This window comes from Hemibagrus wyckioides, linkage group LG13 (assembly GCF_019097595.1).
Source record: "Hemibagrus wyckioides isolate EC202008001 linkage group LG13, SWU_Hwy_1.0, whole genome shotgun sequence".
NCBI lineage: Eukaryota > Metazoa > Chordata > Actinopteri > Siluriformes > Bagridae > Hemibagrus > Hemibagrus wyckioides.
In genome coordinates, this window is record NC_080722.1 from 18,000,178 (window position 1) to 18,115,246 (window position 115,069).

The 115,069-nt window shown below is 38.1% G+C and overlaps 4 protein-coding genes and 3 non-coding genes across 12 annotated transcripts; 4 read left to right on the forward strand and 3 right to left on the reverse strand.

Moving 5' to 3' along the window:
• Nucleotides 1-2,030: 2,030 nt before the first annotated feature.
• Nucleotides 2,031-13,536, reverse strand: map2k4b (mitogen-activated protein kinase kinase 4b). Of its 2 annotated transcripts, XM_058405785.1 has the most exons (13): nt 13,157-13,535; nt 9,229-9,264; nt 8,684-8,716; nt 7,921-8,023; nt 7,635-7,809; nt 7,394-7,513; nt 5,990-6,109; nt 5,847-5,898; nt 5,111-5,238; nt 4,407-4,484; nt 4,163-4,311; nt 4,027-4,072; nt 2,031-3,852 (listed from the first exon to the last, which is right to left on the reverse strand). In XM_058405785.1, the coding sequence occupies exons 1-13, from the start codon at nt 13,278-13,280 to the stop codon at nt 3,739-3,741; spliced, it is 1,278 nt and encodes a 425-aa protein (XP_058261768.1). In that variant the 5' UTR covers nt 13,281-13,535; the 3' UTR covers nt 2,031-3,738. The 2 variants fall into 2 exon arrangements, with proteins under 2 accessions (XP_058261768.1, XP_058261769.1); XM_058405786.1 differs by lacking the exon at nt 8,684-8,716 and having other exon boundaries at nt 13,157-13,536.
• A 4,830-nt stretch (nt 13,537-18,366) lies between these two features.
• On the reverse strand, nt 18,367-23,319 carry adprm (ADP-ribose/CDP-alcohol diphosphatase, manganese-dependent). The gene is made up of 3 exons (XM_058407137.1): nt 22,490-23,319; nt 21,426-21,548; nt 18,367-20,175 (listed from the first exon to the last, which is right to left on the reverse strand). Exons 1-3 carry the CDS (start codon nt 23,049-23,051, stop codon nt 19,886-19,888), a joined length of 975 nt encoding a protein of 324 aa, XP_058263120.1. The 5' UTR covers nt 23,052-23,319; the 3' UTR covers nt 18,367-19,885.
• Nucleotides 23,320-26,334: 3,015 nt separating this feature from the next.
• LOC131363280 (growth arrest-specific protein 7-like) lies at nt 26,335-64,963 on the forward strand. The gene is made up of 14 exons (XM_058405642.1): nt 26,335-26,716; nt 35,597-35,717; nt 39,929-40,006; nt 43,517-43,602; nt 45,371-45,421; nt 51,597-51,689; nt 53,178-53,293; nt 54,212-54,286; nt 56,990-57,068; nt 58,714-58,842; nt 59,410-59,533; nt 61,477-61,556; nt 61,644-61,742; nt 62,900-64,963. The coding sequence occupies exons 1-14, from the start codon at nt 26,537-26,539 to the stop codon at nt 63,011-63,013; spliced, it is 1,425 nt and encodes a 474-aa protein (XP_058261625.1). The 5' UTR covers nt 26,335-26,536; the 3' UTR covers nt 63,014-64,963.
• LOC131363279 (myosin-16) lies at nt 63,931-110,900 on the reverse strand. Of its 5 annotated transcripts, none has more exons than XM_058405636.1 (23): nt 110,712-110,869; nt 97,928-98,300; nt 96,525-96,752; nt 93,501-93,587; nt 93,077-93,222; nt 92,315-92,405; nt 86,846-86,902; nt 83,099-83,185; nt 82,761-83,006; nt 81,028-81,145; nt 80,688-80,815; nt 79,984-80,180; nt 78,499-78,631; nt 76,617-76,833; nt 75,954-76,090; nt 71,202-71,305; nt 70,780-70,972; nt 69,433-69,636; nt 69,135-69,260; nt 68,005-68,175; nt 67,606-67,806; nt 66,140-66,286; nt 63,931-66,038 (listed from the first exon to the last, which is right to left on the reverse strand). In XM_058405636.1, the coding sequence occupies exons 2-23, from the start codon at nt 98,087-98,089 to the stop codon at nt 65,886-65,888; spliced, it is 3,333 nt and encodes a 1,110-aa protein (XP_058261619.1). In that variant the 5' UTR covers nt 98,090-98,300; nt 110,712-110,869; the 3' UTR covers nt 63,931-65,885. The 5 variants fall into 5 exon arrangements, with proteins under 5 accessions (XP_058261619.1, XP_058261621.1, XP_058261623.1 ...); XM_058405638.1 differs by having other exon boundaries at nt 97,991-98,300; nt 110,712-110,868; XM_058405640.1 differs by lacking the exon at nt 97,928-98,300 and having other exon boundaries at nt 110,712-110,900.
• On the forward strand, nt 71,514-71,595 carry trnal-aag (transfer RNA leucine (anticodon AAG)). Its single transcript has one exon. It is a non-coding gene; the product is annotated as a tRNA-Leu (tRNA).
• Nucleotides 72,574-72,655, forward strand: trnal-aag (transfer RNA leucine (anticodon AAG)). The gene has a single exon. It is a non-coding gene; the product is annotated as a tRNA-Leu (tRNA).
• On the forward strand, nt 73,161-73,242 carry trnal-uag (transfer RNA leucine (anticodon UAG)). The gene has a single exon. It is a non-coding gene; the product is annotated as a tRNA-Leu (tRNA).
• Nucleotides 110,901-115,069: the final 4,169 nt, after the last annotated feature.

Consider the following 115,069-nt stretch of genomic DNA (forward strand, 5'->3'; position numbering starts at 1 on the left):
ACTGAACAGCTTTACAATGTAAACCGTCTCAGTATGTCTCCACCACTGTACTATTAAAACTTCAATAAACACCAACAAATGAAAAATTTCCAAAAGAATGAGCATTTCCTGTGTAATCTTCTTTCCTCTCTCTTTTTTTTTTTCTTAATCACGTTGCTGTTTCAGTGAAGAAACATTTGAACAAATCTAGATTGTCATCTCAATTTATTCATATAGCTTTTAACAGTGTCACAAAGCAGATTTATGGTAATATATAAATAATGGATATAAAGCTTAAATTTATAAATCTATTCTTAATGAGCAAGCCACAGGCAAAGACGCGAAGGAAAAACTCGACATGACATGATGAAGAAACCTTGAGAGGAAACAGACGCAGAAGGGAACTCATCCTCGTCTGGGTGACACTGGATTATAAAATTACAAATCATCACACAGTCTATATCTGTATTCTACATTCACTGTCCACTTTCATGTAGTTATCTAATCAGCCCATCGTGTGACAGCAGCACAATCATGCAGATACTGGTCAAGTGCTTCAAAAAATGTTCACATCCAAACATCAGAATATGAAAGGGGGAAAAAAAAAGTGTAATCTCTATGACTTTGATAATGCCTTGATGTTGGTAACAGATGGACTGGTTTGGAAGGAAAAGAAGGAAAAGTGCTATCTTGGTGACTTCAACTGTGACATAATTTGAGTTACAATACCCTTCCAGACAGCTCGAACCAATCTGGCCATTTTCCTTTGACCTCTTTCACCAACAAGGTGTTTCTACCCAGAGAAGTGAGGGATTCTGGTGTAAACTCCAGGGTGTGTTGTGCATGAAATTCCCAGATTTGCAGTTTCGGAAATACTCAAACTAGCACCAAGATCAGTTTTTCTCCATTCTGATGTTTGATGTAAACAACATCTGAAGCTCTTGATCTGTACCTGTATTCCTTTACCCACTATATTGCTGCCACATGACTGGCTGATTAGATAACTGTGCATTCCTAATAAAATGGACGGTGAGACTAGCGTCAACTTAAAGTCTATTCAAACTGAAGTTATTAGGTATAGCAACTACTAGTCCTAAGACTAGGAAAAGGAAGAGCATCCACAGCCATCCTCATGGTTTCTGCATGATACCATCCAGAGTAACCTCATGGTGATCTTTAGGTTGTCCATGTAGGGTCATCCTTAGCATCTGGTCAGGATTATTAGGACACTGATAAAGTTTATATATTTATACCCCAGCACTTCTGAACTCGACTCGATTCTGATTGGTCGGAAAGGAGTTGATTATTTTTCTATAACGGCAGCAAGACAAATCACAGGTTTATATTACAGAGCTCCTTCTAATAAGTTGTTATTTCTATAACAACAGCAAACACAACAGTCTTTCTTTCTCTGGAACATGACAACCTGCATTGTTTGCAGCTGATGAGAGAATGAGTGTTTATAGCTGCTCTATGTCAGAAGACGTGCTGACGAGTTTCATGGAGGTTTCACAGCATTAACTGTAACTTTAAATGGATAAAAAAAATTATGTCGAATTCATGAATAGAAATATTATAATAGTTGATAAATGACTGTGGTGTAAGACAGAAATAAAACACGTCCTGGTCTTGGCGTTGTTACAGGAAAACAAATAAGGCCGCAACATTGATTATTTTCCTTTACGTGCATGTAACGTTGTGTTTTATTCTTTTGACAGACTTCAGCTTTCTTCATTCGTTCATCATCAGTAACTGTTTTATGCAGGACAGGGTCAAGGTGGGGCCTACCCCAGGAATAATGAGCATGGAGACACTTATACTCTCCCTGGAGGCACTGTCTCTGTCTCTCTCTCTCTCATGTACGCACAGAATGCACACTCCTTCCCTCACACACAGATAATTTATCAATAAAATACCATCATAAATACATCATAGAGGGAAAAAAATGATATCGAGAGCTCCATAACCTGAGCTCAACCCCACACCCTTACCCTGCAGCGCCAACATGTGTTTTTATTCTCCCACACAAACAGCCGGCACACCAGCAGAGGCTAATTCATAGGATTTATTCTAGCATTCAGTCCATTTGTTTCCAGACCTTACAGAAAAAAATAGCTCGATAAGGTCACAATCACATCCTAGCCTTATCACAACTGACCTGCAGGCAGATACTTAGCTCTCATCAGTACTACAAGAACACTAAGATTTCATCAATATCCTTTAAATATGTGAAGTGAAGAAGACAAATAGCTCAGACCGTCAGAGGTTAATATCTCCAAAAGCAGACATAAGGCAATATCCCTGCATATCCTCTAATTACAATTCTTTTTTTTTCTTTCTTTTTTTTTTTTTTTTTTTTTTACAGATTGCTGTTCACAATGTATACACTTAAAATCTTTTCACAGTGTGAACAATTCTTGAAGATATTTCCCACTCTTTATACCGATACAATATAACGTTACATAAAATCCATAATTTCCCTTCTAATATTAAATATTCTACTGCGGTGCTGTTTTGTACAAGATTGTTTTCAAAACTGGGATTTTTTTCTTTATTACAGTTTGCCCATAAAAGGGATGTATAGTTAAGCATTCTTAGGTCAGTGATGCATCTTAAAGTCTGTCAGATGATCTGTATTTTACACGCGCGCACAAAAAAAAAAAATCCTTTCCACCAAGTCTTTCAATGCCATCTAGTGTCATATTTCAGTTGTCCTATTATGTCAGTTAGTAAAAGTCTGCTTTGGCAAAGTGTTGTACAATTCTTTTAAAGTGAGTAACCTAAACAGTGATATTTGAACATCTTTCTGAATGCATGCGTGAGCCAAGATGTCAGGGCCAATTTCAGGAAAAGTGGCAAAATATAAAGTAGCATTAGAGAGTTTGGGACATGTACTGCAACCGTAACTGATATTTACAGTAAAATCGGAGTGTTTGCAAGTGTGTACACTATTCCAGCAATTTTTTTCCAAATCATTCAATACAATTTGGTGAGTTAAAGTTGCATATTTATACAAAACTACTTTAAGGACGACTTTGTTAATCTTTCAACCTACCAACTGATCTGTCAAATGGTACCAGACAGCCTCCGAGTGTCATCTGTGTCTTTTTCCTTCACGTGAAATGTCGGAAAGACCCCGGTGTGTGGAGTGCGACGTCTAGAAGAAATGATCCAACCATTTTTAACCGATTCTTTTGACGAACGACGATACTCCCGCGCACTCTTTCGGAAGGTTGAGACCACAATTGGACTGTGCTTTACACCTACAGATATTGCTCTAAATGACGCATCCTATCAGAAGAAATGTTACACGGTATACGACATGGTAGGCGTGTCTCTTTCTAGTCGAAGATCAACGTGACTTCTTGTTTCGGTTCGGTTTCTAGTTCTTTCAACATCACTTCCAAGTAGACGTTTAACGTTCCCGCGAACATGAAGTGTGTCTTGAATGAGGGGAGTTCAAGTCTTGTTCTAATTTTCTCTAATGCGCTCAGCTAAACATTTACATGTGGCTTTAAAATAAATATCACACCTCGAATAAAATTATTCTTGTTCTTATTTTTCTTATTGTTCTAGCTTGATTTTTTTTTTTTTTTACAGACCAATACACTAATGGTTTCGAAGATGAAAAGCCGATCCTTATTGCACACAATGTTTGGGAGTGTCGATCCTTAAAAGCAGTGTGGAACCGTGAAACGGGACAATGCGGTGCGCCAAACGGCTGCCGTGTTACGTTTTGCGTTCGGGTAATGTACACGCTCAGTCGACGTACATGGGAGAGCTGGGGGAGGCGGGGATTTCATCCAGTATTTTACACACGTAAGTGGCAACATCCACCACTCGCTCCTCGTACATCAGTATGAATGCGTGCTTCTGCAGGAAAGAAATCAGAGAAATTAAATTAGAAAAATATTAAAGATGTGACTAATTAGAGTGCATATAAATACAATGACACCAGGTATAGTCAAACAGATACAGTTATATCCAATATTTCAGAAAAATAGCACTGACAAACATTCAAAAATAGTAGACAAAAGACATATTTACCAGAAGCTCCCGGTACTTTGGCCTTTTCGACTCGTCCTTTGTAAGGCTAAGGAAACAAAATGATTTCTTGAGCAAAATGAGAACTTTTTGTTGTACGGTAGTACATTTCCGTTCATTGGAAAGCTATGAAACTCACCAGAGATTGACAAAGTTGATGAATTTAGGAGAAAACTGTCTCTCCTCCGAGTTGCTCAGTTGAGGTGGGTCTCCCTTCACCACCTGTGTCAGCTGATCGAACACGCTGTTCCACTTGGGGTATGGGAAGCGCCCGGTGGCCAGCTCATACTGAAGGAAGAGACGGATAACCATGAGGCGGTTAATATGACCATATTATACTTACTTCAGTCCGTGGGTAAACATGATCATCACAGCACAATTACCAGCGTAATTCCCAAACTCCAAACATCCGAGCGCACGTCGTAGCCTTGCCTAGAAGCACTAGGGTCTATCCTTTCAGGCTGTAGGAGAAAAAGAACAAGAATTGAAACAAAAGGTCTGAATATTGTCCTTAATATGAGAGAGAGATTTTATCCACAGCAATTGAATTTCTGAGCACTGTTATAGACAAGCTCGAAAAAATGTCCCAAGGTAGTACCACCAAAAACACAAGTAATGCATAATAATAAATAAAATGTAAGAGATCATACTAAAATAATACAACAGCGGTACTGAATCCTCAAATCTGATTGGTTAGAATGATTTTCTCTAACAGCAGCTCTGATTGTAGCTCTGGCTAGATGTGATCAATGAAAAATTGTATTGTTTCTACAAAAACAGCTCTTTAATCGGGAATAGTAGGAAAGACGTTTTAGCAGATAGAGAAAGTGATTAAGTATTTATTATTATGACTAGATGCAAATAATAATTTGCTTTGCTAACAATGTACAACCGAAGGAAGCTCAACAAACTGTACCATATGTTGTTTTTCTCTTTATATAAAACATTCAAGTTGTATTCAAGACCAAAAAAAAATATATATATATATGTAGTGAATGTTGATGCCATTTTTCATTCATCTATAAAAACATCATTCTACACATGAACTTGATACAATTAAGAAGTGAGTGATAATGATGTGACTCACAGCCATGTAAGGTCTGCATCCAGCATCTCTAGTCTTGGCTATAGAGTCAACCAGCTGTCCACTGATCCCAAAATCACACAGCTTGATGTTGCCATTTCTATCCAGGAGAATGTTGGAGGGTTTGATGTCTACAAATTGTAAACATAAAACATGTTTAAAGACTTAATAACAAGAAAACGATAAGAAAACGTCAGTCTGCTCATGAATCTGTACTTTTATTCAAATGTTTGTTAATACACTTCTCACTGTGTCGTGCAAATCAGTGTAATTAGGCATGTTTATGTGATTGCGAGTTGGTTAACTAATAGGACAGCTCCATCTAGTGGCAGCTGGCACACAGACAAAGCTCTGTCTGCATGCTGAATGTCTCCCAGCCATGCCGAGATTAGAGGTAGATTTGCATTCCACTATAATTTGGTAATTATTTGCGCTTACTACGAAGACTGTTCGCATTATTTACTCATTTTTTACATTGTTTCAAAAGTCATTTTTCAATCAGGCAGACATTCAAAAGTCCAGACTTGCGTCTTTCCACCCCGTTTCCTTTCCTTGCACATTAACCCCACGATGATTTGTTGCACAGATGTCTTATAACATTTACTGCTATTCTTCAAATTTAAAACCCAATGCCAGGAATTTATAATAAGGCCATGACTTAATGCTAAAAGTTGGTTTAAATGACTAAAGTGTATTAAAAAATAATGTTGCACTGAAATGTTGCACATTTATCACTTACCTCTGTGGATTATTTTCAAGTTTTCTTTCAAGTGATTCAGTGCTTTCACAGTCTGCAATAAAATCGAAGGGAAATAAAAATTAAGGATCCTAAAACGCTGGCGGCAACACGGTTCTTAAAAAGGCATGAGATAAGACGCTCACCGCTAATGTAATTTTGCCTAATATTTCCTCTGGAATGACATCATCTAATGAGCAATATACATATTTGTAGAATTTGTCGAACGAGGTAGACATAAGTTCCATACATATCCAGCAGTCACCCTGTAAAAGAGACGAGAAAAAGGGAAACACATTATAGAAAAAGGAAATCTTTGTTATACATATTAGGGCTTATGAGACTTGAAAAAATTCCCCCTGTGAGAAACATGCTTTTCTCTGAGAAACTAACTGCGTGGTATGTGTATCTACAATACGATCTGTTAACCAGGTTTCCAGCCAATTTTAAAGGGTTGCTGAAAAGGTCTTCCCAGAAAACGTTTTCAAGAGATGCTGTGAATCGTCTTTGGTGAGTTTCATCAACACTGCTCCAAATAATTAATAAAGACACAAATAAATCAATACATGGTATTTATAATGTGTAAACAAACCTAAATCCCTTAACACTCCCTGTATTCTCCAGTTTTCTACAGTTTAGAGACATGCTCATGCTCTCTATCTGCTTTTGGAAACTAAGATAAGATAAAATAAAATAAGATAAAGATAGAACTTTATTCATCTCGAAGGAAATTCTTTTACCAAAGACCGCTTCAGATTACACAGGAGAAATAAATATAAATGAAACATGCTATATATACACAAAATGTCCAAAAAAAACAAAAAAAGGTGCTACAGAATTAAGACCATATTGCACATGGTATGATATTAACGAAATTTTTACATTTTTAAAAAACTTATATTAAAGCTCGCAAGAGAAACTGACTTATAGGTTATACCAAGTCATGCTATCAACTCCTCAGGCTGGTATCTCTATGACAAAGCTCTCGTACTGGAAACTCTTAAATGAACATCACAAGCAAGTAGATCCGTTTTTGCCCCATTTCATGTTTTCTTGTCACAACCGACGATGGCTAATGGATTTATTTATTTACAGAAAACTGCATTCATAAAGAGAAAGAACTGTGATTTAATCCAGCTGCAAATATATTTGCCAATTTAATACCGTATGACGGTAAAGACACAGCACATGCTGAAGCGATTCAATAAATAAAATAGATTTAAACAATTCTGAACACAAGAAATGAGGGTTTTAAACACTAACAAAAAAAAATGCTCCTGTACATTATAAGCCACTTAATACAGATGAGTGAAAAAGCTGCTGAAATGCTTTCAGTAAAAGCAGATGTGGTTTATATTTGATCACACAAGGTTAATTTTTATCATCAGCACTTTACAAAAAAAAAAAACGTACACCTGTGTTGCCTTCTGGTTATTATTCTCACAGTGAAACACGCGATATTTTCTGATTTCTAATTCGGTTCGTGTGAAACTTCACCACACGACGACGCAGAGACTCGCTTAATCTCAGGTTTAAAAAGTGAAGCTCACCTCTCGGAACAGAGCCCCATAAAACTGGACGATATAGGGACAGTCGCTACTCCTCATAACCACATCTAAATCCATCAGCAGCTGCTTCTGTTCTTTTTCATCAACGGTGGAACGGATCCTCTGCAAACAAACACATAACAGTCATGTAACACACAAACCTTATGCCTTCCTTTTCAGAGTTTTGATTCTCTGTAAATTGTCCCTATGATGAATTTAGTGTAGGTGGTGTATTGGTTCCTACCTTAACAGCCATGATCTGACCACTGGGCTTATGAACCATCTTGTTGACCGAGCCATAGGCGCCTCGCCCAATCTCGCCTAGGTCTTTCAGGTCTTCGGCAGTGAAGTCCCAGTGCTGCTCGGGAGAAATCTTCAGCTTCCCACATGACTCGATACTGTGATTGCGCAGTCTCTCTCTGTGTCAGCACAAGTATACACACATCACAAAAAGATAAATAAATAAAAAAATTAAATGCAACTGAAATCGTCAAACTCTCAGACTGGAAAATGGTTTCTTCATCACTTACATGTGTGGGTTATGGAAGGAAGGGTTGGCTGATGCGATGGGGAGTCTTGCATTCGGTTTAATCGGGGGATTAGCAAAGTTTAGCTTCAGTGCTTTGCGTTTACCTGGGAACGAGAACCATTTATACTTTGTATTAATAAACAATCTGTATTCTCTGGATAGAAAGAAAGAAGTTTTGATTCTACACTCCTAAATCCAATCCTTGACAAGCTCCAAGACCTCTATGTCAGGAACATGTTTGATAAAAAAAAAAAAAAGCCACAAAGCAGATGACACAATTAAACATGACCGTATTCTTTGCAGCTCAAACGCTACACACAAAGTCAGACCTTAAATGTGGTTTTCCAGCGTAGCTTCCGAACATAAAATGTTAAATCACTTGATATGAATTTCTCTGTTAACTGGAATGGAAAAATCCTGATTTTTTTTTTTTTTAATCTGCTTTCTGTATCGGACGCCAGATTCATCTTGCCTCGCGCCTACACCTATTATTATTATTTGTACACAATCTCCACAGTGTTTTTTCTCCCACAATATAAAGTTAGTTAGCTAGTTGCTTTAATAATATGATTATCTTTTTATCACCAATCAGACGGCTGAATCCGGACGACATCATTGCATATTTATTGAAATATTAAGTGTGAAGACTCCTTGTTTGGCATTATAAATGACGTACACTGTTTATAAAAAGGTGTAATAACAGAATAATAAGAAAAGAAGATAATCACATGGTCAAACAGAGACAAGAGAGAAAAAACACTTACTTTGCGGAGCACCAGACAGATTTATCTGAAACCCTGCAGCAAAAATTGAGAGTGTGAAGAAATAAAATTAGAAAAATAAATAAATAAATAAAAATCTGCAGGCAAGATTTATTTCGCAAACCACTGTAGAGAAATGTGAACAGCTTCTTATTCCTCTTAAATGTCCTCGCTATTTAGAAATGTCCGAAATTGTTTATCTCAGTTTAGGAAAATATTAGACACTTTTGTTTGATATAGATTTAGATATACTTAGTAAACTTTTTAAAATCCCTGCTCTTATTGTGAACGCTTGTGAAGCCACTGATGACCCAATGACCAGTCAAAATTCCTAAAAAGCTGTCTAAAACTGGCTTTAAGCTTCACACCAGATGTAGTAAATGTGTACAATCAACATGGATGCAAACCCATGCACGCAGTACATGTTCTTTTACGGCCAAATGCCTATAGACTTTTTCATGACCATTATTTTTCCAAAATTAAAATCACCTTTCATGTAGTGTTGGTGTGACCCATACAGATTAAAAAGAAAAAAGAAATGGGAATACCTGTTTCATTCTGACACCTCCAGCAAGTGTTAGAGTCTGTGAAGCAAAGAAAATAGGATAATACATAATTTGCAAAGTTATAAAGTGTAATTTCTTATTTAAAAAAAAACAAACAAAAAAACCCACAGTCATTTATCCTCATGTGGTTATAATATCCTTTTGACATAAGAAAAAATTACTAAAAACAACAAAATGATGCATCATCTTACAGAATTATCAATGATCTTATCACTTTATCAGAAATCAAAAGGTCATCACAGTGGATGGTGCAAATGAAAGCATTATGTTGCAAGCGTGTGTTAATCACACATGAAATTCAGAGAAAATAAAACAAAGCTCTTCATCAAAAACACTTTCAATCATGGAAGATAGAAATCATCAGATCAGATGGCCGGTTAACTTCTGCTGCAAGCCAATGTTATCATAACATCCGTCATTTTGAAAACACGGTGCACAACTATACAGAGGTGTAGCTTGGATACCGCTGTGATAAGTTTCTGTATATTGCAGATGATGTAGATATATACACCATTTTGCCAAAAGTTTTGGGACACCCCTGCAAATCATTGAATTTAGGTGCTCCGATGGCCACAAGCACCTAGGTATGCAGACAGCTTCTACAAACATTTGTGAAAGAACGCCAATTTTCTGCAGGGTCAAAAGCTACAAGACTCCAACCTTCGTGTGGCCTTCAGATTAGCCCAAGAACAGGGCGTAGAGAGCTTCATGGAATGGGCTTTCATGGCTGAGCAGCTGCATCCGAGCCTCACGTCACCAAGTGCAATGCAAAGCGTCAGATGCAGTGGTGTAAAGCACGCCGGCCACTGGACTCAGTGGACTTAAGAGTAGTGAAGACATGTTCTCTGTAGTGACGAATCACACTTCTCTGTCTGGCAATCCAATGGATGAGTCTGGGTTTGGCGGTTGCCAGGAGAACGGTACTTGCCTGACAGCATTGTGCCAAGTGTAACGTTTGGTGGAGGGGGGATTATGGTGTGGGTTTGTTTTTCAGGAGCTGGGCTTGGCCCCTTAGTTTCAGTGAAAGGAACTCTTAATGCTTCAGCATACCAAGACATTTTGGACAATTTCATGCTCCTGACTTTGTGGGAACCGTTTGAGGATGGCCCCTTCCTGACTGCTCACCAGTGTACAAAGCAAGGTCCATAAAGACATGGATGAGCGAGTGTAGTGTGGAGGAACTTGACAGGCCTGCACAGAGTCCTGACCTGAACCCTATAGAATACCTTTGGGATGAATTAAAGTGGGGACTGCGAGCCAGACCTTCTCATTCAACATCAGTGCCTGACCTCATGAATGAGCTTCTAAAGGAATGGTCAAAAAATTCCCATAAACACACTCCTAAAGCCTTCCCAGAAGAGTTGAAGCTGTTATAGCTGCAAAGGGTGGACCAACTCCATATTAAACCCTACAGATTAAGAAAAGGATGTCATTAAATATTCATGTGCATGTAAATGCAGACATCCCAAAACCCTTGGCAATATACTGTATGTATGTTGTATAGTAACAAATCTATATAATATACCAGAACTGATAATTTGCTGACAACTATGTAAATAACTGTTAAAAGACATAAAAATCATAAACCAATACAGAATAATAAACACCAGTAACCACTGTATTATTATTGGCATTAAAATCCACTATAGCACTGATTGCAAAGTTACTTACCAAAGTATTGTTTTAATGAAATCACAAAGTTAAAGAATATATTTTATAATAGTTTAAGTATTTGTGGCAAAATGTATAGGTTTAATACATGAATCATAACCTAATCAGCTCCTAATCACATTAGCAAAAAATCTCAAGTTCACCTTTGCTCTCATTAATGTGCATAACAATTAAGTCAACTGCTGGTTTATTTTTTTAAAGTAAGGAACAAAACATGATGGAACACGTAGGAAAAGATTCCATGATGGCAGGGTGGAGTGATGTTGTTCAACATGTATTTGTGATGAATTTATTATAAAAGCATGACCCAACGTGTTTTATTCCTCTTGAATATTGAACGATTTTTTTTTTTTGTTAGTTATCAAATGAATAAAACATCATCTTTAACATTTAGAGATAAATGCAATATTGTGGAACAACCAAGACACTTTTTTTTAACTGTTTCTTGAAGTTAATACATGTTTTTTCCTATCAAACGCAGCCAACAAACTAGAAAGCAAAACAGCTGATGGTGTTGAAGATTTTCCCATGTACTGCCAACCGACACCACTTCTGTAATCTCTGATAAACGTCTGTTTAGAGAAGCTTTAACGTATCAATGATTTTTTTTATTTTATTTATGTGCCGTGTTTGCCATACAAGTCTTCGTGAGTGAGTTGTTACTTAGAAACAACAACATACTAGAACAAGGCCATAAACATAAACCTGTGGTTTGAATTACAGCCAGCACTATTGTCAGAACTGCTGTTCTAGAAAATTAATCATCACCGTCACTTATTGCCAGAGATCACCTGTTAAGTGGGGTTTTTTTGAGACTTCAGTGAATCTTGAGAGTGGAATGCTGCACACTGGGACAGTCGATGCTATCATTTCATAACATAAGCTTCCTGGTGGCGACCTAGCTTGATGGTAGCTTAAAAAATTTGCCAATCTCGGAAAACACCTCAAACAGCAAATTAACCCTGCTAAAACACAAGCTAAGCTGGTCAAACTGGTACACCATCTTTTCCAACTTATCTTCCAGCATCTGTATTACTTGACTAAACTGTACAACAAATGTTTGAGTTAACTTAATGGGCCTACACTTGGGTTATTTTCTTAAAAAAACCTGTCTACGATGCAGCGGCCAGCAGATATGTTAAGCTTGACCTATGTTGTGGTAGCTTGTTCAGACCAGCTCCATTTTTTTAACAGGGGGGCAATATATATATATATATATATATAGCGCATATATATATATATATATATGTGCTTAATGTTCGGTGAAACTAATCCTTTTACACATCCAATCCTTAAACACACACAAACTTGTAAATGTAAATGATATGAGACAAAAACAGAAGGAACCTGTGATGACAAAATAAGCCATAGAAACCCATGGACATTAATAAAAGATATATATATATATATATATATATATATATATATATATATATATATATATATATATAGAGAGAGAGAGAGAGAGAGAGAGAGAGAGAGAGAGAGAGATAGGGAGAGAGAGATACAGACAGATAGATAGATAGATAGATAGATAGATAGATAGATAGATAGATAGATAGATAGATATTTATACAGTAATTCAAGAAACAGACAGTAAACAGCAAAGATTGCTCTTTTCTAGAATATTCCCCAACATTCACTCAGATTTCTGATACACTTTCTGTCCAATTGCTGTCAGGAAGTATAACCTGTATCTATTACTCAATGCCGTCAAAACAATGTTCGCCCATTTGTAACAGATTTACTGCTGTATTTCTGTATATACTTAACAAGTTCTATAAATAAATAAACACTGCGTGGCGCTGGATATTTTCACGGCGTTGTCGCGGATTAATGCAGCAGAGCAACAGCGATACGAATGTGACCGGAGCACGGGGCAGTGTTTACGCAGTTAGCCAGCTAGCTTCATCACCGAAAAGCCCCCCCCCAAAAAAATCACTGACTGAACACTTGCTTATCCGTAACAACTACGGCAGATTTGCTGTTTTGTTTCTTCTCATATCGGCCACGAACATGTACCACTGAGACATTTATGTGGTAAATAAACTAGAGCGTTAAACACTACGACTTCAGGCCTAATCATTTAGCCAACTAGCTAAACGAGATACGGTAAGCTAACGTTAGCGCTGTGTGTGCTATGGGACGCAGTGACAGTAGCTAACCGTGATTATGCCAGCAACAGACAAACTGTTATATTATGCTAAGCTAGGCACGTTATTAAACACCATGTCCTTACCCTGTACACTGCTCATGGTGGTTAGGTGTTGAGTCTGCATTTGGTGATGCTGCAGCGGGGATCCTGCCGCGCTCATGCTATTGCATGAAGTTGGGGAGTTAGTGCTAGGACTGGGAGTCGCCATTGCTCAGAGTGTGTGTGTGTGTATGTCTATGTGTGTGTGTGTGTGTGTGTGTGTGTGTGTGTGTGTGTGTGTTTCAACAGAACCGCAAAAAAAAAAAAATCAGAGGAGTGGACGGCAGCGATATTCCAAACAGGTGTACTGGGACAGATCCCGCATAAATCAGCACATGGTTCGCATCAGAGGGACAGAAGGTTAAACCAGGTCCATCTGAGCTGTTCGGTGTTGTTAATGATAAGACGAGTGGAGTGGGCAGAGAGAGCGACACAACACGACATTTCCGAGACGGAGAAATGCCATTTCATAATAAAGGTCTGAACTGCCCTTGTGTTTCATACTGCACCAGCGTGTGTGTGTGTGTGTGTGTGTGTGTGAGTGTTTATGGTGGCCTAGAAAAACCCTCCCAGTAACCACTTTATCCTCCCCAGGACCACTACACTTAGGTTGGGAATGTACACTTTGGCTAAAAGTTTGTGGACACTTGACCATCACATATATATATATATATATATATATATATATATATATACACTATATTGCCAAAAGTATTCGCTCACCTGCCTTGACTCGCATATGAACTTAAGTGACATCCCATTCCTAATCCATAGGGTTCAATATGACGTCGGTCCACCCTTTGCAGCTATAACAGCTTCAACTCTTCTGGGAAGGCTGTCCACAAGGTTTAGGAGTGTGTTTATGGGAATTTTTGACCATTCTTCCAGAAGCGCATTTGTGAGGTCACACACTGATGTTGGACGAGAAGGCCTGGCTCTCAGTCTCCGCTCTAATTCATCCCAAAGGTGTTCTATCGGGTTGAGGTCAGGACTCTGTGCAGGCCAGTCAAGTTCATCCACACCAGACTCTGTCATCCATGTCTTTATGGACCTTGCTTTGGTCACTGGTGCACAGTCATGTTGGAAGAGGAAGGGGCCAGCTCCAAACTGTTCCCACAAAGTTGGGAGCATGGAATTGTCCAAAATGTCTTGGTATGCTGAAGCATTCAGAGTTCCTTTCACTGGAACTAAGGGACCAAGCCCAGCTCCTGAAAAACAACCCCATACCATAATCCCCCCTCCACCAAACTTTACACTTGGCACAATGCAGTCAGACAAGTACCGTTCTCCTGGCAACCGCCAAACCCAGATTCGTCCATCAGATTGCCAGATGGAGAAGCGCGATTCGTCACTCCAGAGAACGCGTCTCCACTGCTCTAGAGTCCAGTGGCGGCGTGCTTTACACCACTGCATCTGACGCTTTGCATTGCACTTGGTGATGTATGGCTTGGATGCAGCTGCTCGGCCATGGAAACCCATTCCATGAAGCTCTCTGCGCACTGTTCTTGAGCTAATCTGAAGGCCACATGAAGTTTGGAGGTCTGTAGCGATTGACTCTGCAGAAAGTTGGCGACCTCTTCGCACTATGCGCCTCAGCATCCGCTGACCCCGCTCCGTCAGTTTACGTGGCCTACCACTTCGTGGCTGAGTTGCTGTCGTTCCCAAACACTTCCACGTTCTTATAATACAGCTGACAGTTGACTGTGGAATATTTAGGAGCGAGGAAATTTCACGACTGGATTTGTTGCACAGGTGGCATCCTATCACAGTTCCACGCTGGAATTCACTGAGCTCCTGAGAGCGACCCATTCTTTCACAAATGTTTGTAAAAACAGTCTGCATGCCTAGGTGCTTGATTTTATACACCTGTGGCCATGGAAGTGATTGGAACACCTGATTCTGTTTATTTGGATGGGTGAGCGAATACTTTTGGCAATATAGTGTATATATATATATATATATATATATATATATATATATATATATATATATATATATATATATATATATATACACATATATACATATATATATATATATATATATATATATATATATATATATATAGTTTTTTTTTAAACACTGCATTCCAGATTCAGTTCCCTTACCTCTTAATAAGCTCCATTCTTCTGGGAAGGCTTTCCAATAGATTTTGGTACATGGCTGTGGGGATTTGTGTTCATTTAGCCACAAGATGTTTTGTTGCAATCAGGGATATGTGCAGGATACTCAAGTACATCCATGCCAAACTTCATGTCGATATAAACCTCGCTTTGTGCACAGGAGTGCTGTCATGCTGGAACAGATTTGGGCCTCTTAGTTCCAGTGTTAAGTAGCCTACCATTACATTACAGCACAGTGACATTCTTTTTTTTTTCCACATTTCCCATCTTTGGAGGATTAGGGTCAGAGTTCAGGGTCAGCCATGATGCAGTGCCCCTGGAGCAGGGGGGTTGGGGACCTTGCTCAAGTGCCCAATGGTGGCAGCTTGGTGGTGCTAGGGCTTGAACCCCAATCTTCCAGTCAACAACCCAGAGCCTTAACCACTTGAAATTTTAAGACTCAGACCTGTACAATTGTGTGCTTCCAACTTTGTGGCAACAGACCCAAGGCTCACATATGGGTATGATGGTCAAGTGTCCACTTGTGGCTATATCTCCAGCTTTTGGAAGGTAGAAGGAAACTGGAGACCACTGAAGAGAGAAGGCACGCATGGAAACTAGGAAAACATGCATAAAATCTAACTTAAGCACAGGATCAAACCACGTATCCCGAAGCTGTGAGGCGGCTATGCTATTTCCAACACTTGACATTTTATAGAATTTCAGAAAACTACAGGCTTTCCTGCACCTAACCATATTTCTCTTCTGTATATTTCTCAATGGCAAGTCAAATTATAGCATTTTAGACAGATTATCAGAACTAACTAGCTTGTTTCAGAGCAGTTTGCTGTTGTTTAGGAAGTCTAAAACACTTGAGTAAAACACTGACATATGCGGTTATAGGAAAACAACCCACTTTGCCTGGGTGTCCATTAGGCCAATTTATCATTTTCCTATAACATTACAATCTATTGTGTTTTATTCCATACAGAAAGCCTTGTTAAAAAAGTCCAAAAAGTAAAAAGGGAAATATTGGCATTTATAGATTCGTTTGTAGACACCTGTCTACACCTATGTTTATAACCCAATCTACTTATTCAAAAGCATAAGAAAACAAGATTTCACAATGGGGGCCTTTTGTCACCTATGTCCATTTGGTTGCTGTCCACTACATCGATGTGGAAAAAACAAATTATTTCAATCAGCTCTGTTTTGTTGACCAAATTTCTATGCATGTTTTAAAATCTTTTAAAACTCCCACTGTCAGCTGTTTGCTAAACCGGCTCTGTACCTCATGATCCTCTCAGGCAGTGGTAATAGTTGGTCTACTACACAGTCATATGACTTCTTGTCAGTTATTTTCAGTATGTGGACACAATTCCTGAGAACTGTTTCACTTTTACACAGAATGTCTTTACAGCTTGTCTGTCATCATGTCTTTCCAAAACACTTGGTATACAAAAAGTGGGAGTGTATAAGTTAAAGTTTATTCTTTACTTAAGCACACAATAGAAATGAGAATAAAAATGCAATGGGGGGGGCATTTTGATATAAACCATTGACTCATGCTCATGTACATGAATACTGTGGACTGAAATATTTGTTTAAATAAATTTAGATATGTTGTGTGACAGGGTGGAGGGGTGGGGAGAGAACGGTGGCTTAGTGGCTAGCCTCGCACCTCTACTCAAGTTTCCTACCCCGGTCCAAAGACATACGTTGTTAGCTGATTGGCATCTCTAAAATTGTCTGTAGCATGTGTGTGCATGGGTGTGAGCCCTGCAATGGATTGGCACCCACCCACAGTGTCACCCACCTTGTGCTCTAAGGATAGGATATCCCCTGGGATAGGCTTTCTGGTTCGCAGTGTGTAGGAAATGCTGTACAAAAAATGGATGATGTGCACCAGACAAACATGTAAAAAATGCTTGTAAAACTTTATAGATGTGAGCAGAGCTTATTAGAATGGCAAGCCAGTCTTTGGATATTTGTTCAGGCTCTACTAAATCCAATGGTGTTTATTTTAAGCATTTCATTCTCATTATTACGAACATGTTTTCTGTTTCGAAAAGGCAATTGCAAAAAGGTAATGCCTTCTGGGTAAGTTTTGCTCTTGATATCGACAGTTATGTTTTCTCATTTAATAAAACGATTAATGACTTGGAAGAGCAATGACTATGCAATGATTACAACTCTACAAGATACATGATGGTGCAATAGATTTCGGCTGGCTATAACCAGCATAGTTTAAAGTGATCTTAGAGATTAGCAGTAAACCTGCATCAGCTGATGAAAGTGGTTATAATTGGGCTCTAATATTTCCAAGAGATCAGCAGGATATTTTAGAGCTGGGGCTTTGGCAAAAGGTACACTTTATAGGCAAGAGCAGGAAGCCAGGGTAAACAAAATAATAGCAGAGTACAGTAATGTGATCTGACGTTCAGGAACTCTTGACTGCCACATCCTGGTAATTCACTAGACTAGCTTTTAATACATATAATGAACTTGTTTTATCAGCTCCATGTACAAATAATGCTTTTTTATTTAATAGCAGGTTTTTGGATCAACCTTTTTGCAGAATTTATAAACAGAAAATTATATAATCTTTGCATTTTAAAGTAACAGCTCATTCACAGGGATTTTTATACGTTCCTCTGAATCTGAGCCTAATGATGTGACTTTCTGTAAAGAGACGTTTATTTAATATTAACGGGAGGAGACTCGGGTGTTTATTTTAACGTCAGTATGAGTAAGTCGGGAAGTTTTACTTGGTTTATTCACTTCATGAAGGAGATAAAAACAAAGTCTGGTAAGGAAACAAATGTTTAGAGATGCTGTATTGTAAGTTATCACAGGAATTTTGCATGGAGGTTCAACATTAAATATTACTATAAACTGAAGAAGTATCCTATTGTATAAAGCTGTAAACTTTCATATAATAACACACCTTTCATATAATAACACTGTTTTATTCTTAAAGCTGCTTGAGCTGCATGACGTAGTGACTTTACGCACTTTCTCGCTCACTTAATTATTATTAATATTAAAGGTTTCTATACAAAATAAGATTTGTCATCAGACAGTACAAAAAATAAAAACTCATACAGACCATTTTCATTTTATTAAAATATTATATTTTAATGAAATATTCTATTATATTTGTTTTCTTTAATGCACATCATTCATTATTCACACTTATAAAAATATAAATAGTAAAATAAAATTCTCCAACATATAATATTCTGTAAGTGTATGGGTCAGTTTTTTTTCTTTGTCATTAAAACATGATTTGATAAATGACTGGGTTTATGTATTTGGGGTCCCAGAGACCCCAGTGTTACAAGTGTTAAATAATAAAAAAAAAAAAAGTGTAGTAAAGCTTTACCGTTTTTCTTCCAAACAGCTTAGATCACTCCATACCACTATATCAGAGACTTCAAGTTTCACTTTTCTAACAAACTGCACTTGCAATTTTCAAAAAGGTAAAATATCATGTAAATTACCATAATTTACTATTCAGGCAAACAGGGTATGTCACTGGGCTGTATGTGAATATAGAGAGAGTGAAGAAAACTTCACAGATTTTGGAAATGAAATTTGTGAAATTAATAAATTTAAATAAAAAGTAGCCCAAATACTATAACAACAGGCAAACTAACCCTGGTTAAATTTCCAATGAATACTAAGCCCCTAACTGACTGACTGACACACACACACACACACACACACACAAAATGCTTTACACCTGAAAGACATTAAGACAAACTATGTATACATTTACAGTACATCAAGATTCACATCCTAACTGACTGCTTGTTTCTAGCCCAGAAAGGATGGATGGAGGTAACACTCAAATAAAGCTTTACTTTGCACAAAGAGTTTGTGTATGTTTGTGTTTGTTTTAGAAATGCTGCTACCTTCAGTGTATTAGGAGGTTCAGCCTCAGTTTGGATCTCTGACAGTGGCTGTGATCTAATATAATGCTTTCCCCTCTCTGTTTAAGGCTTCACAAAGGCCTGACCAGATATCCTATACACCACTGTTGTAATTCATTTTTAATTTCATACCATGTCACATAGATACCTGTACATATGCTTCTGCCAGAATTATCGGCCCAATTTACTCTGTCATCTCTATAACAACACTTTCTATTAGAGATGTGATGTATAACTCAAAAGCTGACTTTGGTTTGTAACACAGCTGGCAGGATATCTGCTGGGGCTTGGAAGCAGTGGATTTTTCCACACTGAGTCTGCCTCGTCTCTCAGGCAGAGATACAGACCATGACAATTATCATTTTTAAGATGAGAAGGAATCTGATCTACATAACTGAGCAACATGGGTTTGATATACTTCAGAAATAAATAAAAGATCACTCTCAGAAGGAGGATCTGTCATAATCAGGATTCTTCATTGTCAGATTGTTCACTTTCCTGATCACTTTCACTACTACAAAAGGCACATTTCCAGAACCTCAGCAAAAGAAATGGGTTTTTATGCTTGTCATTTTCACAGCAGAGAGCTGTGGGCATTTTGTGTGCGTGTTTGTAATAGAGAGTCAGCTTTACCCTTCACACCACATGTTTTTTTAGACCCTAAACAGAATATATGAGTTAAATAAATATTGTATAGAGAAACATATTAATGCTATTTTAAATCTATTCACCCTTCCTCATCGATACAATAGCTCTCTGTTCTTGATCCTCCCTTTACCTTTGAGGATCATCTTGTCCTCATATACGTACACAGTGCCGAAAGCATCACCGCCTGGCGGTGTCTCAATAAGGCCCTCCAGTGTGAGGTGATGAATACCGGATGAATCTACGCAATAACCTCCATCGTGGTCGTGTCCAGCCATGAAACACACCACGCTCTTGTGAGATTGCAGAAGAGGAAAGACATCATCATAGTTCCATGCGAGACATATGGAGGAAGTGGAGAAAGGATGAACAGGAACATGACCTGCAAGAAGAAGAAGTCAGTTTGGGTAGGTTAAATAAAGGAGCGTGTGCTTGTCCATGAAATAAAGTTTGTTCTTTTCCTCATCAGTCTTTCATGAACAGCGAAGTACATAATCAGCTGGGCTGCAAATATGAAAACCCTCTAGCTAAACATCTGCCTTTGATTGTTAAATAGCCAGCAACAAGGCTGTCCATGTAACATGAGTAAATCTGTAGTTGATCTCTGAGCTAGGTTCACATCTATCGTGGCTGTGGAAAATAGCACATCATATTTCTGTGACATAGATTCAGTCAAATGTGGTCACAGGAATAATTATACTTGCCATCAATACAAACCAACGAAACCTCATTCTTTTACACCATGCCAGCTTCTATAGCTTTGTTTTGATTCAGTTTTCCTAAAAAGAAATAAGAAAGAAAAGTGTCTCGATGTTTAGAAGCAGTGTGAATAGCCAATCAGAGTGCAGCCTTCATGATTCTGAATCTGGTGGCCATTTAAGTGTACAATAACTATCACTAGATTCATGGATCTAGATCATTGGATGGAACATCTACATGAAAACAGTGATTGTATTCACTGTAAAAGCACCTTGACAAAACATTGCTCAGAGGTGAAGACTTTTAAAAAATTCTATTTACATTGTTTTTGTGTGAACAGGAAGAAGGCATGTTTTTGGGCACTCAACTGTTGTTTCTGCATGTGTTATTAATATGAAAGAACTTTCTTTGTCATGGTTAGCTAGCCAGAGCATTGCTTTGTAGTCTGCAATCTGTAATTTGTTTACATGTTTGCAATTTCATTTCTTTGTTTTATTATTTAATCCTCAATGCAGAGGTGCCAGAATGGATAAACGCAGTACTGCTCCTGAACCCACTGCTCCAGTGCTACAACAAATACTGCAAACACAGTCTTGGATAAAAACAAGTGAGTTATATCTCATAGTCAGTCATGAATCATTGTGATTTGTCTTTATTTTAAGGGCTTACTACTAACTGCAACTCTGACCAGGATAAAACAGTTCATTCGGATTAATGGACTTATGAATGAGCTCTTCAAAAATATGTGTGAACGGCTCCTAAGGTTGAAACAACCAACTACAGAAATAGGTTGGTCTGCATATAACAATTAATAGAAATTCAGAAAGTTAAACAGAATTTGGAGGCTAAACGTGGAGATGTAAACCAATCCTTTAAAGAAAACCTTTGGGCGTTTCCTTCAAATTTAGTAGAACATGAAAAGCCTACACTTACTCACAACCGTGACCTTTTCTCCTTTCTCATCAGCACCGGTCAACACTCTATCCAGCCAGTCGACCTGATCTTGACTGAATCCTCCGTTGAACTTCACAAACCTCTCATCCATCGGATATATGCCTGCAAAACCAATGTGTTTGTTTTGTCACAAAGCTTTTTCAGACACCATCAGATATCAGCTGGGAGAGACACCATCACGAAAGATTAAACTGGTTCATGCCTTTAAAAATAATAAAATATCATATAATATGCTTTATCATCTTTGCACTTACAACATTGGAGTTAATTATCAATGAACTTGTAAAGTAACAAGACAGTTGTGTGTAGGATCTGCTGGATCACATTTTAGTTTGATGATCTTGTTTAGAAGCTCCATTAATAATAACTTTCGCTAACTGGGAGGTGTTACTGCCAATGTATTTGCTTCCTTGTCTGGGTGTCCGTTAAATTAACACTGAATGTAACGGTTGCAGTCCTGTAAAAGCATGACCTGGCAAAATGGCTTTTAGTTTCTCCTTTTGGAAAAACCCAAGGTTTTAAAATGAGGATCAGCAGACAGTTGGTAGGTAAAAAAACAGGAAATAGCCTGTGCTGTTCAAACCACGTCAGAAAACCAACCTAGGAGTGCAACAGAAGCGTGATGTGTCATTATCTGTCATTATCACATGCCTGCTATAAATGGCTGAGAACAGGACCTTGGATAAATTAGAGGGACCCTGGAACATATGTCAGGCAATAGGCTCCTAAGTGGCACAAAAGAAAAACATTCTCCTACACTTTCAAGGAAAGAATACGTACTAAACTGTACTATTCCTTGTTGTTGGGGTGGTACTGTCAAAGATGCATATTAATGGTATAAAGTTACACATCTATTAATGGTACACAAGTTTAAAAAATGACCCTAGTAAATTGACGACGGCTTCATGTGTCTTAGAGGAAGCAGGTGCTGACCTTCACCCTTCAGTATTTTGTAGGTAAGAATAGATAAATAATGATGCAGTTCTGAGAGAGAGAGAGAGAGAGAGAGAGAGAGAGAGGTTTCAAGCATCACCCTCAGGTACCTGGAGGCTGATTAAGTTCTTCGTTAGGATTGTGCGACTTTATGATGTCCAACGACTGACTGTACTTCTCAGACGATTCCTCCTGGCCAATGATACTCAGATCGTAAGCATCCAGGACCACAAATCTGAACTTGGGAGCTGGGCTGAAATGGTAAGCGTAGATGTAATCCATCCTGTCATCTTTCTCCTCATCACCTTTGACCTCACTGTTAAGCACAGAGGAGAACAGGTCACTCCTGGAGAAGTTGTAGAACTCGTGGTTGCCCCACACATGATGGACCTGAGCCGAGCAGCTCCTGAATTCATCGATCACCGTTTTCAGAGCTTCCTCTGATGCACCGTGCTTGCTGTTGAAGCCGTCAATGATGTCTCCGAGCTGCAGGATGAAGCTGGGCTTCACATTTTCTTCATTCCAGTGCCTGATGGCATTTCTCAACAGGTGCAGGCTGTTCCTGTAATAACGCTTCCTGGTTCTGTGATAATTATAACCGTCCTTTAAATCGGCGTACTGAATATCGGCGATTATACCGAAGGTGAACACCGGAGTCGCGTTGCTCTCCATCCCCAGAGCTCTTCTCTGAGCTTGTGCGTTCAGATAACAAAGTGCTGAAAAGAAATGTGGAAATAACCATGTGGAAAATAACGCGCCGGCTAAACAGCTGTCTCATGAACAAACCTGTACTGCTGCTCTAGACATGTCTCTATATACATGACAACTACACTGTAATAATTAACGCGATTAAGACATCTACTCAGATAAGACGAAGGATTCTTCAGTATCTGACACATGTAATGACAGCTTCATGTCCTTCTTCTTCTTCTTCTTAGTGTTACCTGGGCAATCAGCACAACACTACCACCTACTGGATCTGGAGTAAGGGTGTGACTCGGGTCGTGAATCACTGGAACCTGTACACGACTTGGACCCTGGACCCTGGTTCAATGGACACTGGGACACTGATGACTCAAATTCCTGTCTGCGACATTATAATTTCCTAATCAGTCACTCTATCAACCCGAACATGTCACATTTAATGTTCATACATCATATAAATTTGTTCACTTAATCACACATTTCTGTCATGGCATTTCAAGCAGGATCGTAGGCTAGCTAGTGGATTTTTTTTATTTATTTATGGAACATTTAAGTCATTAGACTCAAACAAAGCATATATAGGAGCATATGTAGAAAATAGCTGACGTAAATAATCATTTGAGAGGTTTTTTAGATTTGTATGCGAAGTTGGCTGATTGTTTTTAGAGAACAAAGTGAGCGCCGATGGTCCCTGGTTTCTGCAGTGCACTCTGGGATTTCTAGGGAGTGAATGTTACAGTGGAAGGATTTTGCAATTAAGGCAGCCCTTAAAATGTCCCGATTAGTATCCTGACTACTGAACTTGGTAGTTGATTCAGATGAAGCAGAAATCTTACATGCAAAAACCCAGATCAACACCATCCATCCATTCATCCATATTCTGTACCACTTATCCCACAGAGGGACACAGGGAGCCTGGAGTCTATCCCAGGGATTTCCAGACACAAGACATTTAGAAATGCCAATCACTGGGAGAGGAAATCAGAGTACCTGAAGGAAACCTTCAAAGCACAAGGAGAGGAGAACACGCAAACACCATGCAAAAAAAGGCAGAGGCAAAAATCAAACCCTCTAACCCAGAGGAATAAGGCAAACAAAAAAAGTACTAGTTTATTAACTATACTGTAGTTTTCTAAAAATGTTTCCTCTGTTACAGCATATATAGTACATGCACATGTATGTATGTATGCTTTTAAGTTAAAGGTAGCTCATCGGCCCAAACTAGTTACCAGGCTATAGGAACATTAAATCTAAAGTGGGCAAATGGACAAAACAGATGTCTATGTTGCTAGTCTAAAGCTCTACTATGAAATAAAATATAGCCATAAGTTTATGAATGATCAAGCATTAAAAAATTAACAAATGTCAGTCATGCTTATCGACATATTTATATAACTGGACTGCTGCAAATTTTAGTTGAATACCCTTGGTTTAAGTAATTCCATAGTAGATGTTGACCCGTCTAAAATTCCCTGTGACTCAAATAGGTTTTTGATGGCATGAGGATATGAAAAATGGACAGAGAAGTGTAAACGGAAAAAGGAACAACACCAACAGGGGGTTGCGATGTAACTGAAAAGATGTCAGTTATAGTGATACTTAGATGAATCACACAAACATACTGAACGATACAATTAAATACAATATGGAATCCACTCATGAAACTCAATGTGACTTACACAGTACATGGATAGTAAGTGTGAGAATCAGGAACTGAATGATGCTATTGATCTTTCGAACCTCCTGCACTTCCACTTTTCTTTTCCTTTTCACTTTGCACTTTTCATCTGCTTATTTTTTCATTGATCTCCCATTTCAGAATGATAACATTGCTTAATAAACAAATGGTCACCACCAGGCCATCTAGACCATCTTCCTTCTGTAGAAATTAACCAGAAAAAGCCAGCATCTTGTGTAAGTTAATACGTTATTTTTATCCCAACCAATTTCCCCAAATTGCTCAACCACAACTGTGCCGTTAGATATTTGTCTCTTTTGACTTTGTATGCAGTTTTACCACAAAGTTTTAAGTCCATTTTCACATTGTTTAAACTTTTGTTTTCTTCCCACATTTATTTTTAATCCATAACCCCTTTTTAAACATTGCTTCTATGAAGAACATAGTGTTACACAAGTTTACATTTATTTTTGCATTTAAATTCAAAATTATTCATGAGTGAGGCAAAGACTAATGGGTAACACAGTCAGGCATACAGCCGTGTAGAATGAGAATTACAACTCACAACCTTTTGCTCACTAAATCTTAACCTTTAAGCTACGGTAAGAGTGTTCAATGTCATTTAGTTAAACTATGGGTTCACAACCTCAGTCGAGCCAAGAATGATCCCCTTTCCTGCACATTTCAGCTCGAATACATCAACTTTAACTCAGGAAAGGCTGTTAATTAGCTCATTAGTGACATGGAAATGGGTGTTGAAGCATAATATAAATCTTCTGAGATGCCTGAAATTGCCTAGGTGCCATGTCATGGTCCACATAACTACTACAACAAGTATTATTATGGTAATGAAGTATTATTGTGGTTGTTATTATTATTAATATGGTTATTATTATACAGGATAATTGGCAGCCTAGTGGTGTGTGTGTGTCGGGATAGACTCCAGGTTCCCTGTGACCATGTGTAAGACAAGATACAGAAAATGGATAGTTGTATTATTCTTATTCTTAGTATGATTGTTGTTAATGTTGCTGTTCTTGGTAGTAGTAGTAGTAGTAGTAGTAGTAGTAATTTTCTTTAAAAGAAACGAATAAAACAGACAATAATATGTCAGAATAACCTGATTCCTGATAACAAAATGTAAGAAATGATAATGATTGACTTTTTCTTTGTTTTATCTTGTTTTGTTTGTTTGTTTGTTTTAATAATCTGGTCTGTGCAAAGCTCTCACACCTACAGCAACCTCAAAACTGTTTGTTTGCGTTTGCGAGCATTTGCGCAGCAGACGTGTGAAACGTGTGAAAGTTGCCTTCACTTTTTACTGCCTACTGCTTTATACTGTCAAGTGGCAGTGGCAGTGTTGAATGTTTCATGCCTGTGTAAACGCACTACATCCGATATGAAATAATGTCCAGCAACCTGCTGTATGTCTGCTAAATAGTGTCAAAGGTTGCCATATAGGTGGCGTACTACGATGTTATACTGATACAGTAGTGTGTGTGGTTTGGAACGTAGCCAGTGGCTTCCCCACCCTACGTAGTGCACTATATGTCCAATAGGGATCGAGTCTTTGGTTTATCGCGCGCGTGCAGACGGTGGAAAGCACATCTGCTCGGAAACCCGCAGCATTCAAGTGCAGTATCACTGGAGAGGAACAGCTGTAAACTGGAAGGTGCTATAAACCTACAAGATAAAGGAAGGAACCGAGAAGGAGTACTCGGCTAGAAAGACGAAAAAGTGGTTGTTGCGAGAGCGCAGGGGAAGTTAGTTGGCGATGTCGGGATCGTTGTGTCGGAGTTTGTACGCGTTCAGCGGCGAGCAGCACGAGCGCGGTTTGCAATTCCAGCCCGGGGAGCTGATCCGCATCACGCGCGTGCTGCCCGAAGGATGGTGGGAAGGGGAGAAGGATGGAGTAACGGGATGGTTCCCTTCCAGTTACGTCCAGGTCGTGGAGGTAGGACTGTCCGCATCTGACATTTGTTTATTCGCAATAAACATTCATCACTGTCTGCTCTTTTAACACCTCACTGAGAATTTCAGTAGTAATTCCTGAAAGAACCCCAAATCTTAAAAAATCTCTAAAGTTCCTGTATTTTGATTGTGACTCAGTGTGCGTTGGATAAATGCATGTAGAAGTGTGAAATAGAGAAGTGTTTCTTTCTCAAAAGTTAGATCAGGGGACATCCAAGGTATCTATCAACAGCCCTTGATTGCTGTTGTAGATAGGACATTATTTAGTTACATTTACATTATTTACTGTCCGGGGTCACCCAAATGAGGATGAGGTTCCCTTCTGAGCCTGGTTCCTCTCGAGGTTTTGCTCATATCATCACAGGGAGTTTTTGCTTTTGTCGCCACAGGCTTGATCATTAGGGATAAAATAGGGATAAAATAGTTTAATAATTTAATTTAATCATTTTTTCCTCCTTTCTCTGTTTCTCTACTTTTGTAAAGCTGCTTTGAGACAATGTCCATTGTAAAAGGTGCTATACAAATAAATTAAATTGAATATCTATCTATCTATCTATCTATCTATCTATCTATCTATCTGACTATCTATTGTGGGAATCATCACCCACCTTATTTATTGTGGGAATCATAACCCACTATTTTACCGTTTACTATTTAACTTGGTGGTAATCAACACCCAAAAAAATTATTCAATATTGAGTATTTATTTGAGTTTTATTAACCGGTTTGACTGGTTACTTGAATTGAATGGGTATAATCTATCCCACAGTGACTCCAAAACAAGTACACGTGATGTCAACTTGGACCAATGTGATGTTCTGTCACTAGAAGGAATAAAAAGACCTATGGTTCCAATAATGAAACAAATAGCAGTGTACACGTTTAAATAACAAGCCGATTACTTGAATAGTTGGATTGTGTTCATTGTACTTATTTCTTTAAGGGCAATCAGGTTTTCTGACTACAAATAAGTTAATAACTGCTGAAACAAAGGCACAGTTTACAACATTTGAACTGATTTGTTAGCAGTGTACACTGAAAAAAGGAACATGTGGTGGGTCAGATTTAATATATTATTTATAGTTTACATATTACATACATTTATAGTCACCCATCAGAACGTGATTTTATTGCGTATACTAAATTTCTAAGTATTATATTGAATTATATAGCACAAGCATGATCAATTCATGTAGTGTTAATGCTAAGCAATTAATTTACGTCATCTCATGAGGATGTTGCAGAACTCCAGTTATAAGGGTTCGGGGCTCCTTTCAGGTGAGAGTGTGTGAGAGCGTTTATTCAGGGCTTTGAACATAGAAGTCAGATCATGTTGGATGTCCACATCTGAATTAAGTAAATTCAGGGTTTTTGTTTTTTTTTTAAATGTAGACTATGCCTAGATTATAACAACGACAACTTTAGTAGTAGTAGTAGTTACACCTTGGCTGATACTTCTTTTCTTTTTTAAGAGCGTGAGTCAAAAATTGCAAAGGTGGTGTTTCTGATTAAACAGTGATATGGAACATTGTTATGCTGGAATGTTTGTGCCTCTTAGTTTCAGTGTAGCTGAAAGACTACAGAATATCAACAACATAATCCTATACGATATTCCTGTGATGGTCAGGTGACCCCAAAGTGTATCCATATTGAATCATATTAAAGGTCCTGTTTTCATCTTCACCTTTTTTTTTTTAAATAATCCATGTCATCACTCCAGATCAAGGCAGGCAAAAAGCTTTTTTTGTTTTGTTTAACTATTTCGTTCAGCATTAACTTGTTCACTTCTGAAAAAGGACAGAGATTAACCATCTGTGGCTTCTGGCTTCAACTCATCCATCCAGCAAGATTCTCTAGACCAGACAAAATCAGAGTTCAAATGTTTGGAATGATTTAAAACATTGTCCAATCTGATAACCACATTCCACAGCTTTTTCTTTCTGCGAGTACAGCTTCCTTATCTAGATAATGTGGCACAAAATGTATTAGGCTTCTACAAACCTTGAGTTTGTTTGAGTTTTCCTTATGAATGTTTGGTCAGTTACATATACAGTAAGAGATTGTAGCCAGGCAAATCGTGTCTTTATGAAAGATTCACACACTTGGCTTTAATATTCAGACACTGTTGAAGGCCTTGATTAACTGGATCAGTTGTGTGACCTTCAAGAGGATGTACGAAGCTAAAACCAGAAGACACTTCACATACTGAGAATTCACAGTGCTGTGGAATTCAGTTGCAAGCATCGGTTCTGTTGGTTCAGTTCTTAATAGTTGATAGTTTTCTATAAAATGATCAGTTATGGCTGAAAAGCAACAATTCCATAAGCAATCCATCCATCTATCAATCTAGATCGATGAAGACTGAGGACATCCATCTCTTTTCTGTAGTGCATTACCTTGGGTGTGGTGTCAACCCATCACAGGGCACAATCGCACACACTCACACTCAGTCACACACTATGGATAATGTAGAGATACCAGTCAGCCTGCATGTCTTTGGACAGGTGAGAAAACCAGAATATGTGGAGGAATCCCCCCCCCCCAATTATAACAGACTTGTCTTTTCTATAGCTGCACATTTTTCACATAGTTCACCTTCTTATGGAATTCATGTAGAACTCTTCAACAAATTGTTCTCTATCTAGTTTAGAACTTTTTACAGAGCAAACAAACCATACCTAGAACCCAAAAAAAAACCATGGGGAAAATAGTCAACGCCAAGGAGATGAAGAGGAGGAGGAGTTACTTTTACCACCATAAAGTTAAAGTAACAGCCTCTGAGGTAATTTGCCAAACATTATATCATTTATTGTCATAAGCTCCAATCTTTTCTAAGAGTGAAACAATGCAGCTTGTTGGATTCTTCAAAGCACAAAATGCAAAGTAGCCTGTCCTGAGAACTCATTCTAACAAAGCACTGACACCGGAGACTCCTTCCATCAAAATCTCCTTACAGAAAACATCAATCATGTTTTGTTAATAAGAATATTCAGATTTGAAAATGTAGCAGCGCTGTAGTATAATGTATGTTAACCACTGTCATGTAGAGATACAAGGAAGACCTCATGTGCATCTCTGATTTGAAATGGCACTGCAGTGACTGTGGCAGATTATCAAGTGGGCACAGCTGAGCTCACTGCAGCTTTAATTAATCTGACAGGAACCTAGGAAATGTTCTGAAGGCCATGAAAAGGAAAATGACAAACTTGATGCAGACATGATGCCAAGTGACTAATTATCTCTATTAGTGAACAAAGCCCAGCAGATTGCACAGCAACTATGGCTGCAAAAGCATCAACAAGTTCCATTTAGAAGGGCAAACCCTAATTCAGCCCATCTGAATGGGTGAATGAAAAGAACCTCATGGTATATTATCTAAAGAAATCAGTATTTGCTGCATTACATTTAACTATACTGTAAGCTGCAGTAGGAGTATGATGAGGTATTTGGATGAAAAGTATTCAAGAATGTTAAAGGAATACCCGTGGGGTGCCTGGGAATCTTACATGTTTGGCTTCCATGAAGGATAACTTAAAACATCTGGTAGTAAGTCCCATAGCATCACATCTGGCCAAAACCAAAACATTGTCCACCATAGCTAGGCTGTGACTGAAGCATCTTTTTTTTCTAAGTTGCATTTGTTTGTGCTGTGGGCTTGGAAACTCACACCTCTCACTCTCTCCATTCCCCCACACATGACTCATGGACCCTGTACTAATCAATTCTCCCTTATGACAAATCTGCTCCATGGGCCCCCTTGCTCAAAACCATACAGGTAGTTTTTAGTGCAGACACATAAGAAGAATCTGGTAACTGACTCCTCACTACCATGAGTCTAGGCTTGACAAGGTCCTGTTAACCACAGCACCTTGTGGAAATTCTGTTTTTAGCACACTGCTTGTGCAGTATCAGAGCATGAAGCCACTTTTGTTTCTTTCTTAAAACCAGGCTTGGTATGACAGCTCTTTGTTTTCAAAGGGGAAGTTGGTAAAGTTGGCACAGGTAGGAAATCCATAGCTATGTACATCGTGGAAATATCCAGAGTGAAGGCCACAGTCTGTCAGAAAGGACCCACCTAACAGAAGAAAGTGATGAAACATGGAAATGAATAATAGGAAACAGGCACTTCCCTGGTCAAAACTTGCTGACCTGAATCTCCTGCCTGCAAGTATCAAATAAAATATTGTCAGCTAGTTATCTGCTCTTGGGGCCGAGCTTTCAATAAAATCGGATTTGAGTTCCGGGCTGACTGGAATAACTATTTAGCGTAAGTGATAGTACAGCAGGAGCAATGTTCACACAGACAATTTTTATGATGCAGAAACTACTTCTTTATTTATGTGTGCTCTTCCTTTATTTCCTCACTTTTCCTCTGACCGTCAAGGATGATCAACTGTGGCGTTGCATAAGAAGCAGAAGTCCTGGATGGAGTACTCCCTGACTGAAATAATTCATGTACATAATTCTTATACAAGAATGAACCTAGCTGCAGAGCTATAGTTGAGAACCTAGATTATATTTGCACCATCTTTAGGTTCGACTATAACTGCTGCTTAATGATGAGCAAATGATCAACATGATAGTCAGTCAAAATGTCCATCTTAATGTTGACGGAAGGCTTGTAAATAAATTAAAGAAAGTGGACACCCTTTTGTGGTTGGGTCAGTGCCGGGGTATCCTGACCATAGACATTACTGACTCTACTGACATTCATAAAAGTGTCTATTTATAATATATAATAAGTCTATATATAATTTATCATGTTTGATATTATTATTATTATTATTATTATTATTATTATTATTATTATTATTATTTGAGGGTATTACTCAGCTTAGATATCCTCAGTGATATATTTACTTAATGTTTGAAGTATAATCGAATCAGTTGTGTGTTCATTTTGTTATTTAATTGGAAGTTTTTCAGTATTTCAAGATTTAAAAATATGCAAGATAATTTTGTCTTTTGTGATGTTTAATGGTTGATAAATCTATATAGATTTCTGGAAAAAGGTATGTCCATCTAAGTTTTATAACTATAAATATAGGAAATCTGATGGCTATAAAATCAAAACAGCTTTGATGGGATGAAGACAGAAGCTCAGGGTTAAGTTCTGTTTTTCTTACACAACAGTTAGTTCCAGTCCACTAATTTGATTGGACAAGTGACCTTCCAAGATTGCTAATATTTAATGCGAATATTTAGCAATATCACACAAGCAAGAGTTCAGTTATGCTGAATATCGGCACGGCTGTGATTCTGCCATAAGCCATGATTGAGTAGAAACAAGAAATGAATATTGAGTAAGTGACATGTTCCGTTCCCGAAAAAGCCGCATATCTTTATATTTTATAGGCTTTATTATAGAGTAGGCTAGCTTACCAACTTGCTCGCAGTGATTTATCCATTCCTGTTAAAGGTGCTTCTGATTATCAGGGATATAAATTATCATCCCGTCCTCCTATTCATCTTTTCATCTCAAAAGCTTTCATATTCTATGGAAAAAATTATTTTCCTGCGAAGAAATAAGGTATTTTTTGCCATGTCTACTGATATCACAAGATTTTTAACTAGGACGTGGATTTGTTTTGTGTGGTGAACATAGACGAGTGCAGTAATGCAAACATCCCTAGGTGGTTATAGGAAATAGAGGCAATCTCAATAAATGAATGCAACACAATAAATCAAATTAGTGGGTCGGCACTAACTGTTGTATAAACATATATAAGTATTATTTTGTATCGTTCTGCTTGCCCGTGTTTGCTGAATTGAATTTTAATTCTATCAATAGTTCGTTTTTGTCAGCTAGTCTGTGTGTTGCATGAATAACATGCAATGCTATATGCGGTTCTGGCTTTTTTGCAAAAAAATCTCTACTTGATCATTTCTTCTTTATAGAACCGTTGTATAAAAGTAATATCAGTCTGTGGCTTGAGTCACAGCCATGCTGATATTCAGTACTCTTGCTTGTGTGATTTTAATTATTTTTTAAAAATAATAAAAATTTTAATAATTTTTATAAAATTTTAATATATTTTTTTTTTTAAATTACACAGCAGCTCCTCATGCTGTTTGATCCACACGTGATCTTTTTTTGCAGATGTTACATGGTCATGGAACATCATGTGCTGTGTACGTGGGTCATGTTTACAGATTGTATGGCTCAGGAAAGACTGACTCACTCAGGCATGAGGAACCAGCATGCTGCATAAGGAATCTTTCTGTAAATCTCCGTTAAAACTTTTAGTTGGGTTTAATGCAACACTGGATTAGAGGGAGAGAGCAGTGACTAATAGCCATGTACAGCAAAACGGCTGAGAAGGCAAAAAAAAAAAGTTTGATTTGTGTTTAACAAATATTTATAACATTTATAAATTAATATTTTTATATAGAAAGAAAGCAATCTAATGGAAGATGAGATGATGATGATGTCCATGGCTTATTTATAGTTCTGCTTTTAGTGATTTCGAAGATTTTGTCATGGCAACAATAAACACTTAGAGATACTGACTATGTCTCCATGGAGATGATGTAAATAATAACTGTAGCCTTGTCTCTAAAAATGGAAAGATCAAAGTTAAAGATTATTTTGTGCCTCATTTATGAGGTCAAGTATTTGAAGCATTCTTTCCTTGACAGGTTATTGCTGACATTCCCAGCAGGATAGCAGTGGAATGCAAAGAAAGCTTTGAAATATATTTTTTTCCAGCCTTGGGTGTGGGAACCATGTGTCCTGTTCAGTAGATAAATACTATTTATCAGGACTGGCATGTCCATTCTGTACGCTCACAGGAAACAGGTTCAGAAGGGACAAGATATTATGTGACAAAGTTATTTGTGTCTATTTCTCTGTGATTGGTGTCTAAATGACTAACCCCATTTACACATGTCAGGATTTTAATGTTTAATGACTGTTTTCATAACAGTGTGTGGTCTAGGGCATGAGCGCAGAGGCAAATCTGAAATCTATGGCACGGGCAATCACAAAGCAGTAGAGCTGTAAGTTAGCCATCTGGAGTTCTGCATTATTTAATGATGTTAAATGGACTTTCAGACCTTGTGTGTGGTTATTAGTGTAGATTATGAGTGTGATTTTGTGTCTTCATTTATTATTTTTTACAGTTATTAGTGAGGCAGAATCAGTGTTAGAGTTTATCACAAGATTTGGCAAATTTTAGGTCCTTGCTGCTGCTGGTTATACATGTTTGTTTAACTAACTAAAGGTGGATAAAGCCTAAGTTGAATGAAAAATGAATTTATAGGCTCAGTGACTGATCACCACTGTTCACCACAATTAATCCCTGTCCATCACTGTTTACAACAAGCCATCACTGTCTTTCACTGCTCACAGCTAATCCCTGTCCATCACTGCTCACGGCCCATCCCTGTCCATTACTGCTCACAACTAATCCCTGTCCATCACTACTCACAACCAATCCCTGTCTATCACTGCTCACAACTAATCCCTGTCCATCACTACTCACAACCAATCCCTGTCTATCACTGCTCACAACTAATCCCTGTCCATCACTGCTCACAACTAATCCCTGTCCATTACTGCTCACAACTAATCCCTGTCCATTACTGCTCACAACTAATCCCTGTCCATCACTGTTCACAACTAATCCCTGTCCATCACTGTTCACAACTAATCCCTGTTCACTGATCACTGTTGTTTGTCCCATTCATACCATTTTAAACATTTTAAACTCTTGACTATTTATTTACTAATAAAAGTGAAATTTTCTATGTATACATGTAGTACATGTTTTTATTATTTTTATATTTTAGGTATATTTATTAAGTACCTGAATAGTCAGTTTGTAGGTTCCAATAAGTAATAATGTTGTAGTTTATATTTTGCTCTAAAACTCTACTTTATTCTTCAAAAAATCTTCCATCTTTATGTATCACCTTTTGACATTTTCTTGCTGATTCAGTAAATATGAACATGAGTCTATGATGTAATCTGGTGATTTCCAGCACGATTTTGCATTAGCTACTTTTTAACGTTTTCATGCAACATATTTTCATATACGTTTCCTAACCCATTATTCATAACCGTATGAAATTAAATTCTGAAATGGGGAACTTCCCATTTTACAAAGAGACTATTAAAGACTTTCCAAGCCAGTAACTATTATTAATGATTTATTAGAAGGAAATGAAGGCTTAGATCACAGCTTACAATTTAGAGTCATTCGTTTTGCTACTGGGACTTTCTTCTTTACCGCTGAACTCTCAGATTTGTGTGCAGTTGTTTATGTGGAATGGGAAACTAGCTTGGTTTGAAAACATAAAGGATTTACCAATTTAGTTTTAAGGACCACTGGAGACTTTACTTTAGTAATAAAGTAAAATAATATTTCAAGATAAGATCTATATGCTAAATTTTCCCTGCATAACCCAGGCTGTTTGTAGGCCTACATTACTCCCTGTGCATGCTCTATATGTAATTTAGTGTGGTGTTTTTCATTGGCGAGCATTCTCTACATTTTCAGCATTCCTGACTGAGGAAAATTACGGATGAGAAAACCTCTATGAGCTAAGCTTTAGAAAAACATTGGTAAATGCCACAGCTGAAATGCACTGAGGTTTCACAGAGGCCAAATCCAGACAGCAGATAACTGTCTCAGTTCCAGACTGTGCCACACTTCATGAATTATTGTCTGTGATCAGGTTTCTTAAGTGACATTCTAGTGGCATTGTTATAGTTTTATACAGCAGGTTAAAGAGTCCATTTAAAAAAAAAAGATTACGTCAAACAAGTTTATTCAATGGATATACATTAATAGTTTTATTTAACTAAATGTTTTCCGCCTAACATGACTCTATAATATGCCTCTCTGCCTTGTTCATCCAGAAATCTGCTTCCTTGAGCGTGTTGCCTGGCGAGGAACCTTGCGAAAGCCCATTGCCCAAAGACTGGACGTGCTACATGTCACCACAAGGACGGAAATACTACGTCAACACTGTAAGCAATGGTGAGCACATCTGAATGCATTTACCCACAATACAATCACAAATCCTGCAATTCAGACTGTTTTATTCTTTCAACATGTTTTTGAGAGATGGAGGAATATAATCAGAACATACACAGAAACTCTATACAAATAGTTACCCAAGCTCCTGAGCTCGAACTTGGTGCCATAAGATGGAAACGCTGCGAATTTTTAAAACCAATTTCGTTTTAGTTTAAGGTCAAGCCGCATAGATAATTAACAACAGGCCTGCCTCTCAATGCCAAAGCATTTCTGAGCAGCTTGAGTGTGTGAGGCTGGTACAAGCGGGTGTCATTAGATCAGAGGCTTGTTCAAGATATCTCCTATTGTCTCCACGTGTTCTTTGAAACAATCAGCATTGTGTCTTTTCCTCAGTGGACTGTCCTACGTCCTCATTCCCACCCACAAGACATCCATCAGTGCATTTTCAAGATGACTAAATGAGGATCTGGGCTGAGAGCAGAATTAGTCAGGCTATAATTCTCGCTGTCCCTATTCACAATTTTACTGTACGTTTATTTCCAACGCAGTCTGTTCCCTTTCACAGCAAATTCTGCCTATTTCAAAATGACTAGAAAACTGTACACGTAGCTGCAGCTGAGTAATAGTAGTAATAGTATGAATGACGCATTAGCGTTTTCAGTTTTTGAAAATTGCTTCATTCATAAATGTAACTAGATGTGAAAGGTAGCACATATTACTAGCTATCCTTTAGCACAAAAGGATAAACAGTACTTCAGTAAATACAATAAGCTGTGATCCTTATGTACTTTCCCCTCAACTGCTAACACAGTTTAGCGGCTGGGTACAATTGAGGGTCAAAACACTGTCATACATTATAGTAGCCTTTTGGTTCTTTGACCTGACATCAATCTGAGTGGCCCTGACAAGCTAAAACAGCCTGTACACCACCTTCAATTTCATGGCAATTGAGGCAGCTGGTTCCTATAAAGCTAATTCCACATTGTTCACTAAAGTTGTTAATGTGTAAACAAGACTTCATATGAATGCGGACCAGTCACTCACATAAATCCCCTCGCTGACTAATGTACTGGAACGCACCTATTATAAATCGCCTACATTTCTAATCTGTTTAGTCTGTGCTCTGTCACCGCTTGAAGACGTGACTGTTATGAGGATTTCGGTTGAGGAAACGCATTCGGTGAACAGTGAAGAAAAGCATTACGCACCGAAACGAGCTTGAGTTTGAAGGATTTTAATATAGTTTCTGACTCTCTCATGTCATGTTGCCACACATTATGTTGTGTTGTGATGTTTGGTTGCCATGGTGACATGACAAATATGGTGAGTGTGTGTGTGTTTATATGTTTGGAGGGGGGGGGGAGTTGTGTTGTGGTTTCCTTCCTGTTCTGTGTAGCAGCTTTTGGGTTCAGTGGCTCTCTGCCCTGCTGGTTATATCCATCATGCCATTACAAACTGGATGGGATACATGACAAATGGTGCACAATGAGAAGAACTCCATTGGTTCAAAAAAGTTAAGGATGAGGGTTTGAAATTGAGGTGGATGAGGAGAGCATGGATATTATATAGTACTGACCCATTATAGTTATAAACTGTTCAGATCTAGAATTGCTATTCTGTTTACAATTTTTTTGTCAGCTATTACATGCTTACTGTACTCTGAATCATCCATGGTCTTTTTCCTTAAAAATATTTTTAAAACGGAGTATAATTCCTAGTACTTTCTTTGACAGATGTATTTATTTTGCCAATACTTTAGTAAAAAGAGTAACTTGAAGTATTCACAATTCACGGGTAATCTTTTTTACCCTTTTATTTAAATAAGATTAGCTAGCTGATTTTCGATGAAGCGTAATAACAAGCTACTTTTACAAGGCTGTAAAGTATGTTTCATTGTTGTCAATGTGATGGGATCCCTCGTTGTTTCAGGAATGCTTGTTTGTCAAGGACAATATAAGTTGTATAAAAGAATAGAAGAATAGAATTTAATAATATGTTACTGTATTTTCATTGAGCTAGAAAGTTAGAAAGTATTTGCTGCAGCCTTGTTTGCTGCTATTTCTTGCTAGCAATGAAGTCATTCTGCTAAACTTGATCATGTTACATGTATTGTAGGAAGATGCTTTAATTCATTTCCTTGATATTTTCACAAAACATGGTCTGCAGTCTTTGGTTTGGAAGCATTTATTAACAAGATCATTGTCAAATCATGTTGTCTGGTCAGATACACAATACAAGTGTTAGTATCAATGCATCCCTACTCTTTTTTACTTTTCTTTCTATGCTTTAGGGAGCTTGTCCTTGTCTTTATGGCTCTAAACAGAGGGGTCGTTGATTAGAAGAGGTTTTAAAGTCAGTTTTTGAGAAAGGCTTGTGATCTTAACAATAAAACTTGACTTGACTGATTACATAACCTGAAATTTAATGTTTCTTCTAGTGCATAAATACACATGAATAATAAGCCGGCTGTTATTTGAATCCCGTAGACATTAACAAATGCCTCAATAGATTACACACATTTTTTGGAAATGTCAGATGCTGAAATTGCTTATGATCAATGAAAAATGAAGGCTATGCCTTTGGGTAAATTGTCGGGCAGAAACAGCAGGCACCACAGCCGATGCCGTTACAGATGGCGATAAATAAGAGATGGACTTCATAACTAGACGCAACTAGGGCAATATTTACCGCATAAGCTTTATCTTCATTATAGACCAGAAGCATATGATATCCTCCCTGTGGTTGTCGACAATCAGTATACGAAAGATATGGGAGGACATCGATGTGGAATCTCGGCCCTGCTGTCTTGTTACAGGACGCTTGTTTGAACGAGCTCATTTGATTTATGTTTAGCGCAGATGCTTGTTGCTTGGTAACCAGTTCAGAGTCAGAGATTATTAAATGATCCGCATGCATTATTTTAGTCTTTCATTACATTTGCAAAGACACTGACTGATCCTGCATAGACTTTTGTCTTTTCTATGCTTCAGTTTTATGGTGATGAATACCCACAGTAGCTAAAGTGGCCCATTGATATTCGAGTCAGACGGAGGAAAGTGACAGGAGGAACGATTTAGGATCGGTTGCGCATTAGCAAAGAGAATAAACCTAATCAGAACGGCATCGTTGACATGCTAATTAGAGTTACGTAACATTATTGACGTTTATGAGAAGGAAACATGTCTCCTCTACATTAGCAGTCTGCAGGCAATTACATTATCATCACCAGTTTAGCTGATGCCTTTCATATTATCGATCGCCTCATTACGAACCAACTCAAAGAAGCCGGGAGGAAAAGTCGTATGATTGAATGCCCTCTGATGACATAGTAAATCATTTCTGAAAGATCTTGAGCTCACACTGCCAAATCTGTTCTCCATGCATGCTATTTGTGCTGAACTGATAGCCTGGGCTTTGCTTTTTCTGTTGGCGAGCACTGAATAAAACGCATGTCAAAGCCCCGCATAAAGCTGTGTAGATAACATTATCAGTCCTGTTTCACTTCGGCTTTTAATTTAATCTGTTCACTCTGCAGTATCAGTTTGTGTACTGGAGATAACTGAGCAACCATGATGTTAACTAGCAAACCATGAGCAGGTTTATTTTTCTAGCCGATCCTTAATACATGACAAGTTAGTTCAAACTACTCCTCAACTATTTTTCCCAGAGGCCCAAAAATGAAATTTTCACTTGTTTTGGGGTGTCCGTTCACACCTTAATGGCTCATATAAAAAAATAGACGCTCAGGGCTTTAAGAATTTGTTGTTTTTTATAAGTGTTTCTGTTCTTATCTAGCCTAATAGGGGTGATATTCCTATTGAAAAGTTCCACAACAACCCAGAGCGGATGTTTGTTTTCACATATCTTTAAAGTAAATGATGATATAAAACCAATTTCTGCTCTGTGAGTTGCCCTAAGTGCTTGTTCATAAACAAATATGAAGGCTTTATCTTCAACCACTAAAACTCTATGTAAGCTTATCCAACAGAGGGAAAGACATCTCACACTGAAAGCCAACAGAGTCCTGACTCATTTTATATTACACTTACGCAGATAATTCATTTGTTTATACTGATTGAAAATGTCTGATGAGTCAATTTACATTCTACCCGTGTAATGGAATGCCAGTGTACTGGTAAAAGAAAAAGGGTTAAAGGGGTTTAGTGTATCTAGATTACTTGCTACGGTACATTTCTCCTTTTTTGTTGCAGAGACTACATGGGAAAGGCCTTCCAGTGTCCCTGGGACGCCCAGAACATCATTACGACACAAGAACTCCTTACCGACGGGTGAGTCTGCTTTCGTTACAGAATGCCACTTTTCATGTTTAAGGTGTTGGTTTACTTTTTTTTTTATTTTAGCATTTTGGTCAGCTTTAAATTCATGATTATCGACTCTGACACTGAATGCTCTGCACCCCTGGTAATACATTTCCTGTGGTAAAATGTTAGCTATGTTTTGAACCCTAGCAGCATCTTCAGTAATCGGTGATTCCCTCACAGTCATGAACAGGATGCTGACATCACGGATTGCCTTGTAATCGGCTGAAAACCAGCTTCAAAAATAAAACAGCAAGAAGAAAATTACACATTACGCAGAATGAATAAAGTGTGCCTTTAAAATAATAGGACCACTCAAATAAATTCTAAGTGACAACAGTTTTATGTCCGATTATTTTCCCTTGTGCATAAACACAATAGATAGATAAACTAGTTGTAATAAAAAGAGTAATGTATATAAGATCTGTAAAATTCATCACCATTAAAGATTGTTTTTGACTGGAAAAATTAAGTTATTGGATATAATTAAGTACCTAATTGTCTAGACTAGTTGGAAATCTGCTAGGAAGATGATAAATTCCTACTCCAAATCAACACACAGTGGACTGTATACAAGAAAAGGACCTAATACTCAAAATATGGTGTCTACAACCTGGATGCCTCTACCAGGGGGTTATGTCTCTATCAGAATTATATGTTTCAGTTAGATGATGACCTCAAACATGCATCCAAATCAACATAGTAAACACAAAATCAATGTTTTGTAATGGTTCAGGATTTCAGCTATATTGAAAACATGTGTTGTGAATCAACAGTCTATGGAGAAGTGGCCCAAATTTCTTCCAAGTCTCTGCAAATGTTTTGGCTCAAGGCTCAGGGATGTTATTCACTCCAGAGGAAGCTTCTCCAAAAGAATGATTTAAAAAAAAAAGAAAAGAAAATTGTGCTACACAATTGTACCAGAAAGCTTTTTTTTTTTTAAATATTGTGTTGAAATTGTGCTGCAGTATATTATGCTTGCATCAGTGCATGTTTTATTCATTGCATATACGCAGTTTTCATGAAAATGTATGATTTCTATGATAGTAGTGGTGCAATATGTGGTGTAAATGTAGCGCATTGAATTAACCTCTCTTCTTTTCCCTCTCATTCTTATTATTCAACTGCCTCCCACACAGACTCACCCACACTATGATTCCCTAAAGATGACCAAGGTTTGATTAACACTCGATTTTAAACTTCTGCACTGCTGCAGCCATCTGTGGTCAACTAAACAATGCCATAAATAGAGCCAGCACAGTGATGCTATCTGTGTCACTATGGGGTGTGTGATTAAGCCGAAGAGATAAACGTGATCGTTAAAGATTCCCCTGCCATTTTAACAGCCGTCATAGGAGACTTGTTTTGCAGGAAGCCCTTGTCATTTTAGCCTCGTGTAGCCTTGCAGTGTACTTGCTCAAATTCACATCACTCTACTTTATTAGGAACACTACCATAGGAATACTACCATTATATACCCCCCACACCACATCCCCCCCACCCCCACCCCACCAGCACCCCCAGAATGGCTTTAATTCTTAACAGCAATTCTTCTGGAAACATTCCTCAGAGATTCTGGTCCATGTTAACATGATTGCATCACATAATTGTTGAATATTTATCAACGATGCTTTTCTGCTTAGAACCTCCTGTTCTACAACATTCCAAGGGTGCTCTGGATGCAGACCTGGTGACTGGGGAGGCCAGGGAAGGGCATGAACTCATAGTCAGGTTTATCTAACCAGTTTCAGATGACTTGTGATTTTTGGCATGGCACATTATCATTCTGGAAATAGCCATTAAAATATAGCTAAATTGTGGCCATAAATGGATATACAGGAGTCTGCGGCATTCAAATTAAGCTTGATTGGTAGTAAGGGGCCCAGCGTACGTCAAGGAAACTTTCCCCAAACCATTACACCACGAAGATAGAATGGGTCCATGGATTCATGCTGTTGACAAATTCTAACCCTACTGTAAAAAATTCAGATTCATCAAACTAGGTGATGTTTATGCAGACTTTGACTGTCCGGTTTCGGTGAGCCCGTAGCCCAGTGTAGCCTGTTCTTGGCTGACGTGTTAAATCTGATGTGTTTTCTGCTGTTGTAGTCCATTCACCTCAAGACATATAACATGTTCTGAGATGCTTTTCTGATTACCATAATTGTAAAGAGTGGGTATTTGAGTTAAAGTAGCCTTTCAATCAACTCTAATCAGTTTTGCCATTCTCCTCTGACCTCTCCTATAATCAGGGCATTTCCACCTGTAGGTCAGCCACTCACTCTTTTTGTGTCTCACACCATTTCTGTATACACTTTGGAGTCTATTGTATTGTGTGTGAAAATCCCTGGAGATCAGCAATTTCTGAAATACTCAATTTTGCCCATCTGACACCAAAACCCATACCACAGTCCAGGTCACAGAAATCACTTTTTATTTTTTCTTCATTCTGATCATTTATTTAATCTGAGCATTAACTGATTACTTTGGCCTGTATCTGCATGATGATGATGATGATGATGACAGTGATGATTGGATAATGAATAACATGAATGTGCAGATCTATGGGTGTGCCTAATAAAGTGGCAGGTGAATGTATATTTAGTACCGAAATACAAGAAAGAGGAACCTTCCTCTTCCTTTACATAGTGGAGAGATAATAGAATTTATGAGCAATTAAAAAAAAAACTGCTGTGTAGCAACTAATGCAATTGAGAAACAGCCCTGAGAGATCAGTGTCACTCGATATAAATGGAGGAAGGAAACAGTAAATGTGCTCAGGATGAGGAGCTCTCCACATAAGGATGTGTCTTATTAGTGGCTTCAGCACTCGTGAGTTTGTATTGTTGTCTGTATTGACTCATACGGTATGAAGCATGAAGAGCACCACACACTTGCAAGGGAGCGCTTGTCAGGCCCTTTTTTTTTTAATTCATGTGTTGAAATTTGATCAAAAGACTGAAGTCCCTCTCATGTCTGGTTGACCATTCATTGCTGAATTGCCACTGTGTATACCGCGTCTTCTGCGGTGTTTTTGAAGATTAAACGAGGCCCCTGTGAGGGTGACATTTGCGCCTACCCGCCTTCTGTTCTAATAGAATAGAGCGGCGTGTTTTCAAGCACAATCACAACATGCACTTTTCTTTCAGCCCTAAAAATACAGGCAAGGAAGTTGAAATTGAACTGAGCACAGGACGGTGCCATAAAACTGTTGAGTGAATACAAATACCACCGAAAAATAAATAGTACTTCTCAAAACACTTTTGTCTGTTTCGGAGTTGTCATGCTGTCAGTAATGAATGTACACACACACTCACAAAACATACATTATGTGCGTTTCCTTAGCAACTCCATCTAGAAATCTCAATCACCCAAGATATGACCTGTTCCTGAAGTCAAGAGCAACCTGAAGATAGGAATAACTCATTTCTTGTTTCTGAGCTCGTCAAGCTCACTTTCTTCCACTGTGTCTCTTTCCAGTGAATGGATTTCATGGCAGCAGTGGCCCATTGCATCAGACAGAGCAGTCACATGTACCAAAACAGAAGGCCAACACAGATCAACAGGTAGGACTGATCTGCTAGATATCTCCTTCTTTATTTAACTTCATAACCACCATCCGTCTCTGTTTAAGCTTACGAAACTTACGAAAGTTGTCTTTCATCAGTCCTCAGAAACATTACGAAATTGTTTCCGCACACATACCAAAAAAATGACTACCTGTGAGGCAGACATTAAGAGCACTAAAGAAATGAGAACCTAAACCTCTGGTTTATATGCAGATTATTACAGAAGAGGATGACTTGCCTAGCCTTTCCTCCCACTCAATCTTTGTTTAGCCTTAGCATAACATCCATGAGAAACCTAGTAATAATGTAGTGTTTCTTGCGTTATAATTCCACACAGTACAGTGTAAAAAAAAAATGAGTATTAAGAAATAGATGTGCTTTTGTATCACAGGCTATTGCAGTCCATGTGAATGGTTTTGTGTTGAATCCATGTGCAAGATTCTCTATAAGTGTCTCCAAACTAGACAGGAAGAGACTCAGTGTTGTTATTCTTCCCAAGGAAGGCTTTACCAAAAAAATGTGACGTGGTCTGGGAAAACCCATCGTATGCCTCTGTGGCTGACTTTTGGCCAAAAGAAGAGAAAATTTGATTTATTTTCTGTCTGTAATACAATTTTAATAGCCCATGAACATATTAGACCTAAATGATGTGGAGATTTTTTTATTACTATTTAAATTTTAAGCTTCTTTAGAGCTAGGCTTCCTACATGCTGTGTAAGGAGCCAGTTTAACTGCAGTGGCTCAAGTGGTTAAGGCTCTGGGTCTTTGACCGGAAGATCAGGGGTTCAAGCCATGTTGGGCCCTTGAGCAAGGCCCTTAACCCTCTCTGCTCCAGGGGTGTTGTATCATGGCTGACCTTGTGCTCTGACCCCAACCTACAAGGCTGAGATATGTGAAGAAAGAATTTCACTGTGGTGTAATGTTCATGTGACAAATAAAGGTTATTTCTATAAGCAGTCAGTCAGCCTAAAGATGAGGGTGATTTTCTCATAGAGTGAAGTTACTGGTTGTCTATGTGCCATAGTGAATATGCCTAAATGATTCAGTTTGTAATCACATGTCCTGTTATGATCCTACACTATATTAATGTCATTTTGTCCTTTTTCACTTTTTTGGGAGAACCTGATATTAAAATGCTATCACTTTATTGTTGGTAGATGCAAAAGGCACCAATATTTCAATATTTCTAAATCTCACCTTAAATCAAACTAATGCATTAATAGTGGACAAGATGACCAAAATCTGGTTTGCACCAAAATAATCCAGCTGAAAGGATGTGACTTGTAAAGATAGAAAATACAGAATTATTAAAATGTTCAATAGCAACTGAGCCAACCCCCAAAAAATTAGAGCATTAGTTTTACTGAAAGTCTTTTAGATATCATATTACAAACCTCATAGAATGAATTACAATGTGTTTGCTTTGATTCCTGGATGTAATGCTTGAGCCTGACTACATTTGTAGGTGAATATGAGCTTTGGGTTTGATCTGTATGTTTGAGTAGAGCTGCCTTTCCATCTGATGATCACAAAGTAATCCACCATGCGAAAGGGTTTTCCCAGGCTACCTAGCATATCCTTAGAAGAGGCGTTAGTAGATTTGTTTTGTATAAACTTTGGACAACTTGCGAATTTTAATGTTTAAACGAAAATGACAGCTTTGTGACAGTTTATTATAGAAAGCCCTCATCACAGCTGCTCCTTTAAATCACAATTCGAATTCCACTTATGGAGTGAAGTTGATGCATAATGTTTCCTCCCTCAGAGCCCCATGTCCACATCTCCCAGGAAGACAGAGCGCAAGACCTCAGTCACGGTGAGTACTGCAAACAAAAGCTGCAGCAGCAGCAGCTGGATATCTACAGCACACTCCTATAACACCCTGTACAGTACAGAGATAAGCAGCAGCTGCCAAACCAGGACAGAAATCACGCTGAGCAAGTCCATCTGTTGGTTTAGTTGCAGTTTCACTTTTTTCAACATCATAACATTGGCTTGTTAATTTCTGCATGTCGCTTTTTATGATCCTATGATGGTTTCTGGCATACCGTTTTAGTGCAGAAATGAATATTTGTTCTTGTTCTCTAGATCTGTGATATGGTTGGGTTGAAAAGTAAAAGTTTGAATAGACTGTGTATGAAGGGACTGGAGAGCATGGAAGCAGCTCTGGGAGGAATAATCAGTGCTGGCTTTCAACCCAAAGTGGAGGTGAGCCACAGGGTGTCAGGGGTGACAGAGGCAGTATATCGTTGTTTTTCATAGGTGCAGGTACAGCATTGTTTAGTTGAAGCATTTATAAGGAATGAGCTCACTGGGTGTTCTTTCACTGCTGATTTTGCAGTTCGGGTTAAAGGAGCTGGTTTATTAAATGGCATATCGTGGAGTTTATAGGCTTTTCATAGTATCTGTGCTCTTCATTCATTCATTCATTCATTCATTCATTCATTCACTCATTCATTTATTTTCAAGCTGAGTAGGTCTGTCTTTCCCTAGCCACAGATTCAATTCCAATTCAATTTTATTTGTACTGCATTTTTAAAAGCACACATTCCAGCACCTCCTGGGGGATCCTCCTACATTCCCAAGCTAGCTCTGAGATATAATCTCTCCAGCTGTTATTGGGTCTTACCCCGGGGTCTCTATTCAGTAAGACACACCTGATACAGCTCTACCAGGGGCCATCAAGAGACATCAATGTAAGGTCCCCAAACCAACTCACACGGCTCCTTCAGTTCAGATGAGCAGAGCTTCTTATATGAGGTTCACCTTATCGCAGAGACAAAACCCATCAAGCAAGTGGACGAACCTCATTTCCACCACCGTACTTACGGCCTTATTCTTTCAATCACTATTTGCAATGTTTAAGTATAGGTGATATAAGATTTGTTATTAGTGTAGATTGATTAGCTTACACATAATTATGGTCATGTTATTCATTCAGCATAGTTTTGTTAGCTTGTCTAGTTTATGGTAGTGTAGTTATTTAATTTCTCATATGGTTGTTGAATGTACTATATCAGGTTATATATGAATGTCAATAAAACCCACTTGAGTTGAGTTTATATTTATATTACATTTATATTATAGCTTTTCACAAAACTTTGACTATTAACTAATTGTCTTAAATGAGGTCTTATTAATTAAAATAGGTCCTATAAATTACGACAAATTATTCTAGTGCATAGAGTTACAAAAGGAAATGAAGTTTTACAAATTTCCATAGATTACAGCATTCGATTTTAGTGTATTGATGAAATTCCTGATATTAACAATGCTTTTATGGATGGATTTGGATTGACAAAACTGATTTTCTAAACATGTTCCCATATAGGCAAATCAGAATCAACTCAAATAATTGCAATCCTCTCAAATCTATTGATTAAGCAATAATTGTGACAGGCTTTAACAGAGAGGTTATACCATAAACGTTAGCTAATATTATCCCTAACATACACTAGCAATAAATGAATATACAAGTAAAAGAAAAGTGAAAGGTTTCAAGTCAACTGCTAGTTTAACACCGTGTTTCTCTAAACAGCCAGGGTTTTTTTTGAAGTGCAGTAATAAAACAGGAACTGGTGAGGAGTTTCCATAAAGCTTCTCAAATGTCACACGTCAGAGAGCTCAAAAAGCATTGGACGTATCTTAGAAAAGCAAAAAAGGAAACCACAGGGAAATGAGAAATCAGTTTCTTTTGAAAGAGCCAACATGATTCTGCTCTTGAAACCATGGACTGATGACCATCAAGCAAATTTTCAGCTGATACTGAAATTTTATTTAAAAGCATAGGTTAAAGTGCAAAACTCACCATTTCTTCATAGAATCGCTACACTTTAGTGTTTGCTTTGCAACTAATTTGCTTTCATAGTCAGTCTGAGTCAGTGCCACAGAAATGTGTGACTCCGTGTCAGGACTTTAACACAGAGACCTTTTTTTTAGACCTTTTTTCTTCTTTTAGCTTTACACTTTACAACGAAATGTATTACACAGTCTCAAAAATAGCCTTTTCTGTGGGTGTGATTAATTCTGTCTTAAAAAAAAGGAGCAAGATTCAATATTTTCATTTCTCACATACGCAGTTGTGTACAGTATACAACCTGAAGTGAAATGAAAACTCAGCATGCTCCCCTTCTAGACTATGCATACAAATGAACTAAATTAAGAAACTAGGCTTAAAAAAAGAATGAATAGAAATAGTAAGAAATAAAGTAAAGGTAATATAATTTGATGTGCAGTTATGATACATGTCATAATGGCGTGTATTAAACTGAGGCTAACATTAGAAGAATGTTACATGCCATTAGAAGAAGCCGAAACAGAGAACTATCAATAAAGACAATTCAAAAAGTTTTCTCACGTTGTGTGTCTGACAGCTTTGAAACATGCTTCATGCTATGAAATGTGACACATTTCAGTGGCTTGACTTCTGGTACGATGTTGCAGTTCTGTTTTTTTTTTTTTTTTTTTTTTTTTTTTTTTTTTTTTTTTTTTTTGCTAGTGCCAGTGAAAAAGTGATCAGTTTCACTTGAGGATACCTGCAGACACAATGTCTTCAAACATTTCTTTCTTTATGTACTGACTGGCAGACGTAAGAGAGATGCGAAGGATCTGGGCTGATCCTCTTGTTCAAGGTTGAGCAGAGTGAGGACTTTGATAAGTAGCTTGTCATGTTGTTTTGGAGAGCTCTGAGAGCCCATGGTTGCTAGCTTATCCACCCTCTTCTCAGCAAAGATGCATGGGAGTTAATGTGAAGACAGATAAAGCTGCCATTGTGAAGCCGCAGATTCCCGGGTCTAAGTCATCAGGGTGCCTAGTGTGGAATGCTGGGAGGATTAGACAGACATTACCGAACGTCTCTGTGCTCCTGGGATTGTTCATGTTGTCTTTTGAGACTGTATATTACTTTTTATGACTTAAACAAAGAGCACATTTAAAGAGCCACTCAGGCATCGTAGTAATTCCACAAGGCTCAGTGAATTTTCCTCAAAAGATTTTGAAAGAGTTAAGAAGTATTTTATGAGTAGTTTGAGACATGCTGCTAGTGTTATGATGTCACACATAAACCGAGGATTTACTGACAAATGAATTTTCCCAGACATTAGATCGTTGCGCAATTCTTATATATTAATAATTGTCATAGTGGAAATGAATAGTCATGGTTGAATTTCACTCAAGATATTCAAACACGTCAAGAATCTACTCAAGGTTTACCCGAGAAAGCAAAACTATAACATAGTGCACATGTAATATAATATTCCAAAGAATGGAACCTCTTCTTCTTCACCTCAGGTATTCAAAGAAATGCAGCAAAAAATAATAATTATTATGATAAGTGAGATAAAAATACAAGCAAGTGAACTCTTAGTCTTTAGATTTCCCAAGAGCCCAAATAATTTGCATGTGCAAGGGGATAAATTGTGCATGCAAAAAGTGGGCGTGTTTCAGAAGATTAACAAAGAGTAATCGTATGAATTGCATCACATACAAAGGACAGAAAGGAAATAATATGCAAATAAGGTTTTTTGTGTATTATTTGTTCTTGAGAGCTTCTAGAAAGGTAAAAAGAAAAAAAAAAGTACAACTTGACATAATTACCGGTGTGACACCATTTAAAGCCTAGGAGATGTGCAAAAAATATGAAAACCTTTCAGAGTATCTGTTTATGTGTGGCTGGCTTCAGATGTGAGAATGTAGAGCGAACATTTATCCATTCATTCATTCATTCATTCATTCATTCATTAATCAGCTTTATTCTGGTCAGGGTTGTGGTTAATGCTGGGTGATAGAGACAGGAATACACTGGTAATAGGATGCCGGTCATCATGGCATGTTTTTGGAGTTGGGAGGAAACCAGAGGAGCTGGAGGACATCAACATGAACATGTGGAGAACATGTGAAACTCTACATTAATTAAAGGCTGGAGCTGTGAGGCTGTAACACTAGACACCGTGTAGCGGATATCTAATACGAAACCAACCACTGAAATTCATCATTTTGAGAAAATTTCTGATCCAACCAAACTTTTATGATTAAAACCTACTGAGTGGTATAATTGTAGTATCATCTAGCTGAAACTGACTTCCACGTACATAATACCTGCTCCTCAGGCTTATGGATTTGCAAAAGAAAAACCATCTGCACCTCTCAGGCTTATTAAATCACACTATACTAAATTAACATATGTGGACTGACACCACCTTGTATTTTGTTGTTTAGGAACATGGAGTAGCATCCCAAATCTACCTAAACGTCAAAATACAGAGTGGTGTCAATGCACATATGTTAATTTATTCATTTACAGTGTGATTCAGTAAGCCTGAGAAGTGCAGGTGGTATTTGTTTTATTCACATGTTATTTTCGACTGAAAGGTCAAAATGTTTTTTTATAGGTGTTATCAACCTTTTTGTAGCTCGGGACCTTAAACCAAAGAGGTATATCGTAATCTCTGAGAAGAATTTGCAGAGTGTAAATATGTAAGCAGTCTAGACGTCGCCAGGTGCCTTGCAGATGTTTTCACTCAGTTTAGCGCTTTTCTGAGACAGGGAGCTGTGAGCTGCCGTTAGACAGGCAGCGCGGAACACATCTGTTATTAGTCAGTGTTGCTGTCACAACTCTGCGTCTGTATTCAACCTGAGAACAGAACTCATTGTCATTGGATGCGGAATAAACAAAACAAATTTAGCCTCAGAAGCGGTCCACGGGTAGTGCGAACCCGCTATGAGGAAGGAGTTGATTAATGACACTCATTCACTCTGTGCCGCTGATTTATGTAGAACTTATGAAGATCATTAGATAACATTCACATGGAGAAGGAACTGGACCTAGAGCTCTGCACAGAGCAGTAAATGTTGTTAATCGCACAGCTAAGCAGCAGCTGCGATGATTACTAGCTGCATTTACACACTGTATGTTTTCACATTTTGTTTTTGAAAGGAACGACAGATTTAAAGGAGGAGCGCTTTTTTGTGTATCTCTTGTGGTATAGTGCAGGGTGGCCATGTGACTGTAGCGTGGGTGCGGCTCAGTATACAATGCCCACGTATAGTCACATGGTGACCGTGAGTGTGAGTGTAAGTCTCACAGGATGAAAAGCATGTTAAACCATTCTTAAACGACTAAAATCACTCATTAGGTGCTGAAAATAGTGCCGCATGTGGTGTTAACATGGCCATGTGGGTCAGCATGTATGTGATTTCTCGCTTTCTCACGTTCTTCTCATTCTAGTCTCGCAGCAGCTTTCTAAAGGGCACACAATTCACTAGAGTTACTCCTGCTTGCTTTTACATGACAAAAAACACACAGAAAAAAAGAGGGACTGGAAATGTGGTTGTTCGATGGCATGTAGCTGTTCAGGTATGTAGGTCCAGAATACGAGCTCATCCCGACACATGGAACAACATGTTTTCAACTACAGCTGGAAAACCTGATGGGACATGCTGTTATCGGAAACGCTCCACAATGTTGTGTGTGATGTTGGATTGTTTTCCTGTAACACCACATCCTCACATGTTTATTCATTTTATAGTACAGTGATATGATTATTAACTTTAATGTATTAATTAATAACACATTGAGCTTTTTTTAAACCGTTTATAGTCACTTGTTAGAGTTAAAGTTGTGAGACTCCTTATCACTTACATATTTGTTAAGCAGTTATAAACAGTAGTTCCCCTCTTTTTTTCTCTATCTGTCACAGTTGTAATAACACAAAGAAACAAAGTTTGTCGTGCTAATTGTGGCCTCCATAAATGTTCAATAAAAGTGCTTATTATACTATTTTTATTAATTGTCTTAGAGTATCAACACAATGAGCTGTTACTATAGAAACACTAATGTATAACACCGAGCACATTCATTTAATCATTTTAATTACCAGCCAGAGTTGCCGTTATAGAAGTGAATCCAGAGCTTCTATCGGATTTCGTTATTTCACAGCACTGCATTTACTTAACGTTCTAACATGATGCGTGTCTTTGATTCTTTTTCTCAGCAAATCAACTGCGTGACGTTCCCACTCCCGTTACACGCCACCGAACAGCAACTCCTTAAACCAAACGAGTGGAGCTACTGCGATTATTTTTGGGTAAGCAATCAGCAGAGGAGAGAGAAAGTATCATCACCGTGTTTTAATTAGCAAGTAAACATGATAATACAGTCCAAAGCTATGATAGAAAATGCTATAATGTGTTAAGATTTTTTTTACTGTGGCCCTAAAAGAACTGTCAACCTTGGCAATACCACAAGGAAAGGATCATGTGAAAGACACATGTGAAACAAACACTTTTACTGATTCTAGTTCTTCTAATTTCTAACCTCAGAAATTCTCCTCACATTATATGCATAAACTACTGGAAATGTTAATAGAAAGAGTGTACAGAATGATCGAGAAAAGAATAACACACAGGTGATCATGCAGTTAATACAATGATTGAGAAGACATGAAGTAGATTATTTTTGTATAACTGCACTTTAATATCAGACAGAAATTCCTGTTATCACTTGTGTTGTATAAATTAAAGAGTAGGTTCCTCACCAGCATCTGCTTTTCTCTTTCTCTTTCTCTTTCTCTTTCTCTTTCTATCTCTCTCTCTCTCTCTTTACCAAACCTCCTCTGTCCCGTCTTTCCTGTGCTTGGAAACTTAACAAAGGACCACGATGGTTTCAAAGCACTTACAACTGATGAGACTCTTTCCATAAATAAATGTTTCCTAAAAAAATGTCAACACATCAACAGTTGTACAAGAAATCCATCCTATCCCTATGGAGCCTATCCCAGCACACAATGAGCGAAAGGCAGGGGTACACCCTGGACAGATCGCCAGTCCATCACAGGGCCACATATAGACAGACAACCGCACACATTTACTCCTATGGGCAATTTAGAATTACCAGTCAACCTAATGTACATGTTTTTGGACTGTGGGAGGAAACCGGAGTAAACCCACGCAAGCACAGGGAGAACATACAAACTCCACACAGAAAGGCCCCTGCCTGTTCAAACCCGGGATTTGAACTCAGGACCTTCTTGCTGTGAGGCAACAGTGCTAAGTTTTAAATCTATTCTTTGTGACATTCATAGTACAAGTCCCTGTGTAGGAGTGGTTACTATAGAAACAAAAACATAACATAATGAGCACATTAATATTAACCTATCCTTAATATTAGAGCTGAAACTCCTGTCTTATTCATGTTGTTATACAAAAATAATGTGCAATCAGTTTCTGACCAATCGGATTTGAGACGTCAGCTGCGCTGTGGTATAAATATCAATATTCCACAGCACTCTTTTGTAAGCTTGTGTCACTGCACCTTATCTTTGCCAGGGTTTCACTGTGTTCTTCAGGCTCCTTTGAGATGCCAATCTTTTAAATGGTAAGAATACAGGAGATAACAGCGTGTTAATATTTAGGTCACTGCGCACAGAGTCTCAGCAGATTCCTAGTCAAGAATCTGTGAAGAAATTTCCAAGCAGGACAAAACACTGTTTCCGTCACAGCGCTCCTGCTGATTTTATTTGACAGTATGGTTCTCGGCATGTTTACCAGCGCTCATGTTTTGTCTCCTGTTGCAGGCAGACAGAAAGGACCCACATGGGAATGCCACCATCACAGGCTTTGAGGTCTTAATGCAGAAGCAGATGAAGGGAAAACAGATGCAGAAGGAGATGGCTGACTTTATGAGAGAGAGGTAGATCAAATCTCACAGCACCGCCTCAGTCTGTGTATCCTGCATCACCACTATTTCATAAACAGACTGATTTCTAGGAACGCCTGAATGCCTGGTAATGAGTTATAATCAAATTCCATGTTGTTTTGTCACACAACTGTGTGATACTTTAAAGACATTTTAGCTGGCTTGTACAACTCAGCAGGATTCTCTGTAAAACCCAGGTTGTGTAACACTTTTATAGTTCTGCTCTTTTGTTGGCATGAAAACCACAACGGTAACAAGCGCCACATCGAGTTTCCTCTATTTTATTAATGACAGACGTTTAAGTTCTGTAAATCCTTTACAGAAAACAAGCTTTTGCTTTTGAAAAATGGGAAACCTTCTTGCTGAGTGGACAGAGTTACACAATTCAGTTTAATAACAACTCATGCTAGGTGCCTTTTGTATTCTTTTCTGATTGTTGCAACAGCAGTGTGTATTCAATCTGAGCTTCCTGTCAGCGCATTCTTTGATGTCCTCACTAGTGTGTTTTGTTTAGCTTCTTTGCCATGTAGCTTTCAATAACATATTGATTTGCTGATGAAAAAAATGTTCTACCCAGTAGAGTCAGCAATGCCCCAAAGTCCATTTCCATAAACTTTTCCTGTTGCCCTGTGTACTGCGCAAACCAGCGGTTGACAGAAATGATCTGGGAAAGATCTGCTCTTAGTAGGAATGTGATGTAAGGGGTCAACCACAGTACCACTTTCCCATTTTTCTCAAAGGGGGAATGGGGGGGGGTTAGCTAGAGGACAAGAAGAGCAGGAAATGACCTCGTCATGAGAATTTTTAGACCCAGATGTGCTTCAACCACCGTAGCTAAAATCAGTATTATGACTGTTTGCTACATGCTAAAAAAACCCAAACAAAATACATGCCTTTCTTTTGTTCCTTAAGGATCAAGATTGAAGACGAATACGCCAAGAATCTCTTGAAACTCGCTCAGATCCCACTAGCGGCTCAGGAGGAAGGGTAAGTGTTTATCTGTAGCAGCTGTAGTAGATAAAGTGGTAAGGGGTTTCCCTCATGATGGTGACCTTCATTGGCTGTGACGTAATACCTTCACTCAGTGTGGGACACTTTCAAAGGGACCAGTGCATCTTCATAGCACCGTCACTTCGGCCAGTCATATAGAAACACCATAACCAACTCTTAGAAATGCAGAGCGTGGTATTTTCCTGCACATATCCTGAATACTCAGAAATCCTGATTGTATGATTATAGTTTTCGCTTTGCCACACGTTACAAATGACATTGTATGATTTAAAGTGCTGACATTCCAGGAATAAATATGAGCTGTATGTACACTGTTCGAGTGTAGGACTGTGGCATCTATTGTTGTGCTAGAAAGAAAGCCTATAAAATTCATGGACCTGCAGAGGTGCTAACTTCTGCAGTTTAGTCGTAAACAAACTAAATTAAATTCACACAGTGGAAAACCAGGTGACTAAAACAGAAAGGTGGAAAGGAAGGAAAAGCCTCTGTTTAGTTAGACAAGAGAAACCAAGAAGGGAAAAAGTGATCCCTTTTTGAAGTCTGGTTGGTTAAAAAAAGGTAGTCTGTTAGTGAAGTATTAGTTTCACTCTAATTCTGCCTCACAGCTCACATCTTCACACCTGGGAAAAAAACATTAGCTGCGTTTCTGTGGGAAAATGTTGTTTTTTTTTCTCTCCAGTGCCAATTTTCTGCCAATTTTGATAGCAATGGTGGTACCTCTGTGGATGTACTCTGTGGAGTGCTTCTTGTATGCTGAAGTAATACATCTTTACCAGAACTGAACCAGTATCTAAAGCGTATGATGTAGGATTAAGATAATGTTCATTGACTTCCCACATTTCATGTTACCATAAGATACTTCCTGTGTTCAGTAAGTTATTTTCCATCAGAGGTCATTTTCTAAGAATAGCCAAGAGGCATTCTTAGCTTAGCTTTTATTTACTAGATCAGATTTTCAATGGATCAGAAGTTTACGTACATTTATATACCCAGTATTTATGTACAGTACACTGCCAGACAGAAGTGTCTTATCGGATATTTTCAATCAGTATAAGCTAATGAATAATTTTATTGCAGCAACTTTGTTATAAGAACATTCAGAACATTGTTGGGTTTCTGTACATAGAATATCATGACTCCCTTGAACATTCATTTTAAAAGGAAATTCCTTATTTTGGCTTCTAGTAATCTGAGATAAAGAGACAGTTAACTTGCATGTAAGGTTTTGACCAATTACATTGGTCCAATATACAATTACATTTAAGTTTCCGGCATTTGGCAGACACATTTATCCAGAGCAACTTACAATTTCTCAAAAATCTCATTTTATACAATTGAGGGTTAAGGGCCTTGCTCAAGATTTGAGCTCCCAACCTTCTGACCATTAGTCAACACCTTAATCTAAGGTACCATATCCCCCCAATTAGATGTCCTAATTGACTTGTGAAAAGAAACATACAGAGTTGAAAAAAAAACTGAGAATAAATATCATTAGCTTAGGTGTATGTAAACTTTTGTCTCTTTTGTATCTTATCTCATTGTATCCCTCTGTGTCCATTAAAATCAGTGTGCCACTGCAGTACTGACAAGCATAAAACATTCCTCCAGCTTTTCTGTCATTACCACAAAGCTTTCACTCTGCCCAACTGCAGATTTCTCCGAGTCTCCATGCCAGTTCTGATAAAGAGGGCTAATTGTTTCATACAGAGCGCAGATCATGCAGCAGAGGTCCACCCACCCTCTCCCTCAGACAGGCACCACAATACTCGCATTATTCTGCCTCTCAGGCTGGATTTTGTTGTGACTTGTGATGGCCATTGTTTCGCCGGCTGGCTCCTGCAGCCACATTCGCAAACACGTTTTTCCTGAATTTACCATTTGTGCAGTTTCCATTGTAGATTGCATTGTTGCTGAAGTGCAAGCCGTGACCTTTTGATACTTTGCTGACCAATCATGAGTAGCCTTTGAAATTGAGGACATGAACAATTACATCCACATACTTACGTAAGAAGTGTACATTCCAGAATTTAGTAAAAAATATTTCTGTCAATTGTGCCTGCATCTTATCAGACTGGAAGTACAAGTACGCAGCTGATAGGTAACCTGTCACTTTTGTTCTTGGCTGTTCTTTTTCTTTTGTGTCAGGATGAATAGGAAAGGATTGTATTAGTAAAGTAAAGTCCACAAGTCTCTCATTTAAAGCCTTTTGAATCTGCACACTGGTCACAATTTTTTCACTCAGGACTGCCTATTGGTTCAGGCTAACCGGTTATAGAGAAAAATAGTCTAATAAATACCTAAAATGGGGCAATCAGCACTTCCCCATGCACTTTCACCTTATTGCTTGTCTGCTTGACCCTTGAAAAATGCATCCTGGAAATTTTTAAACTTGAAATTACTCATTTTATGGCATATATATTAAATATAACTTGCTGTTCTTCCGTTTTTGGCCTGGCCATTATCAACATACTGTTTTGCATACACATCTAAGACAGAGTGTGTTGTTACTAAAAAGGCAGCTGTGTCACAACTGCAATTATTTTCTTTTGTCTTAGCTTCAGTCTTTAGCCATTTCTGCAGTACCATTAAACACATTATGGATCGAAAGTTCTGAATAGTCCCAGATCCCTCATATCCTAAATGATCTCACACTCACACAAATTACTCATATTTCTCTAGTACACTGGGAGAGGCCTGGTCCCAGCTTAAGAAAAGCTTGGCAGACGAAGCCGAAGTGCATCTCAAGTTCTCCTCTAAGGTAATACAAAAGATATGAAACTGAATTTTGTCTAGTGATTTACCAAAGTATATCCAAGCTGACATTTCTGCTTTTAAAATCCTTCATTCTCAAATCAAATATCAGAAACAACCCAGGCCAAAATTCTGTTCACATCAATAGGATTAAGTTTATACTATATATAAATCTATTCTATATATAAATCTATGTTCATCTCTGTGAATTACATGTTTATATAAACTGTATATAAAGCCACTGGGCTTTTGATGCTCTCATTATGACACACTGTTTGAAAGTTTATATTAAATAAGGAAGGGATCTGGTGTACAGCTGTTTGGAGGAGAGTCATGTTTTTTACACTTTGTGATAAGGGAGTTTATGTGTTCATCAGTTGTTTACTGAAGTCTACCCTAGTGGTCTGTGTTGGACTATGTTAATAGTTTCACTCGCATGCCATTCCCAGAGGAATTCTGACTAGTCCTACCTGCTCCCGAACAGACGCTTGATTATCTGCTCCTGCACAAAGTTTAACCAATCCCACCCACTCCTACAGACGGTTTAACCAATCCCACCCACTCCTACAGACGGTTTAACCAATCCCACCCACTCCTACAGACGGTTTAACCAATCCCACCCACTCCTACAGACGGTTTAACCAATCCCACCCACTCCTACAGACGGTTTAACCAATCCCACCCACTCCTACAGACGGTTTAACCAATCCCACCATCTACCACAGAAAATTTACCAAATCCCTCCCACCCCCACAGAATGTTTAACTAATCCAATCCCACCCACTCCTGCCAAAGCTGTAACTAAACTTACTCACTCCTACAGAATGTTTAACCAATCCCTCCCACTCCTACAGAATGTTTAACCAATCCCACCCACTTACAAAGAAAGTTGTAACCAATCCCACCCACTTACACAGAAGAGTAACCAGTATTACCAATCTCACATAAAAGTTTAATCAATCCCACCCCTCCTGTAGAAATTCTGCATCATCCCACCACACTCCCAAGAAAGCTTAAGCAATCTTACCCAGAAGATTTAATAAATTCCACCCATTCCTGCAAAAATGTTAACCAATCCCAATAGCTTTTAAACCATTGACCTAAATGTGTCATGGCTCAATTTGAAATCTAATTTGTTTTTATGTTTGTTTGCACCAGACCACAATTTTTTTTTTTTTTTAACAAACGTACTCAGGTCTATTTCCCCAAATATAAACAAATGAATAATTTATACCCTACTGACACTGACCAGTTACTGAAAAAGACTGAATATTTATGAATTTGGCCTTCTTTGTCCCGTGGGTCATATATTTGACTTCCATCCATGTGAATATAAAATGCATCCACTCCAGTAACCTTTCAGGTTGGACCCAGTCCCATGCCTCAGGAATTCTAGTCCCTGCTACATTCACACATTAATACAATGCACTAGTGTTGTACAAGATTTTGTAGCTATATTCTTATAGCTGTAATCATACCTCTATCATATCTAAGTGTAAATCTAAATCAAATCTGTACCTAAGTCAACTCTACAAGATATGTATTGAATATGGCCACACTTTCGTAAAATGTAATCAAACTCTCTCACTATCATTTTCATGCATGTGTGACTAACATGAACTTTGTGTTGTTGTTTTTTCCATATTTTCCAGCTACAGAGTGAAATAGAAAAGCCCCTCATTACATATCGAGACAACTTTAAAAAGGACATGAAGAAGTTTGACCACCAAATTGCCGATCTCAGGAAACAGCTGGCCGGTCGATATGCTGCTGTTGAGAAGGTACAGAACATTGTGTTATTAAGTCAGTACTGTGCATGCAAACAGGATTGGCTCATAAATCGAATATTTCCAAAACAGTGATGCAATAACTTTCTCATGACGCAAATCAAATATGAATATATCCAACTCTACTACAGACAAGACCTTTTTCTGTAACTTTTCTAGAATTTCAGGAATCCTTCTCATGCATTATTAAAGCTCCACTCTATTTCCCAGATCACTAGACCATTTCCTGGCCCTTGAGGCTTTCCGAGCTCTATAATAGTCACATGGCCATGCCCTTCATGCATGACCTTGAGACAGAGCATACAGTTGTCTGCGGTAGAAAAGTGAAAGCAGTAAACAAACCAGCTCTGACAAACTGATCTAATTTCAGTGTGGTCATTACACGAGCCAAAATGGAAGAAAACCAATAATATAAATTTAGGTTTGCATAGTCAAGTGAGTCAATAGGGAGGCACATCTGTAATTCAATTGAGCGGTGCCTGGAAATTGGATAAGAGATATATAACACTCAGGAAAGAGAATAAACTAAACTCATCTTTTATCTGCCTTCTGTGCTTGTAGGCACGTAAAGCGCTCACAGAAAGGCAGAAGGATCTGGAGGTAAAGACTCAACAGCTGGAGATCAAACTGAACACGAAGATTGAGGAGGACATCAAAAAAGCCCGCAGGAAATCCACACAGGCAGGTCAGTTTCAGGGAAGTCAAGTCGAATTCATTTTTCATCCCATCCGTGTGTATAGTGAACACTCTGAAGGTTTATGATCCAAAAGCTTATCCTTGAGATTACTTAAAGCAAATAGTAATGTCAGTGCATTTATTCCTAAAAGAAAAATGATTACATTTGAAAAATATCTTTATTTTATCTACAGTGTTATCCGTTTATGACTGACTTTTAGTAAAAATAGGTAAAATTGAACACTTTTTTTTTTTTTTTTTGGTCAAATCATTTACCCATTTGTGTGGTAGTCTAGGAAAACACATCAGTTGCCACTGTGGCTGAATTCCGGTGTGAAAAATATTATAGAAGTAAATTTTTGGACAGATTTTTTTTATTTTTTTTAATTCATGTTAAGTAAGGTTTACCAGTTTGCAGTTTAACACAGTGGTAAAAAAGGAGGTGAAGGTGAAAATAGTATGAAGATGTTTATCTGTTTGTCATTTTGCCTAGCTATGTGTGACTTCCTGCATCGCAAAGCACATTTCCCAGACTGCAACATATATTAGAGTTTTATTTTATTTTATGTTGCTGCGTATATTTTATAATGTGGAAAATGAACAAATGAAATTAGGAGTAGTCGGACCAAGATAAGTGTAACACAAGCAACTATGATTACAGCACAGTACAATAAATAAACAGGACAGTACAGTGTTTTTCCTCTGGGCAGTGCAGCATGGCACAAGTGAACTTTAATCCAAGTGGCAAATGATGCATATCATACCCAAGTACCGGAGCTGAACCTACCCTTCTTGCCAAGTACCATGTGGGAAAAGTTAGAAGTGGTGTTAGAAAACTGTATGAGACACAATTACTGCATATGATGAAGAATCTAGCTAGAATTACTTTTCTATCAGAATGTTCAGAACAGCAAGTGATGTATCAGTAGAGTATTTTCACTAAAGATTAAAGTATTGGCACCCTTGGCAGGGGAGTGAGTTCCCTCCACCATTACAAATCTCAAACCTCTGTCTCATTCTTAGTAGTTCATCCTGAGAGAATGACACACAGCAGATCTGTGCAAATAAAATACATAAAATTAGCTCCTGAATTATTCCCAATTTCATGGGTAGCTTTTCAAAAGAGACTAACACAGTCCTGGATAGGCCTTAGGTAAGGGGCTAAAGCTAATGGAAAAATATTTGTCGCTAACGGACATGAAGACAGGGAAAGATACTTAAAGAAATAAGGGAAGGATACATAGGAAGAGACACGTGGTCCAGATGGAAGACATCGATGAAAGATTAGAACTCACAAATTGTTTTTACAGTTATAAAACAACAAGCATCTTGTGCTGAGTAAATGAAGTTGATTTATTTACTCAAGCCTGGAACATCAGTCTACAGACAAAGGGGATTTGGAGTAAAAGAGACAAAGCTTCATTCAGAACTATTTTTGAAAACTTGGAAAGACAAATAAACAAACCCAAGTCCAAGCACGTTTCCCAGCCAGTGGTATGGATTAAAATGCTGTGCTCCCTCTAGTGGTGAATTATGTTTATTGCGCTTGCAATGAAAACAATAATAAGTAGTTAGCTTTTAAATCAGATCATTTTCTCCCAAATATTAATATAAATCTGCTTTCATTCCCCTGAGAAACTCAAGTTAGACTGTATTTAAGTTTGAATGAAGAAATAATTACAGCTCACGATTCATAAAAGGTGAATGATGAGACGTAAATTGTCCAAAATGGCAGAGAAAATAGCGCAAGAAAGATCATTGCATCAGGCTGCAACATGTTATTATTATACAATAATTTTAGGATGTGTTTAAACATTATAACATACTGCTGTTATCTTCTCTACCAATAGCATCATACATAATGAAGTGTCTGTCTCCACAGGTCTGTCTTTAATATAGTGCCATTATTCTAGAGGGTGATGAATCAGTAATGGATATAATTTCTCACCACAGGTGATGATCTGATGCGATGCGTTGACCTGTACAACCAGTGTCAGTCTAAATGGTTTGAGGAGATGGTCACTACAAGTCTGGTGAGATGATTTGCCTGCTCTATAAGAGATCAATATGAATCACTGAATTTTGTAATGACATTATTCTTGAATTTCTTGTATTTGTAGGAGCTGGAGAGACTTGAAGTGGAGCGAATAGGAGTAATCAGAAAGCACCTCGTACAATACACGACGCTGCGGCATGAAACGGACATGTTCAACCAAAGCGTAAGTTTTGCTCTTGGACATGTTTGCATGGCAGCCTGGGAAACCCATAGTGTATTGCTGCAGCTAGGTTCTGGGGTGGAAATGATGTGAATTTGAGCAAAATTGAGTTTTTTTGCCCATAAGATACATTGATATATAGATATTTAATTATCTAACCATGCCTTCTGCCTGCAAACATCATGTTGGGTAATGAACCCAGTGTGTCAGGGTGAGGAGGAAGATGTGTAAGGCTCAAAAACTCAACTAAAACGGGCAAACAGAAAAAAGGACATCATTATCTTGCAGCTTTTACCACATTCAGGCTCAAGCACCGTGTATGTGTGTGTGTGTGTGAGTGTGTGTGTGTGTGTTAGAGGAATTGATTTTTAACAATACTTTATTAGAAGCTATTTTCTTTCATACAAGTTCATTACATTCTTTCCACATCTCTATACCAATTCATTTGCAAAAGTTATTTCTCCATTATTGAGAATAACACAGCATTAAAATCTCACATATTTGTAAATGTTTCCATTTTACCATAGTATTTACCTTCCATCTTTATCCTTGCTTTTACCAAACCCTTGAATATTGATTGTCACAGCTTGAAATTTCTTCCATTTTTTTTCTTCCTACTGAAATAAATAGCCAGCTTTGCCTGTCCAAAAATGCTCACTAAATTGTTCAACCTCAGTCTCTTACAAAATGAAAATAGTTTCTCTTGGTGAACAAAAAGGGCATTTGTCTGAGACTGTGGGGTTAAGAATTGACACGAAAGCGTTCGCTGTCACACAATACCGTGCAGGATTCTGCTATGCAAATCACCAAAATTCTTTATCAATGGTGGTTTATAGAACAGTCTCCAGAGAGTGAGAGAGTGAGGGGGGGGGGATCCTCTTTCGGTTTATAGCAGTTACCGAAAGCACATTACATAAATAGACTGATGGAAATAAGACACAGGTGAGAATCATCACACATCTCACAGCTGACTCTTGACCCCACCCCCACTGCTATAACCTTCCTAACTAAGTACAATTACCTCAAATACCGAATGTCAGGCTTTTCAATCACTGGATAGTTGCATTCCTTCAGGCTTCCACACATTTCTGTGAATCTATCATCAGCATACTTTCAGAAAAACATGCAGTACAATGTATAACAATGTTTTCTGTGTATAGACGATAGAGCCAGTGGACAAACTACTCCAGATTGTAGATCCAGCCAAAGACAGAGAGGTATGGGTAAAGGAGCACAAGACAGGAGAGGTCAGACCAGTGGACATGGAGCTCTAACTCAGAGACGAGGTGTTGCTGAAAGAGGAGATGGATTCTCTATTCTTTCCTGCAAGATCATGCGAAGAAACAACATACTGGAGTAGACAAAAAAAAAAAGCTGGTGAATGAAACTGCTGTCTGAAGAGCCGGAGCTCAACTGCCCAAAGCAGTGTTTTATACAGAGGTGGAACTTTGACCCCATGATGGATTCAATACAAACCTGTAGAAATATTTCTCTCTCTCTCTTTTTCATGCACACACACACACACACACACACACACAAACTTTATCAAAGAAACAAAGCTGCACAAATGTCTGTAAAAAAAAATGTCTGGATGAGTTTCTAAAGATTATACCATAAACCAGTCACCTTGATTTTAGATACACATGTCTGTATTATTCTCACTCAAGAGAAACGACAAACTGAGAGATATAATGAAGTGACAGATGCAAGCTAAACTGAATTCATTAAAATGAACTGAACCTGTTTTTAGCGCTTAAGAAAAAAAATTTTTTACACAAATGAATCTGCTGTAAATTAAAGTCTTCAAATTTTGGGGGAAATCATCTCAAGTGTTCATCTGATCTTCTGGAGTTTGTGAGTTCAAATCCCAGAGGTGCGTCAAATTATACAGATTAGATCATTTTAAGATGCTTTTAGGAATATATATATATATATATATTTTTTTTTTAGATTTATAACTTTGTTGAAGGTAAGCTCAGTAAAACAGATAAGATGTTCTTCCTGCCAGATTCTATGATGAAGATCTATGATGAAGAAAATGATCATGTTCTGCTTACACCATTAATCTGGGAAAACAGCATTTCATAGACACAAACGTTCCTCAAAGTGAGCTTGAACTGTGTTATTTTTTAGTTTTGTGTCAATCAATCCCATCCTCGAGTTCATACATGTGTCACAGAGCACCATAGCAGCAGCAGCACTTTAAACAGCTGAAAAGCATATTATAATGCAATGCTGGCTCTAATGTTCTCCTGCAAGAGTGTTGAGCTGCCTAATCCAATGCTGCAGCTTTATTACAAATTTATTTAACGCTTGAGACCAACCAATCATGAATGGTTTCTGTAGGTGTGGGGAAAATACCAGAATGCAGTGGCCTGAATCTGCCTTCATGAATGTGATGTAAATATATGTTTACTGTAATAAACGTTATATTCCCATAACAACCTTCAATCTCTTTCATAACCTCTTTCATTTCCTCTTTCGTATACTCAGCACAGCTGTGGGGCGATTATAAGATACTTTCTAGATTCATTCTGTTCGTCTTTTTCTTCCCTATGGTTTTTCATATTATTTCTGGACACCTTCACCCCAGAAACCTTGCAGCATGTACAGTATCTCCAGCTATATTTATATATCTAATACTACAAAATAGCTTGTAAATCTTTATAATAGATTGTATTGATTTGTCAAATCACACAGTGACTTAACAAAGCCAGATAGTGTCTCTCTTGCAGTCCAGGGATTTGACCTCATAACCTCTGAGCTAACACTGCCACCATCTTCTTGTCCTAATGAATACTAAGGCACAATTCTACTCACAGCTCCACAAACAGCTTCATTAATTTTTTATTTTTTTTTGCTTCCTTCTGATCTTACAAGATTTATTTTATTTCTTTTGTAACATCCAGTATCGAGGCCAGGCTCCAAACATCCAGATATGTAAGAAATGTGTAGAAATGAAAGAGGTACAGATAATATATTGAGATTATTTTGCACTATGCTAGTTTTTATACCAAATATTGTATTGAAAATAATAACACCGTTTTTAGGTTTATTGTCTGAATCAGATCTGGCTTTCTTTCTTTTTTTTGTTTGTTTCTATTTCTAGCAGCTTGAGGATGGTTTCTGTGATTGCCGATGTACTTTTTTTTTCTGTTTTGGTGTTTACTACAAAGTGTATGTAGAAGATTGTAAATGAAGAATAATAAAATATCCTCAATTGATTTTTTTTTTCTTCCTTTGACATGTGAAATAAAGTGTATTAAAGTTAAGGTTTAAAAATGACAGTCTTGTCTTCTGATAATAGAAAGAAAGCAGCAATATTTTCAGTTCTAATTTTATTGTGAAAAAAATGTTTTCTATTTATAAGGGATTAAAATACAGTATTATTAATACAGTGAATCATTGCTTTAAAAAAAATCACTTATTAATCTATTTATTTCTTGACATTACTTAAAAAACTGCATTGTAAGTAAACCTGCCAAAAGCCAAAAGCACTCTTTGCTGGTATACATGATATGTCTTTAAATACTCAGTGGCTTTAACTTTTTTTTAAAATAATAATAATAATAATAATAATAATAATAATAATAATAATAATAATAATTGTTATTATTATTATTATTATTATTATTAAACTTATCTAATTTTTACTCTTGAATATTCTATCTATTAATTGTGGTATTCTTAAAAGAACATTATTGCCATTTCAGAATGATGTTTTCGGGTGAAAAAACAGTCGAATAATTGGTCAGTCATGCAATATGGTTGCTTTGGCTTTGTCTCTGATAGATTTATTCTGATATTTCAGATTCGTGATGTCCTGTTTCTTTGGTCTTTGTGTTCAGAAAACAAAATGGCAATAAATGAGGCTTAAAGTAAAGACCTACTCCACATCTGGTTAGCTCTTCTGTGTATGAACTAATAGTGCAACAATACCCAGCTGCCCGAATGATACAGGCAATTAAGATGGAGTTTGTTTTGATTTAAGGCTCACGTTGGTGATTTATTTCAGATCCAGTGTGCAGAAGTTCTCAGCCAAAACAACTAAATTGTCACTGACCAATTATTTACAGCCCACACTGTATTTTAAGTAAAAAAAAAAGGATAATACTGAGAATATAAAGGTGTGGCCAGTAAAATGTTTTAGTCAATCATCAGTTTTTTCAGAGAATTGAGATAAGTGGGGATGAGAGAACTGACTGATTCGTCATCATCAGTGAGGATCTTCTCCCCTCTGCCTTCTGAGCCCACGGAGCTTGGGGATCGTACCACCCCTGCATATGGAGTGCTGTAACCCTGCAATGAAATCAACAACAGGATGTCAGAACAGGACAAACTATAACATATATGTCGTGGTTTTCCCAGGCAAACTATCATGCTATCATGGTCAGACTTACTGATGAGTAGCCCTTGCCAAAGCTGCCTCTATTCTTGGTCCTGATCTTAGTGAGAGCAGATTCGGCTATGTCGGCTCGCTCCTCTGCGTCGTCCAGCTCGTGTACGGTCTTTCTGTACTTGGCCAGGTTTACGTTGGCCTGCTCCTCCTGCGAGAAGACATTCATCAACTGCTGAATATTTTAGCTGGCATCATGACAGCACACGGATATGAAGATACGCACTGAGCCTCATTTATCGAGGCTGAAATTGGACAAATCTGAGCATAAAATGAGATCATGTTAAATAAGCAGTGAGTCTCTGTATATTTGAGTGCGATTTCATATGTTCAGAGGGGAATGTTTTAAACCGTGAGTCACTGGAGCTTAGTTTAGGTCACAAGAAGAAGTTTTTTATTTATCGGATCTATCTGATCTTATTTGTCATTTATTAAAATCTGAGTTGTGATTTTTATTTCTTTTGTAGTCTAGCCATTAACTTCTGTTCACAATGCACATATGACGTGTGAAGATTAAGTTCTGGGCTTTGCCAGCATGTGCAAGTAAACCTAATGTGCAAATGCCTGAATTTAGTCCAAGGAGATTTAGACATAACTTGTTTTAAAGCCTCCATCACACACCTCAGAAAACAGAGTCGGCTCACTGACTGATAGGATGATGGTACTGGATCGGTGTTGGGTTTAGACTGGTGGGTTCTTTTTGCACTCAAAACCATTAAAGCATTACAACAAGCTGTTACCTTCCAGATAATTCCAAAATACGAATTCATAAGGTAATAATTAAATATTACACAAAACACCACTGAATCTAATTAAAGATATATTATACAGTTAAATTCAGTAGCCTGTGATTGATATGTGGTCAACTACATGTGTTCAGAATCTGGGACAGTCCTACTGTTAAATGATTACAATTTATTTTAGGTATCAGTGTTATGGGAATGTTATGTTACTAGCCAATTTATACATCCGCTTAAAAAAATGTCATCAGAAAGCAGTCGTCTGGTGTTTCTTGATAATAATCGATTTATGAATGTTGCCTTGATTTGTTTCTATACCTTTTAAATTGATTCACTGATCCAAATGCATCCCTGCCAATATTTTATGATCCCTACTAATATCCTAAGATATTAGTAGATAAGATAAGATAAGATAAGATAAGATAAGATAAGATAAGATAATCTTTTTTCGTCCCACAATAGGGAAATTTGCATTATTAAAAATGATTCAAAAATCTGTTCTAAAAAATATTTTACTACTTTCTCAACCTAAATAATTTATTCCTCACACTGCTGCATTAATTTTTAACTGTTAAACTGTTAAAGTCTTCCTCAGAGCTTAGCATGAAGTACAGTATATACCAATCAAAAAATATCCTGTTATTATGTTATATTGCTGTTACTATAAATTTTTAAACATTTTGTTTGACTCAAAAGTTTGTGTTTTGGTTCAGAATGATTTTCTTCATACCGCCTCCTCCACTTGTCTCTTATAGGTTTTCATTTTGATCTGCAGGCGTTCCAGCAGCTCCTGCATTCTTTGCTGGTTCTTCTGGTCCTCCTCAGACTGGAAGAGGAGCTCCTTGAGACGGCGTTCATTCTTCCGCAGCGTCTTCACCGTCTCCGTGTATTTCTTCTGCTCTGTTTCCAAATCCAGCTCCAACTCCTTTACCTGCAGGATGAAGACAATGCAGAGAGTGCAGAAGCGTTTGATGTCTACACAAGTTATAATTGGATTGTCTAAAAACCAACAGCGCAGGAAGAGATGCTGAGACGTGAGGTCGTTGTGTGGTGATGCAAACACCTATGCGTGTTTGCACTCCAGTGAAGTGCAGTTTATATGGAGGCAGTGTGATTTTCTGTGGTTTACCCTGCCTTCCAGCTTCTGAATAATCTTTTTTCCTCCTTTCATGGCCAGCTGCTCGGCCTCATCCAGTCTGACAGTCATGTCTTTGAGCTGAGCCTCTAAGCCCTTCTTCACACGCTCCAAATGCATACTGTGCTCCTGCTCCACACGAAGCTCCTCGGATACTCGTGCAGTCTGCACAGAAAAAACACAAGATGGAACAGTCTCTGAGTTAAAAATGATCGTCTTGAAGCTTAACCCTTTAACTGAGGTCCTACTGATAGGTCATCTCTCTTGATTTTATAATCATATACCTTTCCTCATAAAGAATTAAAATGTTATTAAATGTAAATCAAATTATTAATAATTAATAATTATAATTAATTAATAATTATTATCTAATTATTAGCAATATAAAGATGATTTATGGAATTTGACACTAAAAAGTCTAGATGAGAAGTGTGCATACACAGGGGTGTTAGTAAGGGGAGGTGAATGCGGATATGGGATTTTATTGTGCACTAAAACTAAACTAAAACTGTGAGTAGTAACAAAACACAGAGACAAACACATGAACTTATATCAGGGTGAAACAGGATACTGGTAAAGGTGATTGGAACGTTTGAGGCTGTTGGGAATGATAGTCAATTGTAGTCTATTTTGGATACCTAGTATTCCATCTTGTTACTTTCAGGATCAATATCCCCTGAAATCAATCTTTCTTTTTTACGTGTTTAAGCAACTAGGGTAGTGAAAATGAAAAGGAAAGATAAAGGCCTATTTGAACTATGCTAAATGTCTATAGCACAGCAACATATTTTATATGAAGCTACTGCACATCTGATTGTTGCATATCTTTTAAATTGATCAGTGTGATGTGTAATTTATGTTTTAATTAAGAGCTTGACCAACACAGTAGAGTTCATAACCAATTATGTGTCAGTAATGTGAGCCTATGACTCTTTGCCAGCACTGTGAACACAACAGCCAACATCCACAAGTTTGATGATGTCTTCAAGGCACGCTTTTACACTCTAAAGCAGCAAAGTATCACACATCCACAGTGGAGGAAGAGTACAGTGTACAGTGTAATACTTCTATGCTATGCTCTAATAGTTCTATGCTATCATGTATTACCAGATACTGCATCATACCTCACATAGAGCTTTCTTGATCTTATCATTAGCTCCTCTCAGTTCATTCTGCAGCTCCTCATGCTCCTGGGTGACCTGCTGAAGATCCACCTCCAGTTTCCGCTTGCCGCTGCAGGCTGACTGGAACTGCAGGGACAAGTCATGAGGGAACAGTTACACTAAGTTCTTAATAATATGGATGAATGCATGATGAAATAATTCACTATTTATATAGCTAGTTAAAGTGTTCAAATGTTTCAGGTTTTCTTTATTTTTGACAGTAGGTGAACATCAGGTTAGGTTTCTAACATGGCTGCACCTGGTTGTTAATGTCATTGTATTTCTCCCTGGCCTCTTGGAGCTCAGTCTCCAGGGTTTTGCGAGCTCGCTCTGCTGCCTCGAGTCCGGTACGACTCTCCTCTCCCTCGGTGACCAGCAGAGTGCAGCGTCGCTCCAGCAGGGCCTGTTCCTCTCTCAGTTCTTCCTGCAGCCGTGTTTCGTCTTCCAGCTGAACCTGCAGGTCCTGAAGGAGATGATAGAGAGTGTCAGGTCATGTCACTATGCACAGTTTAGTGTGTTCAGTTTGACATTTGTTACAAGTTTTTACTCAGTACATAGACAGAAATCTTACTGTAATTTAGCAAAGCACATGTGCCAGTTTACTACCTTCACTCGAATGTATTTTTTCAGGGTTTGTGCTTGGCCCCTTAGTTCCAGTGAAAGGAACTCTTAATGCTTCAGCATACCAAGACATTTTGGACAATTTCAGTTTGGGGATAACCCCTTCCTGTTCCAACATGACTGGACACCAGTGCACAAAGTAAGGTCCATAAAGACATGGATGAGCGAGTTTGGTGTGGAGGAACATGACTGGCCTGCACAGAGTCCTGACCTCAACCCAACAGAACACCTATGGGAAGGATTAGAGTGGAGGCCTTGTTCAAGGGCCCAACTTAGCAGTGCTGGGGCTTGACTCCAACATTCTGATAACCCAGTAACCTAGAGCATTAACCACTGCGCCATCATCTCCTAAATTGTTCCTCATCTTGTCCCTCAGAATAGCCTGAGAAAGCAGTAATCTGAGTAGCAGAATGTATCCTGTGTTTTGCTATACAGTGTCAAATACAATTATGTAGGCCAACGCTATGCTTAACGGATAGTCTTACAAAAAAAAGGATTATACATTGCCCTTAAGTTTTTCAGATCCATCACGTCTAACCTTATTCTTATTTATAGAGGGTTGTAAGAAGGCTCTGAACCCACTTTTTAGGTTATATGAATTGTGGCTAGTCTATAAGTACCCATCATTTTGGTGCAGAGAATAATTTGGAGAAGAAATGCTTAGTGATTAACCATTAAACATCCAAAAAACATTGAGGAACTTGAGAAAATGAACTTTTATGTTAAGAGCATGGATTTGCACTGGGCCCAGAGGTTTGAGCACCTCACCACTGGTTGAAGTGGAGACTGGTTGAAATAAAAGGTGGGCTAGATAAGGCCAGAGAGTTTAAGAAATGATGAACTAAGCCACACATAAAACAGCTCTATAAACTATAAAGTCAAAGTTGTAAGTATATGAGTCATGATAAAGTGATAAGAAGGGAAGTGGTACATTGCACAGCTGCAAAGAAATGTGGAAAACAAATAAACACTAGCTGCAGGGAACCTTGATCTGTTGCTGTGTCTTTTTGGCAGTTTTCATCAGCTCTGCATTGTTCTTGTTGAGCAGGTCCACCTGTAACTCCAGCTCATTTATATCGCTCTCCATCTTCTTCTTCAGACGTGCTGCCTCTGTCCGTCCCTTCACCTCCACATCCAAACTGGCCTGCAGAGACTCTAGCGCCCTCTGGTGGATTTTCCTACATGTAAAATTCACACTTTAAGTTTGATTAACCTTTATCACTTTTGTAAGCAGTGTAGGACAAGCAAAAAAGAATTTAAAATGAAAAAGGGGGAAAAAACGATTTCCTACCAGAGATAGTCATTTTTGTAAAAAGCAAGAAAGATTAAATGAAAAAGATTACAATTAGACACACATTTTTATCAACTGTTTGTATGTTCTTTATTTTCTAACAATAAATTGGCCACCTGGCAGCCTCCATCTCCTCCTCCTTTTCCTGCAGCCGGCGCTCAGTGTCTGCTTTTGCTTGAGAAAGCTCCAGCTGCAACCGAAGTACTTTAGTCTCCTCAGCCTGCAAAGTCAAACCCATGATTAGAGATGTGTTTCCAGTTTTAACACTGCTGTTATGCTCATTCAGTTAAAAGGATTTATATTATTATTATTACAGCAAAGATAAACACCAATACAATCGATTATTATTATTACAGCAAAGATAAACACCAATACAATCGATTGAGTTAGACCGTGCACACTGACAGTGTGATAAACAAAGTGCAGCAGGTAGCGTGGCCGAGCGGTCTAAGGCGCTGGATTAAGGCTCCAGTCTCTTCGGGGGCGTGGGTTCGAATCCCACCGCTGCCAAGGTGGATTTTGAGACTTATGAATTGAATTCATATTACTGGTATGACATAATCCTGTTTATTTGGGAAAGCTGTCGTATAACGTTCACTGTTGGTAATTACTGTAGGTCAAATAATGTAATGTAATGATAAAGCATGCAAGTATTTATCCCATGCATTGTGATTCTTTTTTGTTTTGATCTTAATGGACTTTTGAATGAGAGCCATTAAAAACACACAGGATAAACCAAAGAGAAATCCAAGGGCTACCATAGAAAAGCTTACCATGTAGAATGACAAAAAACAATCAAAGAATACCACTAAAGCCATTCTAATTGAACTAATCTGTATAAAACTGTAACTCAGACAGCGTGATAGAAACTGAGCTCTGGTAAACCTCCCTTACACTTACAGGCACAGATTCATTTGTGTACATGTTCTCTTAATTGTAACCTCATCCAAGGGGCTTCATCTTCTACTAACAAACTTCAAATAAAACATTGAGGTCCTATTTTGGATAATTGAAGACTTTTACAGACAGTGTGTGTGTGTGTGTGAGAGAGAGAGAGAGAGAGAGAGATAGACATATTTCTACATGTTTGTACTGGATCCTTGTCCACCCATGGGGTCATGGTTGGAGGGACGTCTGGCTTCCGTCTCAGTATAACTTCTCACACAGCAGATTCAAATACAAATTTTATTTATCACATACGAAATCATACACAGTACGGCATGTAGTGAAATGTTTTTTACGACTGTCCTTCGTTTTGAAGAAAGAAGAATAGAGAAAATTTAAAGTGTGTGGGCATGAAAAATATAGGGATATAGATAAAATATTTAGAAAAAAATAGGAAAGATTCGTTCACAAACTCATGTTCCTTTGACTTGTTTTTTACTCCAGTATGTTGTTTCTCCTTAAGTTCTTGCAGGGAAGAATGGAGAATCCATCTGCACCATATACCAACACATACTCACCAAGTGGGAAAAGTTTTACTAATCAGGTAGCGTGGCCGAGCGGTCTAAGGCGCTGGATTAAGGCTCCAGTCTCTTCGGGGGCGTGGGTTCAAATCCCACCGCTGCCAAAAGGTTTTGATTTCACTTTGCTTTGAAAGTGAACCTGGTATGATAAAGGACTAAAGTCCAGTTGCAGTAGATGTGAATGTACATGGTACATGGTTAATACTGCCGTTAATGTGGTCAAACCCGTGTTACCCACATACTCAGATTCGGAAATCTAAACACATCACAGCGCATATACAATGTGAAAGGCTGATGAATTTTCAGCGCTCAAAGGTGTTCCCAGGTTCACGGTTTCCACAAGTGTGCTAACACGCTCTTATTACACACTTTGGGTCTCCTTGAGATTTATTTATATGTTAAGTTCTTATCCTGGCAATAAGTCTGTATGTATATTCTTGTATTCTTTTTTTCTTCTCCCTTTTTTCTTGTCTTAATGTATATAATTGTATTGTCCTGTTGTTTTAGAGGCTCGATGTCCGTACTGTTTAATTAAAAAAAAAAAAAATTTAGATTCGGGCACTTGGACACACATAAGCTATACACATCCATAATATAAAGCTCCGTGTCGGTAGCGTGGCCGAGCGGTCTAAGGCGCTGGATTTAGGCTCCAGTCTCTCTGGAGGCGTGGGTTCGAATCCCACCGCTGCCAAGTTGGATTTTGAGACTTATGAATTGAATTCATATTACTGGTATGATGTAATCCTACTTATTTGGGAAAGCTGTCGTATAACGTTTACTGTTGGTAATTACTGTAATGCAACCAGACAAATCAGAGAAACACAGAAAGGTCAATAATGATAAAGCTTGCAAGTATTTATCGCATGCATTGTGGTTCTTTTTTGTTTTGATCTGAATGGACTTTATTGTGATTACATAGGAGTATTTTAATTTATTTTACAACCTTCTACCCCTTCAGTAACAGACTCATTCAACTCATACCAAGGAATGGTACAGAAACTATTTTTATTATTTAAGATAAGGTACAAATTTGACCTTTGTGCATCTACTTGATTTGGTTGCTCAAGCTTTATGCATCTAATATTGTTAGTTCTGTGGTGTTTGTCTATTGATCTATGCTAATTAGTATTCTCAGGCATTCTCTCAAATGACCTACCCCCAGACATGCGCCTCATGGTAGAACTCTCTAGTAAAGCAGCTTTCATGTCACAAACCATCCATGGCCACAGGTGTATAAAATCAAGCACCTAGGCATGCAGACTGTTTTTACAAACATTTGTGAAAGAATGGGTCGCTCTCAGGAGCTCAGTGAATTCCAGCGTGGAACTGTGATAGGATGCCACCTGTGCAACAAATCCAGTCGTGAAATTTCCTCGTTCCTAAATATTCCACAGTCAACTGTCAGCTGTATTATAAGAACGTGGAAGTGTTTGGGAACGACAGCAATTCAGCCACGAAGTGGTAGGCCACGTAAACTGACGGAGCGGGGTCAGCGGATGCTGAGGCGCATAGTGCGAAGAGGTCGCCAACTTTCTGCAGAGTCAATCGCTACAGACCTCCAAACTTCATGTGGCCTTCAGATTAGCTCAAGAACAGTGGGCAGAGAGCTTCATGGAATGGGTTTCCATGGCCGAGCAGCTGCATCCAAGCCATACATCACCAAGTGCAATGCAAAGCGTCGGATGCAGTGGTGTAAAGCACACCGCCACTGGACTCTAGAGCAGTGGAGACGCGTTCTCTGGAGTGACGAATCGCGCTTCTCCATCTGGCAATCTGATGGACGAGTCTGGGTTTGGCGGTCGCCAGGAGAACGGTACTTGTCTGACTGCATTGTGCCAAGTGTAAAGTTTGGAGGAGGGGGGATTATGGTGTGGGGTTGTTTTTCAGGAGCTGGGCTTGGCCCCTTAGTTCCAGTGAAAGGAACTCTGAATGCTTCAGCATACCAAGACATTTTGGACAATTCCATGCTCCCAACTTTGTGGGAACAGTTTGGAGCTGGCCCCTTCCTCTTCCAACATGACTGTGAACCAGTGCACAAAGCAAGGTCCATAAAGACATGGATGACAGAGTCTGGTGTGGATGAACTTGACTGGCCTGCACAGAGTCCTGACCTCAACCTGATAGAACACCTTTGGGATGAATTAGAGCGGAGACTGAGAGCCAGGCCTTCTCGTCCAACATCAGTGTGTGACCTCACAAATGCGCTTCTGGAAGAATGGTCAAAAATTCCCATAAACACACTCCTAAACCTTGTGGACAGCCTTCCCAGAAGAGTTGAAGCTGTTATAGCTACAAAGGGTGGACCAACGTCATATTGAACCCTATGGATTAGGAATGGGATGTCACTTAAGTTCATATGCGAGTCAAGGCAGGTGAGCGAATACTTTTGGCAATATAGTGTATAACAACACATACTTGCCAGGGTCAAATAAATGACTACACTGGTACCAGTGGGAAATTTTTTTACTAATCAGGTAGTGTGGTTAAGCAGTCTAAGGCCCTGGATTAAGGCTCCAGTCTCTTCAGGGGCGTGGGTTCAAATCCCACCACTGCCAAAAGGTTTTTGATTTAACTTTGCTTTGAAAGTGAACCTGGTATGATAAAGGACTGAAGTTCAGTTGCAGTAGATGTGAATGTACTTTTTTAATACTGCCGTTAATGTGGTCAACCCTGTGTTATTTGTGTTACTCAACCCACATACTCAGATTCGGAAATCTAAACACATCACAGCGCATATGCAATGTGAAAGGGTAATGTGGCTAAGACTAAGCTTTAGGCTCCAGTCTCTTTGCAGGAGTGGTGTTGTATTTGCACTGCTGCCATCTTAGATTTTGGTCTCTTGAGGATAAATCATTATAGAATTCAAAGATACCAAATGCCCACAGTGATTGTCACTCATTCATAAACAAAGATCATAAGGAAAGGAAAATACAGTATAATTTATTTAGAGCACCATGACAGAAGATAGGAATGTTATGACCTGACAATTTTTGCTTGAGGTGAAATTAAATGTGACATTAAAGGCTAGGGGCCTGGGTTCTAATCTCACTGCTGCCAAGCAAGTTTTGAATCTAGGGCTACTGAAGAGTGTCCTTGCTTGCTAATATAAATGTTATACTGTAAAAGTGAAATGAGTTACCAGATAACCATGCTTATTGAAGACACACTTAACATGTTCAAAATTTGACTGCCTTCATAACTGAGCTTTGTACACAAACAAAATGTGAATGAATGGATGGATGAATGAATGAATGAATGAATGAATGAATGAATGAATTGCATGCATTCTCTATCTCATAATGTTGCCGTATTGCACCTTGTAAAAAAGCACTGAGTGTAAAACCATCATGTGTCCTATTATTTTTTATAAAGGTCATCTCTGATTATTTTTCCATTGCATACCTCCAATGCTGCCTCAGACTCCTCCAGTGAAGCCTGCAGTTCTTCTTTTTCCATCTCAATCTTTTTTTTCATTTTCTGGAGCTCGTGAACGCTCTTCCCTCCATCCGAAAGTTGGTCAGTGAGATCAGCAATTTCCTCTGAAATAACATCATTATTGTGTAGAGTTACGCAACAGCCTTTAGATGTAGTGCCATAAAATCTGAAGGGTGGGTGATAACGAAGTGCAGCAGTGTTTGTGTGAAAATATGGCAAGGTTTTTTACATCACCTTTGCCTGAGGAATCCTACTGAGTCAGCATGTTTCCCATACTGGATACATTCTGCACAACTAATTATAGCTTTCTCTTATAACCCCAATCACAAAAAGAAAAGATTATGTTTGGCATTGTGTGGTCTTAATCCCTCATAATATCAGTGTAGCTGCACAGTAATTAATGTATGTGTGGGTTAAGTGAGTCATGTTTGTATTGATTTTGACAGTCACACTGCAGAATAGACAGTTTTCATAAGATTAGCTGACTCACTGTAATTACATTAAAATGAAGAAATGCAGTGCACATGTGAAAGATGATACTTTGGCAAAAATCATGCAGCATTTGGTCATTTACGGTAATTTAAATAGATGCTATTAAGTTGGCATAAAGGTCATTCTAAAAGACTGCACCTTGGAAGGCCTTGTTTTCCCTGCGTAGAGCCTCGTTTTGTTCCACAGACTCCTCGTAGGCTGTTTTCAGCTTGAAGAGCTCGGCGGCATGCTGTCTGCTCTCTTTCTGACAGCTTTCCACCTCAGCCAGCAGTTCCTCACACTTCTGCCTCCAGTCTCCCAGCTGCTTATCCAGCATTCGCTGCTTCTTATCCAGGACCGCAGCAGCATTGTTGGCCTGTGGTATTATAATATGAAACATCTAGTCAAAAAATAATGATAAGATGTAACAAAACACTGTTCATGAGCCGATACGATTTCTGTCGCTGATTTCAAAAGTTGATTCAATTTGTTTCGTGGGATATTTTTAACAAAATTTGAATGGAGAAAATGTGAGACTCAAAAGACATTTCTGAATTATAAACAAGGCAAAAAATGTGCATTTTGTCTGCATAAAATCAAATAAATCAAATATTTAATTTAGGCTTAATGTTGTGTAAAAAAATGTACTACAGATTCACCACATCTTAAAAACAAACAAACAAATAAATAAATACTCCCAAAAATTGATTGAATAAACAAAGTCTCTGACCTGGCGGAAATAATTAATTGAATCATAACAAGCACTGAAGCAGTGCCTGAAGCAACTGTTTAGTTAAAACAGAGCTCCAAAGTCGACTAAAAAGGCGGAATTCTGTGACTTTTTTCTAGTGCACTGTAAATCTCAGTTGCGTGGGGATGGTGTCATTAAAAGCCATTGAAGAGCTATTTTTAACTATTATAACACGGTCATGTAACTATATAAAGTATAACGCATATTGGCCATTGTTTTCCAGAGCTATCTTCCCAGTGTGCGCTGATTATATTCCAATTTTATGGCTTGTGCAAGTTGGGATCTCTGGTGTTCAAACAGAGGAATTGTATTAGATTTACAATTTACAATGAATAGAATGCCAATTTCCACAATATGAATTGCACATTTCCACAATGCAGAATTTTGGCTATGTTGCAGTGTATAAGCAGGCATAATTACACCCCAATTAAAGAAACTCTAGAATCAGTGTGGCCAAAAATGGAAAACTTGCTTGAGCAGAATGTGGCTGAAATAATATCCAAAATAAGATGATGTTAATAACATAAATATTTTGGTAGATCAACCCTAAAGCTATTCATTCTTAGTTTGTAATACATTTTACACTACAGTACTTTTCCAATTTCAGATGTTCTTATCGTTTAAAACTCTAAAGCTTCTAAATATTTTAGGCAAAATATTTTAAACTAAATGATTGGTCCGAAAGTTTTGAATAATTCCTATAACAGAAGGCAATTCAGAATAGAATAGAATAGAATAGAATAGAATAGAATAGAATAGAATATACATTGGCAAGTTCATATAGTAAAGTTTTATATGAGGAGATGATTATTTAGATTTTGTAGAAGGAGTCTCCAGTAACAGTGCTTTGTATCTGCCCACAGCAGCAGTGCAAACATGTATAGGCTACTAAATAAAGCACATGGTGGAGTAAAGAACAAGCCTAAGATTAGGTTTATGAAAACAATGTGAAACAAATGTACCGGTTTTCCCACTGCTAACAGTGGCTTACTGTGTAAAACCGCCTAAAAACTGAAGTACACCAGAAAATAAACATGTAGAAGAATATGAGACATGAGTGACCATCAGTGTGGATTCTAATTATTAGAAAGACTTGGAAGAGTTGAGATTGTATTTGCTTCACTCTTCTTCCAGCTTGTCTTGTCTGGATGGATAGAATGGGAGTGACTCCTTACAGCTTAAATCACTTGCAGCTGCTTTAATAGTGTATTCTCCTCTCACCATCTAATAAAAGCATCTTAATGTTTCCATTCAAATTTGAGATTAACATTGGAGATGTTGCTTCTTTACCTTTTCCAGGTCCAAACAGAGTTCCTCCACCTCCGCCTGCAGCCTCTGTTTGGTTTTTTCCAAGCTGGAGCACTTGGACTGCGTGGCCTCTACGGCTTCCTCAGCCTCCTGCAGCCGAGCCTGCAGCTTTTTCCTGCAGACACACAACAGCGGTTCAGTAGTTAATAATGATGTCCAGAATGTTTTCAGAAAAAATTCCATTTATTTCTTTAAATATTTGAAAGACGTGTCTAACAAAAGTTTGGGCCTGCATCTGGTTTGACTAGTTCTGAAAGAGCATTTGCCTTTGTAAAACTGGATTAGGTTTATTATATTTGCCTCCTGTCATGGCACGCTACTGATTATGATCATGATCATCTGTGTTCTGGATATTCATTTCATCATTCATTGGAACCACTTATGTTCTGGTAATGGATAACACAGTGGATAAAACAGGCTGTTTGATTTGACACAATATAATTATAAAAACTGTATTATTTAATAATATTCTCAAAATCCTTTCCTGTGCTTGGGAAGCCTACCGACAGGTGTGTGAGCACAGGTGTGAATGTAGCAGAGAAGTGGAGTAAATATGACAGGAAATACAGTTACAGGTTTGGTTTTATACTGACACACGACTTCACAATGCCTTTATTTCACCTCGATACAGACAAAAACTGCTAATGAACTGAATATCATCATTGTTGAAGACTTTTCAATATCGTCCCAGCTTTATGCAAAGAATAAAACACAACAGGGTGTGCTGATATAGAAAAGTCATTCACGACAGGGTGATGTAATGTGTCCCGACGCGAGGCAAAATGAATGTTACCATACAGAGGTTTTTTTACTTTCCTTAACTTAACATCCGTATCACTATACATCCTGAAGTGTTTTATTTCTCTTACACAGCAGCACATGTTTATTTGAACACTTTTTATAATTAAAATAAATGCTATGTAAGTTCTTGTTATCACTTATGTTAAAGCAGCTATAAACAGTCGTTCCCTCACCAGCTTCGTTTTCCTTTTTACCAAAACATGCAGCTTGTCGTATTATTGAGAAAACTGCTCTCATCCACCTTGAAGACTTTTACCATGCTTCCAAACATCTCTCTACAGAAAACGTCGTCGTAATCAACTATTGCACATTATTCAAAACAGTCAGTGTGGCACGACGTCCTCCGTTTGTCCACAGCATCCCTGTGTAAGTCGTTACTATAGAAACGCTCATTAGAATCAGCAAATTAATTTTTTTAAAAAAATTACAATTGCAAATTCCACAGCACTATGGTGTTTTTTTGTTGTTTTTTTTTTGAATAAATAATAATTTTGACCCAAAGTAAACAAAAACCTTAAACATGTCTATTGTCATACAGGATGCTTTGACTGGACATTGTATTAATCAGTGTTTAACTGCATTATGCACATGTGGATTGGTATGTGCACACTAGAGCTGCTCGTGTGTGTAGGTATGTGAAAGCGTGTGTATTTGCGAGACATGTACTTGGCCTCCTCTAGTTCATCGGTGTGTTGGATAGAGTCGGCCTCGTGGCGACTTCTCCAGTGTGTGACGTCGCTGTTGAGCTTGGAGACGAGGCGCTGCAGCTCCAGTTTGCTCTCCTGTTCTTCCTCCAGCTGCTCCTTCAGTGACTCACACTCCTGTCGCGCTGTTACCAAACTGCTGCTCAATGCCACTTTACTCTGATCACACACACACACACACACACACACACATGCAAACACACAAAAAATGCATTTAAGCATACAATACCCGATATACAGTGGGCATGTGATCGTGTCTGCATGTGTGTGTGTGTGTTTGTATTTATTGTGTTTGTCCTATATTACACTAATACATTTTATATATCCAGTTATTATTTATACTTTGTCTTCCCTCGAAAACTTTTTCAGTCTAAAAGACAATTACAAAAGTGTCATAATTTCAACAGAAGACTCAGTCCCTCAGTTCCCTGTGGGATGTGCATAAAGGTACAGCTAGAAATCGGGGGCATTAGGTTTAGGGTTTTTTCTATTTTTTTTTATTTTTTAATGGAAGATTCAGAACACAGAATACAATAACAATAATAATTGCCACTAAAGAAATGTCCACAGTATTTACCACAAACATTATTCACAATCCTTAAACATATGCATAAGGGGATCATAATCAGATCATATCCTACTTCCTGTGTAAGTAAAAGAACACACCTTGACCTCTTCATCGTACTGTTTCTTGAGCTCCTCATGCTGTGCCATCAGCAGGCTTCTAGAGCGGCTCGTCTGGCTGAGTTTTGTCTCTGTCTCCTCTGTCTGTCTGCTCAGCTCATTATTATCAGCTACAGGAGAAGAGTGAGCAAAAACATCCTGTTATTTACTGATAGCTGAAGGAAAATTTTGAAATGCAAATTTGTTGTTAAATGCAGCAGAAAATCACTGGATGTACATTTACCTGGATAAGATTTTATATTAAAAAAGCAACACGTTATTCTACTTAGTCTAGGTTTTTTTTTAATGCATGTTTTCCCAAAATTATCTATATTTCCTTTACCTATCAGTCTGTTCTTGGCCACAGTGACCTCAGTGAAAGCTTTCTGCAGGTCTTCGTTCCTCAAACTGGCTTCAGACAGCAAGTCCTCCAGTTTCTTCAGCTGCATGTCAGTGGATGCCTGGTATTACACATGACCATAAAGACAACGTTAGCTTTGATCAAAATGCATGGAATTCCCTCACGCTGCCTCGCCTGGGCTGCCCCACTGCACACTGACTTAATGAGAGGCTGAAGCTGAGATCACACAGAGAACCCTGTTGACTGCCATCATCACGCTGACCTCTACAGCACACCTGTCATAGACAACAACTCAGGCCCTAGTAGTGTCATGTTACAAAATACGAGCGAGTTTTACAATCACAAATGCAACCTTGTGATGGAAATAAAATTATTAATGCTATGTCCTTATCAGCTTGTATTGGAAATTATTGTGATTAAATAATTATCTGAAAAGTATACAGAAAATATAATCCGACTATGACTCACATAACACAAACAGGCAAAAGACAAGAGCATAATATAATTATGGGTAAATAAACAAAACTATACATAATCATATTGGATTATTAATGAGATCAAGTTATCAACTTGGTTTAACTTTATAAATCATAACAGTCATAAATTTTCTAATAATTTATTATTTCTAGAACAATGTTATTGTCATTTGTCACAATTTTTAGAATGATGGATTAGTCAAATTGTTAGCAGCAGTTAAACTGGTCGAAAGTAAATGTTAATGGGAGTTATTATTTAATAAACACACACTGGTGCTCTTTAGGATTAAGAATTAATGTTACAATGAATGCTAAAGCACACCGATCAGGCATAACATTATGAGCACTGACAGGTGAAGTGAATAACACTGATTTTCTCCTCATCATGGCACCTGTTAGTGGGTGGGATATATTAGGCAGCAAGTGAACATTTGATGTGTTAGAAGCAGGAAAAATGGGCAAGCGTAAGGATTTGAGTGAGTTTGACAAGGACCAAATTGTGATGGCTAGACCACTGGATCAGAGCATCTCCAAAACTGCAGCTCTTGTGGGGTGTTCCCGGTCTGCAGTGGTCAGTATCTATCTAAAGTGATCCAAGGAAGGAACAGTGGTGAACCGGCGACAGGGTCAAGGTTCCAGACCTCCCACTCCTTTTTCTGTTCTGGTTAGAACCAGTCTGTGATGTTCTACGAAGGGAGTAGTTCACAGCATGGTATAATAAGTTCTTCCCATGAAAAAAAGAAAGATCTTGCTTTCTGTCCATTTTAAGCCTGTGAACAAGCCCACAACTCCTGATGCTCCAGATACTAAACCAATCTAAACTAAACTAAACTAAAGAAGGCCACTTTTATTGCTCCTTTAATCATTACAACAGTTTTCAGCTGTGCTAGCACAATTGCAAAAGTGTTTCTAATAATCAATCAGCCTTATAAAATGATTAGCTTGGATGAACAAACATGAGAAACAGAGGACTGAGGACTGATGGTTGTTGATGATGGGATTCTGTTTGACAATGTAGAACTTTGTTCAAAAATCATCTGATTAATTTTTTTTTAAAAATTAATGGATTAAAAATGGGATTTTCTTTGAACAAGGACATTTCCAAGTGATCCCAAACTTTTGAACAGTAGTGTAGGTTCTATGTCTACTTTGCAGATGTGACTCATAGAGGGTGTTTTTTTGGTTCATTTTTGTTTTTTGTTTATGAGATCCTTGTTGTAGGTGTTCTAGTTTTCTGACCTTGGCCTTCTGCATGGTGTCCAGTGAAACTGCCAGGTCGTCCACCTCCAGCAGCAGATTCTGTTTCTCTTTCTCTAGTTTGGCACGAGTCCTCTGCAGGCCCTCACACTGCTCGCTCAGCTCAGCCAGCGAGTCTCCGTGCCTCTTCCTCAGAGCCGCCGCCATCGTTTCAGCCTGAGCCGAAGATTCCTCCAGCTCCCGCCTCAGCCTCTGCAGCTCCACCTCACGCTTTTTATTCATCTCCATCTAGAGCGGATAAAGTGGGTGATAAATTCAGCATGCAAGTTGATTCAAGAAACAACTTATTTTCTTTATTAGTCTATTAACCATGGATGCACCTGAGAGGCTGTGACTCCTCCTGCCTCCTCCAGCCGGTCTGTCAGATCATCCAGTTCTCGGGTAAGGTCAGCACGCTGCTTCTCTACCTGAGATTTCAGACATAGACTCAGTGAGCAAATAGACCTCATTCTACAATGGGACACACACCCACACTTGCACACACACACTTAAATTTAAACGCATTAGTTTTGTTTTGTCGTCATCGTTGCTCTGCAGTGTGTGTGTCCAAGAAAGTATATCTTAAACATTGTAGAGATTGTCACAGACTTGTTTATCTGTGTATCTGTGTGTGTGTAAGAAAGAGATAAAGCAAGAGAAAGAAAGGATTATGCTTAAAGAGCTGGTCCGCAGCATAAGTGCTCCTGGTGACAGATATTCGGATGTCATTAAGGCCTTACTCTCTTACACAGTTTACTTAAAGCTGTAGAATTACCACTTGAGTGCTCACTCAGAGATTAAGTGCTCATCTTATCATGTGAAATGCTGTGCTATAGCATGTGAAGAGTGAGGAAGAAATCATTCATCTATACGCATACCAATATTAAACCTTCATAACACACTGATAAGCAACGATTTATTAAACAGTACTGATGGATTTGTCGACATAAAAGCATCATTTGTTTCCCTAGAAATTCCTGTTTTATCTTCACTAACGTACATTCTTCAGGATTGAGAATTTTTATTTTATGTAATGTTTACTGTTCATTGGTCATATTAACTTTTTGCAATCTGTAAACTTTAAAACATTTCCTGTTGCCTGAAACACGAGGGAACTCAACCTCAAGTGTTGCTTCAACAGACATGATAATGATAATGGATTACTTTACGTTTCATTTTTGAAAACTGATCCAAATCTTGTCACTTGTTAATAAGGGTTAATGGGGGAAAAACATCCCATTATTCCCATTAATTATGTCAGTTCACAATTCCTGACCATATTCACTTAATTACAAAACCAAATAAATGTTTTTAAGGCTCTTAAACTAAATACAAATTCACATTTGAACAAAAAAAAAAAAACAACTAACAACATGCAAAGATAAGAATAAAAATCTTACAGTAAACTCGAATCACTCAAGACACGCAGGTGACTTATTCTCCCTTCTCTCTTTCATATAAAACCAACTACCATCTAACTACCTCCCGAGTTTTGACTTGTGCCTTCAGAAATTATCCAGTGTTGCTTTATAAATGATTTATTCACTGCTTGAGCAGGTGTTACAAGGCCCTAAGTAGATGTCTTTCAAATAAACTGTTACTAAGCAGACCTACAGTATATCAGTATTTACTTCAACTTAAACAATTTAGCATAATTGTCTAAAAATGAAGCTAATAAGGATACTCGGTATTTATGAGTCTATCATTAATTGACATTTTAACTGTGATATTGAAAATTTGAATTTATTACAGAATTAGGAATTCATGTTTAACACTAAAAACTAAAAACAACAGCTTTAGGATTTTTCACTAATGAGCAATAAAACATGCCACATTAAATAGTGAAGCCTTGATTGTGTTGTTTATACATTACCTAATCTCCTTAGTGAGAAAGAATAAGCTGGGGCGTAAAAATTAAATTCTGAATTATATAGTGCTAAACTAAATTCTTTTACACTGTGCCATTTTTTTTATTATTTGAATCCATTGTTTTCCTTTGCATTTCCATCACCACTGTGTTGGATTCGTGCCCAATCACAACTCTCCTCCATTCCCTGAGGTGTGATTATCATGATTATCATCTGCTAAGCTCTGCCCTCATGGTTACTGTTGCTATGGTATGTAGTACCGTTCCATAGCATTGCTTGATTTGGCACAAAATCTTCTTAAATGAAGTCAGAGCACACATATCAAAGGCATATCCAGCATTTTCAGATCGTTCCCTCTGAGACAGATGATCACTAACAGAACAATCAAAACGTTTGTTATGCAATATATAAACGTGTAAACGTTTTTGCGTTGACATCACCCGCTCGTCCATTCGGTCAATGATACAGTCAATGTGAGATGAATTGAGAGAAATAAGAGAGAACATCAGTTAATAGTGTATTGTAGCAGTCGCAGGAGATTGCCTGCTTGTTCCTGCTAGTGTGGAAATTTAGGAGGCATTAAACTAGAAGAATGATGGCAGCCCTTTGACCCTCGTGACCTTTTGCGTCTTAGACCGATGGCGATAAAGTGAAAACAGCCTGGGCGAGTTGCATTCAAGGAGGGGCTTCTTTTGGCAAGCCTGGGCAAGCTCACTGACATGACCTTTGACCTCTAGAAGGATCATACACTGGTCCTGTCACTGGCACTGGCCGAAGACTTTTCCAGTGCTTCAGTGTGTCAGTATTAGGTTCAGTTTACTCACCCCTCATTCATACAGGACTATAATATCCTTTTTTAAAAAGATGTAAAGAATCACTAAGCTTCAGGATCTTACATATGTATAGTACAGTATGGATTGTTATTAGTTTATATTTTGTCTGGAAAAGACATTTCTCTGCAGATTATCTCTGGATTCTATCAGCATAAAGAAAGATGAGAACAATGGCAGAACTGTGTGCGTCTGATATTTGCAAGAGAGTGAGAAGGGGTCTGCGGAGGCGCAGGTAGACGCACAGAGATAAAGGTGTACATGTCTAGGCATGACTTCTTACTCTCCACTCTGGCTTAGGCTCAGTGAATGGAAGAGCTGTACTCCATTAAGAATGCCACCCAGTGTGGAGACGGAGCCCGGAGACATATCATCAAGTGCCTGTGGCAGACATCATGTCGCATCATCGAAAATATTTCTTTATCAGCTTTCTCTATGCTGTAATGTGTAAAAGTGCAGGTACCTAAGAAATGCTCTAGAAGTGTAAGACAAACATTTTACCACAAAGTGCAGCAAAAAATAAAAAAAATAAAAAACAGAAGAAGAAGAAGAATTTCTTCTGTCTGAGACATTTTGAAACATTTTATTTATTCATGATATCTTTTCTATCTTTTCGACATTCGGAAACATTTCTGGAAAATAATTGTTTGAACACTAATAATTAAATACTAATACACTACTGTCATTAAAACGTTATTTTCAGCTGAAAAAAATTTAATAATCTGCCATTGTTCTCATCTTTATATATACTGTATATAATTGTGTGTGTGTTTTAACCTAAAGATTATGCAACAGATAAATCATGATCATCCTTCATCAAGCTCTTGGGAAGATCTGGGTGGACGAGGTTGCGCTGTCAAGATTTAAAATATTTCAGCTTTATTATTCCAGGTGCAAATCATTTGGGCTTAAACCACAGGAGCACTCTCCAACCTCTCCCTTCTCATCGGGATGCCAACACACACTCACTACCCCTAAGTGCAAGCGCAGGCCAAACACATGGTAAATTAGCACACCTGTCCTCTGTAAGCAGCCTCAGATCTGCTATGGATTAGCAGCTTTAGACAGCAGAGGCCATCTTTTATCAGTAGGTCTGGAGATAAATACTGGAATTAAGTCTCGTTTCACTTTTTTTTTTTTACTTTAATAGCATGCAGCTTTGTTGGTAAAGCTCATGGTGTGATGATAGAAATTCTCTATAAATGCAAGTATGCCTTATGTCTCTCGCAGACGATCTGAGCCTTTTATCATTAAAAAAAAAACATTAAGTTTATACAGTATTAAGGGAAAAATAATAAAATCGCTATTATGACCAGGATATAAAGAGTTAAAGGATGTGAGATATAAATCCACAAGTATAAAAGTTTTATAGCACAATTAAAGCAGTTACCTTCACTCTCATGGCTCTCTCTGCCTCCAGCTCTTCTTCCAGTTCCTCAATGCGAACCTGCAGGTCGAAGAGAGGAAGCAGATGAAATCAACCTAACCGATGTTCAATTTCACACCAACAAAAAAAGACAATCAATCAGTGCCACCAGACAATGTAATCTGACACACACTGCTCTGATTTGTGCTCGTACTCCATCTGCTACAGTTTATTTGCCTTTAGAACAATAGTCTGGTAGGAAACTATTCTCTGCTCCAAGCATAAATGTTTAGTCTATCAGCTTTGCCAGTGCAGTTGCAGTGTATTGTCCTTTAAAGTGTGCTGAAGAGGTTGCCATATAAAGAGCAGTATTGCGGTAAAGAATTCTTTTAGTCCTGCTTTTAGTCCTGCATACCGGTGGCTTTTAACACAGGGTGCAATTTAGTCCAGGAATTTGTATGCCCAATGTTTTTATCTGTACAATGCCTCAAAGTTAGTATCTGATGCTCACAGGTCATCAAATTATATTAGAAGGGGATTTCTGTTCATTTTGAGGTGTGATGATGAAGAACAAAAAAACTTCCTGATTTCAGAAAAATTCACGTGCAAAGCTACTTTTTATTTCAAAGGATTGAAAGAAAAGCCTTAGGTTCATGTCTGTGTTAATTGTGTCCAGTTGTAAGATAAGGTAATCAGTGCAATCACAAAGAAACCCTGCTGCAGTTTTTTTTTGTGAAAATGTCGCACAAGGTCAAACCTTTAAAGCACCCAGGATCATATTATCATTTAAACAGCACTGGATTTTCACCTCTATAACTTTATTTTTTATATTTCTCATAAATAAATAAATAAATAAATAAATAAATAAATAAATAAATAAAATAAAATAAAATAAAATAAAATAAAATAAAATAAAATAAAATAAAATAAAATAAAATAAAATAAAATTAAATTAAATTAAATTAAATTAAAATAATTTAAATAAACTTCTTATTTTGCACCTGAGCTGAATGCTGAATTCAATATAGGAGGTATTCTCAGGTATAAAACCTGCCCCGATTAAACTGTAAGCAAGTAAGCATATAATTTAATAGCATTCTTTCTTTGTCTTGTGCCATACAATATGCTATTTAATCTATAGAGGAAGTATCTCTGACAAGTTATATCGCTGGAGGACATCCAAATAATGTACATATTGATAATCAGTCAGCAACCTGCATGCATGTGCATGCCAGGACACACACACACGCACGCACACCCACACACACATTCATATGTGTGTAAACCGATCAAACTAAAAATCCAAACTCAAAGCATCCAAACATTCAAGCATGATTCACTTATAACAGTATCAGCAGGCTAGGGTTAGCCTACAGTAGGTAAGTAAGTTACAGTAAGTTAGTAGGGTTAAACTACAACAAATTCACACAAAATAATTAAGAATTAAATCATGTGCATGGATAGAATGGGCAGAAACTCACATGCCAGCGCAGAACCTCAGCAGAGAGCACAGCCATGGCCAAGCAGCAGTCAGACCAAATCAGACTAGCACATACGAATGCAGAGACACTCACACACACACTCACACACACATACACACACCAAGCTCGATCCACTGCACTGAAAAAAAACCCTCCACACCCCCTTTAGACTCCTTAGCAAAGCTGCTGCTTCTTTCTGTTTTCTAAAGAACACCGGTTTCATCCACGTCACTAGAAACTTCTGCTCTATTGGTAAAAACCCTGTTATTAATCAATTGTTTCAGTCGACATAATTACACCTCCTTATGGATTCTTATGGTTAACCATCATCATAGGCTAGAAATTGATAGCACATGTGTCCACAGGATATTCACTAGTGGAGGCAGTTGTATACTCCACACTGAGCTGAGAAAGAAATCCTGAAGCTTACAAAAAAACTCTGACCTGAACATTTTGACGTTTATCAGTCCTCCTTTGCTTTAGTGTATATTTTACCCTGGTTGCCTTCCTCAGAAGTACATCTCAGAACCAGGACTTTTGATCATCTAACTGGCTGGTGACAGGATTTCTCTTCAAGCCCACACAAGAGGACAGAGATGAATATTTTCCAGCACATTTTTGAACGAAGACGTCGGACATCTCGAGTGACGGAGATGCTGAAACTCAAACCGTAAACATTGTATGTTTAACACAGCCCACGAACTGGTGTGATCGGTTGATCTACTAAAATAACACGGCGGTGGGGCTCTTGTCAAACCAGCTTAGCTTTTGTTCCTTCCAGGTCCACCTAAGCTGTGATTAATGGAGAGTTGTCCATAAAGCCTGCATTGTGTAATATAGATAATGCCCTGCCGTTACGTGAAAACACGTCTACCTTCACTGACACTCAGATCCCGTTTCAGCTGTACGTGCACAAAGAGCCTCTATGTTCTGGGCATGGAAAAAAAAAAGCTCCTTGATCAGAGAGGTATTGTACTGCACACTTTGTCACTTTCTGGATCTATCTTGTCCTTCGGTGCAAGGCAGACATAAGGACTAGAAATATATCAGGAATTTTTTGACCGGTCATGGAATGATACCTGAAGCACTACATTTAGTTAAACACAGGAAGAGAAATTATATTTAAGTGAACATACAGAAAACAGGTCAAATTTTTCTTGATTAAAAGAGAAAGAATTATTTACTTAAGCAAAAGTTGCTACTTTTAAATGTACTTGAGTATAAACAAGCAAAAAATTAATGTTTTTCAATCATGTAGTTAATGAAGTTAATATCATAAATATAATAATGTTAATAAATAATAATAATAATAATAATAATAATAATAATAATAATAATAATATCATAAATATAATAATATTTTAAGTAACTTTTATTACTAACCTAAAAGTGATGTTTTGTATGATTTTTGCATTATTTTTTATTGAATGTTCTGTTACTCATAATGCATGACTATTCTAGGTTTGCTAATTAATTAATTAATATTAATCAGAAATCATGTCCTGTAAATAGCTAATATTGACCGTTAGCTAGAATTTTACTTTTACTTACTAGCCATTTTATATTAGTCATGAAGTCAATGCTAATCACACCTAGCAAAGAAACCCTAACTATTATTATAACTTAAATACAGCCAATTAATGCTACTAAAAAACTTGATGTGACTTTTTCTAATTCGAAGGAGTTAATATCTCTACAGAGGGAAAAAAGACGCCTTGTTTTAAATGAGTATTGGCTTACTCGAGCATATTGAAATATTTTACTGAGATGATGATGGACGTTCATCATTACGTTCCACAATGCAGTCCTGTGGCTTATCTACTACAGGCACAAACAGAACATTTACTACAATGTGTATTATGAAAAGGTCACAGCAGATGACAGATGAAGTTTAGAGACCTTTGTTATTTCTAATAATCACTCTGAACCTCTTGAGAATATGGATGGTGAGCCATGTTCTTTCTACACTACCGTTCAAAGGTTTGGTATCACTTCGAAATTTCCTTGTTTTCTGGTTGTGCACCATGACCTTCCACTCCTTTTTCTGTTCTGGTTAGAACCAGTTTGTGATGTTCTATGAAGGGAGCAGCTCAAAGCATGGCAAGATAAGTTTTTCCCATGAAAAAAAGAAAGTTCTTTCTTCTTGTCCATTTTAAGCCTGTATACAACCCCACAACTCCTGATGCTCCAGATACTGAACTCAGCACATCAGTTTTCAGCTGAGACAGGACAATGACAAAAAAGATTTTCTAGTAATCAGTCAGCCTTATAAAATGATTAGCTTGGATAAGCAAATATGAGAAACAGGGGACTGATGGTTGTTGATGATGGGATTCTTTGTGATAATGTAGAGCTTTGGTCAAAATCCCAAACTTTTAAACAGTAGTGTAGTTAGATTGAAACGTTTCACTACTCATCCGAGCAGCTTTTTCAGGGAAGTTGGCAGGACTCCACAAATTTGTATCCTTTAAGATCAAGGATCCTCCTCTCTCTGAATAGCCTCGTTAAGGGAACAAGGAGAAGGTGAGAGTGGGGGAGGCGTTAGGAGTAAGGGAGAGTCGTTAAGATGTAACGACCCCAAAAAAGGATTGTATTGAGTAATAAGTGGGAGAAATTTGAATAACAAAGTATAAATACAATCAAATAATATAAAGTATATTTATAAAAAGAAACTACTTAAGTATTTTCCACCCTTCCTTAATCTGCTTCATTAGCTTGTGAGGTTTTATATGAACATATAAGTATTTACACTACTGGTGACATCATACTTCAGCAAATAATATCTATATCTGTGATCAGTCTTTATTTGTCCAAGTGCAATATCAAAATCAAAGAGAAAACATTGACCTGCTTGATTATATAACCACAAAGACTGAGAAGGTGTGAAATGCATGAAAAGCATGTCACACGTTCATGACACACAGAATGAGAGGTTATCTGAACACAGCAACTAACTTAACTTTAAACAAGCAGCTGAAACATAGACAGCTTCAGTTGAAAATGGAGAACACTTAGTATTTTATTTTTATTATTTTAATCATGGTAAGAACCGGAAATAGAAATGGACAGCCTTGTAGATTTAGAGATCCCAGTTCCATCCATAGCTCAGGCCCTGTTCTTCCAGTATTAGTGGGGATTTCCTTCCACCTCCCAAATGTATGAGTAGGTGAATTGATTTAATAAGTAGCCCCTTGGTATAAATGAGTTACTGTGTGTGTATGTGTGTATGTGTGTGTGTGTGTGTGTGTGTTTCCCTGTAATAGACTGCAGTCCCAACCAGGTTGTGTTCCCACCTCACTCTCAGTATTCCCAGGATCCACTCTGACCCTGACCAGCATACTGAAGATGTAATTAATTAAAATGATGAATATAAAGACTCTTGCCTGGTAACATATTCTGCAGCTTGTTCGAGGCTGGATATTTCAGCATATTTATCATTTATCACTGCAGACATATGGCTGGAAGTCTCAAAGTTACATTTCAGAGCTGGCTCGCTGTCAAGGATTAGCATTTGATCTTACTTCCTGTGAAAGTAATTCACTGAAATTTTCCTTATTATGGCGTGGTTCTCAGCAAAGGTTTTTTCACATACAAAAACAACCAAATAATGAGCATCAGTATAATTTATACAATTGTACATGAAGTGAAGAAGCTGTTTTTTTTCCAGCAATTCTATCAATTGTGTGGTTTTTTTGTCTAATATGTATTCAAAATTAAATTTTCAGCTATGAATTTCTCTTCAGCTCTTCCCTACCTTTCACATTCTTGAACGATAATCTACATCTGAAAAATATGTCTATTTCCCAAAGACCCTACCACAGTGTAGTTATTTTCCCAAATTTTTATGGGGGATTTACATCAGAGAGATCATTATCAGGTATGTTCTTAGGGATGTTTTTGCCATCTCAGAGTACAGGAGGGGAGCATCGAGAGGCACAGGCTCACAAATCAGAGTTTGGGACCTTAGGAGCGCTGAAAGACAGGAATGCTCCCTCTCCCCCACACGCCTCACCTGCAACTCCTTATTCTTCTTCTGGAGCCCTGCACTCAGTGCCTCCTCGGCCTCCAGTCGGCTGCTGGTGTCACTAATCTCCACATCTCTCCTGACAGGATCCAGAGGAGGGAGAGGAGAATGAGAGAAGGGAGAAAGAGCGAGAGGGGTGTGACATGGCTAAATAAGCAAACAGATGTAATATGGTTTGAGAAACATCATCATATGTTTCACGGCTCCGCTGAAGTCAGTCATATGTGGTCTGTTAACGTAAGGAAATTTTTTTTTTCGTTGCAAAGAATGAACCATTTCTAATGTCCATCTATATACTGAAATATCATATACAATAAACATAGCATTCTGTTTATTTCGTATTGCACTTAGTTGTCTGCTTTGAGGTCCTTTTTTTGTTCTGGGGATTATCTTTGGGTCTGCTATGGTAAGTACATACTAACAAGCCTGAACAGCTCTGAAGGCCTGAAGGCCTTTAACTCATCAAAGCTCAGATAACGGCACTCCAAGCAGATATCATGTTATAGCAGCCACAAGGCATCCAAACATCTGTTTTTCCACAGAACTGAGACACTGACATCTACCATCTGTTTATGTGCAAAGATCTCCTTTGGACTTGACTTTAAATAAAAACTCCAGTGGATTTTGAAAGGCGTTCAGTTTCCCGAATTAGATCCTTTCTAAATTAAATCTATGAGACAAACGATTATTGAAGTGATTTGCCTTTAATGTGTATGTTGTGCTGAAAAGTAAGTCACTTAAAAAACTCACTTTTTGATGAGCTCCTCTAGGTTGGCCCTCATCTTGCCCAGCTCGCTGAGGTTCTCCATGGTGTTCTTACTGTCTCCCTCTAACTTCCTCCTGCTCCTTTCCAGCTCAGTGCGCTGCTTCCTCTCTTGTTCCAGCTGGTACTCCAACTGTGCCACACCACAACGCCATACATCACACTGAGAGCACCTCTCCATATACTCCCAGAACTCAGTGATTAGACCAGACTATGACTTTTGTTTTAGTCACTGCCTAGTGCATCACTGATATTAGTTGGAAAATATGCATTAGAATAAACAAATTATTTTGAATCAGTGAAAGATGAAGCTCTGTCATGACAACATCCTTAACATCCCACCAGACAAAGGAAACAAGTTGTATAATTAGGGATAAGTGGATACTGTCTCATAAATGTTGCAGTACTCACCTCCTCGATGTGTACCTGGAACTTTGCTTTCTCTTTAGTCAAGAGATTCACCTTCTCCTCCTCAAACTGTAGGTCTTCGATGGTTTTCTGGGAACGGTAACAGAAATGTTAGGGTCTGTGCAGCATATGAGGCACTAAAACATTAACTGTGACTCTCATCTGACTTGCTGCCATCTTTGATCCACAGCTGGGATGTGTTCGTTTACCTCAACCGTGGAGTCTGTCGGAGGAAGTTTGCAGCTCGATAGCTTAATCAAATCCAATCCTTCAATGCAAATTCCAAGTAGATTCAAAACATCTGACCAAGAAATAAACACTAAATTGCATCCTGGATATCATTTTCATTTGACTCAATTATCCATCTCTCTGGCTGAACAGTACCAGCTCTTTACACGCACACTCAATGGGGTGAGGAAAAAACAGCCCATTGCCACAGATCCTAAATTACAGACAGAGATAACCTGGCAAATGGAACTGCTACTGTTCACAATCTGGCATGTTTTACTGTACAATACACTCATAGTCCTTCAATGAAGATAATCGTAGAATTGTAGGGGATTTTCTGAGATATATGTGATTACAGCACTGAAGACAAATTGTTCATGACCTATATTCTTTTCATGACCGTTTCTTTATTCTATCATATTCCCTTGTGTTTTTCAGAAACTAGCTGTCATGTCACTTATAATAATGCTAAACACAGGCTTAGATGAGTCCCTGGACCTTAAGGTTCCTTGCCGCCAATTTATTCTAAACCATGACAAAACGATTTTTTAAGAAAAAAAACTTTTGCACTCCTTTGCATTAAAAGTACAGTGAGTTCTGGGTCCTGTAAAATTCCTTCCTAGCAAGCCGAAAGAAGCTGGGCTTCTGCCAATTTGATGTGATCTCAGATCTTAACAGCCTTCAACATGTGTTCTAGACGAGTGAGATTCAAGCAGTACAGCAGCCCGGAAACAACTTGCACTGTCTTCATCCCCCTGAACTGACCTTTTCTCTAAAACATCAAGCCTGAGCTTTCTTATACGCGTCTCTGTGTTCTCTCAGAGAGCAAGGTGCTGGCTACTGTGCTAAATATAAACAACTGGACGGTGATGTGGGATAAACCCCTCAGCTGCCAAAAAAGAACCAAAAATTCATGTATACTATGTATAAGTTTATCCATGATGACATACAAGTAAAATATTTACCTGGAGCAAGTTTTAATCCGGTATAATCACAATACTAAAAGCATTTTAAATGAAAATGTGCTTCAGCCAAAGCTGCTTGTCTTTAACTTTTTCTCAGCTGTCAAACTCTGAGATTTATCTGCAGTGGAGTTGGAATCATTAAATGCAATTTTTTTCCCTTTACACTTTTGCAGGTAACCAAAGGTCAAAATGCATAAGGTTTAATTCTGTTTGAGGTACATTGATACAAGTCTGTAAATCTCTGTGTGAAAGCAAACATATACAGTATAATAACATTAAATGACACGGAATAATGTGAGGATAGACTTCAGCTAGCTAGAGAGAATGAAAGAGAGAGAAATTGAGAAAGTGTTTCAGGGAGATAGAGATAAAGAATGAGAGAGGGAAATAGAGAGAGAGAATAAGGGACAGAGTGTGTCAGAGGGAATGAGAGAGAGAGAGAATGAGAGGGTGAGAGAGTGAGAGAGAGAAAGAGAGACAGAATGAGAGATGGAGTGTGTCAGAGGGAATGGGGAATGAGAGAGAGAATGAGAGAGTGAGAGAGAAAAAGAGGGACAGAGAGAGAGAGAGAGAGAATGAATGAGAGATGGAGTGTGTCAGAGGGAATGAGAGAGAGAATGAGAGAGTGAGAGAGAAAAAGAGGGAGGGAGAGAGAGAGAGAATGAGAGGGTGAGAGAGATAAAACATGAGGGTGAGAGAGTGAGAGAGAAAGAGAGTAAGAGAGAATAATAGAGGGAGTGTGTCAAAGGGAATGAGAGAGAGAGAGAGAGAGAGAGAGAATTATTATCTGTAACATTTATTAATAAAAGACTGACATTACAGCTGATATACATTTCTTTCTTAAAAACATAAGTGGATGTTATTTGTTCCTCTGTTTATATGTGCATGTATATGCATGTGTACGTGTATGTGTGCGTGTGCATATGGTCTTGTCGAGTCTTTGAAAAGCAGATGTAAACCAGAAGTGCTTATGGAGGGGCGGAGGCGAGGCTTCACGAGCACTTTCATCTCCAAATCAGTACCGTCGCTTCACTGCACTTTGACCTCAAGGCGTTTTCAAACTTTTATGGGCAGAAACTCATCAAAGTGTAGTACGGAACCAGACAAAAATCTCAGTAACCATCTGCTATTGAAGCCAATTGATTAGAGAAGAAATCAAAATGGGTGAGAAAGGGATAATTAGCATGTAGCACACCAACAGTGATGTAAAAGGATAGTTTGAGAATCACAATACTGCAGTGGAGTTCATTTGTAGTGGGAATAACCTTAAAGTAAACCTGATGTCATGGTGAAGCTCAGGAATAAGGATCTGCACTTTAGAATGAAATAGAAATCATTCACATCCCTGCTATGTTGCTACGGCAACAGGTGCAGTCGCAAACAGACTTTGTTCAAAGTGTGAAAGAGCCAACTGACAGTACAGGTCTGTTCTTGTGTTCAGCTCAACATCAGGTACGGCAAGGTTTAGCAAAGTAAATGCCTGTCAAAGAAACTAGATGTTTGAGTGCCTGTCATTACTCTTCCGTAGGCAGAGAATGACTTATTAGCCACTCATTATACTAAAAGTAACCGGTTCTTAAACAAATGACAGTACGGCTTTGTAAAATTTATTACAAGGTGCATTCAAGGTAATGCAGCTGGAGTAATCCGATCATTCATCACAATACAATGAACTAAACAACTAAGAATGCAGATGAGGAAGAAATGCTATTATACAAACTAAGCTTTAACTGTAAATAGATAAATATATACACATAAGGTATATTTAGTTAGCAGAAACCAGTGTGGAAATAATTTACACACATTACACTGTAAACACATGTCTGTGCATCACCTGTTTGTCCTTCTCCACCGCACTGAGCGCGCTCTCCAGCTCCTCTAGGTCTTGATGCAGGCTTCTGCACTCTGCCTGGAGTGTGTGACGCTGCGAGGCGAGCTGAGCGTTAGCGTCTTCCTCCTGCTCTACACGCAATTCAAGCTGAACCACCTGAGCCTCCAGCTCACGCCTGGCCTGGACCAACTGTGCACAGCGCTGCTCGGCCTGCTGCAGTGCCTCCTGCTCCTGCACGGGGGGGGTGAGGAAGAGGAGCAACAGGAGGTAGAGAGATGAACAAGAAGAGGGAGAGCAGTGAGGTGAAGTGAAGGTGAGGTGAAACAAGGTTAAGGAGAAGAAAGAGGAGGAGAATGAGAAGAAAGATGTGTCATCTCTTTGACAGTCAGAATAACATTCAAAAACATTTTTTTCCAGATGCATACTGAATATGAAACATATGAATGTGACATAGATTATATTCGAGCTGTTTTGATGCGAGAGTCCCTGGTGAACACTTGAACTGCTAAAAAAAAATGAACAGAATAATGGCCCTTCATTTATAGAGCTTAAAACAGGAATGTGTCATGACCGAAGTGAAAAAACAAACAAACAACTTAATCCAGTCTTAAATCATTCATGATGTTCCATCATAACTAGTCAGACCAGATGTTTTATTCAGGAGTTCAAACCTCAAATGACTTCCTACCATTATTATTAGCATTTATCTAAACTACTGTTATTATCACTAAAACATGGGAACTGTTTGCCACTTGGGAATTTATTAGGCATTTCTCCTGTGCTTATTGTGTCTTGCCGGTCTGTCGCTGCTCCTAAACATTAGGAGAATTCTGAAACATAAAATTAGTTTCATACCTTAGAGAATTTTACTGTGTAATAAAAAAGTGAATCAATAAAATAAAGAAATAATGAAATAAATGATAAAGCCTGGTATGCTAGTTAAACAGTCAGTCAGCACTATTAAGATTTAGCCTGATGTGACCTCTTTCTTGCTCTCAAACTGCAACACACACACACACACATTTTACTGTGTTTTTTTACATATATTTTACAAGTATTAATGCAACTGTGCTTCACCTAAACTTTCTATTTACCAGCAAAGGAAACATTTAGGCTTTTTTACTTGTTATATGACCACACACACACACACACACACACACATATGATATAATTATTATTGCAACTGTGCTTCACCTAAAACTATTTACCAACATTTACCAACAAAGGAAAAGGAAACATTTTGGCTCTTTTAGTTGTTATATGACCACACACACACACACACACACACACACACACACAACATAATTATTAATGAAATTATGCTTCACCTAAACATTCTATTCACCAAAAAACATTTTGGTTCTTTTAGTTGTTACATCAACATGCGCACACACACACACACACACCTGGCGATGTTGTATGGATGTACTAAAATTATCCCAATCCAGTTCCTCTTGTTCTGGCTCTACCTGTATCTCACAGGCTCCCTCTGAATCCTTGGACAGCGAACAGCACCTCCGGCAATTTACAGAAAAAACTTCAGTCTGGTTCTGACAAACAGCCTCCATGTCCCAGATACAGTAGCTCCAACTGTCAAATGCTCCTCAAACTGGATCACTACACACCTTTATGTACAGGCTTCTTCTCTCAGTGCTCACTGCTCCCTGTTTTATTTTCTTGATGTTGAAGTTAGCTCACTGCTACTCCACCTCACACCGTGTAACGTCTCCTTCTGAGTGAGAAACAGGTGGTGTCTTCTCCCGCTTTATCCGGAGGACTCTACAAAAGCCGAGGTATAGGATGCTTTAGCTTTCAGAACGCTAACAGTAGCTACCAAACAAAACCAGGACAGCGTCAGTAAAAATGAATTAACCGACACTGGCTCTCCCTCTCAGAGACGGCTAAGTAAGAAAAGATAAGAAAAGGCAGTGTGTGTGTCAGCCATGAATAAATGCCATGCTATTCATCACTCAATGGGGAACAAAAAGGATATTGAACATGTTTTTTCAATGTGACTTCTTGTCTGAATGAATTACCAGACAAAACATGTTACGCCTTCTTATTTGTTTTGGCCAGTTATCATCAGTCGGTTAAAAAACATCAAAAGGTAAAATGTGATAAACATCGATGGTTGCAGGTGATGAACCATCAAGGTATGGGGCCTCTTCGAATGTAAACTTACTCTGGTCTTGTGAACCATAACAGAAACTGAGTAGTACCATAGGGGAAAATAATCAGTGTCTTTAAACCCACGCTAAGAAGCTGCATAAATCCATCTACGGAGTGTTTCAGGCTCAACAATGACATCTATTTTATTCTCCTCTTCAGTATTATAGCCAGCTGTTCGTGTAACAGAATATTACACCCACATCCACACAGACAACAAAAGCCAGCTCAGACAGTCAGCGCTCGATGGTGACCACAATAATGCCCTTTAACCTCTGGGATTTTTATAATGGCTGATGACAATGAATAATAATACAACTTCCCACAAGTTCTCCACTTTTGTTAAAGTTTCACAGGGATTTTTCATTTTTTTTTCTTTTTCTTTCAAACATGATCCAGATGTGAATATCGTTTGATTGCTATTTTTCCACCCTTGGAGGAGCTGAGGATGTTTACAGGACAGAAATAGGAAGATAACAGACTCACAGTAACTCCCTTTTGATTGATGCATTTCAAAATAAAAGAAAGAATGCCTTCATTCAGAGCTTTTGAAAGTGAGGCGGATGTTACCCCGAAAGTTAGATGTTAAAATTTTTTCCTGAGGCTTCCAGGAAGTATGTTTAAGCCTATTGACAATGCGATCACATGCCCGAAAGTTGATCCTGTCAAAACAATGCCTCGTTTCTTTGCAGCACTCTCAGGCTCGTGAAACGGATTGTACGTTGTAGCTTTCCATCCATGTAGCATTCCTTTGAGCTGAACATCACAATTGTTACCTACACGCTCTGTTTGGAAGAAACAGTTTAATAGTCTGCATTTATCAAACCCATATACCGAAGTGTTTAATAAGGATAGACGTAGTGTCAATTGTGCTAATGGATGTAATTGGACAACACAATACTTCGTATAATCTATTCGTACACTTAATAAAGCCTTGATAAAGATGTGGTAGTTTAGTGGTTAATGTGTTTATGTGATTGCGAGTTCAAATCCCAGGTCCACCAAGCTGCCACTACTGGGCCCTTCAGCAAGGCCCTTAACCCTCAAATGCTCAGTTGCATAAACAATCAAACAAGATGTGATTAAAATGTAAGTTGCTCTGGGTAAGGGTGTCTACAAAATGCCAGAAATGTAAAATGGGTGAGTGATAAGAGAAATGAACTTTTCTTGCAGAAGTTCTACAACATTAAATGTAACTAGCTAAAGTACAGTGCTAGTTTTTAATAAAAAAAAATTAATCATTAATAATCTATGGAAAATTTCTGTATTATAAGAAGAATAACATACATCAGGATGTGAAATGAAACAGCTTAAAGCATCATGCCATCCCACCATGGACTATTTCCCTCTAACAGCACAGTGAAATTTTTATTTCACTGGGATTTATTAAAATATATTTGTATAAAAATGTGAACGCAACCATTATTTAATTTATTTTTTATAATATTAACAGGCATTGATCTTAATACATACAGTTTTTTTTTTTCCAATTCATTTTATTTGTATAGCGCTTTTAACAATGGACATAGTCTCAAAGCAACTTTACAGTATAGACAAGTATAGACAAGTCTATTACAAGTATAGAAGCATAGGAAAAAATTAGATTAGTTTAAAGTTAAGATACTTTTTATCCCTAATGAGCAAGCCAGAGGCAACGGTGGAAAGGAAAAACTCCCTGAGATGATATGAGGAAGAAACCTTGAGAGGATTTAAACTCAGAAGGGAAACTCAACCTCATTTGGGTGACACTGAACAGTAAATAATGTAACTGCTGATAATGTCCTTTCTACAACAGTTTATAGTCACAAGGAATTGTGCAACTAAGAGCTCTTGGGGAACTAATAGGTCCGTGTAGTTTCTGAGTTGGCACTAATTCCTTCCTGCTGAAAGCTGACTGAGGCAACAGCGGTTTCAAGACGGTGTGATAGTCTCCAAGTGGTTCTATCTACAGCAGTCCTTGTATACTGGATTGAATACTAGAGTTTAATACTCACAACCCATATTTCACTGATTAAGCAAACCTTGTACATGTACAAAGTTAATTTTAAAGTTATAGTGGTAGTCAATTAACCTATTTTAGGAGATTAGGAAAGTTGTCCATAGTGTGTGAATGGGTGTGTGAGTGAGTGGAATTGCGCCCTGTGATGGACTGGCATCCTATCCAGGGTGTCCCCTGCCTTGTTCCCCGACTCCCGTGATGGACTCCAGGCTCCCTGTGAGCCTGTACAGAAAATGGACAGACAGAGGACATGGATGTTTTACAGTTTTAGCTGGATTTTAATGGGTTTAATCAGATATGAGTAATTGCTCAATAATGTTGTGCAGTCTAAGAAAAACATCACTTGGAGATGCGCTGTGTAAATCCCACTTCTCTCGCTCTGAATTAACCAGGAGGTGGGTTTTATTCAGAGAGCTTGCCCTAGGCCACAGAAACTCTAAAGCTAGCCCAGACCTTAAAGTTTTTCCACATGCTTAAATAGGGCATCTGGATGATCCTGGAAAACACATTTTATTTCACAATTATTGGGGGATATAAAAGAGCTTTTGCTGCACTTTTTCAGTCTATTAAGGAAGCTGGCTTTATTTCACTGCCTTTAACTATTCAGCTGACATTAACAATAGTTTAGGTTTTGCCAGTGTTTTGCCTTTGTATTTTACTTTGTATTGCTTCTTAATTGATTTAGTGAAATGTATTTAAGTGAAACTATTTAAAACAGGTACAGTATAAGCATTGGCACTCTTCAACAGCAACAGCAACAAAAATGTGAACATGTTTAAAAGCACATCCTGGTAAACTGGTATATCTGCTGCTAGGGTTAATCAGCTAAGTACTTAGATGAACTAATATTTATTCTCCACCAGTAGCTAGTCATGTTCAAAAAAGCATCAATTTACAATCCAGTCAAGCTTGCTAATGCTATGCATTTATTAATAAGTGATTTAAACTGAACACTAGCACAGAAGCTAATATTAGGCTACGAGTTATAACTGTGTTATAGTGGGAGACCTAGCTACTGGGTTCAAACAGTATATTGCTATTTTCCTATAAATCATTTATGCAAGAAATAAAACGTGCCAGGGCATGCTGCTATAGGCAAATAATCAACTGGCGTGATGGTGGCATGACATAAAATTTCCAATGACAGCATGTCCCCGAGATTTTTATTCCTCTTATACCTCAGCAGTTTATCAAAGCTAATTTTTAAAACTAATTTTGAATTTATCAAAATTTTTTACTTTGTATCTGTTTATAGTTATGTTTAATGTTGTGGAACATCTGCAGAAGATTTTAGTTCCTGTTATCACTTATGTTCTAATTAATAGTTGTTTCTCTATCTCTTAAGCTACAGAGACAAAACAATAAAAAATAAAGCTTGTCATATAACCAGGAAACCACAAAGCCCTACGTCCCATGTCTGAGAACTTAAAGGACACTGGAGACTCCTTCAAAGAATGCTAAATAAACATCTCACAGAAAACCTCCCCACATCAACAATTGTGCATGTTTTTAATAAGTTTATGTGGAGTGTCGATTATACAAGTTCCTGTGTAAGTTGTTACTATAGCAATAATATTCTGCGAGTATAAAAGTGTTAATATAAACCTGTGATTTGCTTTGCTGAAGGAAATACTGTCAGAGATGCTGTTATAGAAAATTAATCATCTTGTGATCCATCGGACTAACGAATTCATGGGATAAATGTCATATTATTGATATAATAATTAAGTGCCATAGCCATTAAAGTATGTAAATTTATGTGCAGACTACAATCTAAACATCTTTCTTCTCCAGCACACTGCACCGGCCTGGCAAGGAGTTAATGAAGCATGGCTGCCTACACACTAGGCACTGATCCCATTATTTATGGAATGATGATCTTTCTCCAGGAAACAACTGAGAAATCCCACAGAAACAGCTGAAAGCACAATAAAGGACAAAGGCAAAAGAAAACTGGGAAGCGCAGGTCTTTTTCCGAGTACACTGGAAAATATTAAAATCAGCCAACAGTATTAAACATTGGGTCAGATACTTTGCAGGAAAATCCTTGAAAAAAAATGAGCTGGATGTGACTTTTTAACCACTGACCTACCACAACGTTCTGATGGACAAACTTCAAACACCTGCTGATCATCATCCGGTAAAGTCGGACAAATTTCACACATTTATGTTAAACGTGTCCTTAAATCTGCATGACCAGGTAGCTGCATCCATGTGCATCCAGTACGTAAATGTCATTATATTCTCTCAGCATTAATGATCACCTGGAGTTTTATATCAAATCAAACGACTGTCACTCAGTGGGGTCTTTCAGGAACTCTTCTTCACATGGCCTTATAGGTTGGAGAGTTTATTATAGATCTGTAGATGATAAGTATATATGCTTGGTTGGAATTCGTATTTCAGTTACAAGTAAAGAAGTAAAATGTTCTAATGCCACTTGCTAATCGATTTTGACTTGGAAAAGCTAACTCTAACAAAAGTAACACAAAGGTGCAAAAAACTGAATGTAGAAATCCAGCTGGAGTTGCAGTAATACAAGCTCTGCCAAAATGAGCATAAAGTGGTGAATGGAAAGGAGACTATGAGTGAATCTGGAGGATCTGTTAATGCAATCAGCAGCAAAAATAATCAGACATATTAGGAGAACTCAGTGCTGAGCCATTCCATTCCATTCCATTCCAAATAATACCTGTGAACTACACTGCTCAGTATGTCTCCTTTCCACATGCAGATGTCTCTGGCCATCTGTGTCTGCCATATTTTAGCCCAATGAGGCAAAGCAAGAGCAATAATTCAACAGTGAGCTCTGCTGCCCACTTATCATCACTCCACAGCCCAACAGGCAGGACTGTGGCTTTCAGCGAGAGCTGCCACATACAGAATACACAATTTCCTGTGCTTGAAGATACAAAGATAAGATTCTGTCATGACTAAGACACTTTCTCCAAATTACATTTTTTTCTATCAAATACAAGAGTAATTTGATTAGACAAAAAAAAAGACCTTAACGTGTGTGTAAGTGACTGAACCATAAATACCAACAATCTCACAGGTAAAATCCCAGTGGACTTACAGCACGGATCTTAATGAAAGTGTCATTCTTTTCCTTGCTGAGTCCGGCATTCTCCTCCTCCAGTTGGCGGACGCGAGTCAGTAGCTTGTCGCTCTGCTCGATGGCTTTCTTCAGCTCCTCTCTCTCCCTCATCTCTGCCTGTAGACACTGCTGTACTGGATTAACCTGATCCACTTCTGCTCACTGCTCACGCTCTCTCACTTCTCTACGATCGCTCTGGACTAAACCCTCCACTCCCACCTCCTCCCCACCCTCCTGCTCCTGGGGCCTCTTGGCCCAATTCAAAACAATTCCAAATTTCTTCCACTGATACTCTTACGCTACAATAACTCCCCAGGATCAAATACCACCACGACCCACTCTATAGTGTTCATTCTTCACTGAGCTTTAGAGGGGGGGACATGATATAATAAACATCCATTAGTTGTGCACAGGTATAAGGACAGCTGTTAAAGTAATTTGCTATTACTCATAATGACACATAATGTGTACAGTATGGAAAGAGAAACATATCTCTGGCATCCTTAAAGGACTCTGGATTCCTACAGAAAAACAGTCCTTCATCCACTTACTTAAAGTATTACACATCGTGCATTTCAGAGCAATTTTTCCCAATCAGCTGTTATTTCATCCTAGATTGGTTTGGATATATTCTGGCATCCAGCACTATACAGTAGCTCATGTGATAAATGATAGGATAATCTATTTAACCACAATAGAATTAAATTGTCATTTTCATTTTTATTGTCTCTAACTGGTTTATACATATATATATAACCATGGCTAAAGTTTTGTGTGTGTGCGTGTGAGGGGTGGGGGGGTTCACTGTACTTGTGCTTCGTATCTACTGAATAATACACTAAAATAAATAACTGTATAATAAGCAAAAACTTTAGAAAGTTGACATACATAAGGCTTTCATTACCCGTGAAAGAAACTAGAATAGACACTTATAAAGGTTTATTCCAGCAGCAGCTCATGACCAAAGATTTTGGTGTGTCAGAACAACAATGCTTTAAACAACAATGTTTGTGAAGCTGAGAGGCTATCAGGGTTGTCACATAGCATCATTGTGTAATTTTAAATTAAAAAAGTTCCTGGCTTCAGCTGTCATTCATGGGACAGATTCGATTTGAAGCTGACATTAAATCAGGAGCAAGTGACAGATTCTTTGCTGCCATAACGTGTGTCTTCTAACACTTATAACCAAGATATCTTCTTAAGCACTTCATGACAAATGTGAACTTCTGGTAGGTGAGGTACATAGCAGTGATGATGTGACATGTCAAACATCACAATTAAACTCTTTCTAAGGTTAGAGACAATGCACTAGAGTGTTGTGGGGAAAAAATAGGAATTAAATTAAGAGCAAAAGATATCACTGTGTTCTTACAGAGCCAAGATTTTCAATCTTTTTCTTGTCACTGGGATTGTACAATCAAGGGTACATCTTTGTCACTTTAAGTATGTATCTGTTTACCCAGGTATTATAATAATAATAATAATAATAATAATAATAATAATAATAATAATAATAATAATAATAATAATAATGGTATATAATATAATTTTCTTTTAGTTTAAGTTTAAGATATTTATAAATAATACCCGATAGTTTTGCATTGTGTCAAAGCTTAGAGTTTCATTTGGATGTTTGACATATAACATCATCACCATAACTTGCCTCTGACATACCAAACACACAGCTACAAGCCCAGTTGTCACAGCGCTCAAGCATAAATCAGCGGCCAAAATGTCATAACACAATCTCATGTCGAAGAAGAACTGTCACTTCAATCACGTCAAGTTGACAGCCCAAAGCAGCCTTCATGTCAGCCAACACCTGTAACCTTTTCTTTTCTATCTTTTTCAGTCATTTGTCTGGACGGGCTTAAAGAAGCGTCATGTAGCTTTATACACATTGCTCTTTAATTAAAAAGTTAAGGGTTCCTTTCTATATAGTTGTACATCTGTATTGCAAACGTCGTAAGATATCAGTAAAGCCGAAATCTAGTTTATTCTCACTTGATGCCCTTCACATAATTTGAATGAATGTTAAACTAGATTTTAAAAGCATGCAGTATCCACTCTTTCCTTATTACGATGTCCAAAAAAAACAAATAGAAAAATTGTAGTGTAAATCAGTCCAAATGTTCTTGCTTAGATTTCAAGTGGAGAGTCGATTGACTAATTTTCCATGAGCTCCTTCCAAAAAATAACCATACGGCGACAACAGTGAAACCACAATAACATTAGCACATCATGCATCAACTTTGTGGAACGCTTTTTTGTTGACCATTACCTCTGAGATCTTCCCTGGCCTTGATATCATGCATGCATGCTCGAATGACATGCTTTTTTTTTTTCTTTCTTGCAGTGTCAAACTGTCTTTTGTCTCCGTTTGTCTATGTTCTTCTGTCTATACAGGATTCAACAAGCAATTTTGGCTAACCAACAAAGAAATCAAAGGTGTAGTTTAGTCACTCTGAAAAAGTGTGTACTAATTTTCCGAAGCTCATTCAAAGTCATCTATTACTGCTTTGCAAATGACAGGAGGAGAAACCTGTTGCAACTTGAGCCAGGTTATCTTCGTGACTGGAAAATGTTTGATAGTGACATTACTCTTGATATAAACACTTCAAATTTTACTTACATAAAAGCATCAAATAATGTCAACATGATGAAGTACAAAAGACAAGAGGATCCGTTTGCCCACAGGTGCCGGGCTTTTAATCGCCTGTTCTCTTTTATTCATTCATTTTCATTAAGCTTTCTCCTGATCAAGGCTGCTGTAGATCCGTTGCCAGTCCCTGGAACGTGGGCGTAAAGCTTTGCATTACCAAACTGTAGACTTCAGCATGTGTGTCTGTCTTCTAAAAAGATGGCATGTCTGTACTTTTTTGTAAGCAAAAATTACACACTATGTTACAATTAAAATGTCACCACTAGATTGACTGCTGTGCATTGGCTGACGCTAATGCTTGCACGTTAAATTCTACAAAAACCCAACATTTTTACAGTGTGTTATTTAATCTGCTCTGAAACTCCAAACCTCTCTTCACAGTCAGCACTAGGTTTTTTTTTTTTTTTTTCTTTCTGTAAGAATTCTCATTCCAAACCTCAACACTGGTTACAATGTCTCAGCCTTGGGCCTTTGTGAATGAGACTTTCTATGTTGCAGAAGTGTTCATGCCTTGACTTGATTTGGGAGGATGTTTTAAATCAGGATTTCACAAAAAACATACTAATTACGCTATTTATGAGTTCTGTGAGCTCTGGCACTTTTGAGAAATATAACAAAAAAAAATTTTAGGTATGAATTGAAGACTGTCCCTTTGGCAAATAGACATCAAACATTCCCGCTTTCGTACTCAATTGTGCCAGGCGCAGATCACGAGCAGCCGTTTTCCAAATAAATTTATTCCCCTACGTTGCATTCCCAGTCAGTGGAGGTGACATGGAGACATGGAGGCCAGGCTGCAGTCCCGAGCTAATGAGAACAGCTTTGCAAGCCCTTCTCCACAAATATTTATGAGTAGTAATTTATAAGACATTTCTCTTGGCCTGCTAATAAATTGAATTTGGGCAGTTTATGATTTCAATGCCACAGATATCTCTAACATATCTTCAGTCTAATAGATGTAATAACAGTAAGCTTTTGGCACATTTTTAATACCTTTTTAAAATGCACTTACACTCATGCTGTGTGAGTTACAATGTGGGAGGGAAAGCATCACAATGGCTGATGTCAATTCAGCCAAAAATGATACAAACAATAGATGCTTAATTGGGTTTTCTGCCTAACAAACTTCGACACTTTATCTTTTAGAATCCATAAATATACTTCACATGGTGTAAAGAGCTACTTAGTTTAAGGCAGTCAGTGTAGAAAGTCTGAAACCCTGCAAGTTAAATCTGATTTCCACACAGAGTGAAGGTCAAGAGGTTGATCAAGTTGTGTCATACCAAATTGGACCTAAAACAAAAATAATATTCGTAATGCTCCTGTGGTCCACATTTGGAATCTTTAAATGCAACTTTCTCACTTTTTCCCCTTCACAGAACAATTCAGTCCAAATATCAACATATGAACGGCTTACTGTTAATAAATTGAAGTCACGCTTGCAGAATTACTGCGTCTCATTTCGACATTTTCCCCTTGACTTGATTACTTGGCACAACAACTGACAGTACATATGAAAATCCTAATAGCTGTGTTTAGGTTTGATGACAAGCTCCAGAATGTGTTGGCTCTGTGAGGGGTCTGGAGAATGGAACTAGGACGGAAGAAATGGTTTCATCCACCCTGCAATTTTACTGTTTAACCGCGAAGATCCAAAACCAATGTGACAATGAAAACATGATATTAGTATGATGTCAGTATATCCAAAAGGTATCCAATAAAACAAACTCTAATTTGGATTATGACAAAAATATCAGTAAATTACTATGCAACCATGTTTTATATGTAAGTTTACACTACATGTTGCATACTTATGCACTATTCTGTGCCATTTTGTTGTATAAATAGTGTAAGTAGTGTGTTCCTACTGATAAGTCCAACAAAAAGAAGTGCCTGTCTAGCCGATGCATGCACTCAATGCTTGAAGTTTGCTTACGTAGTGGAAACAGGGCGGGGCTGCTTGGTGCTGATGGTGGATGAGAAAAAAATTTCAAGATGGCGAACGACACTGAGGTAAAAGTCATCTTACAAATGTCTTTTAAATTAACCCATGCTGTGGGAATTATTTTTCAACATTTCAAAATTCTCTGCATTCTGCTAAAGCTAGTGGTCTCTGACTTTAGAACAATTTCATGCTCCCAACTTTGTGGGAACAGTTTGGTGATGACCCCTTCCTGATCCAACATGACTGCACACCAGTGCACAAATCAAGGTCCCTAAAGAAATAGATGAGCGAGTTTGGTGTGGAGGAACTTGACTGGCCTGCACAGAGTCCTGACCTCAACCCAATAGAACACCTTTGGGATGAATTAGAGCGGAGACTGTGAGCCATGCCAGAACTGGGACTTCTGCCTTTACATGCACATGAATTTAATGGAGTTGGTCCATCCTTTGCAGCTATAAAAGCTTCAACTCTTCTGGGAAGGCTTTCCACAAGGTTTAGGAGTGTGTTTATGGAAATTTTTGACCATTCCTCTAGAAGTACATTTGTGAGGTCAGGCACTGATGTTGGACGTGAAGGCCTGGCCTGCTCACTTCGCTCTAATTCATCCCAATGATGTTCTGTCAGGTTGAGGTCAGGACTTTGTACACTGGTGTGCAGTCATGTTGGAACAGGAAGGGGTCATCCCCAAACTGTTCCCACAAAGTTGGGAGCATGAAATTGTCCAAAATGTCTTGGTATGCTGAAGCATTAAGAGTTCCTTTCACTGGAACTAAGGGGCCTAGCCCAACCCCTGAAAAACAACACCTGAATGCAATGATTGGGAGGAGTGTCCCAAAACCTTTCGCAATATAGTGTACATTATACAGGAAATTTACACATACAGTTAGTAAAAAAAGACGTTAGTGTTAGAGTACATAATGCATAGTTTTTAATATTTCATTTGAGACACACCTACTGACTTTAAAAGCTAGCTCATGTTAATTCATGCAGGTTTCTAACTAAATAGTTAGTCATTTAGCATTTAGAATGAGCTTAAGTGTTAACAGGTAAAACTACTGAAGATCGAAGTTCCCTTAACTTTAATAGTTTTTTTATTATGTAAAATGTCAAAAGAATTAGCTAGCTAGTGTAGCTCACTCAGCTAGCTAATGGCTTACCTGGACATGTTCCTGTTGGTTGGTTGGTTGTTTTGCTAAGATGTGAAAGCCTGAGTTTTTTTTAAACATAATTCACAGATTATCACACTGTTTCCTTTGTGGGATTTCAAAGTGAAGATACCTGACAAACTGAGTAAGAGATGCTCATCTATCTCCACTGGCTCAGACATTGTTGCTAAGCATTTAGTGCCTGAAGTGACTATCATTAGGAAACAAAAAATATTACAAAATTATTAAAAAACATCTTTTGGCAAAGTCCAGGGTTAAATGCATTTTTTACTCTGTTACAATGATCAAAAATAAACATAGCAACATATAGAATATAACTTACATAAAATGAATGCAGTTTATTTATAATAACAAAAAACTACCGTTAAAGTGAACTATGTATTCAATTACTGTAACAAGAGCACATATAGTTAAGTAACTTTCCTCTCCCGCTTATATAATATACAAAGCAATCTCAGATACACTCTCCAACAGTCCTACAGCAGTAAAGGACGATCTACACATTCATCAAAATGTCACAGCTATTCAGGAAGCAGTGCTAATAGTATCAGTAACACAGTTCACAACTGCATGTGTGCTGGAGGCTGACCAAGTCTCATGTGCAAGTTTTAAAAATATTAGTAATTAGTAATTATCCACTTCTTAAAACTGGACTGAGTCAAGAGAAGATCCTCCCACCCCTTTTTGTGATCACTGACCTGCACTGAAATGTTTGCATTCCTGAGAATGAGATGTGTGTGTGTGTGTGTGTGTGAGAGAGAGAGAGAGAGAGAGAGAGAGAGAGAGAGAGAGAGAGACTGCCACTAAGCCTGTGTTAGTCCAGATAGCACTCTTTCCAAGTAAGCACTCAGGAAACTTGTACACATGCAAATTTGCTGAGCTGAAATCTTCAGCTGAGGGAAAATGCTGAATGGTAATGTAAGAGTAAAAGTGTGTGTGTGTGTGTGTAAGCCCTTCACAGGTGCACTACTTATGATCACACAAACAGGCCTGGCTTGCCACATAACCTGAACCTTGTATTGTGAAAAGTCTACTCAGCAGACAATCACATGTAACTCAATCTTGGCTTAATATGCGTCTTGAACACCAACTCATCCCACTTGAAACCTGAAGCATGTTAGCAATTCAGAGAAGCGGCTCAACTCTGTGTCTTACCTGTGCAAGATGTTTGCTGTGGATTCCTGTCAAGGGTCTGTACTGGTGAAAGTCAGTCTGGATTACACACACTCTCTTCTCCATCCTCAGCACAGGCACACACTGCCCATCCTGCTGTCTCCTCTAGGCTCCCAGAGGAAGTGAGCTTTCTGTTACCTGACCCTGAGTCACACTACACACACACTCTCACAGGGGGAGGGAACTCCAACAGCAAAAGAAAACATCTAAACTGGCTCTGACACTCTACTCCACCTCCCCACCCTGCCATCACCATCCACTGGCAGATGCGTAAGAGCACGAGGGCCACCCTGAGCCCTAAGTGTTAACCCTCTCCATGCTGGATCACACTCACATCTGGGTGTAGCTCATCTGGAACTGGTGTAATGATGTAATTAGACTAGAAATATTTATAATGAGCATGAAGTTTACTCTATTATATAATAACTATGAAGAAATACTCAAGAATGAGTGGGTGAACAGGGACTAATCTGCTCCAACAATCCAAACAGACTCTGGAATTAGGAAAGAAAATATTATTTATCCTACAGCCCTGTTAAATTTTTTTTTATATCCGATTGGTCAGAAGGCACCGATTAATTTTCTGTTAAACAGCAGCCCTAATAATGTCAGCTATAAGTCATCGTTTCTATAGTAACAACTTACTCAAGAATATACAGGTATAGACTATATAAATAATAAAATTAATTCATAATAATAATCAAAATTGAAATTGAGTTGTTTATTTAGCAACAAAAAAATGTATAAATGGTGATTTGTTGATGTTGTCTCTGGGATATTTATATAACATTTATGCAAGGAGTCTCCAGTGTCAGCACTTTGTAATAGTCACAAAATTTCTAGCATATTCTGTAATACGAAAAAACGAGAAAAGGGAGAAAAAAAAGCAAAGCTGGAGCAGGAAAGACTTTTTATAGCTGCTATAAGATAAGTGATAATCGTTCTTCATTAGACATTAACATTAAAAACTGATAGACATCACAATGTAATATTCGCTGTTTTATAAGAGAAACAAATCATGCTCTTTGAAGAATATAATGAACTAATAACGGGTGGAAAGAGTTACTCTACTTTGTATCAGGTGTTCATCATTTTCCTACAACACCATGTGTTTTTCCATAACACAGAAAATGTATAATAAATATACCTTACAAGACAAAGATGAAGTTTAGTGTGAGTTCTGAGTAAAATATGGTACTGACAGGCGCCGACAGTCCTTTTCACTACTTATCTTTCCGCTCCCCAAATCCTCTTCAGCTCATGAAATCTGACAAAATAGCTGCAGGGGAAGTGTTAATCAAGCGTGCCATTATATTAACCTTACACATGGAAAAAACTGTCAGTGAGGATATTGAGCTCCTTCACCAAGGTGGTAGACGTACTACAGCGCTTAATTAACCTTAAGAATGTAAAATATTGACTCATGTCATCTGTCAAAGAACCACAAGATACTCTTTTTTTTTAAAGATACTCTTTTTTTAACTATTTGTTAAAAAAAAAAAAACGACAGGAAACGATGGGTATGTGTTCAGTGATCAATCACTAAGCTCACAAAGCATCTGTTTTGGTTTCTTATCACTTCTATCCTGCTTCTGCATCTTTCGCATATCTGCAGGCGCATTTAAATTATGTTTGTGAGGTAACTATTAAATGAGACACTATAAATCTTTCATGATGAGGAAAAAAAAAAAAACCTAATTCTTTTCAAGGGTATGAAAACAAGACTCTTAAGCATTTACACCTCAGGTTAGTGTGATTCATTACAAAGCTTTTCCACTTACTGGTTAAGCATGATAAATGTTTTTTTCCTTAACACAATAAAGCAGTTTATCAAACTTGGGGTTACTTTCAGTTCACTTTTATATGTATATATTTTTTAATTATGTTCCACTGAGTAGTTTTCACAACTGACAGGATTTTATTACCTATTCAATCTGTGATCACTGATCCACACAAATCCAACACCCAAAACAATAAATAAAGCCGGGGCATCTGCCAAAACAGCAGTTAGGACCTGATAGGAGCTTTATTGTGCATGGCCTTCAAGGTAGTGCAGCTCATCAGGCAAAAATTGGCCCTTAGTGAATAGAGCTTTTGTCTGGAAAGCCACATTTAATGATAACTAGGCACACATGCACTGCTGAAATACAGGCTTTCTGTTTAACAAATACTGCATGCAGGTGAATGAAATATCCATGCAAACTATAAGCTGTGTTAGAAATTTGGCTACATTTTTTTTCTTTTTTAAATGTGCATTTTTAATAGCTTGACCCAAAATTTTACTCTCATTTGACTCTTGACCCTTCTGTAGGTCGGTGCCTGGACAGGTCATCTCTGTATTAAGCAAGCTGACTTATAACAGAAATGTTTTACCACTTGGCATTAAGGTAGGTGGACAGATTTAATTCAGTAAGACTGGTTTAGCTCTTTCTTGATTACTTTTGCTGGAAGATATTAATCACCTGAAGCATAACAGTAATAACAGGCTTTTACACTTTAATTGCTAACATTTCACTCAATTCGAGTTGAGTGTAATTATAGGACTGTATGCTTTGACTGCACTCTTATATAGAGCTCCCTCTGCTACGGGTTGTATGTCAGTGCCTGAATGGAATCTGATTAATTGAAGGTCTGTGAAGAAAAAAAAAAACATTTTGCTTCTAACCATTGACATTAATGATAACTGGCATGGTATGATGGTATGGTAAGAGCCATCCCTCAGCACATGTGATGCATACCAACACACACAGAATAAAGGCAAACTTTCAGACTTTCCTCAGAGAAACAAGTAAAAACAATACCAAGAAATTTTTTTTTAAACCATACCTACTTGCACTGATGTATAGAATTTGAGGTTTTCAACCTGTAGGGCAGAAACAAATAGGGGACATGACAGGGCAAAAGATTACAAGATAAAGTTGAGAAATGCATGTAGACAGGTCAAGCATGTAAGTTAAAAAGATTAACTGCAGTAAACCTGTCCTTCTGATAGAGATATACAATTCCTTATTCATCCACTAGTAGGAGTGAAACTATCTAACAGGTAGCATACATGAATAAGCAGTAATCCCAGGAATTTGCATGGGATACAAAAGGCAAACGCAAGTCACAAACTTCATGTATCAGTCCTACATTTCCTACATCAGTAGCAAATCTGTGTGTAAATGTTTCAGTAAGTCAAACAGAACCCACATTCAGTGACTTCCCCAAAACTCTAACCAATACTAAACGATGAAAGACTTCCTCCAAAGAACAATATGCATTTAATCGTCCTGTAAATGAGCTCACTGGCTACTACAGTCACACACTGTCACTTCCTCTTGTGATGGGGTGCCATTTCTTTTGTCCTGATTGAATGGCTAGTCTTAATCGTCATGATGTATCGATTTGTTTTGGCTTGCTTTCTTTCAAGCCTTCGATACAAAACAACCGAGTCTCTCTACATTTCCATTAAATCCATGTATGGAATGGAAATAATTAAGCTCTTTAAGCATGGTACGCCGGATATAAATTTGAAGTTCCTCATGCCATTTTGTACGATTTAAAACCAAGTTTTACATGATAAGTATATTTGCACTTCAGCGCTTTTGTAAGATACAACGGTTTTTCATGAACTAATTGGATTTTCATTCATTCCACATTTGTGTAAATGCTCCTGCAATCAATTTCTTGATTTTGTTCATATGCAGTTTGGTAAATGAGGCCCATGTTCTTGGGACAGTGTTCATGGATCTCCCAAAGACCAGTTGTCACGATATTGGAAGCAAAGGTGGATGCAAATGTGGAGTGATTTACTGAAAAGTGCCAAAATGAGCTAAACAAACCATAACAAATATACAAGACTTGCAAAGCATGAGTACTATATGGATCACAAATACTAGGTACAAGATGACAGCTGGCATAGTAACAAATACACAGAGAACTAAATGGCTGTAAGACAAAGAAACAGAAACCCGGGAACATCAATAAGGTGACTAATGAACTAATATACAACAGGAGAGCATGATCATTGGGTTAAATGGAAAACACAAGGGAAAAAAGTTTCAAAAAGGTGTACAGGGTTGCCCTCTGGTGGTCTGGTGAGGAAATGTCTGGGACAGCCTTGACGCCACCACACTTTTGTGTTGGCCTGATTACTGTGGATGGAAATGCAATTTAGAGTCATTTTGCAGTAAAAACCAGTGCAGTGTGGTTGAGTTCTTTAATGCATGCATAAAATGTTTCTGACATGATTTGAGCTTGGTGGGTTTTGCTAGAGATGATGCCAAGCCTATCAACATACCAGTATAAGTTTTTTTTTTATCCATTTGCTTACATCAACTCCCGTTTTACTCCAACCA

What these genes read in the sequence shown, in the direction of transcription:
- map2k4b (XM_058405785.1), bottom strand. Translation starts at nt 13,280, where the DNA reads ATGGCGACTCCCAGTCCTAGCACTAACTCCCCAACTTCATGCAATAGC. An exon ending in GTCAGATCATGGCTGTTAAG is followed by an intron (nt 7,514 to 7,634) that starts GTAGGAACCAAT and finishes GTTTGTTTGCAG; the next exon opens with AGGATCCGTTCCACCGTTGA. An exon ending in CAAAGTACCGGGAGCTTCTG is followed by an intron (nt 3,853 to 4,026) that starts GTAAATATGTCT and finishes TCTTTCCTGCAG; the next exon opens with AAGCACGCATTCATACTGAT.
- adprm (XM_058407137.1), bottom strand. Translation starts at nt 23,051, where the DNA reads ATGGAGAGCAACGCGACTCCGGTGTTCACCTTCGGTATAATCGCCGAT. An exon ending in AGAACTTAATCAGCCTCCAG is followed by an intron (nt 21,549 to 22,489) that starts GTACCTGAGGGT and finishes TTGGTTTTGCAG; the next exon opens with GCATATATCCGATGGATGAG. An exon ending in AGAAAAGGTCACGGTTGTGA is followed by an intron (nt 20,176 to 21,425) that starts GTAAGTGTAGGC and finishes TTCTTCTTGCAG; the next exon opens with GTCATGTTCCTGTTCATCCT.
- LOC131363280 (XM_058405642.1), top strand. Translation starts at nt 26,537, where the DNA reads ATGTCGGGATCGTTGTGTCGGAGTTTGTACGCGTTCAGCGGCGAGCAG. An exon ending in AGCGCAAGACCTCAGTCACG is followed by an intron (nt 45,422 to 51,596) that starts GTGAGTACTGCA and finishes TCTTTTTCTCAG; the next exon opens with CAAATCAACTGCGTGACGTT. An exon ending in GCTACTGCGATTATTTTTGG is followed by an intron (nt 51,690 to 53,177) that starts GTAAGCAATCAG and finishes CTCCTGTTGCAG; the next exon opens with GCAGACAGAAAGGACCCACA.
- LOC131363279 (XM_058405636.1), bottom strand. Translation starts at nt 98,089, where the DNA reads ATGGAGGCTGTTTGTCAGAACCAGACTGAAGTTTTTTCTGTAAATTGC. An exon ending in GATGAACTAGAGGAGGCCAA is followed by an intron (nt 78,632 to 79,983) that starts GTACATGTCTCG and finishes GTGTGTCTGCAG; the next exon opens with GAAAAAGCTGCAGGCTCGGC. An exon ending in TTGGCAAGGGCTACTCATCA is followed by an intron (nt 66,039 to 66,139) that starts GTAAGTCTGACC and finishes ATTTCATTGCAG; the next exon opens with GGTTACAGCACTCCATATGC.